Source organism: Strongylocentrotus purpuratus, unplaced genomic scaffold, assembly GCF_000002235.5.
Source record: "Strongylocentrotus purpuratus isolate Spur 01 unplaced genomic scaffold, Spur_5.0 spur5_scaffold_3, whole genome shotgun sequence".
Taxonomy (NCBI): domain Eukaryota; kingdom Metazoa; phylum Echinodermata; class Echinoidea; order Camarodonta; family Strongylocentrotidae; genus Strongylocentrotus; species Strongylocentrotus purpuratus.
Window position 1 is genome coordinate 29,113,355 of NW_022145609.1, and position 142,546 is coordinate 29,255,900.

The window sequence follows — 142,546 nt, forward strand, 5'->3', positions numbered from 1 at the left end:
TTATTGATTGTATTTCCCAAGAAATGAAATACTCAATCTCATGCCATCTAATCTTGGAGAGTACCAAAACACTTAGTTTTCTATGTTTAAATGCTTATTATTCTAAAATCATATAACAATTTATAAAATTATGTACAGGAACGCGATTTATTGAAATGTACTTATACATGTACCTGATTAACACCATTTAACAAATATTCTTTAATATTGTTCATGAAAATAAACTTACAATGTATCATGAGCCTAATGTGAGTTTTATTGCAATGATAGCGATTGATTAATGCATTACGGTACGGAGCACATTAAAGAAGTAGATTCCCTTAATAGAAAATAAACTGTTAATCTAGGACTTGGTCATTATGGATGTTTAATCAAAGTACATGAACCTGGCTGGTTTGCATCATGGCGTCACTGATAGATTACCAATTATCCCTGTTTTAGATCCTCATCTTTAGAATGAAAGTATAAGAAATGGGTCAGGACAGTGACTTAGGGAGTGAGTCCATCAGGATTTCTGAGGTTATACCTGTATGATTAACATGTATATGAGAGTCAATCCACCACTGATCTAGAGGATAGAGTCTTGTATCATCTCGGTCGTCTGCATTAGAGTTACGGTATGGATCCTCATCAATACACATCAGCCCGGCAACCGGAACACTCATTTCCAGCTAAATTAAATGAAAGCACGCAGACGAAGCTTTTCTTCATTCGAAGAAAATATGTAGAGTTATAACGACTACATCGGTCTTTTGGATAAATTATTACGATCGTGTTTATACCGAACCCCGTCGTGAAGTCGGAAATTCGTGGCATCATCAGTAGTAATTATCTTTATGTCAATAATACCTGTTTGTTATGAAGCGTTTTACCGTTAACAGTCCAAAGCATTTTAACATTACTCTGGTCATGGACTCAATTTAAGTTTTGCGCATTACATTGCACATTCTCCACTCCCTAGGGAAACATTCAAGCTAGTCGCCGTTTTACGGGCCGTGCCGGGGCTCGAACCAACGACCTTTGCATTCCATTCAATTGGTGAAACCACTCGAGCTATGTCTTTATAGAGTGTAATATTATTTTATGAGCGAGGAACTCTGTTTAATCATGACTTACGACTATTATGACTACGTCTCAAAATCAATCACTACCAAATACAATCTATAGACCTATTTATTTATTAATTGATGGGTTAAAGGAACATAATGCCAATTAATGTCACATTATTCATGATTGAATGAGGTAATGTGGCTAGTTACAAGATGATTGAGTGCATTCCATTAACATGAGTCCTTGACAGAAGTAGGTATAGAATGACCTTTCAGAATGATGTTATTGTCACGTTCGTTTATTGATGTTCGTCCACTCAGAGTCGTCTGATAATGTTATACACTGACATTGTCTATTGACGCTGATGGTCATGTTCTCCTGTTGGTGGGTGGAACTATTTTATTCTCTAGAAAAACCTACCATCAAAACTTTAAGTAAAATTAATATCGCTCCATATACAAAAATATCCTTTTTTTTTATTAATTAGGACTGTACTCTATAGCTGTAACTGTGTGTGTTCGGTAATTAAACACGCCATGACATTCAAAAAAATTTAATTGCATTTTCATGAAAGGATTAATGAAGAATACGAAAGTGCACTCTACCCAAAACGAAATTCTGTTAGATAGAAACCCCAGTGCATTACCCCTCTAGAAGCTCCTAATAATCATAATGACTTAGAAGTCTCCAATTTTTCTCCGAAAGATCATACGAATCATGATCGGTTTTAATGTCTATTACGCTGCTTTCTTTATCAAAATACTAGAAAACTTTTGATACGAGGATCATCGAGTCCTAAATGCTGCCGAATGTATCTTCCGTCGATACAAGATAAGTTCGTTTCCTCCTTGTTTATTTCGACAGGTGAACAAAAAGGGTTGTTACGCATGTATTGCCTTACTTACTCAGACAGTACGCCAGGGGAACTGAATGATAGACCCTTACTAAGTGCAGAGGCACATATATAGAGATGAACATACGAACATAATTACATTCACGATCACGGCTAAGGGCTTTGTTTTAGAGTGATTAATATATATAGAGAAGGTACAGGGAAAGGTAGATGGATGGAATAATATCCCATATTCCGAGAATCTAGCAACGTGATTGGTCAAAGTAAGGTCACGTGATGATATAGAGATCCCCTATCTATTTGCGGTGCACCGGAGGAGGTAAGAAATAGTCTTTTGGGAACCCAGTTTTTGTCAAGACTTGAAAGAAAAAGACAAGATAGACGTACAAGTTAAAGGCAAACGATCATACCGACACTCTATTTAAACCACTCATATTACTAATTAGCCAAGAACATGTGTGTAGGCGTGCGTAGCACATACAATGTGCATGTTTATGTATAAGGTAGTTCACAATCAATGTATTACATATTTTGTCAATATGCGATACAAGATATGAATAACTTGCTTTACTCGATCAATGGGACAAGGTTTCATTGCCTCGATGATTTCGGGAGCTGCAGATCTGCCCTCGCCAACGGCTCGGGAACTAGTGTCGAAATCACTCGAACAAAAGTACCAATTTGGAGTAGTCGGAGATTTATTAATATGATCAGGACAGACCTCTTTAAATAACTTTACAGACTTATGTGGACAGAATAAAGAAAGATTGTTACGTTAACTAAGTATCTTATCAAGCTAGTGTTGTTGTTTTTATTGCCGAAAAATACCGCTACACTGGTAAATTAATTATAAATGAAATATAGCTACATAAAGATGAATGTGGTGAATATGTTTTGTTTAAAGATTCATTTATTACTTCCGATTTCTAAAGAACATCTAATCAATAATCAAAGTTGTGTATGACATCAATAAGAATATCCCCATACATTAATCATACATGCAAACTTAAATAATATAACAATGATTGTCAAATAAAATGAACGATTAACATTATATGAAATCAACTTAACATTGAACATAATCATCAACACCTTTAGCATTCGAGCACTTTCTACTTAAATACATAAGGGGCCTATCTTGACAAGGCGGACGTATTGGTCGTTTATGCATGGTATCCTTGCTTTCGTGTACATGATTTTCATCTGTATTTCTGAATCGTATGTGAATATGCTTTTATTTGAATATAGTAAAAATTAGAATTAAAATTAGAAACAGAAATGTGGCATAATTATGCACATTGGTATTTAAAGGTATATGGACCAATTTTGCTCCCTCTCAAAAATGAAATGGAAGCTCTTATTACCAATCATGTGAAAGAATATGTAGTGACTAATACGTGATGATACAAATTTTGCCTGGAAACCGCCTACTAATTGATATATTTGGTAAATTAGCATAATTATCCATCCGGCCTGGATAGATATCGCGTAGTTGTGTACAGTGCTTGTGACTAACCAAGATTGGGCCTAATTTCTTATCATTGTGATGATTCCGGAACCTTGCAGTACACACCAATACTTATATGCGAGGTGATCAACCTTTTCTAATCGATTCCACAACTTTTCTTTCACAATGCAATCGCATGACCAGAACTGGTCTATACTTTTAATGGAAGTTCATCAAACATAAAAAAGAGGGTAAGAAGGAAATGGAATAGAAATAAAATATGTAACCTCTTATATCCCCCAACAAAAAATGCAGGATATCTACAATTTTCAGTACTGATAAATTATTATGTTATTTGCACATCTCGCTCCCCTACTGCAGCTTGAAATCTATGATCATTATGTGGTTAATATAACGGGATAAAAACCTTGAGATATCCAGGAGAAAAGAGTTGCATTGTTTTGGAAACAAAGCGACGATTAGAAACGGGAACAATCATTTTGACTGGAAAGCGGAGAGGGTGCATGGTTGAGAATGCACTTTTCTTTCACCTCTAGATGTTGATTATACACGCATTGACAGAAAGCTGGACATTTTGATTGTAAAAAAACCGTCAATTGACCCTGCCAATCAATACGGAACGGTCGTAACCCTTCTACTAAACTTCCAATGCAAAACCAAAAACAGGGGACAATCAGTGAGATTTGACCGCTCATCATGGCAGATCATCATAGCAAATCATCAGTACCTATATCATTGCCTTGCGGTACGCCATTATAATTTCTTCACTTTCTTCATAATGAATATGCATACCCTATATTGCTTTTCCAGATCATGTAGTTACTGCAAACTTACTATCATTTTACCTTCGTACATCATACTTGAAAATTAATGCACTCATATACTATAAGCGACAATAAGCGCATTTGTATGTTTCCATGTATAAAAGATGGTATCTTCAACGTTTTTTGGCGTAGTCTAAAGACGCATAATACGTTTATCATGTTAACATGCATAAATTATGCCTCTAACTCTCTCTCTCTATCTCTACGGCAAAATGTCTTTATCAAGAGAAATAAAATCAACCCTCTGTAGCACACAGGCCTGATGAGCTGGAGTTTATATCGGCACATCCGTGGTACATTCACAGCTGGTTATACATTTTATATCATAAAATGAGGTACGCACGGAAAACACTGTTAACCGGTTGACTGCTGAATCCTCAGATTCACATAGGCTTAATACAGGATATACAAGGTTCTAGGAGGCAATGGATTAAGAATGTGATGATCATTTCGGGCTTGTAAACTGTTTAAAATAATGTTTACCTTCTTATGTTTTATTCCAAAATTCGTCTTTCATGCTAGTTTCTTTATCAAAATATTGGAAAAACTTGGAAACGGGGATCATTAAATCCTTAAGGCGGTCTAATGCAATTTGTGTCGACACAAGATAAATTCGTTTCCTAAAATAAAGTTCACCTTCTTTTGTTTTATTCAAAAATTCGTCTATCATGCTGATTTCTTTATCAAAATACTAGAAAAACTTTGATACGCGGATCATTAAGTCCTTAAGGCGGTCAAATGCAATTTCTGTCGACACAAGATAAATTCGTTTCCTCCTTGTTTTGTTTCAGCAAGTGAGCAAAAAGGGTTGATACGCATGTATTGCCTTATTTACTCAGACAGTACGCTAGGGGAACTGAATGATAGGCCCTTACTAAGTGCAGAGGCACATATATAGAGATGAACATACGAACATAATTACATTCACGATCACGGCTAGGGGCTTTGTTTTAGAGTGATTAATATTTAGAGAAGGTACAGGGAAAGGTAGATGGATGGAATAATATCCCACATTCCGAGAATCTAGCAACGTGATTGGTCAAAGTGAGGTCACGTGATGAAATAGAGATCCCCTATCTATATGCGGTGCACCGGAGGAGGTAAGAAATAGTCCTCTGGGAACCCAATTTTTGTCAAGGTTTGAAAGAATATGATTTTCGTTTCACTTTTTTCGCATAGACACGATTGACGCACAAAATTACTGTCATGGGCAAAGGTTTTCTGAAGTACAAAATATCTGTGGTTAGACGTTTAAATCTGTAGATCAGACCTTATACTAAAGCGGTTTCTAAATCACGCAGTTTGCTTCTAATTTACTCAGAACATTTACTGTAAAATTGTAAAATGTAGGTTACAATCATTTTTAATATTATTTTTTTTGTCGCCGTGGCATACAAGATATAAATAACTTGCTTTACTCGATCTTAATGACTTTGGAAGCTACAGATCTGCCCGTGTCATCTCACCTGAGCAGACCTAGTTAAAAATCTAAGACCATTATGTGGTTATAATATAACGAGTTAAAACCTTCAGATGTCCAGGTAAAAAGAGATGTATTGTTTGGAAAATGAAGGAACACAATTTGAAAACAGTCACAAGATTTTTGAGTGGAAAGCGGAGAGGATGCATTGTTGAGAATGCTCTTTTCTCTCATCTCTAGATGTTGATTATGCACGCATTGACAGAAAGTCAGACATTTTGATTGGAAGACCCGTCATGTCGCACTGCCAATCAATATTCTACTAAATTTTTAAAGTAAAACCAAACTGAGGGGCAATCAGTAAGATACGACCGCTCATCATAGCAAATCATCAATATAACATCGCCTTGTGGTTATCATGATTTCTTCTCTTTCCTCATGATGAATTTGAATATCCTTTATTGTTTTTCCAGACCAAGCAATCACAACAATCATGGGGGGGGGGGGGTGTTTCACAAATATCCTAAGTCGAAATTAACTCCAAGTTGGACTTAAATATGATGGAGAGCCATTTGTACTTTTAAAATAAGATATATTCAAAGGCAAAAATTCGAGTATTTTAGAGCATGAAATCTCCTTGAAAATAGAAAATATGAATGATCTGAATCAACATTTTATGCCTTTTAAAATAACTTTTATAAAATATTTTTAGAGGTGCTAACGGCTTTCTATAATTTTTAATTCCAACTTAGAGATAAAATAAACTTAGGATCTTTGTGAAACACCCCCATGCTGTCATTTTACCTTTGTGCATCAATGCAAAATACAACGGTCTTCAGAAATGGCGCTCTCATAATTATACTATAGCCGACAGTATATACCCTTTTACGGTTCCATTTAATTATCTAAAAAATGTAAGGTAGGGTCTATACAAGCTGTACAATCATAACTGATTGTTAAGCCATCTCTCACCAGGTATGAAACACATGTCATTGAAACATTGCGTAGATACATTAGTTCTCTGAATGTTTCAAAATAATATTTATTTTACTTCATCTGGAACAGCCTGTACGTACGATCCCTCATACCTCAAATCAGATGCTTCGACAGCTAGAAGAATTTGATTTCTATTCGGTGGAGCGTGAACACTGTCTAACAAACCAAGCTAATGAGACGTACAAGGCGGATGGTATTCAGGCCGTGTGAACACTATAGAGACAATGTCATTATCAAAACATTTCACACGTCATCAAACAAATTTATACCACGTTCCTCCGTGCCATGATAATAAGACCTGAATATGGCATTGATTCAACAGCGGATGGATGAGTGATGGAAGGCGTTTTATTTCTACCCGATGAATAGATAAATAACATGCCTTTCTAGCGGCAGGTATGTATCATATTTTGGTGTAGGACTTGGTATTGCCATGACCATTGTGCTCTTCAATGGAACAAAGAATATTAATTATAATAATAATAATAATAATAATAATAATAATCTTTTAGTCCACTCCAAATTTTATTAAACCGAAAATGGAAATTCTTTTTGCCCAATTGATCGTGAGCCCGGCAGCCACTGAGCAGCGCCAGATAAGTCATAACAATAAAAAATATAAGCTTTAAAATATTTAATGCATATATTCCACTACATTGTGTTTCATAAAATGTTTCGTCAATACTTTAATTTGATGTTTGAAACCTATGTTTACCGAAGGCTTTTGCACATATTCTACTACATGTGTTTGTGAAAATATCTGATATTTTGTTTTAAATCTTTCTTTCAACAGGCATGTCAGCGTTGGCACATCTCTGTATCACAAAACCTATTTGTATCCTACATCTTTTTGTTAATGTATATCTCCTGTGTATAGGTGCGCGTGATTACGTGCGTGATTACGTGCGTGTTTGTGTGATGTGCGCGTGAGCGTATGTGTGCGTGTGTATGGGGCGGATTTTTCGTTTATTCAAACCTTGTTTCATTTACTAATTAATTTATCTATTTCTGACATTTAAACAGCGTAAAAATATGTTACCCTATAGTGATGGTCTTCCATGAAGCAGTGTTTGGTAACAACAAAGTACAATAACAGTCATGAATATAAACAGTTAACAGAACAAAATTAGAAGGAAATAAGCATATGCAAGAAAATCTTTAAAGATAGAATCATAAGTGTTTTCTATCATCTTTTCTCATTAAGAGCATCCATGATTACTTGCATTGAATATAAAATAAAACAATTTTCCTAAATAAATTATTACGTCATTGCAAACGTATCATAATACTTAATTAGTTGGTTGTCAAACCTAAATCTTAACTAGAATATTCTTATATACAGTGGATAGGAGTGTAGGGTTTTATTATTATTCTATTCTGCAGCGTGCTACTCATCTCGCACTCCATATAAAGAAATCGTCTGAATTTTGTAATTGGAAATAACATTTCAATCGATAGCTGTCTCAATCATAATCATTCTGATCGGAAACGTTGAATCAAAGACTATGATGCCCCTTTACACTAGAGCAGGGGGTGTTTCACAAAGCCTTTTTTCAATGACAAATGACAAAATCAGTGACAAATCTGCTGATGACCAATCAGAAGCAAGGACTTCAGTAGCTTACAACAAAAACTATCATTTGTCACTGATGACAAGTTTTGTGAAACACCCCCCTGATCTTCTATCTGGCAAAGTAGATTATGAAAAGGGGGTGGAATGCTTATGAGCGAGCAGCATCTTCATCTTGCATACAGGAATATACCAAAAAATATATATAAACAAGCAACATGAAATGTATAATTGATATTAAAGTGTAATCATAAGAATAAAATATTTACGTTTGTATTTAACAGTTCCAGATGTATATTAATATTTGCGTATACATGACATATATATTAATAGTATTTTACAATTTCCAAACGTTTAGTTACTTTCTTAGAAAGAAAGAAAAAAGCAACAAAATTATAGGAATAGATAGAGAATATGAAGTTAGAAAGTAGATGACTTACCCTCGTATGAAAGCAATAGTAATATGAAAATTTTTAAGATAAGCGTATCCATGGCGAACTGTTGGTGTAGGTATAAGTCAACCGGTTGGTGTTTAGACTTGATGTCTTAAAATGGAAGGTCCCCTGTTTCAGTTCTGAACTGGTTTCAATGGAATAATCCAAGATAAACCATTCGAGTGAAGTCAGGAACTTTAATGTACGCTAGTTGGTCCATGTAGAGGCATTATATCTTATGCCCTCGCGATCGTCGTATGGTGAAAAAGCCGAGATGTCACGCGCGCGCACTAAATAAATACAACACGACAGAGAGCCCACCAACCGATGGCGTTGGTACGTGGCATGTCTATCCGTGCATGAAAATTGAGGACGTAGAAAAAAAAGATGAGGTTAAGACTATAATCTAAGTATAAAACAAAATTGTTTAAACTTTTTGGTACTATTGTATGTGATTTGTTTTTAAATAAACATAAGTCATTATGATCCATTATGAGCAAGAAGGTTGTACATTGAAATAGAGAAGGGGTAGAGAGAACGATTATTGAAGAGAGATGAGAGAGGGAGAGAGATAGAGAGAGAGAGAGAGAGAGGGAGAGAGAGTGACAGAGAAAGAGAGAGAGAGAGAAGAGAGGAAGAGAGAGGGGAGAGAAGATACGATATGGAGTCGGGCCTGTTCAAGCTGTTTAATTGGACCTGATTTTTAAACTAATCCCTTTTTCACCAGGTATGTAACTTTTATTGCGAAGATACAGTGGTTCTCTAACTGTTTCTTGATGATATCAATTTTACTTCATATTGATTTCACCAGCCTTCGTCTCATCACTAACTGTCGTGTAACATCTCATCTCAAATCAAATGCTTCCATAGTTAGATTAATTTGAACAATATTAGTAGTAGTTATTGTAATTGTAGTAATGACAGTAGTAGTACATATATATATATATATATATATATAGCAGTAGTAGTAGTAGTAGTAGTAATAGTAGTAGTAGTACGGTAGTAGTAGTATGGTAGTAGTAGGGTAGTAGTAGTATGGTAGTAGTAGTAGTAGTAGTAGTAGTAGTAGTAGTAGTAGTAGTGTGGTAGTAGTAGTAGTAGTAGTATTAGTAGTAGTAGTAGTATGGTAGTAGTAGTAGTAGTAGTAGTAGTAGTAGTAGTAGTAGTAGTAGTAGTAGTATTAGTAGTAGTAGAAGTAATAGTAGAAGTAGTAGTATATGTAGTAGTAGTAGTTGTATAGAAGCAGCAGTAGTAGTAGTAGTAGAAGTAGTAGCAGTAATAGGAGTAGTATTAAGAATAGTTTTAGTAGTGATAGGAATTGTGTAGTAAACGGTATGTAATTTGTTGATTTTATTTGATGTTATCACAGTATTTTTTTCACTTGCATTCAAATAGTTTTGTGAGTGAAAGTCATCGAAAATAGTTATAAGTGATGGTATTAAACAATTATTCCCTAGATCATTTATATTCATATACATCATTTGGTGTCATAATATAGCTTTAGTTTAGTTAGTTGTGTAAAATATAGGTCTCTTAACACTCTTCTGTTTCTTAGCTATAAATTAATCATTTACAATCAATTGTGAGTGTCAAATGTTTTGGTTGACACATCAGCTCATTATCGGTAATGGATATCATGAATAGAATATCTATGATAAAATAAGCGCATGGTTAAAGAAAATAGAGCGATGGAACCAGAGGAGCGACAAGGCCATTTTCTAAGTATTATAATTATTACTAAATTATTATAACCCGTTTGTCCATTTTGAATGCTATCAAGTATTATAATTATTACTAAATTATTATAACCCGTTTGTCCGTTGTGAATGTTATTAAATTACGATGTAGATTGGTTTTGTAGCATTGAAAAAATGAAACCTAAGCTGTTTCTCTTTACTGTTTGATAAATAAGAAGTTATATAACTTCAACAAGCAAAACTGTATAAATGTATTAATTGTTTTCAAAGCATAAAGTATATCATATAGCAACAAAAGCATAGCATATTGGGGGAATGTACAATGTGGGCATATCAAAAAGGTTGGAGCTCATATAGGTTGGAGATGATTTAGAAATTAATTCAAGTTAAGTGAAGAGCTTTACTCTGATGAACTGATTTTTAAATTTGGCTTTGATTTGGGGTTTCAAATTCATCTGTTAAAGATTAAAATCTTTATTAAAAAAAAACATGTTTCACTATAATAATGGAAAATTTATTAGTGTTAGCAACTTTAACTCTCCTCTACAAAACAATCATCGACTCACTCTAAGACCCGTGAACAAACGGAATACAGAAATGTTTCGAAGTTCAGATATTCTTTTATTCGAACATGTTCTGAAAATACAAAAATGCATTCAAATAAGGAGAAAGAATAAAAAGCAATTTTCAGACCATTACTATTGAGAAAAATAACATCCATTTAAACGCGTTCAAATTGCCATTGTGCCATGACACACCATCATTCATATACTGTCTATCTCAGTCGTGACATATAGGTTAATGATTGTTATGGTTGACACGGTAGATGGTACTAAAAGGTTGATTGTGACAAAGCAAGTGATATTCGTTCACACTTGCATGAATACATAAATACTCATTAGCAGTTGACCATGAAGTTGAACGGGTCACGTTACCACCATTGTGTACAGACACAAACAAACAAGCTTCCTTCTCTATCACCCCTTTCCCTTTGGAACCTTACCAAATATCTCTATATTTCTTTTTTTTATCAGTCCTTCGAGCTTGATCTCTCTTTTTCTTTTTCTTTCTGCTCCTATTCTACTTTCATATTCACATTTATATGCATACCTGAATTTATTCATGATGTTATTTAGAATTGTATTTAAAATTCTTGCTATGTATAAGTTTTATACATTTAACTGTCTTGTAATGTTTTGTGCTGAAAGCCGGAGGACCGTACCTGCTCATAGACTTTTTCTTATAGAGTCTTGACGCCCTTTTGGCTTTCAGCACACGACACCATGTTTTTTGTCTTATGCTTTACATATTATATGTTACACCAATGGAAAACAATTTCTGTATTATATACGGACAATAAAATCTTGAATCTTGAATCTTGAATCTATAGAGGCCGTCGATCTCAAACTGAGAATGAGTTGTCTATTCATTATTTAATTTTATGAAAAAGGGGTGAATCATACGAGACAGAGCATTTCTCAAACACTTTCATTGATCATTTCTCCTATATCCACTGTGAATAAGATTATGGTAAAACACAGACAATGTTCTTAATCATATGTGCCAACAAACTTTGGAGAAATATAAGACGCGAGGGTTCCTAATAATGTTTCGTTAGTCTTTTGACATGATCCGTGATTGTTTGTATTTGATTTATTTAACATTTGATTGTAAAGTATGTAGGATATGCTATATCTTATAGCCCTCAATACTCACATGTTGATGTAAAGTACATTATGTACACAATTAAGTTGCAAATGCAATATTTGATTATTCCAACCCTCCCTCCTTTTTTTCCCCTTTACCTTTCTAAGAGCATCATATGTTCGAATCTCCGAGTTGGTGATGAGAGTAGCTACATCGCTCATCATATCGGGATATCAAACCCCTATATGTCTTTAGGAAACATGAGGTTGACATATCGAGTCATTTGATTCGTCGAAATTTAGAAGGGAGAGATAAGGAATAATATCTACGTTCGAGTGGATTTCGTGAGGAATAATGAGGTAGACCACCAATACTCATGAACAGTTATGTAAACATAAGTAGGCCAAAAATATACTTGTACATATACATTAGAATACAAAAGATGTGTTATATCCTTTTTGCTCTTTTTTAACTTTCCTTTATTTATCCAACTTTACCCGGGCACTGAAATAAAATGATATACATGTAGATATGATGTTATTATTTATCTTTTTGACAGAGTATGAAGGACATAAAAACAGTAAATATTCATCAACGAAAAAGAGTGAATAAGGTGAGGAAGAAATTCGCGGTGAAGCATAAACGTATTATCTTTCATATTGTGCAAGGCTAGACAAGATATAAATAGAAAATGGTAATAACACAGGAAAGGGAGAGAGAGGGAGAGAGAGAGAGATAGGGGGAGAGTGGGAGGGGAAGGAGAGATAGGTAGGGACGGCGGATTACACCAGAGGATATCAACATATATGAAGAAATATAAATATATTTGAATAGATACAAAGTATATGTAAATGAACGTATTAACATGATTTATATATGACTTTGAGTGACATGATTTGGGATAATAGTATAAACTCTAAGCGCATAAGGGGATGTGTATTATTTAAATAATATCAAACGAGACATATTTTCTGATTTTAATTAAGTTTATTCCATTAAAGCACATCGGCAGAGTATATCAGTGTTATATCTCTTCAAACTTATTTCGTAAAATAAAATAGAATATTTAACAGATTATTTTAGAAGGATACAGAATAACACATACCCTCTGTCTTTAAATATACATGGAATAAAAGGTTTTTCTCTAAAATATTATACAGGGTTTTCTTAAATCTTCTAATACATTCTCATGGTTATTAATAAGGGAGTTTACAAATAGCACATGGTACAAATGACCCCAAATATCCACAGATCTTTTACACATGGAGAAGTTCCACTTTGAGCATCTTAGAATAATAACTGCCAAAGTCCTAGATGTGCTTCATGAATACTTTTTGTTTGACCTCTTGAAAAAAATACTTCCACCTGTGTATCATAGAATGTACCGTTGGTGCATAAATAAATAATGTTACATAACTTTCATGAGCGCATATCCAGTATTCATCTCTGTGGGTTTTACCATTTTGGTACAAATGACCTTTAACTGCCCATGCGCAGATTGTATCTGTAAACTCCCTTATGGAGCAAGCATCCCCTAAAACCATAGCTCATCAACATTCAACAAACTTGATCTGAATCGTACACGTCTTCATGAAACTAGGGAAACTAGTGTTTACTCCAAAACAGAAAGTGCAACAATCATACTTAAACCACTTGAATCACATATGATTATGAACCTTATATCATATCAGGAAAATAGAAAGAATACAACTTGACGTTCTTACCAATCAATTAACACGAAGCATTTGGGACGAGTTTAGATAGTAAAAGTAATTACATCATTAAAATATTCAAAGAGACACTAAAAAGAATTAACAATTCACTCTCATTTCTTTGAAGAAAACCAGACATCTTATCTTAATTAATAAACATTTATTGTTTTAGCTCTAACAAGTTCGTTATCTGACGACTCCGAAAGTTATATCTATACCTTTATTTCTTTGTCATTTTAGCGAGGGGTGGAGTATATATAAGCAAAACATACCCATTGCACCATAAGTTATCGAGGATGAAACGATATTTTTAACAAATCTAAGAATTAAGACTAATATCCAGAGAAAGTAATACATGTACATATATTGTATTATCAGGTACCAAACGTCAATCTTATTTCCCACAATGTTTTGTCCTCAAATTATTAATAAATTCTGTGTGGGGAATAAATAATGCGTACAATTTTTTTTCGAGGTGTAATTCTGTCTGCCAACACGTCTACTGTTCAACCATAAAATCCTTAACAAGGTGCCATATTTGGAGCTCACTTGAGAATTCAGAATGTAAGTTCAGACCGTCGGATAAGGGACGACCAACTGACTACGACTGAATTTTGAACGAAATTTATTAGGACTGGATATGGGAATTCACAATAATCCCTAGTCGAGGCTAACGGGCGTTAACATGCACAATAACCAAGTTCATGTCCATGAACCAAAACGTGTTAAGACTTACTGTACCCGTACATACAACGTGATCTAAATAAACTGACATAACAACGACTCTTTCTGACAAAAATACCTTATTTTTGCTTTACCTTTCTTGCAATAATAATATGTTTTTTCGTTCTGTGACTTGTAGGAAATAACCTGCTATTCTATTGCTAATATGAATTGTTCCATTTATTTTTATGCTATTCATTTATTGATGTTAATTCGAACAAAATACTGAGGGATATATAAATTTAATGAAAGTACAAATACATTGAAATATTCTATTAGATTAGCATCACATCTTTAATAATATAAGATGTCATTTTTTCAGATAAATTGACCAATAGCAAAATCAAGCTCTGCCTAATAGTAGTCACAATATATTGATAAGGAAGACTTGACGAATTCTGAACACTACCAAATTCCTTTATATCAAACATAAAATAAACAAGATTGGAGAAGGGCGGAGAAGGAAGGTAGGACATGAAAAAAAAAGAGAGAGAGAGAGATAGGTAGAGAAGGGGTGAAAAAGAATTAGCAAAAGCGAAATTGTATTCATTTTTTATAAATTTAAAACCAAATCTCAACAGATTGCAAGAAATTTGATTGGGTGATTAGTTGCCGATATACGGCTGTTGAATGACAGGTTACAATTACATGAGTTTGTCGGCGTCCGATCATTTCTCAAATGCGACTGAGTTTTTATGAAAACCCAAACGAAATGATTGCGTGAAGAAGAGGATGAATCGAGGAAAAAACGTGTTGGCGGCCCGCCCCCCCCCTCCCACTCCGTGAACGGAGGGATACCATGCGTGTTCCCAAACTCTCCGGCTCGTAACAAAAGAAAAAGGTCTACCCGTATTGACTTTACACACCGGACTTTTGCTGAAAGGGGAAGGGGTGCTGAAAAAGGCTTGTATAACAAAGGAAAAAGGTCGAACCGTATTGACTTTACACACCGGACTTTTGCTGAAAGGGGGGGGGGGTCGCTGGGAACACGCATATCTGTACCCTAAATAACACTGAGTGGGGGGGGGGGCGGGGTTGGCGGTCAGATTCAATGTACCGTAAATACTGATTCATCAGGTGATACTAACAAACACTTATTCGAAATAACCTTCTGATCTGTGTATATCGAAGACTGTTATTTTCTTTCAAGAACGATCACGACTCGTCATGACAGAAAATCATGATGATGATGACGATCCTAACAAGTTCTAAGATGACATCAGTCATCACCTTATGCTACGGTCACAAAGGTTCGTACCAACGATAATTTCGTACGAATCTCCCTGTTTTTCCATTGTCTTCCCGAATTTCCATTGTCTGAAAATCGTTCGTACGGCGTTCGCAGCAGATCGTAATGGCATTTGTGACCGAGGCTTAAGATACCTTAAACACCAGAATCATGCCGGTTCCGATCGTACCGAGGACGTAGAAGATAGCGAAGACTCGATCGACGACCAACGCGATCTGTTTCCACTCATTCTTGATTTCCTCAAACTCGTCGCTCTCTTCAAAATGAGCGCGGATGTATTTCATATGTTCGTTCATTCGTCGTAAAAGAAGGAGCTGATCTTCATCTCTCCTCTGACCACCATCTTGGGTAGAGGAGTCGTTGGGTGCAGTCACTTTCCCATTCTCGGACTTGTATCTATCCCATTCCTCTGTAAATGATAATAATGAAATCCAGGAAGAAAAGGGTGTATTCAAAAAATTAAGGTCCCATTGCGGGACAATGCGGGAAATGGTCTTGAGGTGTTCGTGGAGAATGCGGTAGATTAAATTGAGTGCCATATTTATAGACATTTTCAAAATAGTATTACTATTTAATATTCGGGCCACTATCGAGATGGAGTCATCAACAATCCGCAACCTTGGCGCAACTCACTGTATGTATTATTGCAGTTTAATTACCAAGGAGTTTTAAGAGCTGGAGTCCCAATTGGCAACAAATTATTCCAAGCAGCTGCCGTTTACTAAGGCTCCACAATAGAATCTACAGGTGTGTTTTTACCTTTGATGTCCGAAGCCGCCAAGATACTTGGAAAGCTTGATATTTGAACTAACAAGGTGAAAATCGAACAGATGATAAAATATGAATACAAAAGCCTTAATGTGGCAAACAATGTGCATAATAGCAGTTTTAATTTGTGAAAAATAGTAAAATATTACAATCCTAAAGCCTGCAATTTGACACTTTTCTGATTACTTCCGGCTCACGAAAATATAAAGTGAATTTGTTCTTGTACAGTTCTTTGTGATTTTATATGTCAGATTAGTGCCCACACGTGCCCAGTCGAGTAATTTTGATTAATATTTCAGGAAATTTTGCTCCATTTCTTTTCGCCTGCCTCCTGGTAAGGTACACACTGTGTACTGCTCGTATTTTCAGATGAGTGGTAGCGAAAAGTAATTATCATTACAAAAGCATATTTCCCTTAGTAAGAGGTCCGTTAGTTTGCAACTAGGCAGGAATATTTTGTCTACGTATCTGCAATAAAGATCCAGTTCAGCACATGCCTGGCATATTTTCTCCTGGCGGCATCGAAGATGGTACAAAGGGAATGAGCTAGATATGACTCAATCTCTTAAAACTCTTTGGTTTACATTGCGCGTCGAAACCCGCACGTGTTGCTCTAACGCAGTTCTTCGTCGAGTGAAAAGGACAAAATACCAAAATGTAATTACATGATTAATCGAGCAAACAATGCGCTGAATTACTTTTCAATGCACTAGTTGCTGCCATATGTTTGACTGGCTTAGGGATCAAATTATTGCCTCGTGTGATAAATGACGCGACGTGTTATAAAACTTAAGCCCGTTACAATTGCGGCGTATTTTGCATGACGCAGAACGGCATCAGATAGTTGCTGTCCTTCACACTTCATGCGAAAGCGACATCCTTCCGAAAGGGAATGCAAATCAAAATTGCAAGCATTGTCTTCCCAATTGCCGTTCTAGGACACCTAAACCCTGGACACCCACCCCCCCCCCGAATAACAACACCAGTCAACTACCCCTAGGACAAATACCCCCTAGGACAACTACCCCCGGATAACTGCCCCCCCCCCAGACAACTACCCCCTACGACAACCATCCTCTAGAAAAACTACCATAAGTGGTAGTTGTTCGGGGGTAATTGTCCGGGGGTAGTTGCCCGGGGGTAGTTGTCCGGAGGTAGTGTCTGGGGGTAGTTGTCCTAGAGGGTAGTTGTCATACGGGGTAGTTGTCATACGGGGTAGTTGTCTTAGGGGATAGTTGTCCTAGTGGTTAGTTGACTGGGGGTGGTTATCCGGGGGTGTATGTTCAGGGGATAGGTGTCAGGATACACCCATATGCCTTCCCAAGCTCGATCAACGCAAGTAATAACCCGATCCAAATGACACCACGTGCGTAATGGACATAAGCGCCGCGATTGATGCGCTGATTTTGAGCTGAGTGCTGCGTCATAATTAATGCGGGGACAGTTATGGTAGCGCGAGATTACGTGTTCAAGCTAGGGCGCCTTTAGACTTACGTCTACGTACTTCTTTCAGGGAGATGTCAGGATGTAGCGATAGCATACTTGTCTGTCTATTATTAAATTGATATTTACCGACAATCTGCTTCCTGACGCTTTTTCTCGGTGAAAAGGTTTTTTCGTTGGCATTGTAATCTCTCTTATCTGGAGCAAACTTCATGTTCTTGAAGTGATCAGGTTGTAGTCGTAGATACCACGCTATTTGTCCAAGAATGATCCGTTTAAGCCATCTAGGAGCTGGTCTACAGTATGGACCGCGATGATGAAGGTTGATCACTGAAACGGTGAGGAGGATGGAGATCGAGACCAAAACCATGGTAGACACGTAGTAATGACCTGTGTTTCACATCAAATCACAATACAGATTACTATTATTGGGTTATAAAATTATAATAATAGTCAATCTGCAATAGAGTTTCCACTTGAATACAATACAAAACGGCTGATTGGTTGTAACATACAACTTAATTAATAATGTACAAGATCCAACAAATGTATGAATAAAGATGAATGATATACAGCTTAATTTGACTCAATTTATACGAGCATAAATCTGAAACCTATATCAAAATATCTAGAATAGGAATTCTTTTCAAGTTAAGACCTTTTCTCTCCCCCCCCCCCCCCCAAGAAAAAACAACCCAGCTTTTAATGCTCTATAATTATTGGTGATGGTGATGGTGGTTATTTATCGGTTCTTCAATATTGTAACACATCAAAATGGAGGATATTACATCTGGACACAAGATTATAAACATTGCAATAGTGTAGTTACATTATTTACAATTAAGCAAATTTTACAATTTGAACATTTTTGAAGGTAAGACTATTTCTTTGTGACATGTGAACATATTTTGAAATGTTATATCAAAAAGGATGTCCAGCAACCTTTACAATGTTTGAAAACCGGGTACCCAGAAACTTTGTTAAAGATATTTAAGACGTATATCCAGAAACGTATTATAAAATATTCGAAAATGTATCTTACTGTTCGCAAAACGAATTTCGTATAACTATAGTGAAAAGGTGATGTAAAGGCAACGAATTGGATTTCGATGTGTAAAGGTGGTGTTCATACCTATAATGGGTACGACGCTAGATGGCGGCATTGATTGAGCAATGAGAAGTAAGAAGACTGTGAGTGAGAGAAGAACTGTAACACCAAGAGATACCTTCTCTCCCGAATCAACCGGTAGAAGGAAATCAAGAAGAGTGGTTGATGCGATCAGGATACATGGTACGAGAAGGTTGAACACGTAGTACATAGGGCGTCTGTAGGAAGAAGGACAGAATAAATTTGAAAAATAAAAATGTAGAGAAGCTGAAGAAATCGATCTTTTAGGGGCAAGATGAATGACAGTTTATTATCATATTAGGATGAATTCAAATTCATGTTGACATAATCCAACTCTATGATTGTGTAATACTTCTCCTATGATTTCTGTCTCTTCCGCAGTTCAGTTTATCAATGCTTATCTTGCTTGATCTAAATGTTTCTCAGTCTGCCTCTCGTTGTGTTTGTCACCTCTCGATCTCTCTTTCTATCTACCTGGATCTCTATCTACCTGAATTATATCTACCTGGCTCTCTCTCTCTCTCTCTCTCTCTCTCACCCACTCTCTTTCTCTCTCTCTCTCTATCTCTCTCTCTGTCTCTATCACGTTCTTTCTCTCTTCATCTCCATCTTATTCTCTTGCGATCTTCCTCTTTCTATCCCTGCAATTTCTCTTCCTCTGTCTTTTTCTCTCTCTCTCTCTCTCTCTCTCTCCACCTCCTCTATCTCTCTCTCTCTCTCTCTCTCTCTTTCTCTCTTTATTCCTCCTTCGATTTTTCGCCTCTCTACCCCTCTTTATTTTCCCTCTCTTTCTTTCTTTATTTCTTTCTCATTTGATCATTGTTTATCTCTCTATATATGTCTCGATCGCTCTTCAAAGCTAGCCTATTTTCCTAATGGTAGACTGGTGGATATAAGTCAGAATGAATCAGGAGAGCTGAGTTTTCATGCAGTTCATCGTTACTGTGCCATGGACCAGTGATGACCTTCTGGTAGAGTCGCTGCCAAGCATTATATAGCAGGTTCAAATCCCGAAGGCTTTTTCTGAATTGTTTTTAATTACAAGATCGAGCTAGCAATCTCTATTTTTTTTGTGCAAGCCAACATTTGTTTTACAGATTGAAATTATTCCCAGGAAGCGTAACATTCAAAGCTAGCTTCCCTCCTTTGATTGCCTTTTCTCTCCCTTTCTTTGATCCCCTATCTCAATCTACTCTCTCTCTCCCTCTCCCTCTCCCTCTCTCTCTCTCTCTCTCTCTTACTCTCTCCTCTCTCTCTCTCTCTCTCCCTCTCCCTCTCTCTCTCTCTCTCTCTTTCTCTCTCCTCTCTCTCTTTCTCTCTCCCTCCCTCCCTCTCTCTTCTCTCTCTCTCTCTCTCTCTCTCTCTCTCTCAATCTTCTCTATTTCTCTCAATCTTCTCTCTCTCTCCCTCCCTCTCTCTCTCTCTCTCTCTCTCTCTCTCTCTCTCTCTCTCTATTTCTTACCTCCTTATGTGTATCGTGTAGTTGACGTCATAATGCAAGATGCCAGGCGAGTCTACGTAAGACATTAGAGTAGTCTCGTGCGTTAGTCCTATCATGTCCCATTCACCGTCACTCCGAAAAACTGTCTCATCACCTGAAAACAGAGTTTATCTTCTTTATTTTAATCATCACCTTCATGATAATGATTGATATCATCATCACAATCTTTATCATCATCACCACCACCATCACCACTACCATCAACATAATTATCATCATCAACATCATGATCATCACCACCATCAACACAATTATCATCGTTATCATCATCATCATCATCATCACCACCACCACCATCACCACCACCATCAACATAATTATCATCGTTGTTATCATCATCACAATCATTATCATCAAATTATCATCATTATCAGCGTTGCCATCATCATGATCATCATCATTTCCATTATCATTTATCAGCATCATCGATATCATAATTTTCACCGTCATCATATACCGTCCTCGCCATCACCACAATCATCAACACCATAATGATCATATTCTCGTAAACATAACGCTTTGACATAAAGCCAAATGAAGTATTAAAAAAAATATATACAAAATAACAAAAGCAAGATACCTGATCTGATCCATCATCGTTATCATCAACAACATCATGATCATCACCACCGCCACCACCACCACTACCATCAACATAATTATCATCGTTATCATCATCATAATTATCATCACATTATCATCATTATCAGCGTCGCCCTCTTCACCGTCATTCCTCGCCATCACCACAATCATCAGCACCATAATGATCATGACGAAACGTCCTATGCTCGTAAACATAACGCTTTGTCATAAAGCCATAATGAAGTGGAAATAAGAAAAGCAAGATACCTGATCCATTAAGCGTCAGCTCGGATCCGTCAAGCTGCCAAGGACCAAACTTGATATGACATTTCTGATAGTCGAAAGGGAAGTTGGCAACATCAAGTTGACAGCTCGACTGGATAATAATAGGTGATGCCCAGTTTACGCGACCGTTATGATCTACCATGACGATCTTGTTGAACATGTACGGTTCATATGAGTCAGCAGCACTGCAGATGAGAAAAAAATATGGTGGTCCATTTTTTTCGGCACATTAAAAATGACACTCGTGATACTGACTACTTAAATATGATTGATTGATTTGATTTGATTTGATTTGATTTGATTTGATTTATTTTTCCGCTCAAATATCAGAAATTAAGATAACATATACAAACCATATACATGTACAAACCTTTATTATTCAAGTAACGAATACTGATATTATCTACGAAACAAAATAAGTGTACAGAGAACATTTAAGTTTGAGAATAAGACAAGACACGCCGAAGATGGACGACTGTAATTATGTTACAAGTGTATATTATAATGAGCGATAAAAAAAAATTAAAATAGATGATGAGAAAAGAAGGAAAAAATGCACGTGATGAAAAGACATTAAAAAAAGGATTTTAATGCAGGAGTAGGGCCATGTTACAGGTAGTCTATTTCTAATTCCTTAGAGAAGAAAAAAGAAATTAGCTGAGCGGAATCGGAAGGCGTGAGCAAGAAGACCAGATAGAATAAAGAAAGCAAATCAGGGCTTCGCGATGTATTTCATTTGCATAATAAAGTTTGTTTGTGCATAATTAAGTTGTTTACGCATAATTAAGGTTTTTACGCATGCTCACGATTAAGGGTTGCATACCTGGAGCTGAGTGTGGTCAGAGTGATTGGGGCAGTTGGTGTTATGCCATTTTATTTGCCGATCATGGTATATAATGGAAAGTAGTTAATGGAAGAACGACAATGAATATCATCATCACATCCACCACCACCGCCATCATCAATACCATATAATCACCATCAGTGTCATCATTTTTAATTGTTATATATTCCTGTTATTATTATTGTTATAGTTAGTTTCATCATTATTATTAGTAGTAGTACGGTGTTATTGTTGTTATTATTATTATCATCACCTTCATCATTATCATCCTCATTATTAATATCATGTTAACTGTTATTATTATTACTTGTAATACTTCTTGTATTATTACTATTTATCAGCAGTAGCAACAGCATCATCATTATCATCATCATCATCATGAAGTCATTCTTACTTGTTATAGATGACGATATCAGGCATCCAGATGAGGTCAGAGGTTATCTTGAAGCTCTTCAGTCCGTTGAAATCGGCTGGATCCCAGCGTAGAAATTCATCGGTCCAAACCTACCGTAAAACAGAATCATCGGCACATTTAAAGGATCTATATGACATCAGACGATCTCAAATTTAACTATTATATATAACCTGTTCTAGTAATTTTTCATCGTAAATCTGATGATGAAAACAACTTTCAGTCATTTTCAATCAATCAGCTGCAAAATGAGAAAAACAAATGGGCTTGGGAACACCCATTGAAATTGTTGACAATATGGGTTGCGATTACGTAATCCCTGTGACGTCAGCAGGAGAAAATAAAGCTGGCTTATATCTGAAAGAAACATGAGCATGCTGCCACGTACTGGTCATGGACTGTCTGCAACTGAGTGCATCACACAGGAACATCACAGATATCCGCGGACACGATCCCCCGGCGATCCGATTTTCAAAGAAAATAATGGCAATTGTATTAGATATAGGAATCTCAACAAAAATCATTTTTCCTGATTTAGGTTCTAAATATTGATATAAAATATAACAACTGGAATTTGTGTGTATTTAAGATTTTTAGTCCGAATCGGCTTCACTCGTAAACAATCGCACTACTGGTCAAACGTCACCACGATTCTGAGCCGATTTCGTTTTTCCTCCTCCATGGAAGCTTGACATCGATTGAAAATGAGATTTTATTAATCCTTTGACCATTCAGAACCTTAATCATTAATATTTCACAAGTTTGGATGTACACATCAAATGCTATTGGAAATTAATCAAAAATCGGATCGTCATCAGATCGTGTGGTGTACTGTGGGCTTTACATGTTGCAGTAGGGGACAAGAAGGCATTTATGCAGGGTCAGGCACACAAAATATTTTTCATGTTATTCCACAAGAGGAAGAAATTACATTCACAGCACATTATGATTGTTAATATCGTCTTATTTGGAACTCTGAGAAATGTTTTTTTTTTGTTGGGGGGGGGGGTAGGGGCTTATGAAACTGTAATAAAAGGCTGTAAGTCTTTCTGACGCGTCGATTAAAAAAAAAACAGGAATCTGATAACCACAATGATCTTAATATTTTCACTGTTTCGTAGGAGTAATAAATTCAAACAAGTAAAAAAACCTTCTTGGTCATGTACTCTCTAAAGAAAATAGAATATATCTACAAATCATTTTTTGAAAAATTCCCATCAAAATCTGAGCTGTCGCCTGTCGTAATTATAAAATTGTCATTTTTTATACATGCAGTTGATTATTTCTTTTAGAGACTGAACTGTAAATACATACTGAATTGTGACATAAGAATCTTTTCATAAGTGAAGTACGATACAATCCATGTGACTGCTTTAAAATGCGGGCATACTACTGACTCCAACGTAATGAATATTAGTACTATTATCGGGCAGTCATATGTTTATAGGTGAGATGCAGGTGTTCTATTAAGTGCTTTTATTTAAGGTAGAGAAATTAGAAGAAAAAAAAACACGTCGACGCGATGACCTATTTTCAGATGTCAAATAAATGGAAACTTCTTGCAAACATTTGAATATACGAACTCAACTTTGATCTTTAGAGAGATTTGCTTGTTGTGCCGATGTAGCTGGGAAGGATGGTGCTGGTTTATAATTAAAGTTCTAAAAGTGTTTTTATTAGAAAAAATACATCGACGCAATGACCTATCTTCATATGTCAAATAAATGAAAAATTCTTGCAATCATTTGAATATACGAACTCAGCTTTGCTTTGATCTAGTTTAGAGGGATTTGCTTGTTGTGACGATGTAGCTGGGGAGGATGGTGCTGGTTAATTACAGTTCTAGATGTGTTTTTATTGTTTTCTAGATGTCTTCAAATTTACGCATAAATGTAGAATAGCTGTACTGTTTTTTAAATTTCGTTTTATATGTAAGTTCACTTTTCATTTCATTTTCTGGACCCCAAGGAAAAACAGTTTTATCATGCTAAAATTCTGAGTTATGCAGCTATTCACTAAATTGTCAAATTTGAAGTACTCTTCTATCTTGTATGTATTATTGTTTTATATTGTGATTCTTTCAGGTCGGGATTCTTTATTAGTGAAATTTAGAAGACAAAAAATCGATATAATATCGATAGAAAGTATGTTTCTGAAGATTAATTGACAGATCAACCATGACAACCACAAACAGGAAATTGTCCGACGTAACTTTTTGCTTAATGTCACTAAAATTGACATATATTTCCATTAACTATGGCGATGATATAGTTATTTTTCTTAAAGGATTGTGTAAAACATATTTGCAACAGGGTGCATGTATATATATATATATATATATATATATATATAAACATGTTCTATAAAAAGATTATTTTTTAGTACAAAGCAATGCGTTTGATCACTTACAACTTTACGAATGTATAACTTTCTTAACGAAAATAATATCGCTAGTGACATTCGTTTGTCTCGCAATGTATGGTCAACAAGGGATCTAAAAGATCACGACGTATATCGTGTGCCGCTGCTACACTTCGTCAGGTGATAAAATATATATTGTAAGCGTGTTTTATACTCTACGGTTGGACCGTCATTAATTAGAACAATAACTTTATTATTTCGATCGGATTTTCCTCTAGTCTCTTTTTGTATCTTCTATTAAAACCAGCATATAACGGACTTCCCCTTTAACGAGAAGTAGCCGAGTTGAAAGGCTTGAGTTTCAGTTCAGTTTCAGTTTCAGTTTCAGTTTATTTTCATATTTCTCACATGTTGTATAGTACATCATTACATATAGCATGTTACATTTTGAACTCATTTTAGGATGCGTTTATACAACAAAAAAAAAAGAATGATACATAAGACTAAGTTGAATAAGGGAAGAAATATGATGGAGCCTAAAGAGAAAGCAATGCTTGTAGGTCATAGGCTCCGGAAGTTACAACAATGACATAGTCTTGTGTATATTAAAGAAAAACGTAATTTAATTAAGTTGAAACTTATTATGAAGAAACATAAACAATATTCATACACTTAGCAATATTTGTATAACATTTATGGTGCAAATACATGTATTGACTGCTTATTTGTCAGGTACGGAAAACTGTAGCCTCTCAAGCGGCAATTTCGATATTTTATGTTCCTTGACTTTGTCTCGGGGGACAACACAGATTTAAAAAAAAAAATCATCTTATTGCAGTAGTTTAATTCATTGCCCCACAAAGTATAATCTTGATACTCACATATGTAAGCCACACATTAGTCTTCAGCTGCTGTAACCTTTCATCCTGAATAATATGAAAAGATATCAATTATGAAATGATGATTGGGTTTTTATTTGCAAAGGGTATAGTTGCACATCTCTTTTTGCAGGCCGTGTTATTGACATTACCCCGTCAATACACCAGTTTACGGTTGTGTGCGCCATTTTAAACAAAGCCAATGACCTAGAGGTCATGTATTTATGCGTAAATTGAGATTGCGCCCATGCAAATTATGATGATATCACTGCCTACGCGCTGCATTGTGCGCGCACATCATCATTTGCATGGGCGCAATCTTAATTTACGCATAAATACCACTGGTCATAGTTATTGGCCCCGCTTCCGGGGCCAATGACCCGAGGTCAAATGTCTGCGCATGCGCGCTGATACAGCTGTAAACTGGTGTATTGCCAGGTCCCCATTTATCACCTGGGTGTAGAGTGATGATGACGTAGATCCTAATCAAATGATTCGTTGAAAGCGTATACGTGACCAGGCATTTATTTTGCCTAACGCGTAATTTGGGTAATGACCGGTCATTACCCAATGGTAATGACCGGTCATTAGCGATCATGTTTTGCGATCGCAATCATTGAGATTTATCGAAAATGGCTGCCGCGGAATTTAAAACGCATAATATCTAAGTTAGATCTAGGCCTAGATCGGTCATAATGTGGACCTAGAATTAGTAATATACGGACTTTGACTGAAATGAGGGTGATTTATCAAATAACAAGGATCCACGTCATAATTTTATAAAACAAATAATACAAAGCATTTTGTTCGAGCATTAGTAAAATTACCCACACTCGGTACCTTTGAAACAGTCCAACGGTACCTTGTGTGGGTAATTCTTACTAATGCCCTCACTGCAGTACATTATTTGTATATTAATGCCTTGACAAAGGACAGTAATGCCGGGTTGGGATTCGAACCCTCAACCCTGAAGTTGAGAGTCAATATCAAACGTCCACATCGAACTCTGTATTAAGCCTCAAGTCTCATTACACGTACTCGAACATGATGTATCGAGTCAATGGATATACATTACTTTCCTTTGGTACACAAAGTATTGAATGTTGGAATATAATACATGTGGATGTTGTGTGGTATAGCGGTTAATTCACTTGACTCTCAATCAAAGGGTTGAGGGTTCGAATCCCAACCCGGCACAACCGTCCCTTTGCAAGACCTTAATCCCCATTTGCCACTCTCCACCCACGACTGTACAGGTGTAAAATGCTGTAAATGGGTATCTGGCAATCGCCGGGGTAATAATAAATGCAGCGCCCGGAGGAAAAGCAGTATTAATACTGACGTGGTAACTCTCAGAAAGTGAGACTAAATTATTTTAGTAGTGGTAGTATGTCATAAATTCTTCATCAGAGGCCCGTTTCACAAAACATGCCATTAGTGACAAATGACAGTCTTTGTTATAAGATACTGAAATCCTTGCTTCCGATTGGTTATCAGCAGATTTGTCACTGTTTTTTTTCTCATTTTGTCATTGAAAAATGGCTTTGTGAAACGCCCCCCATTTATAGGGGGATCACGGAAGCAGTATGCTATGAAGTCTATATACATTTCTAATCATTCTTTATAACAGTAAGTACGTATTACAAATGAGAACGTGTTCTCGTAGTTTGTACAAAATATCGTGTATGGCATATTCAACGAATTGCTGATTGCCCATTAGGGACATTGAATGATCCACCGAACCGCGGATTGTATGCCAATGAGCGAAAAGGAATTGATTAAATTTCCAGTCTCTGAATGAAGGGAAGCTTGAAGTGTTTAAACTTTTACGATATTGTATTTTAAATATTCATAGAGTTATGAAAGCTAGAGTCTGAATCAAGGAATAGTCAACTAAAAACAGTACAGGTTATATATCCGTGAAATTATGAACAATTTAGAATCAATAATAATGATAATAATAATAATGATGATAATAATAACAATTATAATTATTAGTTATGATGATAATAATAATATTACGAATATAATAGTAATAATAAGGGCAGTTATCCCCTGGAAAATTACTCCATATAGGACAATCCCTCAGGACAATTACCAATAACTTTTCTGGTATAAGTATTGAAAATTTATCTTTATACAACCCCGGTATGAAACAAATCTACTCCGTCATAGGAAAATAAAAGTTTATGAATGTTTCTGTACAGAGCAAATTGAAGAGGAGCTCACAAGATACGTCGCACTGTGGCCAAGTTGTCTATGATTGATCGAAGCTTCAAAAAATCATAGCTTTCCTATTTCTCAGCCGATTTTGATCACAGTTTAACTAATTCAAAAGCAACTTATGATCAGGGTGGACTTCCCCTTTTATGCACAGGTGGGCAATTTTCATGGGAGTAATTGTCCTCGGGATCGTTGACCGGGGGGAGGGGGTGGGAGGTAATTGACCCAGGGTAGAATTTTCCGGGTGTGGGGGTAATTGTCCTCGTAGGTGATTATCTTTGGTTTTGTTTGATCGGGGGGGGGGTAATTGTCCTACGGGAGAATTTTCCGGGTGTGGGGGTAATTGTCCTCGTAGGTGATTATCTTTGGTTGTGTTTGATCGGGGGGGGGGGGGTAATTGTCCTACGGGAGAATTTTCCGGGGGGGGGTAATGTCCTAGACTGGTTGGGTAAGCCAACCTGTAAGCAGAGAACAACCCCCTGCTACAAGACTGCAAGACTGATATTTGAAACCACATGCCACCTGACCTCTCATCAGCAGTAATTAACATTGTCATGGCTGTGCTCTGTTTTGTAAGGATGCATAAAGTTACCAATATGAGAACTGAAATTGATTTTTGAGGGACATGAAGTGTACTTCGGTTACCTAATTATTTAGCTATTGACCCTGTCATTAAGTGTGTGTTTTTTTTTTTTAAGTAGATCGCCCTTTATACTCATGTCGAATTCAATCTGAATCTCAAATCAAACTATACGATTTTCTTTTTGATTTTTTTTTTTAAATTTTCAAATTGTTCTTTAAGGTATTACAAAGGTTTGGTATGGGGTCATGAATTTGGTTCAAATTAACATATTGGAAGCATATGCGTTCCTACAATATTCATTGATCGTTGTCCCGTTTGAAATCAAGTCTAAAGTTATGAAATTATAGATAATACACTCTTTATGTTGTATAGCGCCCTCTCAAGGTCAAGATATTAATTAAGCAATAAAACTAGGCGTTGTGGCGTGCGCCTGTAATCCAGCTAAAAAGTGGAAGTTACAAACTGATTCAGCCGAGGACGCAGGTTCGAAACTGAGTCACGTCTTTCGGATGGTGACGTTTAAAGGTCGGTCCCAGACGTAAATAATCATATCTGATTGATACACGTCTGTAAAAACCCAATACACACACACACACACACAATAAAACAATGTTTCTTGACTAAAACCGATCGATTAGCTATCCCCCTTTGGAAATTATATATCACAACTACACATTCTGAGATTTTCATGGTCGCAGCTACCATTGTACGGCCGTAGGCGCTATTTGAAATTTATTTAAAATTTACCGGGAGCACCGGTAAGTTTTTATATTCAATTTTTCTCGAAAACAGAAGTGTTTTAGGGGTTAATTTTGTTAGTGGCTATAATACATCCACAGGGGCATCCAAATATATCAAAATTGTAAAGATTCACTATCCACCCAATTTTCAAAATTTCCCTAAACTTTGTATTACCTTGTAATCGCTTATTTTCAAGACAAGTAAAATATCACATGAATCTCTGATTCCTCATTTTTTTTATTTGATGTTAAGCCATGAAAATCTTGGCCAATGTCTACTAGTTCATTTACTCATGCGGAAATAAGATGTTCCTTATCATTACATATTCATATTCTACTATAATCAAGCAGGGTTGGAAATATAATCCATTATTTGGGGAACCTTGTGGTTTGACTGAAATCTAACGATTCTATGAACAAATGATGATATACATATCTTTGGGAATTTTTATAGTAATTTATTTGTATATATAAGTATACCCTTATGCTTTGAAGCCGAATACAAATGCTGCCAAAATTAAGAATTTTTCAACTCGAAATCGTTTAAATGATGGTTCTACTACTACTATACTACTACTACTACTATTACTACTACTACTACTACTACTACTACTACTACTACTACTACTACCACTAATAATAATAATAATACTTCTACTACTACTACTACTACTACTGCTACTACTACTACTAACAATGATAATAATAATAAAAATCTAATACTACTACTACTACAAATACTACTAATACATGTACTACTACTATTACTACTACTTCTTCTTCAATTCTTTTACTACAACTTATAATACTACTACTACTTCTACGACTACTCAATCTACTACTACTACTACTACTACTACTACTACTACTACTACTACGACTACTCAATCTACTACTACTACTACTACTACTACTACAACTACTACTACAACAACTATTACTCCTACAACTACTTATACTACAACTACTACTCCTACTACTACTACTACTACTATCACTTCTACGTGTGTATAATTACTACTACTAAATTAATTATAATAGTGCTAATGATAACAATAATATTGATAATAATAATAACAATAATGATAATGATAATAATGACAAATAATAATAATGATGATGATGATGCTAATTATCATATTGAACAATGATAATAATAATAACAATAATAATAATGATAATAGGCCTAATAATTACAACCATCATTATGATAATCATATACAATCAATGTTGTATACTAAACGCTATACTTTTATTTCCACAGCCTTAGCCGAGCCACCCTGAGGACTGCTGAGAGGACCGTACAATGCTCTTTTTTCAAAATGAATTGCTGGTTTTATCGAGAGTACTTTCGTGAAATAATAAGGAAGAACAGGGCTTGGTTCGCTTACCGATATGACTCTTCTAACAATGTTGATCCTGAAAGGATTATGCTTTTTTTTTTAATGTTCACATTTGTTATCCGCTATACCTATTTAAAATAAAATTGCCACATATTGTTACAAAATTGGATTCTATATGTTCTCCTTTAGGGGGCGTGGGGTTAGAAAAAAAGAGTACATGAACTTACCATATTAAGAATTTGAGAAACAAAAAACTTCATTTGTACATTGGTGGGTGTAGACTCGTTGATAACTGGTCTGATTTGTCTGTTATAAGGGTCCTCTCCGTGAAACAACTCCTTAATTAACTTCTTGGTCAGCAGACCGCATCTTCCTACATGAGAGATAAAATAATAACGCAGAAAGAAAAGGGAATCATTTACCTTTTAAGACACAAAGCAATAATTATTTGTATAGTTTGGTTTTACGCAGTAACAAGATAAGATAAATGTTCGCTTTTACGATGTCGATGTATTTAGACTTACATCGCAGTAGGAAAAGGAATCATTTACCTTTTAAAGGTACTATGTCCCATTTGCAGGCCAAAAAAAAATGAAAAAGTTAAATTCCAACTGCATTTGAAAGATAATACTAATTTAGAACTTCCCTAAAAAAGGTGGGGCTTGAAAATGTCTTCAAGTGGGAAAATAACGACTATTAGTTGTCAAATCGACTTTAGGGCTATAGAGCCCCAAAGTAATAGTCTTGATTTTCAGACAATTGTACCGAATGGTCATACGTTTTATGCTGCGCAAAGATTCAATCAGTTTAATCTTGGCCATCACAATAAGTGGATTATTGATATAGACAAATACTCATGTACCCTTTACAGCTCTTTTCATGTATGTTATTACCAAAGAAGAAAAAATGCCAGTCAGTCACTCAATAGTGTCTGACAGTGAAGTCTAGCAAGTAAACAGGTTTCCTTGCATAATTTGAATATGAGGACACTGCTAACCTTTAAATTTCACAGATAGGACATACATGACATATTCATAATTCTTGCAAAGTTCTACAGAATTTGAGGTTGGCTGCAAAAGGGACATAGTACCTTTAAGACGCAAAGCAAGTAAGTATTTTACAGTTTAGTTTCACGCAGCAACGGGAGAACATATATATTCGCTTTAATAGACGGTGTCAATGTATTTATGACTTACATCATGTTCAGTTGATGTTAACATTCTCAGACGATTCTTACTGGCCAAACATCAATAAACGAACGTGACGATCGAATGATTCTGAGGGTGTTCAGAATCATTCGATCGTCACGTATAGTCCTACATCTGTCAAGGACTCATCTTAAAGCCCCACCGCACTACTTACAGTTACATGCGCCCTCTATATAGCAAACAATGCTTAATTGCTGCCTGTTGGTCCCCCATGATCCTCTTTTTCTTATGTTAATTGAGAGCTAATTTGATGTGATAACCACCTGTCAGTGACCTTGCAGAGAGGTTTTATGCCCCTGGCTAAACTGGTATAGACGGGCTTTAAAGCTCATGTAATGCCTCCAATTAGCACGTTGCTAAACACATTTTCTCATTCAATCTTAAATGAAGTGACATTAATTGGCAGTATGTTCCTTTACACCATAAATATATAGATAAGAATGGTTTATAGATTATATTTGGTATTGATTTATTTCCAGACATAGCCATAATAATCGTAAGTCATAACACACAGGGGTTCTTCGTCCATCATAACGCTTCACTCGTAGGTTTATGATACATTGCGATGAACATGATGAATTTCATCTCAATAGTGTACCTCTTCTTCACGTACTAATGAATCCACACTCTTAAGGTTATTTTAACGAGCGTCAACCAGGACAAGATTGATATTCTTCAGCAAAATATTGCATACTTTCCTTTCCTTGGAGCGGTTCTCCCTTTTCTTACTTTAAGCATGTTATGAGAGCAAGCGACAAGAACCACACGAGATGCAAGCGGGTGACAAAAAGTCCGCAGGCGTGGGGCCCCTATACATGTATAGCAGCTATTGAGCTGTTAAAGTCGCACATACGGTGTCACATACAAATTAATTTCTTTAATAGCCAGGTTATACCAGGGAAGAGAACTATATGAATACATAGGTCAGTGCTACTGCCAATTACATCGTTTGAACTTTCATTGTCATGATTTAGAGTCCTCGACTATACATTTCGTATATTGTCTGTATATTCTGTATATATATATATACATATGAAATATTGTATCAAACCATATTATATTCATGAAAATGTATGATGAAAAAAAGAAAAATGCAGAAACCAATAATTCAAATCACATACATTGTATAACGTTTTGTTTTCTTTCTTTTTTCATAGGTGCATAAATAACTTAAAGATTTTTTTTTTTTAAATCTTGTATTGTAAATGTATTTATGATAACTTTTTCTTTAAAAAAAAGCTAGGGGTGGAAATTATTGTATATATGGTCTACTACTTATCAGTTATTACCATACTCTCCAAAGCCTAAATAACACTAGAATATTATATAATGTTGTTATTATCTTGATGTGGAAATAAATAATTTAAATTAAATACATTTTTAATTGATTTCTTTCTTAATCACCCCTATACTAATCCATTCTTTTAAAATTAGGTCGTGTTCAAATCCTCTTCCTACATTCGATAAGTTGGCTCAGGATATTTCTGCTTTTATCAGAGTTGTGACAGTTTTTGTTTGAGACGTAAACTTAATGTTTGGAATGAATTATCATGTTGATCTTGACGAAATTTAGTACAGTATATATTCCAACATCTCGCAACGGCTCTATTCACTAACAAAGAATAGTGGCTACCGTATGTATTAAAGGGCAACCCAACCCTTGTAATAAGTTGCTTTGTATGAAAGCAAACAATAACACAAACGGAATGGCAAAGGTTTAACACCAATCAGAATCAGACCAATAGTAAGGAAGTTATGAATGTTTGAAATATACGATCACTAAGTCTATGCAAATCTCAAATTGTTAGTTTGTATTGGTCAGCGGATTGTGACGTAGGACGTGGATAACTCTCCCATTTGCCGTGTACAAAAACATCATTAATTTCTGTCTTTCCCGAAAGTTCCTTCTCCCTTGGGGCACTACCTAAAATAGATTATAGATAGCATTTTACTATAGGTCCTCTAAAAAGAATAGGAACTGCTGAGCCAGGAATTTTTTAATTGTTATAATTTTAGTCATTTTATATGTTGGCACTGATGGGAAAGTAGTCCGGCACTACATCACATTGACATTAATTACTGCTTCAGTCAATTTGAAGTGCCCATAATGATAGTGATTACAACTTTCAAAAGTTCATATCTTTCTCATATTAAGTCAGATTTAATTGAAACTTTCATCAGTTTGCTTCTCTGATTGTGTTTGCTTTCTTTTATACATACATGTCACCGGACTGTCGACCACAAGGCAGGTCCGCGGTTCGAGTCCCGCACCGACACTAATGTCCTTTGGCGAGACATGATCTACATTGATCCACACCCAACCCAGGTGAATGGGTACCTGGCATGAATTAATTCCTTGAAATGCTGGAGCGCCGTATGGCAGCCGTGCTAAAGCCAGGGTAATAATCGGGAGCGCCAGGAGTGTCAAATCTGACAGACATGAGCGCTATACATGAACCCACTATTATTATGATTATTATTATAATTATTTGACAAAGAGCATTTCGAGAATGTTAATGTATTTATACCACAACACTTTGAAAGGTCATAACATGTTCATGTAAGACCTTCTCAATGACAGGTAGTATATTGAAAGCACCAATATGGTTCTTGTCCAACTAAAATAATGGACGGCTCAATCAGATTAATAATAATAATAATATTTAGCTTTTATATAGCGCTTATCACAAATGTCTCGGATCCAGGATTTCTTAGGGGAGGGGGCCCACTTTTTTTTTTTTTTGCTACCGAAAATTTGAAAATCGCGCCGGCCGAAAAGTCGCTCAGTGGGGGGGGGGGGGGGGGGGGGGGGGGTAGTGAGCACTTTTTTTCTTCTGATCCTCGAAAAAAAATTCATTTGCACCCCCCCCCCCCCTTGAGCAGGGGGGCCCAACCCCCAAAAAGGTAAAAATCACGTGATTTTACATGATTTTTTTCTCAAGGGGGGGGGGGGGGGCCGGATCCGCCACTGCTATTACCCCGGTCATTGGATTCAGTGCTTGCCCGCACATGACAGGAGTCAAAACATCGTTGTTTCGAAGCTTCAAATTAATTCGACGTGACCAGGATGGGAAAATACACGGCAGAAACCTATTTATTAAATTAACATATTTCTGTTTCTTTGAAAAAGTAAAAGATCATTAACTAGTTCGCTTTATGAGTTTCCGATCATTATTAGAGCTATGGTGATCATAATGACTGATATCAATTATAACAACCGCAGCAACTATTACTCGCAATAGTATTAGTAGTAATAGAACAAGTAGTATAATAATAGTAGTATTAGTAGTAGTAGTAGTAGTAGTAGTAGTAGTAGTAGTAGTAGTAAAAGTAGTAGTAGTAGAAGTAGTAGTAGTAGTAGTAGTAGTAGTAGTAGTAGTAGTAGCAGTAGTAGTAATAGTAGTAGTATAATAATTTTTAAAAATGTACATAAATAGTATAATAAAAATCGTCCTTGTTTTCACGAAGTGACGGTAGTGAGGAAAATCGTAACGCAAAGTGAATGCAATTTTTTTTCACTACCGTCACTTCGTGAAAACAGCGACGAAATTATTATAATCATCCTCATCAAAACCATAATGATAATACCACTAATGTTCAGGCTGAACACAAACCAATAGACTACGTAACAATACACGGAGATAACGGTACACTAACTTGTAAACATGGGCTCTAATAATTTAGAACGAAGATTTGGATTCCGAAGGACATTAATACTGATACACCAGGGGCCCGTTTCACAAAGCCTCTTTTCAATGGCAAATGAAAAAAAAACAGTGACACATCTGCCGACAACCAATCAGAAGCAAGGATTTCAGTAGCTTATAACTAAAACTGTCATTTGTCACAGATGACATGTTTTGTGAAACGCACCCCAGACCTCAAACTTCAAATGACCAAAATTACGCAATTTGTTTACATGGAGGTACATATATTTATTTAAACGTTTACAAAAAAAGTTTTCGGCTAGACTAAAAGATTCCTTACAGACAAGAAGAACAGTGCTACTGATACTGAGTAATTAGGCCAAATAAAAAAAAAAATGTTTAGCGTCCTGCCTTTTTGAAAAATAGGAAGGAGGAGGAGGCCCTTTTTTTCTTCTTTTTTTTCTTCAAAATGGCCGCTCAAAATGGCCGGGTGGTACATTTTCCCTGACAGTCGGGCTATTTTTCAAGATGGCCGTCGGCATTAAAAAAAAAACTTGTTTTAAATCAGAAATAGATCATTTTAGCAGTGTTTTTCATGTTTGTTTTTCTTTAAAAATTATTTCATTAATGAAACAATAAAAATTATATAATTATTATTTTTTTTTAATTTAAGAAAAGGAGGCGGCCCCAAGCGGGCGTGGACGCTAAACATGAAAAATTGTTTTACTTGGCCTCAGTTATCAGTCCTATATACAGTACAAGAGGCCTAGTATTCTTTCTCAACAGAAGCAATGGCATTCAATATACAGCCTGCCTTCAACGCCCGTCTTATCATGATTCATGCTTTAAAAACCAAATCAGCGCTGGGCGGGGAGGGGGCGGTAAGACAGCTGGCAGAACTCAATGCTACAAGTATAATTACGAGGGTACTTATGTTAGATAGGATGGTACAAGCAAAAAAATATGACCGGATTCTTATATAATTATGTCAATATATGTGTTATTTATGTATACATGGGTGTCGATCCCGGGGGGGGGGGGGGGGGGGATGGGGGGGGGGGATATATCCCCCCCCCCCCCAATATTTGAGGTGGGGGGATGGCCTGTACAATCATCCCCCCCCCCCCCCCAATAATTCACCATCAACAAAAAAAAAAAGAAGAGAAAAATAAATGATGAGAGCCCGATTAGAGTAGTTAATGGTTATTGCTCGCAAGACGACCATCAATATTCACATTTTGCTATCTCATTTTCATCATACATACATATATACCAAGTAAATGAGACAACCGTATATGAGACGAGAATAAATTGAATTCTCGCTCATACGGCTTCATCAGGAATTGATAAATTTATTCAATTTGTTCAATCAACAGCATCATAGAAATGCAGTGCGCCAAATGCAAAGACGCAGCGTTAAAAAGCAACGAGCTAAATGTTAAGCGCGTGAGCGAAAAAGTAGCAATCTGCAATGCATATCAGACAATCCTGGACAGTGTAAACATAGATGAACTCTGTGACGAACTCGTGATGAGATAGGAGACAAGGAGAAAGCTTCCGCGCTTCGCGCGGGGGCGGGGAAACTGAATTCAGACAAGGATTAAGAGTCGAGAATGGTACATCGAATCGTCTTCTTTCTTTAATAATCTAATAAAACGTCAGAGCTTCCGCGCTTCGCACGGAGAATGGCTGAATTCAGACAAGGATTAAAGGTAATACAAAGTTTTGGGAAATTTTGAAAATTGGGTGGATAGTGACTCTTTACAATTTTGATATAATATTTGGATGCCCCTGTGGATGTATTATAAGCACTAGAAAGTTTAGCCCCTAAAACACTCCTACTTTCGAGAAAAATTGAATATAAAAATTTACCGGTGCTCCCGGTAAATTTTTATAAATTTCACATAGCACCTACGGCTGTTCAATGATAGCTACAACCATGAAAATCTCACAATAGGTAGTTGTGATACATAATTTTCAAACGGGAATAGCTAATCGGTCGATTTTAGTCAATAAACATTGTTTTATATTAATATCTTGACCTTGAGAGGGAGCTATACAACATAAAGAGTTTATTATTTACAATTTTATAACTTAAGACTCGATTTCAACTGCGACAACGGTCACTGAATATTGTAGGATCGCATTGGCTTCCAATAAGTTCATTTGCACCAAATTCAAGACCCCATACCAAAACTTTGTAATACCTTTAAGAGTCGAGAATGGTACAACGAATCGTTTTCTTTCTTTAATAATCTAATGAAACGGCAAACGGGGAAACTGAATTCGGACAAGGATTTAGAGTCGAGAAAGGTACAACGATCGTCTTCTTTCTCTTATAATTAAATGAAACGTCAAAGCTTCCGCGCTTCGCGAGGGAGGGGGTGGTTAACTAAATTCAGACAAGGATTAAGAGTCGACAATGGTACATCGAATCGTCTTCTTTCTTTAATAATCTAATAAGACGTCAGAGCTTCCGCGCTACGCGCGGACAAGGGGACCTGAATTTAGACAAGGATTATGAGTCGAGAATGGTACAACGAATCGTCTTCTTTCTTTAATAATCTAATGAAACGTCAAAGCTTCCGCGCTTCGCGAGGGAGGGGGTGGTAAACTAAATTCAGACAAGGATTAAGAGTCGAGAATGGTACATCGAATCGTCTTCTTTCTTTAATAATCTAATAAAACGTCAGAGCTTCCGCGCTACGCGCGGACAAGGGGACCTGAATTTAGACAAGGATTATGAGTCGAGAATGGTACAACGAATCGTCTTCTTTCTTTAATAATCTAATGAAACGTCAGAGCTTCCGCGCTACGCGCGGAGGAAGGGGAACTTGATTCAAACAAAGATGAAGAGTCGAGAACGGTCCAACGAATCGTCTTCTTTCTCTAATAATTTAATGAAACGTCAAACTTCCGCGCTTCGCGGGGGAGGGGGGAAATTCCCCCTCGATCCCTGCATGCACCCAACCCCCTAGGAAGCGCGCTTCGCGTGCTCACTACCGCCCCCTCCCTAAAATGAAATCTTATTCTATCTCTTGGTTGATTTGATCCATTGCCGAAAATATTTTGGCACCTATCATCCCCCCCAACCACGGATACAAATCGACACCCTTGGTTGTATGTATACATTAATGTATTAATTTGTAGAGGTCGGGAACCGATCTTAGGTACGACCATGGAAGGATCCATGGTATGACAAACTATTATTGATGGGTACTTGATTGGGTAGTAAATAGTAATGATTAAACCAGTCAACCATCCTTGTATGTCACATCGTAAATAAAGTAATTGCGAACAGGGGACTTCAAACGTTATGTCATGTCATTGATACACTGACCTCACTGTTGAACAGTCGTTCAAGAGCGAAGAAAATGCACTTAAAAATTGAAGGCAAACATAATTAAATACATGTACTCTCTTGATTAGATTCCTAACGAGGTCATGTTATGAAATGGAAAGTGAAAGGCCCAAACATTATATGCCCGGAAATTAGAAATGACAGCTGCAGTATCTGAAGATAACATTTTATTTCACGCATTGGACCTATAAACCTAGTTCGCGAACCTCCGGGAGGAGTTGTAATTAATAGGTCACTGGGTTATATTTTGAATTGATTACTGATAAATAACAAAAATTAAAAAAATTGTTCATGGTTTGTTAAAAATTGAAAATGATATTTCAATTTGTATATACTTATGTATTACTTCCGAGAGCCTGAAACTTTGAAAAATAAATGATTCTTTATAATTCCTAACATGCAAGCTTGGGCTTGGTGCGGCAATGAAAGTTACTCTTATGTTCCCTTTGCTTTTTAATTAAGATGTTTTTTTACATTGCAGGGGCGGATCTAGCTTTTTGCGAAAATCGCGCCGTTTACTTTTTTTTCTTCTTCACTTGACCGCCCAATGGGTGGGGGGCGTAAACCGCCGACCCCCACCCTATATCCGCCCCTGCATTGAGTGAATGCATTCAATTGAGTAGATATTATTAGATATGAACGCATGCTCTGCAAGGGCGACCACACTTGTTATGTCCCCGTTTGCCTTTGCTCGACGATTGAACAAATTAGATACTGATACTGATACTGATATTGATACCGATGCATTGAGAGTGTGTGTTGGAAGTACACGTATCATCTTGTCCGACCGACCGTCAAAAACAATGCATAAGTCACTTGGTAGGTCGAGGATGAGATCAGAACATTAAAAAGTACTAATTATCATTCGGAGGATAGAAAGTACAGTTTTACACATCTTTTTCTATTTTATTGGTTTCTCTTCCTAATTAAGTACCATCAGAATAAATACACTCTAAATATATTTATGGTAAGCATGAATCCGATGACCGGGGTAATAATATATATAGTATATATAATAATTTAAATCTGTAAAGTGCATTGAGAGGGCCTGCGGCCCTGAAATGCGCTATATAAGGACAAACTATTATCATTATTATTTTGGGACTGTGATCTTTAATGAAATTTGATTTCTCGTAATGCTGATCCTAATTTTTGTGTTGAAAGTTTTACTATGGTTTAACTATGAAGAAGAAATGCAACAATTAAGATGAATTATCATGTGGCCAATCAAATTAAAGAAAGGTAAACGGTTATTGTAGTGATGTATACAGAGAAAATAAGCATTAATATTAAAATTATATATAATCAAAAGATAAAATGTGAAAATCTCGTCAGCAACTTATTCATATCTGGATTTCTTTATATAACTGGCCATTGATTTTTGTATATGGAAATGAGAGTATTCACAATTATTGATGAAAGGTTATTCCAAGAGACTTAATTCAGGCCAAGATGATATTAGAGGGAATTCATATAGAAACCCACGGGAAAATCTATTAAACATGTCATGGGACAAACTGACCCAAATTAACTGTTCTTTCAATTCCTGGTATGCGAACAAAATAAATGATAACTATTATTACAGCCGGCCTTTGAGAGAAAACCCCGATTACATCGCAAATGAGATTCGGCACCTTTTCATCCCAAAGGTTCTCGTATTAGTGTTAAACGAATGATCTTTATGATGAGTGTACCATACGTGACCAGTAACGTGAGTTGATTACAAGTCATTAATAACCAATTTTCTCTCATTCTTCATGTTTTTTTTTTAAATTCTCTCATACATCCCATCTCATACATTTATAATCAGTCCATGCATTGACGACACTCATGTATACGTGTGTTGTAGACGCGAGTCGATTAACAAGACAATTCTAAGGTTAAGGTTAATCAATCGATAAATATTTATAACCATGTAACGCATTATTTTTTTTCAGATGTATTTTATTACACATTATTTTTTCAACATGTACATTCATTTGTTATCCACCCTTCCTACTCTTACTCTCAACGGTAATGGATGGGCAGGAATTAATTCCTTGAAATGCTAAAGCGCCGCAGTGGCTGCCTTGCTAAAAGCCAGGGTAATAATCGGGGCAGCGCCAGGAGCGTCACAACGTGACGGACAAGTCATGTGCGCTATTATAAGAAGCCACCATTATCATTATTATTATTAAACATTGATGCTGATGTATTTAAAGGTACACTGTCCTACTTGTAGCTACTTGCTCCCTCTATATAGAAAACTTCCCCAATCGGTGCCTGTTGGTCCCCCATGATCCTCTTTTTCTTATGTTGAATGAGAGCTGAGTTAATGAGACACTGTCACAGTGACCTCGCTGGCTCGCTGCGTGGTCTAATCCCTTCTGGCTGAAGTAGTAAAGCCTGCCTTTAAACGTCGGGTGAAACAAACCTTTGCGTACGGTCGATATCTTTTTTTAAATAAATTGATTTTTAACATCTTCTTTTACCTCTCTTTGCCCGTAATATAAATTGTATTTAGGAACCAGAAACAAGCGGCTGTGCATGTGGGAAGTCTGAAAAAGTGGAGCCCCCCCCCCCCCCAACAAAAAAGAGCCTTTAATAGTATACTGACAGATGACTTCAACCTTACAATGCAAATCAAAATTTAACCAGTGTAACTATAAATCATAAAATCTGTATTATTTTATTTATTTAGTGAGCCTTACTTCCACTTATCTCGTTTTTTGTGGGGCCGCCTGTGGTACCAGGAATGTGTAGGGCCTCCTAGCCCCCCCCCCCCCCCCCAAAAAAAAAAAAAACCTGGCTACCCCGTTGAGTAACGACAACGAGCATGAAGAAGACAGAATGGCGCCTTTACACAAAGCTTGTACCGCGAGTAGCAATACATTGATTGCAGAATGATAACGTTTAACGTAAATAAAATTCATGTATACGAGGAAAGTTTATCAAGACCATCGAATAATCACTCAACACCTATTACATATCTTCCAAGACCATTCGACAAAATTATGTAGTATGATTTCAAGATAACGGTGAAATATTATGACAAAAAAAAAACAAACAAAAAAGGTCTTGGAAGTGAATATAAACAAAATGAGTTACAACCTGGTACGACAGTATTTTATATTTTATTTTGAAATGTCACTTTCCCGTTTTATACAATGCTTACCTTAATCAGAGACCCTAATAAACAAAATTAATGACAATACTGTTCTAGAATTTTAAAAATACAAAAGATAAATAAACAGGGGGTTATGTGGCCATAAACATTCCGAAATGTATAACCTTTGTATGTGGTGTAGAAAATAATCGTTTGATAGAAAACGATAGAGATTTTTCAGGAATATGAAGTTGAAAAAATAGACACTTACCTTGGTTCGAAAGCAATAGTAATAAGGCAAGTTTGAAGATAAGCATCTTCATGTTGGACGGGTTGTTATTTTTATGTTGCTCCTTTCAGATCGAAACTGGTTCTAATAGATTAATCCAACTTTCGAATAAAGGCGGGATGCTGTACGTCTGCCAGGGTTTGATGTACAGGTATTCTATCTCATAATGCAGTGATCGCAGTCATGAGAGATACGGATGCCTTACGCGCGCGCAAAGCACATACAGTATGACATTGGCGTGTGCTGAATGAATGAAATCAGATATTACACGGGCATTTAGCAAAGCTGTCTCATTATATCGATAATATGCAGGGACGGATCCAGGGGGGCACAAGGGGCACAAGGGGCACAAGGGGCACAAGGGGCACGCGCCCCCGGCCAAAAAAAAAACATTAGTGCGCAACCCCCCCCCCCCCCCCTCGCTTATTCAGCGGCTGGCTGAGTCGTTACGATTTTGGGGGGACCAGGAAGCTGTAATGAATGGAGATACCGTCTCGAAAGAATTTTCCGAGGGAAAAAATATTCAAGATTAACCTGGCTTAACAAAAAGAAATGTAACCCTCTCCAGCCACCATTTCCATCAACAGCTGTCCATATCAATGGACAGTCCCTCTCTGGCATTTCAAATAGTACGAAATGTTACGCAACGCAATCTGCTTCCCTAAGTTCTCTAATCACTCTTTTGCAAAAATATGCAAGCATCGAGCTTTGAAGCCATGCGTGGCACCGAAAAATTAAGTCATGTTCAATGAAGATGTATTTAGCTATAACATATAAAATACAGAATTCACAACATATGACCAATGCAACTTTCCATTAGTCATCAAATGCTTTTTTCCGTTCTCGGATAGCTCTACTGAAGACATGGTCATTTCAACCAGCGAAATCGACCAAGGAAATCATGAGTTAGAGCGAATGAAAGGTTTTCATCATCATGATTTTCTCATCTAATTTTTGATATTTTCCGAAAATTTCCGAAATTTGTACATAGCTAGGAAGGTAGTCCAAAGGTTTATCTTCCTAAAGAACTAAATGAAATTGTGTTAAATGTTTGCGCATTTATTGATTTAGGGCTAGAAGTTGTCAAGTTATCACCACTATTCACCCCAAGTACGGACCTGCAAAGCAAAAGCCGCCGTGCTCGCTGGGCTGGGCTATGTGTGGAAAGGGAGGACTTAGTGCTACTAGGGAGCTGTACGGTTTCGGAGGGGATTAAGGGGATTACGGTAGGGGAAACAAAAGACGCGCGGTGCCACGGATGACTTCAAAGGGGCCTCTTGGACGGGATCTCCATTAATTACAGCTTCCTGGGGGGACCAACAAAATGACTATATATAGGTCCCATTGCCCCCCCCCCCCCCCCCCCACTCCCCGTTTATTCAGCGGCTGGCTGAGTCTATGCGATTTTTTTTTTTTTGGGGGGGGGGGGACCAAAACAAAAATATATATGTCCTCTTATCCCCCGTGTGTCCCCCCCCCCCCCCCCCCGGGGAAGAAATTCCTGGATCCGCCCCTGATATGATAGGATAAATAGTAGAAGTGGTTTTTGTTGTTATTGATGTTGAATTACAAGTAGAAGCAGCATCAGCAGCAGTGAGTAGTAGAGGTATGGTAGTAGTAACAGTAGTAGAAGCAGCATTATAGTAATATAAGACGTAGTTGTAATTGTCGTTGTAGTAGTAGTAGTAGTAGTAGTAGTAGTAGTGGTAGTAGTATCAGTAGTAGTAAGTAGAAGTATTAGTAGTAGTAGTATTAGTAGTAGTAGTAGTAGTAGTAGTAGTAGTAGTAGTAGTAGTAGTAGAAGTAGTAATACTAGTAGTAGATATATATATATATATATATATATATACATGTATACCTTTAATAAAAAATATAGGGGAGGGGACTTCCAGCAAGTACAAAATGAATAACGGAGTTTTAATGGTCAATCAACTACTTCCAAATGATAATTACTTTGACCATTTGCGACTAATGACGATTAATCGTTTTAGTTATATGTTAATTTATTAATGAAATATTTTCGTTTGATATCCACGCAGCCTAATGGATAGTATGAAAGTGAATAACGGGTTGCTATAGAGATGGCAATGGAATCATACAAGCGAAAAGCTCATCACTAAATTATTGTCACACGTCCAAACGTTGAATATCGTATAGATCAGTTGTTAATGCTGCTGTATACAGTGCGTATACACAAAAGTGTACCAACTTTGGTAGCTCCTAATTAAAAGTCATAACCAATATTACCTTGGAATCTAGTTCTTGATAAAGAGTAACCTGTTTCTTATTCAATAAGCGAGTTCGTAATTAGGATTTGCACATGGGCAGATAAAGGTCATTCGTACCCAAATTGTAAAACCATTGAGACGAATATACTCGTTTCGTGCTAATGAAAGTTATGTAATCAGTATTCATTTATGCACCAACAGTACATTTATCTGATACACATGTGGAAGTATTCTTCTCAAGAGGCAAACAAAAGGTATTCATGAAGCACCTCCATCACTTTGGCAGTGATTATTCTATAATGCACAGGTGGGAAGTATCCATCGTGTCTAAGATATGTGGATATTTGGGGTTCATGCGTTCCAGAGCTATTTACGAACTCGCTTATTATTATACCATATTCATGATATTTCTTCTACGGGTGACTGAGATGCAGGGTCTTTAAAAGGTGTTGTCAAAATCGCCTAGTACCATGTTCGGGCTGATGGAACGAATGTGGGTCAAGCCATGTGCATGTGCCCCGTTGTGCTTCAGTGATTCAGCAATGCAATGTATCTGGGCTTCCACACAACTTTGTTTCAATCCATAGGATAACCTTTAATTTGTTTTTAGAACAGCCTAATAACTCCTTGTCTCATGCCATCTATCAATCTATCTATCTATCTCATGATATCTAAGTTTTCTCTGCTCATTTGCCCGCTGCGCCATTTCACACTCATAATGAGCATAGCATGGGGCGAATGAAAACCCAAGGGTTACTGAACCCGAATGCAAGATAGAAAACATATGATGATAAGCAGTGGCGGATCCAGGGGCCCGGGGGCCCGGGCCCCTCCCCCCCCCCCCCCCCCCCCCCCCCCCTGGGGAAAAAAATGTGTATTTTTTACATTTGTTAACGTTACTTTTAACTTTTTACTTTTTGTGGAGATGCCCCCCCCCCCGCTTAAGGGGGGGGGGGTGCAATTTTTCAAATTTTCGAGGGCCCATTTTTTTTTTTTTTTAGTGCTCACTACCCCCCCCCCCCCCCACCCCCCACTGAGCGAAATATTGGCCGGCACGATTTTCATATTTCAGCACACTAAATTTCAAATTGATTTCAAATTTGGGCCCCCACCCCTAAGAAATCCTGGATCCGCGCCTGATAATAAGTATCAAAGAAACTGACAATAGACATTCATAAAAAGGATAACGTCCCAAATAAACTTTATAAACCATGTTGTATCACTCAATGAGAAGGGTAACCTTAAAACAAGGGATGCCAATAAAGTCAGATTGTGAACATCATTACGAAGAAAATATCATAAATTTTGCTTGAATTAAGCATTTCCTAATAGAGTATGAGTTGATATTAACACCTTTTCTTTAAGTACCTAATAGTCAATGTAAATAAATGAGTAACTGTTTTTGGAATGAGATAACACACACAAAATTCGATCTTCTTCTTCTTCTTCTTCTTCTTCTTCTTCTTCTTCTTCTTCTTCTTCTTCTTCTTCTTCTTCTTCTTCTTCTTCTTCTATTTCTTCTACTTCTTTTCCTTCTCCTTCTCTTTACATCAAACTTGTAGCTGTTTCGTTTTATAGGCCTTTGGCTTCTGCTTTCATCCACTGTGAATTTGATTGCCGTATCATTTATGACTTTGTATTGATTCTATGTTTATTGTACATGTATATATTTTATTATTTTTTATTTTTATGAGTGTAGTAAACTTGAATCTTGAATTTTTTAATAAGGAAAGAGATTGAAGAAAATGTTTCGATAATGACCACGTATAAATTAATGTTCGTTGGAACTGTATCATGATGTAACATCATGTGTGTGTGTGTTGTCTATCTGATATCTAGGTTAATGACTGCTACGGTTTACAGGTAAATGCAGATAGCGACAATTAAAGTAAAGTGATATTAAATAGACACTCATTAATTTCAGACCGATGGATGTCCTGGACTTGAACGAGTTACATTATACTAGTCTACAAGTACAGACACAAACTCGAATCATTCTAATCAACATGTCTCATGACGAAAATACACTCTAAAGATTTAAAAAAAGTTACAAATCTATCTCAAAGTGAACGAAATAATAAAAAGATGATGCAACCTTCCTAATTTCCTACCAGGAACATTGAATTCCGTAAACCCTCTCAGGGCGGGGAGGGGGGCAGGAATGGGAGGTCGGGATAAGAAAAAAACTGTCCCAAGTCGCACCTCCCCGCCCCACCCCACCTTGTTTTAAATTTACCCATCAAGGAAATTCATTTCTTTTTATTTCAGTTTATAAATGTGTGGATTTTTTTATTTCTATGTTGAGGGAGGCTACCATCTCGCCTCCCCTGGAGAGAATGTTTCATATGAAAGATCAAGAAGCAATGTTATCTCTGAGTTTGTGCTTCACGGAGAGGTAATGATACTGGACCCCTGTGAATTTAGTATGCATTGTGTTGACATGTGATTCATCATTAGAAACATGTCATATACATGAGATTGGGACATTTTCAAGTTTCAAGTTTATTTCCACGGAGTGAGGTTCATTAAAGCCTATCTGTACTAGTTTGGCCAGGAGGGATAGACCTCCCTGCATGGTCACTGACAGGTGGTTATCTCATCAAATCAGCTCTCAAGTATAGCATAACCAAAAGGGGACCATCGGGACCGTCGGTCACCGATAAGACATTGTTTGCTATATAGAGGGCGCAAGTAGCTATAAGTAGTGCAATAGGGCTTTAAAAACAAATATGCATTCATGACCAGACATATAAAAAAAATTATAGTAACACATTATTAATAAACAATAATATTAAGAGAAAAAAACAGTGAACAAAATTACAAGAAAAAGTAAACTAAATAGAAAGCTAATGTGGCTAGATTAGTAAGTGTGCGCATGTAAAAATGACGCCTGGCTGGAATACTCCCCAGGGAGTGGAGAATGTGCATACATTGTGTGCGGGTAAGCCTGAATCCAATGACCGGGGTAATAATATACTTATCTGTAAAGCGCTTTGTGAGGGCCTCCGGTCCTGAAAAGCGCTATATAAGAACGAGCTATTATTATTATTATTATTATAAAAAAACACCGAGGCCTGTTGATGCTAATTCCCAGTACAATAATAGGCATTTGGGATATTCAATAAGCCAACTGATGTAAAAAGTACAAGATACCTTATCGAAGTGTGAAACAAATTGTACATCATAATACTTGGAATTTGATAGCTTCCTAAAGAGTGCTAATTCAAGACTGATGTCTCATATTGTTAAGACTACCCTACTTCATGGTAGATAGAGCCATAGCATGTGTGGTCGCCCTTCCAGAGTATGCGTACATATCCAATAATACACGCTCGATTAACTGCGTTCACTCAAAAACATATCTTAATTAAAAAAATTAAAAAACAAAAAACAAGCCATGCATTTGTTCCACATATCACCACTCCTATAGGTAGTTATGCTTCTTTTTCTTGTACCAAATATCCTGAATATGGTGAACAAAATTTGACTCGTTAGACTGATAGTAAATTTATAGATATTTTTTGTAGTTAATTGTATGTAACTGAGGGTGTGTTATTTGATGTGGTTACGCTCTGAAAGGGCAACCTCACAGAGAATGACTTGAACTCATGATGAACAAGAGAGCAGAGGCGACCTTTCATCTTTTCATACAGTGGCAGACTGGAGGGGGGTACTTCATAATATTCAAAACACAAGGGATGGATGAAAGAGGGCAACGTGAAAGAAAAAGAAAAGAACGGGAAAGAGAGAGGGAGACAGAGACAGAAAGAGTGAGAGGAAAAAGAGAAAGGTAAGAATGAGAGAGAGAAGAGATATATATAGAGAGAGAGGGTAGAGATGGAGAGACTGAGAGAACGGAAGAGGGGTAGAGAGAGAGAGAGAGAGAGAGAGTAGAGATGGAGAGACTGAGAGAACGGAAGAGGGGTAGAGAGAGAGATAGAGAGAGAGAGAGAGAGAGGGAATAATATATCATAAGCTCTGATTGACATTACGTATTATACTACCAGCTGTACACTATAAATTGTGTACATCTAGAACCAATATCTTTTGTTCCCGAGTGTAATTTTTGAAATTCTCATCCAAGGAAAAGGGCTACTGATTTTGTTTCATCCCCCACCCCCTCTACTACCCCTCCCCCTCCCCCACCTATTGGTTACACGCACATGTCATTTCAGAGATCAAAGAAGGGGTGCATTATTTTGTCGAAAAGTACTTACCTATAGTTCGTTCATCACTTTGTTCTGAAATTTACCATGCAGGCTTTCAGTAATCTTGCAATCAACTCCTAGTGATTACACGATTCCAGGAATTATCCACTCATTATCAAATTTCATGGCTTAATTCTTAATTTAACTCTACAATGTTTTCAACAAAAACAATCAAACAAAATAACAAACAAACAAACAGAAATTTAAACGTTAAAACAAAAAAGGCACTGTGAATTTATTGGACGACTTTGACAAAATTTCAGAATCAGCATTGAGTCTCTTACAAAACACATCGATAAAAAGAAAGAAAAAAACAATAACTTTTTTCACCAACCGTGACCATAAAGCTTATGAAAAGTGTAAGGAACAGTACATAAAACATTAAAACGAAGAGACGATACGAGGAATCTCGGCACTTTCATTCCCTCAAAATAACTTGGTGTCTTTGGTATTTTCGGACTTAGTAAAACGTCCTTTAAAGCATCTTTATTGGCTATTGAGAGGTATATACAAACAAAATGTATGCATTCATTATACCCATAGTATTAGTTGCATTAATAGGAAGATTGTCATGCAATATAATAAATGTTTTCACGGAAGATATAGCTTAAGAAAATGAATTCATATGTACATATCTTTTCTTTACACTAAAATGACGCAAAAGAGGAGGGCTCCATACTCCATATAAACATGAACACATTAGGTTATATGGAAACAAAACGCCAATATAACTTAAATATAAATGTTTAAGAAAATACAAACAAAGCTCATTCAACTATTTCGAGACAATCCCTGAAATAGTCTACACACAATGTGTCAATGGTTGTTGTACATGTATGAGCACATTGCGCTTGCCATGCCATGAGCTTGAAACTTAAAGAGGGAAGCATGATTTAACATCGTAAATTGGAAATGTTGAGAGGTTCAAAATCATTGCTTTCCAATTGAAATTGCTTTTTGTTCAACCTATCAACAAAGTTCCTACCCATGTACATAAATATTGTTTTTCAAGACATTGCATCTTATTAGAATAATTTAACAATGAAAGAGCAGTATTATTGTTGCTAATGTCAAGAACATCATCTGGTCAATTTAGCCTTTCCTGAAAGTAGAATTTGGCTGCAGAACCAATCCGGACCTTATATTTTGTGCAGTTTTCGTCGGGTTTATCGGTGACATGGGACAGCTAACATACTGATAATGCAATCACTTGACATCATGTCTCTAAAGCCTGGACAGCACAGGAAATTTGATGTCATGTCTCATCCGAGCTCGGACCTCATTAAATGCCATGGTACGTGATCAAAAGGAGCCGTGCGAGAGTGGGATGGGGGAAGAGAGATGGGGAGGGGGAAGAAAGGGGGAGAATGAGAGAGAGAGAGAGAGAGAGAGAGAGAGGATAAGAGGGAGGGGGATGGAGCGAGGAAGAGATAGAGATTGGAGGAGAAATAGAGAGGAAAACCAGATAAGAACACAGAGAGAGAGAGAGAGAGAGATAAAGAGAGAGATGGAGAAAAGGGCGAAATATAGAAGAGATGGAGAGAGATAAAGAGAGAGAAGGGGGAAAGGGAGAAATATAGAAGATATGGAGAACACAACTATATAGAGGAGAGATACAGATGGCAGAAATAGAACGAGGGGTGGTGGAAGTAGATCTAAAAGACAGAGCCCCCCCCCCCCCCCAACCCCTCAAAAAAAAAAAATAAGTATGCTTCCTCATAATAATGATACACAAAACTGTTTTACGATAAAATCATCTCTTTTTTACATCTATTTACAATGTTCTCTCTATAGACTACATGATTTACTATCTATCCGGTGTTCTGACGAGAAGCTGACTTATTAACAATATCGCCATCAACGATGAGATTATTGTCCCGGTATGATAACACCGTCTGGGGGCGCTGTTGTTGTACGCCAACACCAAGTGAGTATCATCGTCATCATCATTAAGAATGATATCAAGGTCTGGTAGCTTATCGGGTAGTGAGATTGTGGTTTGCTCCTCTTCTTTAATATCTGAAAGAGAATGTAAGAAAAGAGAATGTTGTAAAATATCGTGTGACAAAATTACGAGGGAAAATTAGATTTTACATTGTATGTATAATATATATATGTAGCCTAAGGTTTTACATATACATGTATGTCCAAATACCTCAAATTTCTTGGAAATTTCATTTTAAAGTGAACAACGCCTTATGTCTACCCCTATTTTCAAGTTGATTTCTTAAATATGCATAAAAGAGTTACCATATCTATCCTTCACATTGAACTTCGGGGGAAAGTATACTAAGCCTGTTATGGAATCAAATCCAATCAAAATCTTACTGTCTACTATTGGAGATTTTTCTTTGCCATCTTCAGACAGTCAGTATTGAGACCCACTAACCTATCTAAAGCTTGATTCCGCTTCGATCTTGAAGAAACTTGACAGAAAGTTTGTTATACTTGTAGTGTGGATAAAACGCTATCAACAAGACTTCCCATAAATCTCCTTAAGGCAGTTTTAATAGCCTTGAGCCTCATCGCATATTAAAAAATGCGAAAATTACAATGGCATATTATATAATCAAAACATGATTTCTATAGAGTGGTGAAGTATGACGTCATCAAAAATCTATTTTCAGAATTTCTCAATTTTTTCTTCATTTTCCGAAAGAGCATCGAAAATAATGTTTGAATGTCGAAAACCAATTGAATATATTAAAGGCCCACTGCACTACTTGTAGCTACTTGCGCCCTCTATACAACAAACAATGCCTAATCGGTGACCATTGGTCCCCAATGATCCTCTTTTTCTTGTTAACTGAGAGCTGAGTTGATGAGAAAACCACCTGTCCAGTGACCTTGTAGGGCGGTCTAATCCATCCTGTAAACTATGGCAGATAAGCTTTAAGTTTTGGCTGAGATATGACTATCTGAATAAACTCATGATCAGTGTTATATGCTCTGGCTCCTAATGACGTCACAGCTTCGATACTTTTGAGTTGATTTTCCGAAAGTCTTTGCGATCGTGTTTCGATTATCTTGATATCAACATACCACAGCCAGGCATAGGATGAGGTTGGCATTTGAGCACACCAGCCACACAATGACAGCTATTACAGTTCAGATAAACCCATCTTCCGTGTGGTACGCGTCCGCAGCTGCTGTTATACCGGTAGATCTCGCAGTATCTTCCCATGAACTTGGGAGGACAGTAGCAGAAACTACCAAGGAGTCTGATACCACCGTTCTGACATAGAGGCAGAGGGCGCCGTGTAGCTGGAATGGGAAGATAGGAGGAAGATAAAATAGAGAGTAAGTAACGTAGGCTCGATCACGAGCATTAGAATATATAGTCGGCATATCATACACTTTTGATACCTGTATAATATTGCTCTTTCAAATCTGCACTTGAAAGAATAATATTAATAATATTAATAAAGATGATGATAATGATAATAATAATAAAAATAATAATAATAACAATGGTCATCATCGCCTAGGAATTAAATAGGGCCAAAAGAAACCTTAGCCCGGTGAATTCACTTCATATACGAGCAATTTTCTGGGGGAGGGGGGGGGGGGGGTGTCAGGGAGAACCATATTTTTCATGGGAAATGAAAACCTACATTGAAGATGACTATCACATAGCGCAGGACAATATCTATTAGTATAATGATGACAGATGTCATCAGTGATAAAGGAAATAATTTATGCAAGTAATGCGCTATAGTTTCATATCAGATGAAGACAGCAATATAGGTAATGACAGAATAATCAACATGTTACAACTTTACAAAGCTAAAGCAATTACAGGACAGAATACACATGTCTGGAATATAGTGGTTGGATAAGAGAAGGGAATACACACAATCATGTACCAGTAACTTAAAACTGATCCCCGCATTGTCATTACTTTCATCGAATGAGTTCAAAATCAAGACTATCAGTGAAAATGCGTGCTTACAATGCAAGTTCAAGTTTCTTGGAAAACGATTGTTTCCAATCATATACGCCTACGCCTATAGTATGCAGACCAGCTGTGTGTTTTTTTTTATTCGTCTTACGTAGTTATTTCACGTAACTCCTACAGGCCTATAGGATCGCTGAAAATAGCAATGGCCCCCAAAGAAGACCTTTCATTCGATCGCCCTAAACTATCTCTCACTCCTTTTCACCAGCCCAAATCCTTTGATAGTTTTTAAGCCATCCTATTATATTACTGATGTAGATAGGACAATAAACAGATCCCCCTATTGTGCCAGTAAGACCCGCCTAACAATACACTCTATTGTGTATGAACTTGGATGAACGATCAGCGAAATTAACGGCTTCACAGTGCTGTTATACGCCCCGGTAGGCGCAAGGAGGACCTATATGACATTGTGTGTTGTAGAAACTTGGTAGGGACTAGGGAGGATATATTACAAGAATGAATGTATTACACGCGGATCCCCAAGTGTATTAATTTGAGATAACGTTGAGATGAAGATTAATTATCGCCGATTTATGAAATATTTGTCGTATAGAGTCAGTAATCGTTCATACTTGGCACATAATGGATAATCATGTGAATAAGTCATGAGTTTTCTGATTTTCTTACAAGATATCTTGTTTTAAACGGCAAAGAGAAGGAGAGGAGAAACAGATACAGAAACGAATTCCATCCCAAATTTAAACGAATCCATCCCAAAATAAAATCCCAACCAATTCGTTACTTCCATGTCTTTCTTATACAAACAATAACAAAGAAAAGAAGAAAAATCATGGACTTATAGTGACGTCATGATATATGTTCTATATCGTCAAACATGAATTTAGAATCTTGTTTGAACTTTTGAAGTATTTCAAAATCATTCTTCATCTCCCGTATTACTACTTATACGATCTGCGCAATCTTTGGTAATACCTTAGTAGTTTTAGCACATTCCTGTTGTTTCCTTATTGTATGTTATGTTTTTTGTTTTGTTAGAAGATAAAAGTGTGATACTATTTACCCCTATATTATCTTGGTTTTATCCGTGAAATATTTTGTATTAAAATCAAGCACGGGAAAATAAAAGCGATATAAGTTAGTCATTTACAGGATGACCAATAAGACCAAATAAAAAAAAAACATGTTTAGCGTCCTGTTTTTTCGAAAAATAGGAAGGAGGAGGCCCTTTTTTTCTTCTTTTTCTTACAAAAAGGCCGCTCGGTAAATTTTCCCTGACAGTCGAGCTATTTTTCAAGATGGCCGCCGACAATTTTTTTTTTTTTTTTTTTTTAAATCAGAAATAGATCCATTTTAGCAATGTTTTTCATGTTTTTTTTCTTAAAAAAAAAAAAAAGAAGATAAATAGGAGGCGGCTCCCAAAAAAGGAAGCGAGCGCGGACGCTAAACATGTATATATTTTTTAATGGCCTAAACGCGTATACAAGTAGTGATATCTAGCAAGGTTGATGTACGTGTTTTTGTTTTGTCTGCTACATGATGTCATTCTTTATCTGTCTCAACCTCTAAAAAACAAGTAGGGGAACCTTAAGTTGGAAATCTTAAATATCGTGCAGGAAATTCATCAGCATTTGATTTCTGTTTCTGTTCTCATGTCATGGGGATTGAATAAAAACGAATGTATTAAGTATACCAAATATCATTTTATTTTCACTGCTACACATCCACAAAGTGAAGAAGCATAAGTTCGATGAGACATAAACCTGTATTGATGCTGTTTTTGTTCTACTACGTTCCTTTAAACTAACGGAAGAAAATAAAACCTACCATGGTTGGTCTTCTCTGTGGTCGTTGTTGGCTGTTCAGTCCTTTCGCCAGCTACGAGAATCTCTAAGCTTGCTAAAGCCATGTCACGATCTCCAGGTCTTCGGTTATCAGTCGGTCGACGACGTCCAATGACCACGGACAGTTCAGCATCCACGATGTCTAAATCATCATCCATCTCGCCTCGGCGTCCGTCGAGAGACCCTGGTCGTGATCGTCTACCAACCCGGCTAGAGGATTGTGCTATAATAAGTTAACAATGACATTCATTATTTGTGTTGTGAGCATAAAATATACTTGAAATATTTTCGCAAGGAAAGCATATTAAAAATAATAATGCTTTAATCTCATATTTTATCTTTGGTTTAGAATCTTTAATTTTGTATTGCATTAATAATAAAAATAATAGTTCGTTCTTTTATAGCGCATTTCAGGACCAAAGGCCCTCTCAAAGCGCTTTACAATGTACAACGTACGTTTACATATTTACTCGAAGCATACATCAAAAAGGTGAGTTTTGAGTCATGGAGCGTATAGCGACACTGGGAGAGCGTTCAAAAGTTTTGATCCACCACATGCAAATGCCCTGTCATCATAGGTTTTTGTGGCTCCATGATTGAGGATAAGAAGGTGTTGGGAATTGCCCGCAAACGCCTTGGTGGGATGTACGGTGTGAGCAAGTCTGAGATGTACTCTGGACACATGCCATATTATAATTAAGAAACTGTATTTCCGTTGTGTTATATTTATGTTTTTTGTTTGTGAAATATCATAATGTCTTTGTATATTAGGGATCTACGATTACACAATATGTATTCATTGTATTCTTTAAAGTTTAATCGAGAATGAAATGAAAACGGAACAATATTCTAAGCAGCATGATCTCTCTCTCTCTCTCTCTCTCTCCCCTTCTGAATCCAAAAAGTCCAATAAAAAAAAAGTACACGCCAGATCATAAACAAGATTATATTCTTTTTAGGATTCATCAATGGTGCTTAAACCATTTAATACACGTAGTTCTAAATATCATGTCTTGTAAACGCCAATAGTCAGTTGGACGTTGGAAAGGCGCATTCTTAATTCTAATTTCACCTTCAGTTTCTTCACGACAAGTATAAATATTAACATGTTATGTTACAAATTTAATTAAGGCAATCCAATCCCTTACTGTCCCCTATATAATTATACAGAAATTAAAAAGTGATGGGGGGGGGAGTAATATCCACTTAATTCCCCACACAAAAACAACCGTGATAAATGCAACAAAAAACCAACTCAAAAACGGCAAGAAAAAGACAAAATGAAAAAATGTAAATTCCAATAAGCAGTCTGAAACTTATAACAAGTTACAAGATAAAATTAGGGTCTTACCTTCTGAGCAGAAAGTCAGGAGAATTTCCGTGAATATGATAATAACTGGTAAGAATAAGGAGAGGTCCATTATGATATCTGCTGTTATAATATTGTCCTTGATAGCGTAGAAAGATGTTTTCACCACGACCTTATTCGCTATACGTTAGGGAGCGGCAGTCCAAGCACGCCGGGCCGTGGTCACGAGTTCAAACTAAAGGTGACGTCTGATCATTGATCTTGATAGTTTTCAAGTCTTTCTTGATTTCAAGTATTCAGGTGAGAAAATCTGAAGATAATCCAGTGGTGGTCCTCAAGACGACTTCAAAAGTTTCCCCCTTACAATCGTTTCCAAGCGCGCCAAACCTTAACCGAAGATCTCCATGGGGTAATCAAAGAATAGTTTCAGCAACTTTAGAACACGCGGAGAGTTGCCGAAGACACTCCCAAGAGTAAGAATCAAAGAAAAATATTCTTCATCTGCATTGATGTAATGTCAGGAAACAGACTGATAGGTGTTCTTTTTCTTTGAGATGAACAGAAAATGATGAGAGATGCAGCAGGTTGCTACGTACGTAAAGCGAGAAGTCAACAACATAACACGTCCAGGTTCTATGACAGTCCTGTTTGAAGTGCCTTATCAATTTACACGTGTGTTGAACCATAGAACACAGGATTACATGGTACATTGTTTAATGTAAGAGGGGCATTGATGGGAACCAACTCCCTGCAGGGTGCTGTTTCAAGAACGATGGCCCCATTCATACTGAAAACTTGACGTGAAAAAGTTTGCCAAACTATCCGTGGTATCGAGGACAGCCCCATGGTTTAAGCAAATAATAGTTAGGATGGTAAATTTATTTGTGATATGGGGGTCCTCTCTATTTTTCATTCTTTTGATGTCACTCTCCTCAATATTCTGTTATGTTTCTGTGATAATTAGTAACTAAACGTATATGCTTTGTTATGGATTTGTTTTAGTTTGAAATGTAAAAAAAATTGCGATCTGTTATATACATATTTCATTTATTTTAAAGTAATGTAAGTAATTAACTCTGTTCACTTTGACGTGTATTCCATATGTATTGTAATTTGTACTATTTGCATTTTTAGTTTTGTATAAGATGTAATTGTATATCAGTCTATTTTGTGTGTATAGCGCTTAGAGACTTCGGTGGTAAGCACTTTATAATTAACGTTTTTATTATTAGTTATTATTAATAACTTGTAATATTATGACAAATTATATGTTATCATTCGGTTATTTATTTCTTGTGCATTGAATGAACAATAAAATAACTTTCATAACAAAAACATCCCTAAATTAAGATGCAATACGAACGTATGACTGTGATAAACCATAGACGTATTACGTCTATGGATAAACCTACCTGTTACCATATGCATACTCTTCCTTTTTATCAGCGTTGCCCCATATGATATCTTAAGATAATCAATATTTGTCTTTATACATTGTTAATATTTGAACGCTTTCTCCCTCTCCGTCTCTCACAATAAATTATATCATCGACACGTTGAAATTAGTTCCAATCGCATGGACAAGGATTGGATCGGTAAACAAGTTACAACGCAATATATCTATGAACACACTATACACGTTAAAAGAGCAGCGAATTATGTTTTAAATGTGAAGTGGGACCTAAGGTGGGAGATGTTGTGTAAATAATCGAAGGCGATAAGTTAATCCTACAACAATCAGTGAATGTCCATGGTCAAGAATGCCCGCTTTCCCTTCGTCCATTCCAATGACCGTGGTCAACACACACTGACCAGTGTGCTTTCACCACAGTAGTCTGTAAATACAGACCACTGTCGAAATGAAAATTCCTTAAATTTATTGAGCAAAGAGAAGAAAATGCATCGAAAAAATGGAAATATGAACAATATTGATTCTTCCGCCCCCCCTTTCTTTTGGCAAATAGGACACCACATCAAGAGGGGCCTTATTGTAGGATGAGAGAGAGGTCGACAGAAATTAAGAGAAAAATTGAGAAAAATCGAGAGATCGAGGCATATTTATGGAAGAAGAAAGAGGCGAAGGAAGGATATTGTGTGGGAATGAAATATATTTATTAGATCGAAAGAAGGGAGATAGTGATCGTAGATTCGATTTTGACCTACCACGATGACATGCACTCCATCAATTAGTCAATGGATATAGAGACGTTTCATCAAATAAAAACAATCATTCTAGTGGTGACTCAATACATATTTTTAATTTTAAAAAAAAATATATATAAATCGGATATCTTCCCCTTCCGTTTACCAAGTATCTTAAATACCTGTCATGATCATGGTTGATCTTATAATCATACGAAGAGCAAAAAATCCCTCCCCTTTAAAGACTAGGCTTTACCATTGAGCTTTACCTATAGCCCTCATCTCCTCGAAAAGACCTGTTCTAGCAATTAATCCTTGATTGCCTTATTGTCACATTTCTGATCTTAATCTTCATTAATCCATCCACATTTGAATAGAGGATTAATCTTTAGAAATCACACCAAAAGAACCAATTTTCAATCACTGGATTTGTTTACAGCCTATCTCCTCTCTCTCTCTCTCTCTCTCTCTCTCTCACGCGAATGAGCTCTAAGCATGGATGATTTTAACAGGTAGGCTTATTGACATCCCTTGTCAAATCAGATGTTTGAGTAGAAGAAAAAATCCTTCCTCGTCTCTCTCTCTCTCTCTCTCTCTCACGCGAATGAGCTATAAGCATGAATGCATGATTTAAACAGGTAGGCTCATTGACATCCCTTGTCAAATCAGATGTGTGAGAAGGAAAAAAAATCCATCCTCATCCTCAAAAATATTCACAGATCGAAAGCACGTTACAATCTTACAACTTAAAATAGTCGGAAGTGTACTGAAGTGTTCAGAAACAAATAATGATATGGATCGTACAATCGTTGCTTTAAAGGTAAAGACCAGTATTGGAAACGCCCCAATTTCAAAAAATGAAATGGAAGCTCTCATTACTAATCACGTGAAAGAATACGTTTTGACTAATACACGATGATACAAAATTTGCCGGGAAACCGCCTACTAATTCATATATTTGGTAAATTTGTTTCTCTCATGATCTGTGAGAGATATAGGGTAGTCCCATATACATCTTTCTGTGTATAGTGCTTGTAACTTTACGAAGAATGGGCCAAATTTCTTATCATTTTGATCGATTCCACAACGTTTCTTTCACAATGCAATCGCATGACCATAACTGGTCTTTACCTTTAAACAAAAAGTAATAGCAGGACAATATAATGGCATACTGGTAAAGGTGGATTTCAGGCATTTTTTAATACAATGATTACAAGAAAATTTGATTTATATTTGAAGATTATAAGAAAATGGCGAAAATGTGCTTGTATAAGTACGCCTTCAAAGTACAACATCTCTCTCTCTCTCTCTCTCTCTCTCTCTCTCTCTCTCTCTCTCTCTTTCTCTCTTTCTCTTTCTCTTTCTCTTTCTCTTTTTCACTTTCTCTTTCGCATTGTCATTTTTAGCATTGCTCTCTCTCTCTCTCTCTCTCTCTCTCTCTCTCTCTCTCTCTCTCTCTACCATGTACCCCCTTGCTCGTTTTCTGTGCCATGCCAACAATGTCTTATCAATACCAACAGGGAAAAAATGCAAGAGATGGACCCGAAATGAACAGTACAGTCTTCATCTATCATTCTTCATCTTCCTCCTGCTCCTTATATTTCCTTCTCCTTCTTCCTCTTCTCCTGCTCGATTTTTCTCCTACTGCTATTCCACTCTCGTAATAATAATAATAATAATAATAATTGGCATTTCTACAGCGCCGTCTATCTAGAAATTCTATTCCAAGGCGCATTTATTATTACGCCGTCTTTAGCCTAGCTGTCGTTACAGCGCTCTAGCATTTCAAGGAATTAATTCCTGCCAGGTTCCCATTACATCACCTGGGTTGAGTGTGGCAAATGTAGATCAATGTCGTGCCAAAGGATTCTTCTTCCCCTCCTCCTCCTCCTCCTCCTTCTTCTCCCTTTTTCCTCCTCCCTATCTTTTTCTTCCTCTTTTTTTCTTCTTCCCCTCTTTCTTTTTCTTCCTCTTTCTTTTTCTTTCCTTTTTCCTTTTTCTCCCTTTTTCCTTTTTCTTCTTCTCTTCCTTCTTCTTATTTTCTTTCTTCTTTCTCTTCTTCTTCTTCTTCTTCTTCTTCTTCTTCTTCTTCTTCTTCTTCTTCTTCTTCTTCTTCTTCTCATTCTTCCCCTTCTTCTCCATTTTTGCAAAAAAAAAATATTCCCTTACCTACGTGCACGTTTAATGCTTAACCTCAAGGGTCAATTCAAAATACCCTCCATTCTGAAGAATTTCCTTCTTAAAAGCTCATCTTTTGAAAAGGATTCACAATGCAGGTCTTAACAGATTATACTTTTATTTGAATTAGGCACGAAATAGAGAATTGGTCCAAGATCCCCCCATTGAGGTAGACAAACAAAAGATTTGTAGATCGATTGTAAGAGAACTTGGTCAAAGAGGTAGAATTAACCTAAGTTGAGGGTTCATTAGTGCACACCTGTTTGTCCTCTTGCACCGAGCGGATTACAAAAAACAAAAATCAATTCTTCCTTGGGATTTAAGGTGATGGTAGGTATAGAAATAGTCGTGGTATCATCTAAGATCCTTACATCTTTGGTATTGTAAGATGGGTTGATCGAAAAAATTAATTGAGAAGAGCATGCGTGAGAAAATTAAGGCATGGGAGAGGATCCGTTCATGTTTCCTTTTGTTAGATGAATGTGTTCGAGGGACTTGTGATTTTGAAGGTGCACGCAGTAGATGTACAATGCAAAGATGCTCCAAGACTTGTTGAAGAAGGATAAATGATTTCTGTTTCTGATTATCGGTTCTCATTTATTTTTCTGTCGCTCTCTCGCTCTCACAATCTACATCCTTTCTTTTTCGTCAAGTGTGCTTTCCATCTACCTCCTTCTCTCTCTCTCTCTCTTTCTATTTTTTTTCTCAATATTTTATTTCTCTCATATGTAGTTCTGTTTATGTGCTGCATATGTTGTTTTAGAAGTGTGCCCCAGTTTTAAGATTAGTAATCAAATGTAAACAAAAAAATTGTGAAATATCACAAAGGTATATATATATACATAATATATACATGTATATATATATATATTGATGAGTTTGTATAACATTGAGAAGTAATCAAGGAATTGTTATTGTTACCCTAGTCTTAAGGCTATACAATCTGACCTATGTCTGTGTTTATAAAAACCAACAATCCCTTGTAGATTGCAGATTTTATTAAAAAGATGGCAAAATCTATCACTTTAAAATAAATTGTATGATTATTGACATTGACCTGAATATCAATTCATCATATGTGGTGAGAATTATTATAATTGACCAAATTCTTATTTTGCTACACAAAACTCAATGATTCAATCAAATCTAAATATCCTTTAAATCTGCATCAAAAAATTAGTTTCTTTATTAAATGAAAATAAATCACCAATACAATGAAATAAAAAAAAGTATCAAATTACACTAACATTTTAACTACCGGTAAAGTATTCAATGTTTCTTCTTTGGCAGATCATGCACAATACCGTGGATACTCATAGTCACATACTATACTGATTGCTGCATCAATTCAATAAATATTTTTACATAAAGATCTAAATTCTTCTTGATCTCCTGATTTGCTTGGCAATGCATCCAAACTTTGTGATAATGAATGTATGATCACATATTAAAATCATTGATGATTCCTCATAAGGTGGGTTGAGAAGTCATCTTCTCTCCTGGGAATTCATGACAATAATTATTTTAACCCCTTTCTCTCAGGTATTTGTAAATTTGGCATTGTTTTGATCATCCCTAAACTAATTAAACTTATATGATGAAAATCAAAGCGATGAAATACAGTCAAACCGTTTTCAGCAAATAAATACACAGATGGCAACCTAAAAAGACCAAATTCATATAAAAACTGTAGTAATTGAACACTTTCACTGTGATAGGCCATATCTTCTTTCACTGAGAGGTCTTAGTTTGTTCACAAGTTTAACTTTGAAAAAATTAGAAATTAGAATAAAAGAAATCACAAGATACATGCTTTTGAAGCCACATTTATGGGGAGTCAAATTGATTTCCTAATGTCTTATAGAAGGGTGCTAGGAAAGCCAAAAGGAGGGTTGGATATACAAACTAACATGCCAATTCTCTGGATTTTGAGGGGCAAATTATTTTGTAATTTCCCACATTTCAATGATGTTCTCACTTCATGCATAATGAAAATCAAATAGATTCTTTGCATTTTAAAGACGATGGCAGAACTAGTGATCTCATTCTCAAGACATCATTGTATTGTAGACATAAAATAGTCTAACATGGCCTCTCCACAATAACTTAACCAAGCTTTCCCAATATTTACATATTTCATCTGGTACGAGTAGGAGAGTAGGGGAAACCCCGGTGTAGTGGTCCACCTGCACACCCCCTATCAGTTATTTCGGGAGGAGAGACTCGAGGGTTACAGCGATTCAGCTTTTCGCCTCCCAGGCACAGGTGACGCCAAATACTAAATAATAATAATCATAAGAGGGGGTAAACTCTAGTACTTGAACAGTGTTAATGCCCCAGAGACTCTTAACAAAGGCAAGTATCCATCAAACCTTGGGTCAAAAGAGGCATGACTTTATTGCACTATGAAAAGAAACAGTTCTGTTGTCAATTGCATCCTTTATTGAATTCGATACTCTTCTACTCCATTTATAATGGTTTAAAACATGCTGATATATCCTTCAGCACAGTACAGCTATAAGGAAATATATGTGCTTTTCATACGAATAAAGAACAAATGAAAATGAAATGAAATTAATATTGAATAATGCCATTGAATGGTAATACTGGATATTGAATGCTCGTTTCTTTCTCAATATCACAGCATTTCGATTTTATCGGAACATCATGCAGTTCTACCTCTGGTTATACAAACAAAGACTTGAGAAGGTTTGAGAGGCTTCAACACAAATCTGTGCCAGCAAAGAGTAATCAAACCTTTTTTAGTATGAGTGCTACAAACAAACACGTTACAGTTTACATGATTTTTCAAAAAAAATTTGGTTTTCCTCTATAGCTCAAAACATGCAAAATACCCATTTTTATTGATGAGGAATAACATTCTAAGGACGACTGAAGGTTTATTACATATAAACATACATTTTAATAGCTAGTAACCTCTCATATCATGGTGTATGCTCCTGCTGTAAATACTCTGTTGGAAGTGAAAATGAATTTTATACCAAAAGCTTTTATGCTAATACATTACAATATTATCAATTGTATGCTATTTTAGTGGCTGCTGTCAGAGGAGTAACTCTAAAAACTCAAAATCTAAAACTTTGAAAATCAAAAGTTGTCTACCTTAAAAAATAGCTATTGACTTGATGACATCATCTTATGTGGAGTTTGTTTGTTTGTTTGTTTGTTTGTTTTATTTCCGTATAAAAAGACATCATGCATTCAGTAATATAATAACAAATAGAATAATTAATAACAAGATAAAATAAACGGCTGGAGTGCACATATTCACAATGGCTCAACACCTCAGCTATATTTTGTGAGCCAATCAGGTTCACATATTAGGTCTACACCGTAACTACAGCAAATTTGACCCGTTAACCTGTAATTCTAAGGGATGTGAAAAATAAGGTTTTAATTTGCTCTTGTGCAAAACTGAAAGGGAAAAACAAAATGATTCCTTTGTGTTTGTATTCTATGTTCATTCAGCTTTCCATCGATATCAAGTTGAATTTTCATCCGTTAGGGTCTTCAAGTCAAACCGTACTGAACATAGGTATCAGCCATTCTTACACGAAGATTCAACTTACTCTACTTAAAGATAAAGTTGAGTTCTGGGAAGAGGTGAAAATAATTTGTGCCTGTGAGCGTTATCATTGTTATTATGCAAGTGTGGAAGAACATCAGATAAAACATGTTCCCTGAAAAGTATGGCTCTTCAAATGCCTTCATATTCTAAATATGGCATGTAACATCTTAAAAATCGGGACAGATTTTTATGACACGTGTTCTGTGTACAGTGTGTATTACTTTACCAAGACTTGGCCAAATTTCTTATCATTTTGATGATTCTAGAACCTTGCCATACACACACATACTTATATGCCAGATGATCAACCTTTTCTGATCCATTCCACAACGTTTCTTTCACAATGCAATCGCATGACCACAACTCAACTTTATCTTTATAATGGAGTGACCACACCAGATATAGCATGCATGAGAAGAAGATGATGATGATGTTCAAGTGAGTTGTTTGTTAGGTAGACCTATACCGGTACATTCTATCATGTTAGCTCCTTCTCCTGAACCATCTGTTAATGGTGATATGCTGAACTTGGCCTGGTAGAGAGATAGGGAGACAAAAAGAGATTTGAATAAGACTAAATAATATTTCATCACGTTATACCTTCTCCTTTAATCTTAATTTTGTTTGCTGTTTTCAATCAAGTATTGTATCTAGAATCTTCATGTACTATTGCCATACTTTCTTAACTGATGTAATTAAGTTACTGTAGCTTTTTCAAATGTTATATAAGATACAAGTTTGTTCTTTTGCTATGTTAAGCACATAGAGATGGCAACATATTATGTGCTATATGAGCCTGACATTATTATTATTATTACAAAGAGTACAACTGGGAGGTCGTGGGTTCGAACCCGGCCGCGTCATACCAAAAGAAGTTAAAATACGGGAGATGCTGCTACCTTGTTTCGCGTTCAACAATAAGGGATAGAGCAACGTCGATCTGGCGCTGCTCAGTGGCTGCCGGGCTCACGATCAATTGGGCAAAAAGAATTTCCATTTTCGGTTTAACTTAATAAAATTTGGAGTGGACTTTAAAAGATTATTATTATTATTATGTGGTAAATATTGAGTGAAATCCTTTCAGTAACTTAAAGTGGGTTTCAAACCCAATTCACATGAAGATAATATTACCTCAGTAAGTAGCTCTGCTATGTGGATAGCCGTCTCTGTGTGTTGTGTGATGGGGCCTGTTCGCACTCTGGATTGACCTTTTGCTAACGCCATGAAAATGATGAGCTGAAAGAAATATCAAGCAAACCCTCAAAAATTAGCACACTACATGAATTTCAACATACTCATTCCAATATGGAATTCGGCAACACAATCAATTCAAAATCACCATTCCTTACACTTGCAGAATTACATGTATATTCTCCCATAAACAAAACAAACAATAACAAAAACAAAGACAGAAAAAAACTCATGCAACATTTCATAAATAATATATTTTGTAGGAAGAATGTTACCGTCAATCAATAACGAGGGTGTTTCCACTTTCAGGTTTTAATTGGCCTGTAAAGATTTTGTAATGTAATGTACTGACCTGATCTTGTAGGTATTCATCAACACAGCCTCCGTGTTGAAGATTCTTCAGCAATTCATCTGCTGCTTCACGCCCTACATCTTCAGCTTGTTTACCTTGGAAAATAAACAGATAAACAAAAATATCAAAATAAATAAAATCATTCTACCAACTTGCTTCATACATCAGTCATTCTGTAATGCACTTTCAATGCATTATTTCATGTTGGAAAATCCATCCATGCAGAGTAATTCTATTGTTACAATTTTTTGTTTGAATTTGAATGTTTCAGTCACATGCTTTAAAAAGTCTAAGACATAACAGATCGAAAGGATAACATAACGTGAAAGGATATTAGGTCATTTTGAAAAGTTTTCAAAATCTAAAATATGAAAAAGAGTGATTTTCCTTTCATTTTGAAAAAAAAAATCCATTCTTTAATCTATTACATTACACAAATTTACTGTATGTAATCAAGATTATCCCTTATTGGAAGGACACTAATCTAAATACTCCTCTCAATATGGACATCTTAGCATATATCAAATACAAGTCATGTGGCTCACTGGCAGGCCTCATGTGATTTTCTGGATACAGTCATATTCATCAAGTGTCATTTTCAGCTAAGACTAACAACCCCATGCAACCAAACCTTCTCAAAGAGAAATTCATATGATAGACCTCCCTTTTACTCTTTCATAATAAGTCAAATGCACTAAATCCCATACATATAAATATATTTATTATGTTTTTATAAGTCTCACCTCTTTTTCCAAGACTAGAACCTGCCAGTCTGCAGCCAGTACTAGTCTCTGCTACAACTCTATCGAACAAAACAAAGAATACAAAAACAGTAATATATGAAGTGAGAAACTGTTGTGATTCCCCGATGTTATTGATTTAACTCACAGCATTTTACTTTATATGCCAATCTGGACCACTCATCGAACTTGTGAAAGTTTCCTTCAAGCAAAAAGCAGATGTGAGTTGGTCTAGCGGTACGTTCACTAGGTCAGCTCTCTGTCTTCGCCTACAAACTGGCTCAAGCGGACCCTGGTCTGAAACTGAGTCACGTCTTTCAGATGGTGACGTTAAAGGTCGGTCCCCAGATGTAAATAATCATATCAGGGCCCGTTGCATAAAACTTACTTATGATTGTAACTTTGACATCAATGGCAACTACCATGGTAACAGGGCTCAACAGCCAATCAAAATCAAGGTTTCCAAGGTGGTCACCATTGACGGCAAAGTTACCAGTGGTAAGTTTTGTGCTATAGGGCCAAAAAATGGTACATGTCTGTAGAAACCCAATTACACACAACATTATTTGGTTGTACAGGATCAATAATTCTGTTTCTTTATGATTTATGAAAGAGAAACTCACATGATTCCTGATCCATTTCCAAATGCTGCTCCGTGCGGCTCCTGGACCGATTCAACCTGAACATCTACACCAGGATAAGCTTTCTTGATGACACTGCTTGCTGTATTACTCATGATCTGGGATAGCTACAATACACAAAATACAAAATTAACAGAAAGAGAAAATATGATATGAATATATGGTGGCATCAAACAACCAACTACATAATTTACAGTCCATGACCTTTCAACCTATAGCCCTGACAGAGGTCGGATCGATCACCTGCTATCACCTGCTTGCTGTATTACTCATGATCTGGGATAGCTACATTACACAAAATAAATAATTAACAGAAAGAGAAGATACAGTGTAAGAGAGAGAGAGTAAGAGAGAGAGAGAGAGAGAGAGAGAGAGAGAGAGAGAGAATGGGTGGTATTCCGGTAGCGCGTACCAAGTTAGCGCGTGCTTAGTTAGTTCACACTTTTATGGAGTGCCTGTTGTGAACTAATTTACCCTGAACAGATTATTTTAATCCTTCAATGAAAAGCGTCCAAAAAATTAATTTTGCAATGAAATGGGAAGAAAAAGAGTATGAACTGAATTTCAACAAAGTCTTTGGTAGATTATCCTTGTCATGAATATTGAAGGAGGAAGATGAAACCTAGCATTCCATAGAAGTGTGAACTAAAATTCTTGTTTAGTCTGGACTTAGTCCTGGCTTAACTTATGAGAATACCACCCATAGACACTAATATATGAATTAATTAGTTGCCCTGGTACTATGAAGAGCCATGATGCGTGATTTAATACTTTAAATCCTAGTAAACATATATCATATACTATAGGCTAACAGCATTTCCCTTCATCTGGAAACTGAATTTCAACTGCTAAAGTGTCGACAGGAGGGATATGACTATGCTCTGACTTTTTGTAAGCCTGAAACAGTTCATTTGTAACCCATTTATATGTATGTGGATATGTCACTGGACTGTGGATCACAAGGTCCATGGTTCAAGTCCCGCCGGCACTAATGTCCTTTGGCAAGACATTGATCTACATTTGCCACTCTCCACCCAGGTGTTAAATGGGTACCCGGTAGGATGCGAAAGTTAATGTGGTTGGATTAGCAGGTGGCGCTTGTAAAATGGCGACTGGCTGGAATGCTCCCCAGGGAGTGGAAAATGTGCATACCTTGTGTTGCGGGAAAGCCTGAATCCGATGACAGGGGTATTAATATGTGCTGCGCCTAGAAACAAAGTATTAGGCGCATTATAAATGTGAGCTGTTATTATTATTATTATTATGTTACATCTTACAAAATCACTAGTGAATTACCTTCCTAGGCAAGGTGCCAGCTACAAAAGCTCTTCCTCTTACTCTGGTGATCGTTCCGACCTCTGTCAGGCTTATAGGTGAAAGGTCATGGACTGGTTTGGCTGTTACCTGGATCTCACCACCTCCCTTGGGAAAATAACCTCTGGATATTTAAAAACAGAATCAGAGAGAATTATTATTAAAATAAATATTGAAAATACAGACATTTCATCAATGCAAAACTTTATGATGGCGTACCTAACAACAGACTATCAATTGATATGTGAATTACTGCTTAAATTCAAATTAATGGCAAATTACATAATGCCTAAAGATTCATGTTGTAAGGAGTAAAGAAAAAGGAAGAAGTTATATTTGAAATTCATTCCTAATCTTTAACACTTTTATCTCTTTCTCCTTCTCCTTCCCTCCCCTCCCCCTCGTACAGGGGCGCTCCTGAACCAAATTTCCAATCCATTCAAGTAAATTGTTATCCACATCTTATCACATTATCACTATTTGTAAGCAAACATTAAAGTGGGCTTTTTGTTAGTATCTATGCATAAAAATAGAACAAATTGAAAATTTTTCTTTCATATTATATAGGGCCTATGTAGGCCTATATACATACATACATACATTATATTTCTTTATTCATTCCTCCTTTTTGTCTTCTCCTAAAGAAGCGAAAGGGGAAAGAAGTAATTTAGGCTTATTTTACTTTACTTGTAGGTAAACTTATTATTGAGGTCTCTTGTTTTATTTGAAGCGACCTGTTCTATGGATATATATAGTAGGATGGCATATTTCAATGGGATGTCGGTAATATAATTGTATCTACATTTATGGCGGTTTCGTGAAACAATACTGCCCCCAGAAGGATACCTATGAAGCAAGAGGAGAAGTAATGGCGGAAGGCGTCTTTTTTTACGTAACCTAGCCATCATCCTGTCACTGCATTTGATTGGCTAAATTGGACCTATACCTCATGCACCAGTCATCAATATTCATGATACGCACGCACACAGAATCTGATGCGATAATTTATCAAATATGAAATGTCATACAAAAATTACAAATGCAAAGCAAAGTTTACTTTAAATAAGTGACATTGCGACAAAATCGGGAGGCTTACCATAAACGAATGACTACCCAGGTCGTAACTTGTCATTGCGACATACAGGTTAATTTATTCCAGAATCTGGCCAATTTAGTTTTGAATTTGATCTCCACCTCACCATACCAACGCAAATATTCATATGTTCAAATATTAATATGCATTCTAGGATGGCTAGGTTACGGGAAAAATGGACGTTGGCTGGAGTGCTCACCTTCTAACGATTCTACAATCATAGTCGATTCCAAACTTGTGTGCAATCGGCTGAAAGACCATGTTCATGTAGTCTATCTGAGGAGCCATCTCGGCATTAGTACCTCCTTTTAAGGTCACATGGGTGTCACCCGACGCATAGAGTAAACAGGGAAAGGAAACCTGCATCAGGAGTACAACACTCCTATTATACGCAAGGATGAGAGGAACAGAGAGAGAGATAGAGAGGGGAAGAGAGAAGAGGAGAGAGAGAAGAGGAGAGAGAAAGAGAGAAAGAGGAGAGAGAAGGGGAGAAGAGGGGAAGAGAGAGGAAGGGGGAGGGGGGGGGGGGGGGGGGGAGAGAGAGAAGGGGGCAGGAGAGAGAGAATGGGAGGGAGATAAAGAGATATCAATATTTATTTCATCTAGCATGGCATTTAATAATGATCCCTGGCCCTGAGCCATAATCATCAATACTGCAATCAGTATCAAAGCAAAATTAGACAGAAATTCCAGATGTTCTTTTCCAAAGCACACCAATAAATGTGTGTACAAATCTGTATCATTCATCAATCAAAGTAATACTTATCTGCATCTTGTAAATAAAGCTCAAATGACTACCTAAATTTTGCTCCTGTAATGGCATCCTTTGTCTCCAAAAGTATGCTAATGTTATTAATCTAACATTTTAATGAAACACATACTTACTAAACTAGTCTTTTTAACAATAGAATTTCATAACATCCATAGGACTGGACAATGAACAATGGACAGTGTTGAAGAAATCGATGTAGTTTTTGACATAACATTCTTACAATGATTAGTGACTTTGGCCATGAGTTGAGATGCATTCTAAAGACCTTCTCTCTACCTAGCTCTCATAATGAATAAAAAATAGAAACTGATAAACTAACACAAACTTACCCGGCTGTCCCTGTATCAGCTGTATATCTACCAGCTGCAATCGTTCCAGGAGTGAACGTAATCTCAGATGATCCAACCGCATCTCCTTTTAATGCTCCTCCACAGACCCTACTCACAAGCTGGACTCCACTCAGGTGCTGTGGTCTAAATAACATTGTAGATTCAAGAGAAAGTGTTTTGTGAATGTCTCAACTATTTCGTTTTGTTCACCCGTAACAGGTGTATTTATTCAAACAAATAATCAAACAAATATACATTTTTGTTTAACATAACTATAATAATTTGTACATATCTATCAAGTCAGGTTTATTATACAGTTTTTGTTTGCCTTTTTTAACAGAGCTGCATTGATGTCTAAACATATTTTAACTTCTTTCAACAAAAATATACCATACATTTTTTTCCTTTCATCTTTCCCCTTTTCGTTTTTCAAAATTATCATTTTATATAAGCTCCAAAAGGTAATTGTAACAATTTCATCAATATTTTTTTGCCAAATAGTTTTTTCACAAAATACCAAAAGCAAAATCAATATCTACATTATAGACATGCTTTATCATTTTCATTAATATTTCAAAGAAGGGGTTGTTCATTTCAGCTATAGCGCCATGGACGGTGTGTGCGCTCTATAAGTTTACACTATTATTATTATTATTTGACTTACCTCAATCCTGGTTTACTTCTGTTGGCCCGTATGTTGTTTACTGTAATGGGTTTTTTGCACAAGCAGCTCAAAGCAGTAGCTATACGTAGAATTTGTCCACCCTGGTGAAGTAAAGAAAATGGAAAAACAAACAAACTAAAAATATTAAAAATTAGAAACATTAATAAGATTTGTTTGTGTGGCATATAATGGAATTATAATTGTTAATTGTCTTGAATAAGTCAGGTCTGCAAAATGTGTAACCATTGAATTGCCCCCCCCCCCCTCTTTCCATACACTGTCAATTGCAATATGAAATTGAATTTTAATTAAAGATAAAAGTCTAACATTGACATGAATATTCGCTCTATAATTTCCGAACGGGAATAGCTAATCGGTTGATTTTAGTCAAGAAACATTGTTGTATAGCTTATAATATATTACCTTTACCTTTACCCGAGATTCTGGAAGAATGCTGTGATCTCAGCAGTCGGGCTTCCAGTTCAATTCAATATTGACCTTGAGAGGGAGCTGCACAACATGACGAGTTTATTTTTTATAATTTCATAACTTTGGACTCGATATTTCAACCGCGATAACAATCACTGAATATTGTAGGATCACATAGACCTATGCTTCCAATATGTTCATTTGAACCATGTTCATGACCCCATACCAAAACTGTGTATTACCTTTAATTGGCTTTAAATTAACCACCATCTTACAACAAACATCCTGTAGGTCTACTGTAGAGTCTAGATCTAATGATCATGATATCGACTATTGTAATTAGATCTAGACTAGAGTCTAGGCCCTATGGCATTTTGGTCGACCACTCCAGCAAAGCATAGCTAGAGAGTCAATGCTAATGCGTATTGACCTCTAGCACTGCACTACCTGTTATAGCCAGCATTTGAATACATGAACAGTTAATACACTCATTACATCCAGATCCGCACAATCATGCCGACGCGGCTGATCGGCAAGTTTGACAGTGGACTCACAATTTGAATTTTTAAATTATTCTTTCTAACATCGGAAAGTTGAAAAAATGGTATTTTACTGCTATTTAGGTGTCATCAATCGTCACTAAAGTACTCATTTTGAGTGAAATCAGTTGAGTTTTGTACAATGGCGTTTGAAATGTTGAGAATCAATAACACAGCTTTTAATACACAGCCAGGATAGTAATGCACCTACCTGTATGTGTGGGTCCGACCATGTTTTTCTTATTTTTCTTAATTCACTTTTTATTCAGAGAATTGTCTATCGATGCCCAGTTCATTATGTCTGTTGATTAACATTAAACAGGGACTTACCCCCTCTTTAAGGCTTCCATCAACAATCAACGCAGAGGAGGCCATCATGAAAACTTCAGAACTGGCGAAAAGTCAATCAAAAGCGCACAAAATTGTAGTCCACCGTATGACTAAGTATGGAATGCCAAGCTAAGTGTCCATATGAATATATTTTTGAATAGTTTGATATTTTTTTTAAAGAATCATAATTGAAGTTGTTATCAGTCAAAAATAAATTGGCATGTTCGTTTGACGTATATTTGCTCTGTATTAAAGTTCCCAGTGTCTTGGTTGTTGCTGAAGGAATCGATTTTTGTAAAAAACCTCATTTGCAATCTCTGCATGCTTGTGATATTAAAAGTTCATGATTTCATAATAGTACAGGCAAAAGTGAGAGGACTGTTGGATTTTTTTAACATTTTAAATTTTTATCTTTTTTCTTTTCTATCAGATTTCGCCCAAACTCTCACTGATTAGTTCCTCTCATTTGCTACCTCTATAACTTCATGTCACGCTGGACTTCCCATTCATAATGAAGTTTGGGGGTAAATAAAAATATGAGATGACCAATGAAACATCACAGGAAATCATTTTGTTTAATAATTCAATTCTTTATTCATTTTCTTTATATCTATATGCACACAACATGTACGTATATGTTCTCAATAATTTCATCTGGTTTCCTAAACTATTACAAACTATTTTGCATATCATTAGTTTGTTAATTAATTGTGAAGAATTATTCTACATTTGGCGGCACAGCACGACTTCTTATATATACTACTCCACACAGCTACAATTAGGTAAATCAAAATGAATGGCAAAATAAATAACATGAATAGCCTCTGTTGATATTGAACTACAACTAAAAACATTTGTTTTGTTTTTAATTATCAATGTACACTAAGAAAGAGACTGTTATTTGTTTGCAATTGAACCCCTTTTATCAAAATGTAGTTGATTACTCAAAATCTGTAGTATATACCACTACTTGTAGTTCAAAACAATGCAATTTCTTGGAAATTGTTAAAATAGCATCAATTAATTGATCTGGAATCCATTTGAATCAAAATTCTATTAAAAGACACAATGGAATCAAATTTTGCTGTATTAATCTGCTGTACCTGACATTACTGTGACAGACATGTATTCCACAAACACACTGAGGTATTTTGCGTCATACTGTTGTGTTGAAAGGCATATTGGTCCACCACAAGCCTCAGTTACATCTCTTGTTTATCATTTCAAAAAGTGTTTAGAAATGACTTTTTCTCATACACAACTTGATGTCATGGGTGCACTATTTCAAACACTAGTAGAAAAGTCAAAATAATTTAAATTATTTGGTCTCATATATGCTACCAAGAGTGAATTATCATTTAAATTATCACTTCACTTTATATTTGTCTGATCAAAGTTAGGTGTACTCGGGCTATTAACTCCATACATTTATAATAACACATTTTATTTAATCAGTGAAAATGTGGTGTCATTGGACACAACGACCTGTACTATTATACTGTTAATCAATTTCATAAATTTCCTGATGTAACTAATACTTTGATACAACTATCATGTTAATTTTGTCAAAAATATAGAAGGAACATAACATAACATAAACATGTACTATTTATGAAGGCCCTCTCTAATTACACAAGCCACACAGAAAATGTTCTGTCTACATACTCATAAAGGGAATGCACTGAATAAACTTCCAACAACTAGACATAATTACATAAAATTTCCTGTAGTAACTATAATACTTTGATACAACTATCATGTTAATTTTGTCAAATAAGTTTATCTTTACATTTCAACATCAAAGTAACATCAAAGAAACATCATGCTACATCTCTGCAAACTATATATCTTGTTTGAGTCTATATAGTTTCAACTATATATCCAATCAGTTCTGTTAACATTGATGACTTCTACACACATCCTTCTACTTGATCAAACCTTTAAATGCTGTACAAAATTTCTTCTTGTAATATTTGTATTAAAGAGTAAAAGAAATAAGAAGTGATACCCAAGCACACTGTGATTACTGTAATATTGAATACAGCTTACTGTCTTGATATATCAAAGTTATAAACCAATTCTAGCCATAGAACTACATCACACTTTGGATTAAAAACTAGTTGAAAATGCTAATAAAAAACATGGCTCACATTAAATAGATAAACAATTAAAATTTGGCCTTATTTATGATAAATATACTCTCATATCTTTTTAACAGTTGTCTATTCAATTGCTAAATTCACACAGAAATATATATGTATTGAACTTTTAGCATTATCTACATATTTAATTTTGGGAGAATTCATCATAACAGCTGATTCCTAATTACATTTTTGGGGGTCAATAACAATTAGTTGTATTAAATTTGAATGTTATCTTTATAACTACTAAACAGTATCTTAATCTAAAAACTGTATACATGTCTAGTTCTATCAACAATAGCCAAAGGGCCAGCCTGCCTACAGATTAAGATTCATCAAAATGCAGAAATAAAAACAACCAATATTTACATCTCTATAATATAATGTATATTCAATTTGGAATTATTGTTTCTAATTATCAATTGTCCTGCAATATGATTGTACAAATGCATGAGGAATTTACTGTTCCATTTCAGTTTTAAAAGAATTACCTATAATTGCAAAACAAAGAAGCAGCAGCAAAGAAGAAATAATTAACATTAACAGCAATAATCAGCTATAATATAAATTCATTTTAAAGTAAGCTAGTGGCTGGGGTCGACATCAAACTTACTATAACATAAGACGAATCTGAAATTGTTGCAGCACTTTCTTCAATAATGTAACATACAAATGTTGTCTAAGATATTATGTATCCCATGGTAATCAACATTATTAGTCTGAATAGGCATCAAAAATTGACCATTAAGGCGAAAAATCCTTAAAAACTTCAATTACGGATGTAAACTAGTATAGATGCTTTTTACCATGACACCCTGCCATATCACTTTACAAAACAAAAAAACACAAACACATTATACTTTTCCTCACTCTATCTCTATTTTCTACTTGAAAGGTTATTGCAAAGACTTTTCATTGCAAAAATTGTCTTTACCTGGTAGTTAAATTTTGCTCTGGGTACATGAACTTACAAGGGATGCACCACCATCGTTTAGCGTTTATTCACTTGACAGACAATCATTGCCTGAATCTTGAGTTCTGATAATCACAGAAAATGGAGATCTGTCACTTCATTAATCAGTATAAACAATACTATATGCTATTTCATTAAAGATTGATTACATATTATATTTTTACATATTATATTTATATCAATAAATTATCTGTTGTTTCTGACATTACATCTTTATTCATCTCCACGAAAAGAATTTGAATGTCATTGTTACTTATACAAATTTGAAAGTGCAATCAACGCTTAAAATAGATACCTAGATGGTATAATAATTACTAATTGACCTGCCTATATGGATATATCTATATGCAACACCCTGTTGCTGATCTCCGACACAAGCGGAGGGAGAACAAGTAGAAGAAGAAAAGGTTACATGTATGTAGATTTCCCATTTAATTGTTTGTGCTTGGCCGTTAACTAGTAGGTATTGGTCCTAATCTTCTTATGTAGCCTGCGATAGATCCTAGCTAAAGAGTCTTCAAACAGCTGACGATGAGTCTTACCACACAGCTCAGAACTCCTTGTAGATAGATAGTGACCATCCCCTAGGTCTGTTGATACACTGTAATACAAACACAACAAACATTAACTAAATAATTATATAATATTGAATGGCTTTGAGTGTGATACAAGAATATATTGCTCGAGCTATTACAATATTGAACGAGCCAGAGACGAGTCCAATATTGTCATAATGAGAGCAATATATTCTTGTACAGGAAACAGTTAAATAATTGTGAACCCTTTGGTATATATATCTATCCTATGATGAATACCATGTGGCAAATGGAGATTATATTTGCATGTAAATAGTTAAAGAAACTAAAATAATTAAGCCTATGTTGGCAGAATCTACTCTCCTGGTGTAAATTAAATTTGCATCTATGTGACAATACACGTGTCATTCAGTAACACATACAAGAGGGCAAGAGACAACTTACAATTAAAAACAAATTATATGCTTAAACCTTCATAGTAGAGTATTAAATCACCCATAAAGTAATTTGTAATGATTATTATTACAAGCCATACCAGTACTTCACTGCCATCAAACATATAACACAGAACTTTGAATAGAAATATTTGTTAGACATAACACTGTTGCACATTTTTAGTAGCCATTAAAAAAAAAAATCATGTCTTTTATAAACAATGTCAATTACCAAGATGGGTGTGCCATAACAAGAAATATTTGACTTTGGTAGTCATTTCAATGGAACAACATAACTCTGACCATCTTTGCCCATAATAAAGAAGAGAAAGAGAGATCAAAGACTACAGAGGCCAGGGGGGGGGGGGGGTGCAGAAATAAACAATCAAACAGAAGATTAAATGTCTCAAATGAAAACTAAATCGAATAAAGTAAAAAACAAAATCAATTTAAGGGTCAAAGAAAGAAAATATCAATGCAAACATAGATTTAGTGCATGAGCATACTTGTAAAAATAATGTGTAAAACCATAAAAACAAACCTCACAAAACGTGATTGAACAGTGATCAATACAGGGTGGAATACCTAAAGCTGCGTAAAGAATCACCACGAAGAGATGACCTCAGGGCACCAAGTGCTTCCTCTGAGGTCACAGAATCATCAGAATCATCCAACTACATGAAATCAGAACAAAAAATGGAATAAATTAGAAAGTTAAACATTAAAGGCCATGAATTTGACAAGGTAAATTCATTACTTTGCTAATTGAGAACTAACTGGTTCGTACCAGGGGGTGTTTCACAAAGACTAAGATTGACTTAAGTTGGACTTGAAGTATGGCAGGCCATTCATGCCACTGGTTGCTCTCATCATTGGTCTCAATTATGATCTTTAGATGATATTTTTTCATTCACAAACTATATACCAACAAAGGTAAAGTCTGTATATTTGTGACCACGATTTGTGCCTCCCTTGAGAAACCAAGGCCAGTAATGGTTAGAGGAATAGTTCAAGTCCAAATAAGTTGAGTTGATTTTAGTCTTAGTGAAACACCCCCCAGAACAAGTCTGTAACCAACAGATCAAACGAATCAAATAAAAACAAATAAAACAGGGAGGAGATGGAAACTAAGGGATAGGATGTCAAGAAAAATCTAACAAACATATGAAATTTGTATCAAAAATGGATGAGGAAAATATCAGTGTCTCCCTATTGAACTAACAGACAGCATAAAAAACGCTGGATAACAATCAAATTTTTTTCTGTTATTTTCTGTTATTGATATGCAGTTCAAGCAATATGTTACTTATCACTGAGATAAGTTTACTCTAAAGTAAGTGTATCAGCTGTATTCATATCAGGCAGACATGATAAATGATATTTTAGTGACAGACTTTTAAAATAATAAGACATTATTCAAAGAATGACTCTGAGTTACTCACGTAATTGCTATCTAGAGCTCTCTGCACTCTATGATGTATGATGTCGGCATGGGTTGGTGATCCAAGTCTAGGACTTAACCGTTCCCTTAGAGAAGCCCTCACCAAGATGGGACTGAGGGAGCGTGAACGAGACCTAGCGTACCTCCTGGAGGGACTCAGAGATCTGGACCTGGATCTGGATCTAGACAACAACAGCGATGGGGATCTAGACCTGGACCGAGATAGGCGTGGTGAACGGGAGAGCCGTGGAGAATACGGTAGGCGAGCATAGTCTACGTCTGCGCTTGGTACTGGAGGTAGGGTAACTGATAGGTCACGCATTGAATCTATCAGATCTATCAAAGAAACAAAAATATATGAATGGTTTATAATTCATTGTGTAACAACACAATTATTTCCATTATAAGAAGCATATTCTTCTTTGCTATATTTCTGGTGTGATCACAATATAGATCTATATATCAATCAAGGTACATGTACTAAAATGTATACCTGGATCAGGATTTAATCTTCAAAATGCACTGTAAACTATTAGCAGCTCCAAGAGCTTAATTAAGCTAGAAAAGTAAATAATAAAGCACTACGGATGCATGGTGGGAAATTACATCATAATGTGGCAAGCGCTTGAATTAAAACAGAGTATTAATTTTGTGTATCGATCCACAATTTTTCTCAGTGTTTTTATAATAAAAATGATGATGCTAATGACTTCTTAAGAAATGCACATTTATGTCCATCAAGATGCAACGCTCTTGGTGCTCCAACATTATTACCCCGGTCATAGCTGGCAGCCAAACGGGTAGCGCTCTATACACCTGGGTGCAGAGTGGCAAATGTGGATTAATGACTTGATTGCCAAAGGACGTTATTGTCGAGCTGGGATTTGAACTCTCAACCCTGCGTTGGGCTAGGATTCAAACCCTCAACTCTTGATAGCAAAAGTGACCTTCTTACCTTCTGTACTCTCGCTATCTCCATCAGTTACTAGTACTCTGTCATTTAGGATTCTCTCAAGTTCCTCATCTCTCCTTGTGTTCCGAATGGCCTGCATGGAAACAACAAAATAACCATAACATTAACCTGTAATATGTGTCTACTTCATTTCTAAATAAATTACCAGTCAATATAAACACTTATACTATAGAGGGCTCCACAGAAACTTTTTTTTAGCATCTATGTACATATAGCTCTATGTTAACATTTTGAGATTTTGAAGTCTGGACTTAGATTTCAGGAACCCTTGTGTCTCGGTTGCCTGTTGGTGTTTGATCAGCAATGTCCTGTAGCATAAATTTATCACAAAATTAAATATTAGCTTAAAACTAAGATGCACTGGGGATTTTATTCTTGCACCTATCAGAGTTAACTGCAATTATTTTCTCAAACATGGGTAATTTGCATGGTGTCGGTGTGGAAGGATACATACTAGGCACTGTGTTCTTGACTGTAGTCTGCATTCTAAACTTTACATTGTGGACAAGCAATGGTTGTGTAGGGATCTTACCTCTGAGGATCTGTATTTGATTCCATTGTTAGGATGAAAGTATTTCTTATGGCCCCAGTAACGTCGTCCAAAGTAACGCTGGTAGATCCTACAGATCCGACAGTCAGCTTCAGAGATGTACTCTAGTTAAAAAAAGAAAAGAGGGCACTTGTACATAAGTGGATTTAGAGGTGTTACTAGGTAAATTGTAAAGCAATAGAAAGACTCCTTTGGAATCATATGTCTCACAGAATACCAAGTCAATTTTTAACACACAAATGCATTTAATTAATTAATAATGTCTGCTATCAAGAACCTAGCAGGAGCAGTCATGCACTTGAACAGTTAACAGTAGGCACAATATTTACAATATGCTTGTATAAAACAAAAGCAAAGTTTCTTTGGAAATAAATATGTTTTGAATCTACCAAACTATGATTATTTTTTCTTAAAGGGGGTGACATCTTAAATATGTCAAAATGTAGTTGAAATCTGTCTAAAACAGTTAAACTCTGCATAAAGATGAGGGCCCAAATACACAAAGGAGGTTTAAATTTAACCCATGGTTTAAACCCTCATTAACATAACCCATGTTTTGAAATTAGCGCAAATTAAGCTTACCTTTCCTTGGGGGCTTCTAATTGGACCTCTTACTGTGTCACACTTATTTGGGGCTAATTTAGACCATAGGTTACGTAAATGAAGATTTAAACCATGGATTAGATTTAAACATTCTTTGTGAAGTCGGGCCAAGGAGGTCAGCTACAAGTAATTAAAAAATGCCTATGCCCATTTCTCATATTGCCAATGCATTAATTGGAAATGCTTGTCTGGTCTGAACAAAAAAGGAAAAGTCAATATCCCAGTCACACCAATGGAAATGACACCAGATTCAACGAAAATAATACATTAACCTAATGGTCAAGAATCGATCAGTTTGGAATCGGTGTGACTGATGCTTGTAAGCTAGGCACACAGTAAGTGCATCTGCTTTATAGGAAGCTGTCTTACCAGAGGAGTTCCCAGTGATTTCTGGAGGACCTGTTCTGAAAGAGATGGGCGTCCTTGGAGGGCGATTGGGCGGGGCCGATGCTGGTCGCCGTGGTGATGGAGATCTAGCTCTATATGGTGAGGTAGCTCGGTTATAACTGTCTTGCTAGAATTGGGAAAAAGGGGAAAATAGACACAAAACTAAGGCTTTAGTATTTGTAACTCCTAATTACTTTAAAATCATAACCTTGCAAACGACAATTATCGATCTCTCAATGTAATTTCTCACAGAAAATTAGGAAGCAAAGTTTGTTGAGACTTGGGAGCAAGAAGTGTCAACAGTTTTGAGTTGATGCCATTCTGGCTCTCATAAAACAATATTTCTTCAAATTTTGTCTTTGTGAGAAACATGCAAATTATATCTTTAAAGGAAAATTTAATTCAATGCTTCACTTACAGCAATCTGTACAATGCACAGTAAGGTTAATAAAACAACAAACAACAATCAACACACCTATAAAAAACAGCATTTTTTTGCATCAAACTACATACCGTATTTGCCGGCGATAAGGCCGCAGTGCCACATAGGCTGCACCCCAACTTTGACATTTCAAAGAGGGAGAAAAAAAAGGAAAGAAAAAAAAACCGGACAAAAAAAAATGATCGTAATTTTCTCGTAAAACACTATTATTTTTTTTACAAACTGATACCAAATTCATCAATATTCTTATAGTTTAGCGGAAGTTTAGCTAAAAAAGTGATCGTAGGCAGATTTGGGGTCCGATATATACCACTACCGCAATGTACGGGTAATGCGAAATTGCATGAAATGGAAAACAAAATGGCGTCTTCGGCTGGATGCTTCGTGGCAGCTCCGTTAAACGGTCCCTTACTTTTGCAATGCATTGGCACGAACTTAGATCAAGATCTATCGGCAAATGTTGTTTTAGGAAGTTTATTTTTTGTCTTCATGTCGACAATGCAAGATAAAATTGTCGGTAAGATGTGTGGAAATGTCCTGTGCCATAGTGGTATAGTTATTGTACTGTTTGTAGTCCCATATGTGTAAATTCATGCTGGTTTTGACCTACTCTTTTGATGATGAATGGTGGTCTATCTTCAATCCCAGAACTATTCATTGCAGATGCTTTCATTGTAGATGAGATGGTAGCTGCTTCATAACTCTTGGTTCTATAGTAAAATGTCAACAAGATTGCATTAGTAACAAAACATTAGTAACACTAACTTGTTTGGGGGGGAAGGGGGTCCACACTGAACTTTTAAGCGTAAGTAAAAAATTGAAAGATTTGGGTGTTCCAACTTAGATTTTGTGTCCTGGGTTAGTGTCTACCCTGGTAAATGGTTAATAATCTGTTTTTATCAGTGAATTTACGAGCAGAACTAATTATATTAAAACTTTGTGAAAATCTTGTTCCATTACATCATCACTGAAAAGAATGAGATAGCATTTCATGAAAAGGCAGATTAAAAAAATGTAGTTATACATTCTTGACTTCTTTTTCAGTTGCAATGTTTCCTGAGGGCTACAAATGAAATTTTTTCTTTTTGTTTCTGCTGTAAAGTAAATTTCTTCATAACAGATCAAATTGTAACAACCAATAAACTTATTGTTATGATAATAATCACAATCTGGAGTCTTCTGGATTTCCCAAAGCACTTAATAAAAGTGTCTCAAACCACTTTACAGGCTTGTAAATGAGTGGATGGTTAAGGGCTCACAAACATTAAATCGAGTCGATAAATCAATTTACACAAGTCATGTTAATCCTTTCTTGTACCTTTTGAGACTCTTTTTCTTCCTTCCTCTACTCTTAGTTGGTGTAACAGTGACATAATCTTCATCCTCGTCTTCACGCTCAGCAACACGATCTCGATAAAAATCCAAGGCTGGAGTGCTTGTGTCTTCAATAGAAGTCTTGCATGAAAACTCCAGCTTAGGTGAAAGACCCTACGGTAATCAATGAGATAGAAGTATATGGATTGTAAATGGGCAAACATATAAATAGATGGATAAATGTTAACAAAATATATAAATAGATGGATAAATATTAATCAAATATATAAATAGATGGATAAATGTTAATCAAATATAAAAAGATTGATAAATGGTAATCAAATATATAAATAGATGGATAATTAAAATGTTAATTAAGGTATTAATATAACAGATGTAGATAGAAAGAGATACAAGTAGTACATGGGTAACAAGGAGGAGACGGGTCACGTCAGAGATAAAAGGCAAAGAAGATGAGAAAAAGCAAGGAGTAACAGATAAGTGTACCAACAGGCTATATCACTAGACATGACTGGCTGGCTGGAAAACAAAGTTCCTCATATGTGCCATGACACTGTACAATGACAGGTTCAGGAGGTAATTACTAATTGTAAATTGTTAGTTGCAGAATCGTATGGATGTACTGCACATTCATTTATACTTTGTTAATCTGCCCATTTAACCATATAATAATATCACCAGTAGTGATCTCTGGTATGTCTACAGTTGTAATTTGTGTTATTATGTTTCTATACCAAAGCCTACATGTAAACCTTTTTGTACTCATGTCTATCATGTGTTGTATTTATTCCTGATTTTGTACTTTGTATAGATTGATAGTATATGTATGTTAAGTTGACGTTATATAAATTGATGAAGAAACAGCCAGAAAACAAATTTTATGCCTTGTAATTGCCTTGAGCATGATCAATAATATTGAACTTGAACTTGAACTTTGTAAGAACCTTGCAAAGGTCAATTCATTTTTCTTAATTATAAGCTGAAATATTGGCGCTTAATCTCATCTCTTATTACATTCATTCTTACTTCAAATAACTTCCTTGTGAATGAGAGCCTTGATAAAACTCACCGTAAACCAAATCTTCTTGTTCATGAGCACTGCCCGATCAGACTCGGCATAACGAGGCAGCATTGAATCCTCCGGATAGAGGAAATCTCTCGTAGATAACTGATAGAAGGCTAGTACCGTCCCATCTTGATTGAGATCTTCATCTAATTGGATCAATTCAATCAACACATCCTCAAACTGAAGAACATGGGCTAGATGTGCGGGGTCGCCACAGTTTGCATAAGTCTGAAAATAAGGACAATAAACAATTACAAGAGGTTGCATTTCTTGGAAAACATTTCTAGGACGGTTATTTTATAAGAGGCCACAGAAATATGTAGATAGTATAAATCCCCATAATGAATACTGAAGCACTCTCCCTTTTTGGAATTGCTAGTTGATCTCTTCTGTTATTTGAATTTGCATTTCATAATGAGTCCACCTAGCATCTTATATTTAAGTCACATGAAATTATTTGACAATACTGATGAACTTACTCAAAGACCATTGACGACTTAAAAGGTATCACAGTTACAAACATGCCTACATCATACATGCATTGATTTTTGTGATGGTGCACATCTTTAAAAGTTTTATTTCTCTCTATTCTACAAGATTATTTTAAAGTTTCATCACGTCACTGTTTTACTGTATAAAGAAATTGTACACCCTTTTGTTGTCTGCACCTTCACCTGCTGTCACAACACATCCCATCCCAGTATAGCTTGGAAAAGCTGCTGCAGGAAAAGCTGCTGCAGGATTACCTCATCAATTATCAAGTATAATTGTATCTACATGTATGATATAGCAGAAAACAGATCATAATCATGTCAGGATCTTTTTGAGTTTACTACTATATTTACTCTATGGCACACACTTTGCAATTCTTTCCCGTTTTGATTGCTCATTGCTCTGATTAGAAATTCCAACAATGGTATCTAAGTAATGGTTGTATTCTTCTTACCCTTTCAAATCTGAACTTCTGATGGAACAAGAGAGGGAAGAAAGGAGGGAGACACAATGTCCTCTTTTGGAATCCCAGCATGCATACACTAAGGTAAACATCCTGCCGATCTTTCAGCACAACACCAGGACAAGTTACCTGCAAAACAAAACAAACGCCAGGAAGGAAGGAATAGAATCTGATAAATTTGGGGACCTCAAAATCTGAATTACTTAAAGTGAAAATACTGTGAAAGTAGACCTACTGTGAACTAAAAAGCTTTAAATATATGTATCATGTATATTGCTTGAACATTTTTTATACCAGCTTATTCCAATGCAAATACGTTTTGTTGGAAAACCACTTTATCCCTCAGGACTATTTGTTAAATAGTAGTTTCTCACCCCCTCCCAGCTTTATTGCAAGCGTGTGATTGTATTCGATAAAGAATTTGCAGAGTAAAATCCTGGCTTTTAATCATCTTTTATCCGCCCAGTTTCAAACCTTAATTCTAGGCTTTAGGTGTTTTATCATTTGCGTTTTATGCTGAATGTTGTTTAAACTTCATGCGTCTTCTTGTGGTGTGCACAATACAGAATCGTTGATATATTTTTTCTTTTATAAGGAGTATTTATAGTCTATATTTGTTATATTTAAGTTTCTTTGTTTTACGTATTGCAAAAATTTATCCTGTTTCAAATAAAAGTGTAGATTTGAAAGAAATTTGCGGCAAAGGTTTTAACATTTTTAAAACTGAATGTTGTTAGTCTTTTGAAATAGTATGATGAAATTAAGGCTACTTTGTGTGAAAATGTGATCCATATTTGTTGCTCTGAATGAAACTAGACTGGATGAAAATATATTTGATTGTGAAATCCAGATACCTCACTACAAAGTACAATGTTATCCGTCAGGTACCATTAACGGTGGAGGTGTAGACCCTCTAGCCTACTGACTTCTCATGAAAGCTAATAATATTTATCATCATCATTCATTCATCATTATCATCATTATAGATCTATTCATCATCATTTAGATTTATAGACTAGTCTATTTCTATACATGAGCTTGTAAATATTTATAAATAAATATGATGTAAGAGGGTCCAGAACGTCATTAGGCGGAACCTGCGGTGTTGTGGCAAGAACACCAAATCCACTGCATACCAGACGCTCGACAGGAGCGTGCGCGCGGAGCAGGCCTCATTTGACAAAACATTACTTACACATAAATTAACATGTGGGACAAGCTTATCTTACAAAAATAAAATTAATGGCATAAACCAATGAAGAAAAAAACGATATTCAATTCTTACAGCTTCAATATTCAGATCTACATTGATGCGCAAAGCGTTGCGAGGCATGATGACATTTGAAATAAACGTGATGTGCTCCTACTGGGCTGCTTTCAGCTCATCTGGATGCGGATTTCATCAGATCCTTGACCGGCGTTGTCTTGGCGATCTAGGGACGCTAAATTTCCCGAAATCAAGAGCACCTAGTCTTTATATCTAGCGGCGCGGCCGCGGGCGCACAAGGCGTGAACATGACTTCGATCAAAATTTTGATTTCATTTCTTTTCTTGTGCAAGAAAATGAAAAATAGGAAAGCTAGAATTCAAAGTGTTCTATAATGTGACTTAAAATGTTATAAAAAGTCCCTTTGTGAAGACTTTATGCTCTCAAGTGACTGGAAATTAGACTAAAAAAGATGGAATTTTCACTGTGACCCACACAAAAAAAAATCTACTTAAATTTAACAAAATTATGTGAAGAGATACGATTGCAACAAACTAGTCCGGCAGCCAAATGCAGATTATTGGCCTAACCTTGTTTTAGGGTCTATAGTTTTTTTTTCAATGGATTTTGATTGCCTAGACCTTCTTTTTCAAGAATCCGATTGCTGACACTCTGTCAGCCTTGAGCAATTTAAGATATATGACCTCATACAAAATGGCCGCCAAAGTACATGATTTTCCTTTAAAAATGAATAATAAATATATAATAAGGATTTTTCTACAATTTTTGGCAGCCAAATGTCTGTATTTCTCTAGGACCATCACTAACAAAATGTTTTGTGATGTTGCATGGCCATAGATGACCAGCTTATTTGCATATTTTGAAATAGCGCCCTCTGTAAACATATTAATTTGAATAAAATATATGTGCCAGCCAAATGCCAATTTCTTAAATCTATGTCACGTTGAAATCATATTAAATGCTTTTTGGGGGCAACAATTGCAGTTGTGCTGCATAATCTTTCATCGTGTTTGGTACACATTTAGATAGGGTAGGTGTGGGGAATGGAAGACCCTTAAGCACATTTGCATAATTTACATAAACATGAACAATGTTACACATACAGACATTTTTGTATTCCCTTTAGTATTTTTTCTCTTTATTTTGTAACGAAATTGTGGTCATGATGTAACTGATTAATAAGATAACAATGATTAATGACGTCATCACCAAAGGTCTCTCATTACCTACATGTAATAAGGGACAGTTACAAATCAAGACATTTTAAATAATGAAATTTAGAAAATGGGATTGTTATAGTTAGTTCAAACATTTTTTGAAAGAGATATATGGAGCCAATGAACTTACTGAAATTTTGAAACGATTTCAAAACAATGTGGCCCAAAATATTTCTGTAGTTTTTGTTTACAGTAATAAAGGTATTCTCAATTATGTTAAAATACTTTCAGAATAATGTTCTGGCAATATGACTTTTACATTGATCAAACTCACAGCATAGAAACAACTTCTTAAAATTGAATGCATTCAAATTAGAATGGTGACACGTACGACCAAATGTGTTTCATGATAGTGCCTTTCAACATGAAATGGACAACTGGGGAGAAGTAGGCCCCCATCTTGGACCTGGTGTCCCCAATTACCTACACACATTTCTGATCATACACCATTCATAATGTGAATTGCAACACCCATTCACAACATACAATGGCCATAAGCTTTCTGTGATGGTTGGCACATTTCATAAACTTCCTTTTAAAACTAATTTTTAAGAGCCACCCCTAAATATCTGCATACACCACAACATTCAGTGAAAATTGTGTTTTTATATCAGAGCAAATTTTTACGATCAAAATTGCTAATATCTTGGTCAATTTTGCCAATTTTCTCGGAGAGAGAACGCATTGTAGTCTTCGAAATGAATTGGATATATGCAGAAGTGTTGTTTAAGGCCACATTTGTCACTATATCAATATTGGAGCCAACACGGACAGACAGTGATGGGTTCAAGCTTGGTGGTCTCCAATTCCCTACACCTACCCTACATATGTCAAGAAAAAAAATGGCTATGAAAGAATTCATTTTTCATCAAATCGGTGAGAAGTGGTTTTACGGCACACATTATTATTCAATTGATAGGCTTTATTTAGACCAGCATTGCTCCAACGTCAGTGAATGTGGATAAAGCAGTTGACATCTATACTAGACAGATGCATGAATTTCAAAAGATATTACCTGGTGGATTCTATGACACAATGTCCAAGAAAGTTCAAACCATGGCTGCCATGAAGAAGTCAATGTTGGGATACGAAAATCTATGAAAAGTTGATCTACTCCAGAGTAATAGGACTGCAGACAAGTTCAAGAGAGGTCAATATCAAGGACATTTTGTCATAAGAGCTTTCACCAGTCCCAACAGCACTTTTTGATGATTCTGGAAACGAGCACTCCCATGTCAAAGACGGACTTATAGAATTTGACAAAAGTTGAGATGTCAGCCAGGCATGAGACACTGGAACAATTACAGTCATTGATGGTTGTGCTCTGCTGTGGATGAAAATCTGATTTTTGCTTGGTGTTTGACAGATCCGAGAGTATCTAGAGGTCATAACGGGTCGAGAGTCTTCCAACTGAGTCCCGCGTCACTGCTGCCCTCCAAGAAACTATCTCTTACTATTCGTCGTCGTCGTCGTTGTCATATAGATCATGGCTCACCATTGTGACCCGTTTGATGAGACCTTTTGATCGGCATCTGTCTCCTGCAATCCGGTAGAGTGTCTTTAGTATTTAGAGGGTGGCTAGTGATTTCCCGAAGGTCGTCAGTCCATCTGAGCTTGAGTCTTCCTTTGTTACGTGTTCCTTCAAAGGTACCTTGAATGATAATTTGTCAAGGTTGTCTCCTGATCTTCTGCTAACGTGACCAAACTATTGTAGCTTGTACCGTCAATCCTGGTAGCAAGTGGCGGTTGATCTCCGATGATGGACATTAATTGTGTCCATTGGTGTTGTAATCTCTTCATGATATCCCAAGTATAGCTTCCTCCAACACCACATTTCAAAGGCAGATATTGCCGAGCTTCCACCCTCCTTGACAATCATTGACCCAAGAACATTATATAAACTTGTCCACTTGATCAACTTCTTCTCCATCAACCACCATGCTCTGTTACATGTAGTTAATTTCCACCAATCATGATCTAGGTCTTTTTCCCATTGAGGTAGGGTCCAAATTATTCACTTGCATCCTTCACTCTTTTTTAAAGAGTTCTAGTAGTTATTCTGATGTTCTTGTTATAAGTGTTGTCAGTGGCATACTGAGCAAAAAACACTTAGAGGGGCAGAAAAACAATCTGCATCACCACCACTCATACATGTTACATGCAGGCCCCGCAGAACTTTTTTTAAATCGGGGTGGGGGTGGGGTGAAGTATTTACGATCAGGAAGAGAGGAGCGCAAATTGGCGTGGTGTTCAAGGGGCACAGCCCCTGGAAGCTCAAGGGTTTCAGGCATTTATTAACTGTAAGATGAACATATTTTGATACCTCATTTCACCTCGGGTCACTTTCTTTCTTTCTTTCTAGTTCTCTTCAACATACTTTATACAAAAAGTGAGGGGGCTCGAGTCCCCTGAGCCCCGCTGTTCTGCGGACCCTGACATGTAGGCTTTTAAATAAGCATATTTTTTGCTTGACTGTGAATTTAGGATTTGTCATTTTCCAACATACGCTTAACAAATAATAATTTACTAAAAAGTGAGAAAAAACCCAGGAAAATCATGTCATTTCAGCAAAATTTGTAAATCACTGGTATCGAATATATAGAAAAAACAGTTTGAATTTTGTTTGGGGGTTTAACTGTCCCCAACCCCCCCCCCCCCCCCAACCCTTCCCCATCAATACGCCAGAGAGTGTTGTATTGTCGGCGTATCTTAGGTTGGTGATCGTTCGTCCACCAACAGAAACTTGACCATAAAATGCCTTTCTCATAATGAATACAGCATAGATGGTGATAGGATGCAGCCTTGACGGACAACTTGACCAATAGTGAACCTTTCGGTGTAGCCATTCTCTGTTCTTACTGTTGCTTCTAGGTATTGGTAGAGCGACTGGATGAGTTGAATTATATATGCTGGAAAGCCCATCCAGCTCATAATCTTCCATAGGCGTTTATGTTGTACGCAGTCAAAAGCTTTGGAAAGATCAATAAAGCTAGGGAGAGAAGTTGTTGAAACGTGTCTCTAGTGTTGCTAACTTCACTATCTTTTCATGACAACAAACTACAGTTGATCGACATCGTAATTATATGCGCGAGTCTGCAGGATGATTGGGTGCTCAGAAATAGGTAAAAGCACAAGCAGGCCTTTACCGTCAAGATGAGGTTCCTGTTGAAGTGATTCCAGGCAGTGATGTCATGGCAAGGAAAGGTCTGTCCACATCATAGTTATGATGAAGCAGGCAGCATCGAAGTACAGCAAGCGATTTGAATTGATGCTAATGAGAAGATGTATGTTAGGGTCCTAGTGGATGACACAGACGTCTACGTACTACTTTTGCATCGATCATTATCTACATGACGGACTTATAAAACGCCAATGACCATGGAGACGCCCCTTCACAAATTGAACTGTTATTGATGTTCCTGCTAATGTAGACAAGTTAGGAGATATCATTCCATCGATGTTGGCAGGACATGCGTTGACGGGATGCGACACTCTTGGGGCATACTTTGGCATTGGATAGGGTACAATGCTAAAAAGTGATGAAGCAGAAGATTCGACTCCCTTAGGACTCAGTTGGCAATGTTGATGCAGCATGGTCATATGTCATCACTCAACCTACTCAATGCTTTGCTTCATGTTATGGACAGTCAACAACCAACTGAATGTCAGAGGCTCGTATCAACGTGTGGCTATCAAGGGTCCGAAGACTAGGAGCTCCAAATACCCCCAAACCTTGCCTCACTACCTCAAACTACCTCAAGCGTTTGTAGAAAATGTTATTAAAAGAGAGCTCATTTGCAAACATGCGTGTGGAAGCACGCATTACAGTCACGACCTCACTTTGCAGAATTAAGTGTTAAATGACACCCTCTTCCGCATGGAATATTTTAGGGCTCCCAACACTTTAGAGGGCTTTTAAACAAATTTCAAGATTTTGAAGCAAACTTATAAACGGATATAGTCCTGTATCGTATCGGTAGTTCGTAATTTGTAGGTTAATTTAAAAGAATCTAGTACCTTAGAATACAAATCTAGTTTCTTAACGCTGTCACTGAAAATGGGCATTTATCACCATATGCCACCTCATATCTATGGGACAGAGAGCATAAAATTCAACCATGTTTTCTTCGAGTATAAAATTACAAAATAAAAATAAATGTGCAGCCCAATTTTTACTCAATGTATCCAGTGCATCTGACTCATGACATATGATAATCTCATGTTAGAAATTGGTATTTGGCCATCATTTTGAACTATTCAAGTTAATGTGTCTATAGAGGGCGCCATTCCGAATTATGCAAATTTGCATATCATTTGTGATCATACAGCATCGCAATTTTTATTTAGTGATGATTCTAGAAAAAAATTAAGATATTTGACTGCCATTTAATGTAGTAAAATGCTGTTAAAACTTTTTATATCATTAATTTTGGTTAAAAAGGGGATTTTGGCGGCCATTTTGTATGACGTCACATATCTCAAATTGCTCAATGCTGACAGAGTGTCAGCAATCGAATTCTTCAAATTGATGGTCTAAGGAACAATAATCCGAAGAAAAAAAAACTATAGACCCTAAAACAAGGTATATCGAGATGGCTGCCGGACTAAACTGAGATTGTATAGATTGTTGTATATTAGTAATCAATCAATATATATTTTTTCTTTTTCTTTTTCATCATTTGTATAAAAATAAAAAAATGCTAAAAAGTCAAAAGTTTTATATCAAACTGAAACAGGGGCACTGATTGATTAATTTTTTGTAATATCATTATTTCTTTTTATGAGAGAGATTTTGTTGGATCAAATATCTGACGGGAGATTTTAAAAAATTCCATCAAGTGAACAAAATATACAATGAATAATACATGTAATGTTGATTTCCCCATTTTTCTGATAAGAGTAAAGACACAATGCTGGTTTTAACATTTTTAAAATTCCTGACAAATGCTTAAAGAAATACTGGAAAGAAAAAAAAAAGTCGTACATTTTTAGAGAAGTCTCTAAAATCCAAAATTGGTTGATAGAATTGAAGGTTTCAAGCACACCTTCAATTATCTGCTTTTTATATAAACACATTTTCTTTCCTTTTATTATTTTTCTATCTCCTTTATGTAAAGTTTTATAATGTTATGCCTATGTTAATTATGTAGGATGTAGAATGTTAATGTGCTGGATGATGATAATGCATGTAATTATGTATACCTTATCACTTATCAAATCATCATAATTATTACTCATCCACTAGGACCCTTTATTATCCCATAGGCCCAAAACGTGGAGATTGAATATTAGCCCTCCCCAAATTATCGCACCCATTAGTGGTTCTAGAGGTTTGCTGGGGAGTCAAGCCTCCCCCCCCCCCCCCCCCCCCCCCACCCAAAAAAAAAAAATAAATAAAAATGAGAAGAAGAAGAAGAAGAAGAATAAATAAATTTTTAAAAAAAAATTGAATTAAAAAATAAATAAATAAATAAATCTTGATTATAAATGAATGAATGCAAGCAAGGCTCAAGTGGAAAATGCAAGAACCCTTTACCCCCCCCCCCCCCCCCCCTCCTCCCAAATTTACTAGTCTAGAACTGTTCCTGGTCTCACCCCAACACACAAATACACACACACACGTTAAAATTTCACAATACATCAGCAATATAGTGAAACACCACCTAATTTAAAGACATCCAAGAGATCCAGCAAAGCAAGTAATGCTGCCATCTTGTGAAATGAGGAGGAAATGGCAAACATTTTCTAGGTAAAAACATGTGGAATCTTTTAATCAATTTTCTCTTTCAAAAATATAGAACAAAAAAATCCATTTCATCATTACAGACAAGTGATAACACAGTGGGAAAAATGAAACAGAATTATCAGCTCAATAATATGGACTTAACCCAATTGTATTGAAATTAACATTTGCATGGACTTACGAGAGTCAAATCATGAATCTAGAAATGTGACTGACAGCATATTACTCATATTAAACAGCCTCCCAAGCAAGATATACATTCTACAATATCAATCAATCATCATGGCAAAAAGGGAATTTTAACGTCTTCTTTTTATACAAAGCTGCTGAATAATGTACATAATAATGAGAAAAGTGCCGTTCATTTTTCATTGTTCATCTAGATTTTAAACTGAAATTGGATTGAAGACTAACAGTGCTAGGGATTTAAACATGTGAACACCTAACAGGAATGAACTGACAAAATACAAAATCTTGAGGTCTAAATAACATTGTGTAGGCATTTCAACAAACCTTGCTATTCTCTGAATACTGTATGAGAGTAGATAACAGGTGTAAATATAAGTATGTCTTTGACAATAATACCACTCTAGTAGACTCCATGAGTCAAATGCATTCATTTAAACAAAGAATTCATCATTTCTAAATGCTCTAGATTGTCACGCATCCTACATAAACAGTAGTCAGTATTGTTGCAATCACATTCAAGGCAATTAAATTAACAAAAGCAGTTATGAATTAATATCTACAAATGAAAATGGTACGTGTGACTTCTTATACTTCCCAAGACAAAACAATCCAGCCCTCAATCTTAAGACATAAACACATAACAACTCCAAAGAAAAACACTCGTCAATAAAGGAAAATCATATTTCCATGATTTTTTTTATGTTTGAAATAAAAATCAGTACAGAAAGCAGATAAATCTAGGGAATGAAATCTTTTTTTTTAACCATAAGCAAAAATATCAAAAAATAAATAATATAGATAAGAGGAAGCCTGGTGCATTATGCCGATGTAGGATTAAATTGACTGATCATTAAATCCATAATCTAACCTACTGTTAAGAATAAACCATGTGATCGACATTTTCACTGCAAACAAGGTACCATGGATTAACAGAGCAAACAGGTTTGAAATATGTCAAATGTACATTGTAAAATTATGTTTGTACAAACCCATTTATGAAGGCCTCGTTCTAATGAAAACTGCCAAACTGATTTCTAATTCACCCAAATCTTGAACATGTATGACAAATCACAGCCCTGAGGTTTAGCCGGAACACTGATAGAAATATGGAGGCAGGGTGAAGAATTTGAGACATCTTATCCAGTAATAGAAAAAACCTGTCACTACTGCCATTTTGGATTATCTGATAATTGTACAGAATAAAAGTCAACACTGGTGAAATGCTAACTGGAATTCACATTGCTAAAAAGTGAAAGTGTCTTTCTAAAGAACACTATGATCTTTTACATTGATTTCAACTTCTATTTATTTTTATTTTTTTCAAGTCAGTGATGTTTTCAACTATTGTGTATTTTTTATACAAAGCAATTCATCTTCCAAAATGAACCTATTGAGATGTTTTGATATCTTTTCAACCAATAGATGGAATGCCAGAATTCAATTCCTTTGAGAGTCTCAACACATGACAATTGTAGAAGCCTTGTAGCAAACCCAATTTGCACAACTATGGACCAAACCAAAGCATATATCTTTTTTGCAGGTATTCACACTGTGTCAAATATTCTATTTCACTCTTTATTATACGAACCATATAATAACGTGCAATTATTTAAACAAATTTGCATAAGGACTACACCAGACTGTCAGTGATTACATTCAAAGTTAAACAAGCTATACAAAGACCAAATTATCCCCCCCCCCCCCCCCCCCCTCCAACAATATCATAGAACTGGACACACAAAATGGGATGATTTACAAGCAGGATCATGAAAATACCAGCCATGAAAACAGCCCTTCATACCAAACATAGAGAACAGATATGTGAGACTGAGGGTTGTTCTCACGAGCTCCTGGTTAGCTGATTATCGACTGTATGGATGGAACTGGTTTCCCCCCATGTTAGCCTTGCCGTAGTTGTTGGTGCCATACATGTCTTGACCGCTTTCCACCTGTGCATAGTTCTGCTGCTGTGGTGGCTGTGGCGTGGGTGTCTGTGTCTGGGGAGCTGCTGTGTGAACATGAACACAATTCAACATTTACTTTAATTCAATTTGAGTCGGGGGGGGGGATCCAGAACTTGCGTCAGGAGTGGCTTACAAACATTTCAACTTTCTATGAAACAAAAACTTTTGGTGGCTGGTTTGCATCATGAATTTTGAGAATATGCATCCACTTTGCGCATTTCTTAACTATAAAGTGATTCCTAACCTGTTACAACAACTAATGAGAATTCGTTTCTTGTTCTTGGTCAGAAATTTGTCATGAGGGGGCAAATTGCCCCCCCCCCCCCCCTCCCTTGCTCCTTCTTCAAATATAATAGTGGATTAACTTATTGGGAATAGTCATATTTGGTTGTTGATGCAAACTAGTTTGTGAGAACACAGGAATTGATAAAACGGATAAGGAAATTCATTCCATAATTGAAATTGGGCAATTCTAATTAATCCATTAAAATAATTACAAATAAAGACAACTCTAAACTTCTAAACCTTGTCCATTTGCTTAAAAATCATATATCTGTTTCTCATTATAAGCTAGAAATGAGCTTCATATCACACTGAAGCTAAAGCAATTGGTTTAATAGCCAAGCAAAATCGCTTATTTAGAACTGGTATTCTGGTCATGCACTTTGCACATTTCTTGTTCAATAGCTTTTTCATATCACTTGCATCATCATTATCATTCCCTGAAGAAGGTTTGTTAGCCATTTGATGTGGAGGTGACAGAGGGATACTTGCCCCATGCCAGGCCTCTGCAAACATTACAATGATAAAAACAGTTATATTTGAATACAGACCTTGACTATAACCTTGGTTGTAGTTTCCTCTCTGAGGTCCATAGCCGGATGCTTCTTGAGCGTAGCTACCCATCGATCCTAAAAATAAAAACAATATTGAATATTCAGCTTTGTGAAAAATATTTGTTGAGAAAAAAAATAGTTCAAATGTAAATACATAAGATGTTGAGAATAATGCTTAGATATTGAAGTTGCTCAAGCGTGGGTATATAGAGGGCAGCACCTCGACGTACGCACAGGAACGTATTACCCATTGGCCCAGTGTTATGTAGTGATTGCCAAGTTGCCTACTTCACGAATGACTATATACCCACACATGAACATCTTTAATAGACATTTTCCTTGTTAAAAACCTGATTTGCATAATTGTCTCTCTGGCAAACATAATCAGAAAGTCAATGTAAAGCATCCTACATTCTTTACAAATTGGAAAGGAACCCGAGCTTAGAACCTATCAGCACTAAATCTTTGCCATCGCTTGCCATTGCTACTCAAGGCCGAGGTGGTTGTGTTATAAAACCTCGGATGCAATTGTAACCATGTGCACAGGAAAAGTCACAAAGAAATCCAAGTCATTTTGTTTCTTATTGAAAACAAACCCAGAGGGTGTTTCACTAAGATCCAAAGTAGGACTTAACAATTATGGAAAGCAGTTAGCATCTATGAAAATACTTTGTGAAAATTATTTTAAAAGGCGTAAAATGTTGTTTCAAATCATTAATTTTTCCTATTATCAAGGAGATTTCATGTTCTTGATGTGGAATTTATAAAAAGTCTAAATTACTTGAATTTTCGCTTTTGAATATATTTGATTTTAAGGCTACCAATCAATGGCTGTCCATAATTTGTAAGCTCGACTTAGGACCCCAGGTCTCTCATGTAGTCCAGTGTTATAAAGGCATTGAGATTGGTGAGGTTTGGAAATGGGGCGGGGAGGGGGTGGGGGCAATGAAAATGGGGTGGGGTGGGAATGAAAATGGGGTGGGGTGGGGATGAAAATGGGACTGAATAATGAACAGAAAAGATTAGAGTGAAAATGAGACAGGTGGTATTGTATTGTAAGCTAACCTTGGCTTGCATACTGCTGCTGAGGTGCTGCCTGTTGTTGTTGGCCATAGGGGTCCTGCTGTGCCTGTCCATAGCCTCCATAACTACCATAGCTTTGTGCACCTAGCAGCAAAATAAGCAATCACAAACATCAATCATTATCAAGTCACTCCTCAAAATAATATCACAAGGAAGAGTCTAACATGACAGAAAGTTGCCTTTTTTTTTAGCCAAGAAAAAAGAAACAGATTGCATCAGTGAAGATTACGGGAACTTCTGATAAAGAATGAGACAGTTATTGAAGTCAAGGAAATTGAGAACTGCTTGTAAAGAATCAAAGAACTACAGTCAAACCTGCTTTAGTGACCACCTGTCTACAAAGGCCACATTTGTTGTTTCCCTTGAAAATGGTTTCTCATTGAATCATGTACTAAAGCAACCTGTCTACAAAGGCCACTTTTTGTGTTTCTCTTGGGTGGTCGCTGTAGACAGATTTGACTGTGTTATGTGTTTGATAGATTACAAAGTCACCACTTTCCAACCCTTTATCAGAGTTTCCTATATATTTCACTGATCTAGTTTACTTTTTTTTGCTTTTATTAAAGCTAACCTGTTAGGATGGACTCTTCTTTCCAACCAAAATGGTTGAAGAAATACACACACACTAAAGGAAAATAACAGATGAAAGTACCCCTGACGATTCGAGTCTTGTGAACTCGAAAATCACCACATAATTGTCAGATAAAAACAAGTGTAATGTAAAAACACCAACATGAATACATATTGCCATGAAGCATAAAATGTCATAAGACTGAAACAACAGCAACAACACTGTATTCTACTAACATTAAACCAGACACTTTTGTTCAAAATCAAGTTCAACAAAGGAAGTTTGTTTGAAGTCTATATATTCAAAATTGTTATACATGATTTTAGACCATGTGTCGGGTTTAACTGGACAGTAGGATAAGGACCAAAGAGTTTAAGAGAACCTGTGCATCTGGAAAGAACAGAAAAGCAATTCATCAGACTCTAGAACCAGGTATGAACAAGAATGAAATTAACATCTCAGTATAAATATCAACAACCACCTCTATAAAATAAAGAAGCAAAAGAATTCCCCCGATCAAAGATAGGGTGCAGTAGGTACTCTAGTATGGTGAATTCTTCTTAAGTAACCTTGTAACAAACACAGCATGATGAAGTAAAAACTGATTCATAAACTAGCATCATACTAGTATATTACTGTAAAACCGGTAAATCTAGGGTTCATGAAAGGTTCACATATTTCAAAGTCGGTTTAGATGAAATAATTGAATCACAACATAGGATTTTTATAAATTCCCCTAAAGTTCTTGTAAAAAAAAAAAGAGAAGTCATTAACATTTCATTAAATGTTCATGTCTCAAAAAGACTATCATTTGAATAAAGCCTGTATGATTATTCCTCTTATGAAAATATGTTACAAAAATTCAAATTTATTAGCAGATAATATCATATCATCTTGTAGGAATAGCCTATTTTCTTATGCAACTTTTGTTTTTTCATGCAAGAATGTTGACATAACTCCATGTAATATTTTGTGTTATCAATGAATATTTGAAATTTCTGCAAAATAATTAACACTCATGAGGAAATCAAAGCTCATGAACCTTTTTTCCTGTTTGAGTATACATCTATCACTGTAAGTACTTTGGAATAATCATATCTTCCATGTGTAGGCTTATAGCTACAATGTGTAACAACGACGACAAAAATTGATGCACGCACCACAATAAATAGGTTGGTTTACACGGCTAGTAATAACAACTATGTTTGATAACAATTATGAAAGGTCACAGGGTTTTTTTTTTCCATCACAATCTTATTTTGGAATACTAGTACACTTTTTTCCAAGCCACATAACTTAATCTACCTCTTGTGTATTGGAAGTAGTTACAAAGGAAATACATGTACCAATACTGCATTATAAAGACAAGAATATTTGCCACATCTTGTGATAGTCTACCATAAACAAATAAAACATTTAATGCCTCAATCCAATAGTGGCATCGACAGAACAATGCTGAAGCCCCTGATTTGAGTACCGTAAATTAAACATGTATTTTGTGGATATTGAATTTTTTCAGAAGAAAATAGAACAAATTAAAAAAGTATTAAAAAATAAATAAAAGTTCATGCAAGAAAAACTCCACTTTATGTGAAGCAAAGAATAACAACAAGAAAGAAAACTAAGTAAGCTTAAGTAAACTTGAAAAATTCAAACACTATTCATAAATTAAAAAAGCAATGTTAGAATAAAAACACCAGAAAATCAATTAGTTTGCAAAATAGCACCAGAAAAAAACACGAGCCCCATCAGACAGTCAATACTCACTTTCAGTCTGTTTTTAGTTATATTTTGCTACTAAAATCAGGTGATCTGGTTGACCACCACTAGCCAGATAATTCTATGTCTTTACTCTTCAATAACTAAAATCTTTTTAAAATCATGCAGATACATGTACCAAGGTATTATAATTTCATTTTTTTTTTAAATATAATCATATTTGTATTTTAACAAACATAAGAAAAGTTTGAAGTTTGGATAAGTCATATATCTTTAATAACTTTTGACTATTGGGGTGATATAAATATCTCTATGAGTAAAAATTGTTAACTCAGATTCTTTATAGATTCAATGCTATGAAGCTTGAGAGAAAAAGGGCCCTTTAAGAATTTTAACAGTTAATATTATTATAACTTTATTATTGTTATGATTACTATTGTTATCTTCACCATCATTATTACATATGATTTCATCAGCAAGACTGCCATTATATTTATACTTTGGGTACAGTAGGAAACACATGATCATCCTTTCCATATCCATCGTTAATTCAAAGTAGTATTTCTTTAATCTAACAGATATAAAACTAAGACTGTCTGACTGAGGGCTATTTGAGAGTTTACCGTTGCGAGATTTTTCGCCTCCAATACTATCACCTCCCCCACTGTGTCTTCCTGCAAGATAGGACGATCAGGATTGGACAGTACGAGTACATCAAACACATTCACTGGTATATACACAGCATTGGATATTACATGCTACTTAAAAAGTGACATCATCATTTTATTAAGGTGGTATATAAACTCAAATGTGCTTTGTTAGAGTGTGTCCACAAGACATGCTCATGGGAATTCACTCAACATCAAATTATCTATTTATTACATGCCTTAATATGTCCCTGACTAAAAATAAATTATGATAATTTTGCACAAGCAAAGGGATGGTAGGGTTAGAGTTACATACATGCCAACATTTGAAAATCAGAAATCTGTACAAATTATGCTATTTTCAAAAAAAGAGGAACAATCCTAACTCTCCTATTCAATACTACAGACAAATTTGTACAGGAAGATGAACACCTGCATTAAAATGATAATTATCTTCTCCCAAAAAGAGGAATGTTCCTCTTTAATCTGAACAGTTGGCATGTATGGAGTTAGAAGCATTACTGATTTAAAGTGCTACTGACTCGGCCATTTTCATGAGGAAATAATAAAAAATAAAGGTACAGTATATCAGTAAGTAACAGTAGATACTTGTAACTTGCTTGATCTAGTAATGGACATTACAGTAGTGAGACACGCTACCATTGCAATATTGTGCTTCCTTCCAAGGCCATTAACAATTTCAAAGTTAATCTAAGCTTAGGTAATGAAACAATTACCTTCTGAGATAATGGCTGAAAGTCACGCTGAATACTTGATCATCTACAAAATACCATAGTACTGCTAAATTTATGAAAATCCCCAAACCAAACATACATTGATAAGCTTTGGCATCATTTATTAGTCATCACTAACCCTGAACCAAGGAACTACCAATGAATCTTTCTAGCCAACTTCAATCAGCAGAAGTTTTTCATTTATATATTTCATACCATTTGTTCGAAAGTTGAAAGATTCTGGTACACTTGGATTTTCAGGATAACCCGAATTTCACATTATCTTTCAATTTTCTAGCCCATTAGCGTGATAGTATTCTGAGGACATACTATAAATGGGCTTGATGCATTCTACAGGAATAACCAGCCACATTACATCCCTACCTACCTCCATAACTTTGTTGTCCTTGTTGACCATAGCCTGATTGTGGTTGCTGCTGTTGCCTGTTGTAGCCTGGCTGTTGACCACCACCTCGCTGTTGCTGGTAACCACCACCTTGCTGTCCACCACCGTATTGACCTGACAATCAGCATACAATGTTTCTTACAATTACTCAGAAAGCTTATTCTAATAATCATACTATGCAATTAAAGTTTGTACTTCATGAACAAAAGGTTAACAAGATGACTGTGACTGCAACTTTAACCACATCGATATGCCAAAATTTTTAAAATATTTCTAGTAATTTTGTAACACTTTCATGACCCTGTGACCTTTTACCTATTACACCAAAAATCTTAATCAGTTTAATCCTTGCATGCTCATACAATACTTGATCAAAGTTTGGTTAAATTCATTTAATGGTTCTTAAGTTATCAAAAAGTAGGACAGATGAACAGATGGAGAGACAACTGGGCCCTGTCTTACAAAGAGTTAAGGTTGATTTGGATCAATCGTAAGTCCTCCAATCAATCGCAAGTTTGCGGTCTCCTATCTCTTATGTACATAGTTGCGATTGATATCAACTCTTTGTAAGACGGGTCCCTGGAGAACATAATGCCTCCGGCACCACCTTTGGTTGCAGAAGCATACAAACTCTGATGCATCTTGATTTGTTTGTTCTATGGGTCACTACCTACCCATTTGCTGACCCCATTGGTTGCCGCCTCCGTAGCCGTTGCTGCCGCCTCCTCCGTATCCTCCTTGACCACCACCTTGGTTCCAGTTACCCCCCTGCGGGAAGCCTCCTGGACCCCCTGGGCCACCCTGTCCTCCTGGACCTCCGAACCCTCGGTTCATCTTAGGCTGGGCCTTCTTGATCTCCATCTAAACCAACATAAAACCAAAACCATGTCAATTATACAATAGCAGTTGAATCATGCAGGATAGTTGTTAGAAGTTAGGTTAATTGGAATGGAAGTTAAAACAAGGTTAATCTTATCAACGAGACTCGTACCAACGGCTTTTAAGGGACTATCAAATGTTCATATGAATTAAAGCAGAAAAATCAGAGGCATGGATTGATAAATGGACAGTAAGAGAGTTATGATTTATTTAAAAGTGAAGACTAATAATTATAAAAGAGGTTCGCATCGTTGCATATATTGTTGGTATGTGTATGATGCTATCTATGACAAGTTTGCATCAATCTTTTTTCATAAAATCCAATCAAATATCCTGACTGAAGAAACTACTTGGTGAAAGGTTGTTATATAACATGTTAATATCAAAGAAAGTCCCTCAGGGTAAATTCATTAGGGAGAAAGATACAAAGAATTACTACCCTTGGGGGGGGGGGGGGGGGGGGGGCTACATTAAATCAGTCACTTGACCAAGATGACACAATTGAAATTAACTCATCTTAATTTCCAAACAATCAAACTCTCTTGCTGCCTCATTTCTATTTGTTTGACTTTCGCCCATCTTTTCATCACTTTTATTTTTTTGCTTACATTTAAGTGTGTGTGAAATATCACAAGCAAATATTTTCCAAAGTGAATCCTTAAATTGGTGAGGGAATTTTCTTTGATATTTATTAGAGAAATCTTACCAACTTTTGAATATATCTTTCTGGAGTGTTTTATAAGATTTTTATAAGCGTACGTACTGATTTTCGAGCACTAAATATTATTGATGTTGTTTGTTTGCCTGTCTATAAGGTAACATCATAACCATAAACTTCATTGGATGATGGAAATCAATTTGCCTCGGTTGCTTTGAATTTCATAAAAATGTACCATTTGCCAAAATGTAGATGTATCAACAAAGAACAAGAACAAACCAAAAAATAAATAAATAAATAAATAATAACTTTTAAATGAGGAAAAGTTTTCTACCATCTAGAAATATGTGACCTGGTAACCCAGAACTATCAATAAATCACTGAAATCAATTATTTCCTAAATCTATAGATTACTTAATTATGATTTCCCAGGTATACTTCCATCAAATTCAAATCATCTTGTGCTATCTTTCTTAAAGATGATCAGTAACTTCTAGTCAGATTAAAGTTCTAAACATATATAAGAATGTGTTTTTCTTTTGTGCAGCCTAACAAAATGGGTCAATCAACTGTCACCGATTAAAATGAAAACATTATCAGAATGAGACAAAAAGATTATCAGAACAAATCTAATCAACTTCCTGGGATGAAAACCCTACGCAGTGTCTGTGGATCAATGAAAAATCATTGATGCACAATAAAAACTAAATTTTTGCAAATTCTGAATAAGCTATTCCTCAAGCTAAAAGAAGTGCCATTCTGACATCCTAAAAAATATATATTACTGATATTCACAATGAAATTTCCAGTTCCAAACCAAAATCTTCTCTTTCCATTGTTAGTCCCATTGCTAGAATTGCAGCTATTTGATAGTCTGAGGTAAGATGTCACATTCCAATGTTGGATAGAAATTAAGTTGTTTTTCAATGAAAAAACAACCAATCAACTAAAAAAGTTCAATAAATGTTAAGATACTGAAAAATCACATGTAAACATGGAGTAGGACCAGCTATTGAAGGTCATAGAATTGCATACATGTTATGTATGATGTAGGCATAGGAGCAAGGAAAGATTTAGGAGACCTGTCCTTTCAAATTTCATTAAGTTTCAGAATCATGGATAGGTTCTTGTACCCAAGTCACACTTAGGAGACCGACACCAAACCAACAAGCAATTGCATTAACCCATGGTACGCTAAGAATTGCTCGGTTCAGGGCGTATGCGGAGTCAGATGAGTGGTGAGCAGAGCTTAAATTAATCCAAGGTCACCAAGGTCATGGTCGTGGATGCCCTTTCGATTGGCCTCAATGCCCCTCTCATTGGCCTTGGAGATTTTTGGGGCCCTTTCCAATTCTTCCTATTTGTACTGTAATATAGGAATGTGCCCTTACAGAAAAGTGGCCTTGCCCTAAAAATATTAAAATTTAAGGCCTGGGTGTGATTGAGGCATCAATACTCTGTCACATACTAGTAATGATTGATAATTACAGTGGCTGATCACTGAAGCATGCAATTACGGTGTGTTTCCCCCACATCCCACATAAAATATTAATACACCTCAAACAGGTCCTAAGCAATTTGAAATTTGAACATTGAACAGGATACACAATGATAAATGGTTAGTAGATATTGTTAAACGTGTGCATGGCTTTACCAATAGTTCAAAAACTTCCAATATTTTTGCAAAATTCATTGCACATTTCAAAAGATTGTGCTCTGTTTAATAACTTCTCTTTAAAGTGAGAAGATACATGTATATGTGTACGCAGGGCTCAACACTAACAGGTTCCCAGGACACACAGGTTCCCAAAATCCAAGTCTGGGCCCTCAAAATTCTAAAATTTTAACATAGAGCTCATGCATACAGACTGTAAAAAGTTTAAAACCAGACCCCCTTCCAAAAAAAGTTAGTGTGGAGCCCTTGTGTACATATAAGGATTAAGAATATTCAATCATTTTGATCCTTATATAACACTCCCAACAACAATAAAAAAAAATATTCATGAAATGAAAAGCAAATTCTTTGAATAAATTAAACTACTTGGAGCATGCAGAGCGGCGTATATCTCAGACGGTCTTCTTTCTCAAAAACAATTTCTGTTCACTAGTATACAAATTACGCTTAAGTACGCTTAAGAGAAATGGTAAATCATGATACAATACTTCTACTGAATGAATCTGTAGGTACAGTATGGTAATATTTTTCCTTCACGTAATGTAATGACATACGACTTAACTATAAGTAATACTATTCATTACTAAGTAACAGTAAATTAGTGAAATTTTTTCATGCAAATGATAAACCAATGCTTAAACTTAAAACATTTGAATACTGTAAGGTACTTAACTTAAAGTGTTCATTTAGCTTTTCTTAAAGGTATTTAAAAAGTAGTTTAAATACATTTACACTACACTACAATTGCGCTCCAAGTACTTTAACTTATTATAAATTAACTGCCCATTGTAGGATGTTACAATCAAACTCAACTATCACTCACACAAGCAAACCGATTTCTCATCAATAAAGTGTATTTGTATCTCGTTGTAGGAGACAGAAGTAAAATCACTGTGAAAAATCACAGCGATTTCTTCTTTGCATATTCTTGAAATCTTATGCAAAATATTACAGTTCTGGAACCATATTTTTGTTTCTAGCATTTTGGGGGTGATTGTAATTCTAAAATCGACCTTTCTCAAGGACAGGAAAGAAAGAAAGAAAAAAATTGTGCCAATTTAAATTAGTAAAACAAAAAATTCTGAGTAAGAACAATTTCAAAGCAGATCCCATTCTCGATTTCACTGTAATATTTCCAAGTTCTTGCTATGTCGCTTCCCCTTCCTCTCTCTCTCTCTCTCTCTTTCTCTCATTCACGCAGAAAAAAAGAAATAATTAAGATAAGACTTAAAACTCTACCGATTTCCCTTGAGCTCCAGATGGTGCATTCGGACCAATTTCTCTACGGCTTCTTCACTATCCAACGTCACAAAGCCGAAGCCTACATGTAGATACAGTACGATCAGGATAGATAGGTAGGTAGGTAGGTAGGTACGTAGGTAGTAGATACATGCCATTCCATAATAACGTAAACATTAAAGCTTACTGGTACAAATACAAGACTGACCTACCTTCTACAGTGCATGCAAGTTTGAAGCCAGTATAGCAAAATATAATTTTTTGTATTCATTACATTAAAGTTGGAGTTATACTTCAACAGCAACCTTCTGACCATATAGAAGAAGTTTGTTCTAATCTATTTTGTGGTCACTTTCATGATATCTATTTTGTGGTCACTTTCATGATTTCGATTTTGGTCTAGATCTCCCGATCAAACAAATGAAGTATCTTCCGTGGAGGATAAAAAGCCAGAAAACAACCTTGCATTGCACTGTAGAAGAAACAAAGTCTTACAGCTTACTCTGGATATACCTACATGAAAACGGAAAAAACTTAGGAGAGAATACAATACAGTTAAGGTACAAGATTACCATACTTTTTCATTCATTAGCAAAGTAAAGAAGAAAAAAATAGTTAAAATCCTAGGCCTATACTTTATAACCATGAAATCATAGTTAAAACCTTGGAGGTAACAAGTACCCATATACATATGCGACTCACAAATTAAAAATGTCTTGTAGGCAAATCTTTAAATCTCTCAGTTACTTCTTGTGCATCACTTTGAGTCCGATAAAAACACATATCTTTCACCTATGTTGAGAGGTGCAAAAGTTTTTACCGGTCGATGACTACATATCTATTTCTCGTCTATTGTATTCAGTAAATTAATGAAAATCATAAATTACATGGTATGACATTTTTATTAAAAAAATCCATGACGGTAAAAACAGGAGTGTTCTAAAATATGCTAGGGTTATCTATCCCCTCTCTTCAAATATCACTTATTTTGCTTGAATACATGCATGTAAGTACATTATAATCAAATTTTACTTCACCACAAAACATACACTCTAGAATTAGTTATAATGGACTACATCTGTACAGTTTTTGTTTCAAACATACCTCTGTGTTTTCCAGTGTCGGTGTCGTTCATAATATGTACATCTTCCACCTACAAATGAAATGTCGAACAAAAACAAATTAAAAGACCATTCAGTCTCCAATATATCTCTGCATATATCTAATTGTAGACACAGATAAAGTAACTGAACTACAATCACATATGATATGCTCATACACCATAATTCTTCATTCGAAGCAAATAATTGAGGTAAATCTAATAGCTTTAATTCTGTTTAACTTATTTTGCACCTTCTCCGTTATCCTGGTTTTTTTTTCCACTGTTATATTTATCATTTTATGTTACACATAGTCGGTGATTATCAAAGGGCATCCAATTCTTGTAAAAAGTTGATTTGTGAATTAGATCCATATTAAACATACGATTGTTGGCAATATGAGCCAACTACCATCTATACATATCTCAAATTGGCAATTTGGTCACTAAATTTCCAGTCAATACAATTTGGAGCTCCCCACACTTTAGAGGGGCTTTAAGGTTTGGAACCCCCTTTAATGAGAATACTTACATTTCCATGTGATCTGAATAGTTCATAGAGATCTTCTTTGGTAGCTTGTTGTGAGATACCTCCCACAAAGACCTTCTTAGTTCTCTGATCACCTGGTCCCATTCTCTTCTCTGATCCTCGAGCTTTGCAACGTTTGCAATCAAGCTACAATCAAAACATGACACACTTCTCTATTAGAATCTAGACAAAATCAGGAAATACATGTACTACCCTTTGAATGATGAATAGTAATGCAACAGAAGATCTGCCATTTTTGTTTAGTCTTGTTTATAGATGAATACAAAAAAAAACTGTTAAAAAGAAGTTGTATTTTCTTGACTCTTTCCTCATTTTTTATTGAATGTGAAAATTATTTACAGAGCTCAAACTCAGACTGCATAGCAAAAAAATCACTCATTTACATGTTAAATTTTCACATTCCTATAATTTCAATTTATTACATAAAGGCAATAATATCAGATGATGAACTTAATTAATGTTGTTCTTTTGTACATCATGCCTTTAAGTGATTTCATCTACTGAGTGCATCTTGAGCAAAGTGGATTTGCACCTTACAAATCTTAAGGTTGTTATAGTTATAAGAAATAAGAGTTTACCCCTTTTCCTTCCAGGTTGTGGTTCTTTTCGTTGGTCACATCGTCTACGCAGGCCGGGTCAGCAAACGTCACAAAACCAAAGCCTTTGTTCTGACCAGGTTTATCTTTATCCATCATCAAGATAATATCACTCAGCTTTCCAAACTTCTCGAAGTATGCTCGGAATGTATCTGAGGTCAAGGAGGGTCGTTAGTAATTAACATTTGAAAATCAAAACAAGTCAGCCAGACAGATGAAGAGAGGGAGGGGAAAGAAATTCTCTGAAAAATAACACTCCTTAGGCTTAAACTTAAAGAGTACTATCATGATTATTGATGTTATCAAAATCATCAATAGAGAATTTCTGATTGAAAATAAACATCACTTCTTTTGTTTTTACTATACATCAATCTTCCAAAGGAGATTCAACACACAAGTAGTATTTAGAACTCAATATATTTTACTACAAATCCAAATTCATGAACAACAAAATAAAAGGCATTAAAAAAAAAAGTAGTCACTTTTGACACATTGTTCTGAGGTGTAAATTAAGGAACAATTACGTTAGCTATTTCTGCAAATGTATTCAAACATCATAATCATCAACATTCTTTCATTTTGCAAAATTATAGTTTCATATTTTATATTAACAATCAATAATGTAAATAAACTGATTATCCAAATTGTTTTTACTAATCCTGCTACTGACAGTACAGTTCTTACCTGCATGTGTGTTGCGGTCAACACCACCAACAAATATTTTTCTGAAAAATAAAAACAGGAGATGTTATAATCAAGTCAAACTATAGATGACGAAAGTTGTAGTAAAAGCCTTGATAGAGTAGAGGGGGTAATCGACCAGCTCCAGTTTTCGGCCGATCCGGTGGATGCATGGTAAAATCCCTTTAAAATACATCGCATAATAGCATATCACATATCCCACACATACCAAACCATGCCAGAGTCACTGAAGAACCACATTTGCAATCGAAATATATCCTAAAATATCACGTTTTAGCGATGTAATCGGCGGTCCCGCTACCGAAATCTGAAAAATTGAGTATCTTACGCGTGTCTGTAAGAAATATGGGTAAGATAAAATGAGCTTTATTTCAAGTATTTTTCAGATTTAGAGCCCGATTTTGTGTTAGTCGCAAGCTCAAAAGTATCTCATCGCATGTATTAAATCAATGCAGCCGGACACCACAACGCACGCACGATATGCTAGTCTAATTCAGATTCCAATTTCCGATCACGGCAGTGCTAGTTTTCGACCAGGCGAGCACCGGGGAGCTCCGGCGTGGGATACCTGCTCCGCCCGCTTGTGCTATAGATCAGCGTGGAAACGCACGGCGCGCGCGAGCGCTTCCTATTGACTTTGTACATGTGAAAATTGAAATGAATATTGTCATGGCAATTCATGATCTTTTTCTGGGATTCTTGTTTTGTTTATATAATAATAATATTTGCTTCATGATTTAAACAAAAAATGATAATAAATAGGAAGTAAAGGGTCCAAAAAATAGGATTTTGTCTTAAGTGGCCGAAAACCGGCTCCTTAACTCTATCTTGACTTTCTTGTTAAACAGTACTAGTAGGGGCGCTGGTCCGAGAATAAGGATCGTCTTCATAAACGAGGATCGTCTTCTTTAACACTGACCGATGCGTCCTCAAAAATAAGGACCGTCTGCATTTTTGCAGACGTTTCATATTTTTGATCGGCGCATTGGCGATGCAAAAAACGGATTCTGCAATAATTTTCTTGATGCAATTTACATTGACTTTGTACATAGACCTTCACATTATGAGCAATAAATCCTTGGGAAGACGGACAACCCATAAAAGTAGACGGACAACTAGGGTTATTTTCCCCCGGGGAATCCATTTTTGGCATCGCCAGCGGGCCGTTCTGTAACATGAAACCCCCAGAGCGCCGATGAAAAAAAACGTCCTCGAAAATGCAGACGACCCTTATTTTTGAGGACACATTTTGTCTTCGTTTATGAGGATATCCTTGTTTATGAGGACGATCCTCATTCTCGGACCAGCGCCCCTACTGTTAAATGAGAAGTTCTTCACTTCCTCAAGTTCCTGCTCAAATTGCGACTAGTTTGGGCACATTTATTCTTTAAATAACTAAGATAATATAAGATGTAAAATCAAATGAAGCATTTTGATAATATAAAACAACATCTTTATGGATTTGAAGTCCAGTAGCTTAGGTTCTGGAGCTCCCTATGACTATCAGATTTACCTGACTACACTACACATGTACAAATTTGACATTGAAGTCCCACTCGTAATTTTTGGAGATGTGCGGGTATTGCATGCACAGAACGCATGTGGAAGTTCAATTTAAAATGTCGATCTAAATTCACACAAGTCAGTGACAACGACAGTAATTTCAATTTCATTTACAACATCAACACCTTTCATTCCAGCTCTGACTCTTACCCGATTTCTTCGCCCATTTTGCCTGGTTTGTGTTTAGCTAGAGAAGATTATGCACAATTTGGTCGACTCCCTTGATCGTTCACGGCGCGGCGTTTGCTAAAAAAGATCGAGCCACACGTATTGCGCATGCGCACAGCATTCAATCAATTTTTTCTGAAGAATCTCGATCATAATGAAAGGAATCTATTTCGGTGGTACTGGTAGGCCTGAATTAATATGGAAAGGAGGTCTGATGTAAGTGGAATCTAATATAAACACCAGGGAAATTTTAAAGAATGGGACGTATATTTTTTGACAATCGATTGGATCTCTTCAAATGAAGGGGAATTTTAATCGAAAATAAAACTTTTGATTTTTTTTTAAATCCTGCCGAAGAATTGAATCAGGCTCACCGTTGTCGCCATCATCGGTCATAAGTATATAGGGCTACACTTTTTTTTAATATGTTTTGCAGAAGCAGTATATATTATGTTCTTTAAAGAGGCGGATCCAGGGGGTTATATTCGTCACGACATTTGCACATGTATGTGCAAAGTTTTAAAGAAAATACACGCAGTTACTTTATGCGTATACTTGATGAGCCATTAACAGGATTGGCCCATTGTGTACTTGTTTTCATGCAAACTTCTACTTCTACTTCTACTCATCAACGCCTGTTCAGCATCTAGATGAGGATAAAGCATAGAGTTGTATAATTCAGTGGCGGATCCAGGGGGGGGGCCGAAACGGCCGCGGCCCCCCCCCCCCCCTATTGGCGGCGCAAAAAAAAGGAAGAAAAAAAAGAGGAAGAAAAGAAGAGAAAAAAAGAAAGGAGAAGAGGAGAAAAAAAAGGAGAAGAGAAAAGAAAGGAGAAGAGAAAGGAAAAAAGAAGAGAAAAGAAAATAGAAGAGAAAAGATAAATAAAAAGCCCCCCCCCCCCCCCTCCCTCTAACTCCGGGGTAGGAGGGACCGAATTTGTGTTCCCTAAATTTCCGATAAAGAGTTACTTTTCACGAAACAAAGTCCGGCCCGCAATACACAAAAATCCGGCCCGTACTGACTTTACACACCGGAGACAGAGGGGTGCTTTCAAAGAGAGGGAACATACATGTGCGTACCCTATAGATAACACTGAGAGGGTGAGGGGGGGGGGGGGGTGGGGAAAAGAAAAGTCGGTGAGAAAGGGGGAAAGGCAAGGAAATGGCGCTAAGTGACAGTAACGACAAATATGGGAAAACTGTAATCGGGAGATTAGGGGACATTCCAGAAGGCTCATTGGCAAACGTTATTGAATAGAGGGGGGCCGGGCCGGCCGCATAAAATCTCGAGCCGCGGATTCAAAGTTAAACGTTAACTAGAACAGCCCCTGCGGTCATCACTCTTTAGTGAGAAATTTGAAAAGGGCACAACATTTTGGATGTCTTTTAAATAGAAATTATATACTCAACAGTCAAATTTTAAATTAACGGTAGGGCCGCTTGACAACTCTTATTTTGCCCTTCATTTGGATTCAGCTCGTATCGACTCGCTTGTGATTGTATTAGAACTCATGTTGGTAGTAATCATGGACAGCTAGGGGCGGCGATCCTGGGCCCGATATGGGGACAAGTCTCCCAGGAAATTTAGAAATATAGCTAGAAATAAATATAGCGGAAAGAACGTACATATCGGGCTTAGGGATTTTTTAGAATGCATAATTTCAGCATTCAACATTGCAAAATCTCGTTTGGTCGCTACGCCCCGGCCCCGGCCCTCGCCCGATAACACAAAATTATGACGCTCCCGGCCGTGATTTATCCATGGTAGCTGTAATATAGAACGGTACAACGAATCGTCTTCTTTCTCCAATAATTTAATGAAATGTCAAAGCTTCCGCGCATCGCTCGGGAGGGGGGCAACTGAATTCAGACAAGGATTGGGAGTCGAGAATGGTAAAACGAATCATCTTCTTTCTCCAATAATTTAATGAAACGTCAACGTTTCCGCGCTTCGCTCGGGAGGGGGGGGGGGCGGGAACTCAATTCAGACAAGGATTAAGAGTCGAGAACGGTACAACGAATCGTCTTCTTTCTCTAATAATCTAATGAAACGTCAAAGCTTCCGCGCTTCGCGCGAGAATGGGGGGGGGGAGGGAACTCAATTCAGACAAGGATAAAGAGTCGATGACGGTACAACGAATCATCTTCTTTCTCTAATACTTTAATGAAACGTCAACGTTTCCGCGCTTCGCGCGGGAAGAGGGGGGGGGGGCGGGAACTCAATTCAGACAATGATTAAGAGTAGAGAATGGTACAAAGAATCGTCTCCTTTCCCTTATAATTTAATGTAACGTCAAAGCTTCCGCGCTTCGCGCAGGAGGGGGAGGGGGCGGGAACTCAATTCAGACAAGGATTAAGAGTCGAGAACGGTACAACGAATCGTCTTCTCTCTCTAATAATTTAATGAAACGTCAAAGCCTCCGCGCTTCGCGCGGGAGGGGGGGGGGAACTCAATTCAGACAAGGATAAAGAGTCGATGACGGTACAACGAATCATCTTCTTTCTCTAATAATTTAATGAAACGTCAACGTTTTCACGCTTCGCTTTGAAGGGGGAAAACTGAATTCAAAGAAGGATTAAGAGACGAGAATGGTAAAACGATTCGTCTTCTTCCTCTAATAATTTAATGAACCGTCAAGGCTTACGCGCATCACACGGGCAAGGTAAAACTTAATTCAGACAAGGAAGAGTCGAGAATGGTACAAAGAATCGTCCCCTTTTCCTTATAATTTAATTAAACGTGAAAGCTTCCGCACTACGCGCGGGAAGGGGGGGGGGGGCGGGAACTCAATTCAGACAAGGATTAAGAGTCGAGAACGGTACAACGAATCGTCTTCTCTCTCTAATAATTTAATGAAACGTCAAAGCCTCCGCGCTTCGCAAAGGGGTCACATTTTGGGGGGAAATGTTTTTCCAGTTATGTACAAAATGTGAGGGTCATTTTTGATCCGCTAAAAATCATAATTGTCTTACAGGTTTGAATATTAAGTGACACCCGCCAAAGTAAAGTAATTAAAAAAGATGTATACCATCATGATTTTATAATGTTATCATTCCTTTTTAGATCGGAGCGCTATAGAGTACCGAAGCTGTGACGTCATAAAAATCTATTTTTAGAATTTCTCAATTTTTCTTCATGTTCTGAAAGAGCATCAAAATCAATGTCCAAATGTCGAAAACCAATTTAATATGTTAAGTATTGGCTGAAATATGACCATCCGAATAAATATATGTCCTATGGGAACTCAGTGTTATATGCTCTGGCTTCAAATGGTTAGGAGCCAGAGCATAATACACTGAGACACATTTCTGCAAGGATTTTCAAAACAAATTTGTTTGAAGTCGAAAAGGGCCTATTGATAAAAATAAAAAAATCAGTGTTCTGTGTACAACAGAAAACCCAAATGATGTCTTCTTTTATCAATATTTGTCTCCAAGCACATTTTTTTCAAGGGGGGGGGGGGGGTATTTGCAGAGGTGTCTTAAATGAAATCGTCTTTCACATTATGTTACAATTTAAGTGAAATTTTGCCATCATTTTTTTTGGAGAATTTGAGCTCCCAACACCTGAGAGGAGCTTTAACTTTTCCCTAGATGCCCGCGATCAAAGAACAGATATTTTTTTAAAGGGGAAAAACTGAACGTAAACAAAACGTACGCATCATTTCACCCTTTTCTTGATTAATGATTTATTTGATTGTGTGTGCTCAACCAAAGAAAATTCCTTAAATGAAATGAAAAATATATGACAGAATAAAGAGCTAATTCCGTTAAAAGAAGAAAGTGGTTTTTATGCCGTTACGGTAGAAAATAAGTCACATTTTCAAGACATGTATAGGCCACTCAATTGAACAAAGATAACAAAGAATGGGGTAGAAGAAAAAAATCCCCTCCAAACTCTAAATAAGATGAACCCCAAACAAAACAAAATGTTAAAATGTGGGCTTAACAATATTTTTTCTAAAGCAAAATAATACTATTTCCAAAAATAATACGGTTGACAATATTTTACTCTAATTGTTTTGGTTAATTATACTTGTTTACTTTTCACATTTTGTGTCTCCAATTGATGCAAACTTATTCGTCATGGTTTTGTTAATAAATGGAAAAGAAACATTCAGCATGCACTTGAACATGGGCGGAGAAATCTTGATTGACCTAAATCGGATTCGCACTAAATAAGCACTTATGATCTGAGTGATTGTGTTGTTACTAAGTTTACTAAAAGTGTAGACTGTTTAAAAACAATAATGAAATAAAATCACCCCCAAATGTTAACCTTTGGTGTGCAAAAAGAGAAAGTCCTGTTCACCAGTGGCGGATCCGGCCCCCCTACCCCCCTGAGGAAAAAAAACGTGTAAAAACACGTTAATTTTACCCTTTTTTAGATGCCCCCCCCCCCTCCCTGGCGCTCAAGGGGGGGGGGGGGTGCGATTTTCAAATTTTCGAGGACAAAAAAAAAATTAGTGCTGACTAAGAAGTCAACCTTCTCTCGAAATGTCTTGAACCCCGGGTCATTATAAGCTGGGAAATAAGAAGGGGTTTTCCCTGTTACATAACCGTCATTGGAGCGGATCTTACATCATCGTGATTAGTTCGTAATCATAATTACGTAGGGGCTATTTCTAGATTGATAATTCTTTCTGCCAGACTAACCGTGTGCGAGCCGGCTGCTTTAATTTATCATAATTCAAGGATTATTTAATAGAGACAAGTTACTTTATGCAAAACGAGGACGGGTTTTCTGAAGCGACTGGAGTTGATTGATCAGACACATTATCTTATAATATAATAATTGTATCTTTTTGTTATGTATTTATACAGTTCTTTATTTCATAAACTAATATCATAACGCTGATAACAACAATGCTTAAAGATTAAACAAACAGTTTTATATAAATCTCTTGAAAATATGTAATCATCATTCATAAATAATGTGTATTTGTAATAACGATAGGTCACACTCCCTCGACACTAAATCAGGTTTTGTATTTTCGCTGCATCTCACTTTCATGACTTTTAGAATTATTGGTGATCTATATTCTTATCCAATCCGTGTAGTCGCACTTAATGTTATATGGAGTAAGACCCATCAGTACAACTTTTTCCAAGACACGGAAAAAATTGAATACAAATAGAAACAATAAAATATGAATAAGTCTATTAATTGGTATATGCTGTCTGCTGCTCTACAATGTAAACTTCATTTGCATCTAGAAGAATTGAAATTAATTAAATTTTGAAATAGCTGCAGCTCTCCTTATATGGTATTGTCCAGACCCCCCCCCCCCCCTCCCTCCCAATCGACGAACCTAAAACAGGGTTTTCCCCGTTCCTTTCCATTAGGAATAGGTTCTGCTTCATAGTAATATTTTGGGTTTGATACAATGTATATTACGGTTATGCTAGACGATTGTATATACATAATCAGTAAGATATTCGACTAGTATTATAATTATGCTATTTTGTAATTTCCTTTGACCTCTGTGGCCACAAAAGAGGTTCGACAAACCTTGGTTTTCGTATTTACAAACCTGGTTTGTAAAGAACAAAAGGAGGTTTGGTGAAACAAAGAGAGGTTTGTCGACAAACCTCCTTTGTGAATTGGGGCCTGTATGTTTATATACATCTCAAGTCAAGCGTAAAATTGAGAATGAAAGGGATGCAAAGTTTTGGGTGGGTCCTAGCTAACGCCTATCGGGGGACAATATGAAGTTGATGGGGTGTGGATGTGTGGGAGTACTTCCTACCGAGGAGTTTGTGGGAAGCAACCATTGTCAAGTCAGGCGGAACATTTGGGATGGGTCCAAGGTGACATGTATCGGGGAGCTTTTGAGGTGGCAGGTATGTATTCATCAGCTCGAGATTGCCAAATAGCCTGCTATATTTCTGATTTGGGAAATAAGCCCGTTACAAATCGCGATTTCATCAGCTCGAGACTCGGACCTCGAAACTCGAAACTCTAGCTCGAGAAATTAGTTCGAGATATCGAGTCTTCGGGCTGGTGAAGAAGCACCGGACAAAATAATAGCGGGATATTTTGCAAACTAGCCCAAGATCGGACCCAAGATATCTTGGGATGATTATTTCTACCAAATTTCCCGCTCATGCCAACTGCGGGCAGAAGAAGACGCAAATTAGCTGGATAATTTGCGATCGGGATAGTTAAAACAGCGTGTTATTTGACAATCTCGAGCGGATGAGGACATGGTGGTGTGTTTAACAAAAATGGAGGGGTAGCTGACCTCAGTCGTAAGCTAGCTTTTTATACTACACCACGATTACTAGCTGCACCTGTTGTCAGCTACAAAGCGATGTCCCATTTTTAGATACGTTCAAGAGTCCCCTCATGCCAGTTTTTAAAACGATTTTACCTTTTAAAGCCCCACTACACTACTTTCAGCTACTTGCGCCTTCAATATAGCAAACAATGCGGAATCGGTGAACATTAATTGGTCCCCCATGATCCTATTTTTCTTATATCAAGTGAGAGCTGATTTGATGATATATACCACCTGTCAGTGACCTTGCAGGGTGGTCTAATCACTCCTGTAAACTAGTATGGGCTTTAAATGTTAGTTTCCTTGTCTCATTCACTCTCTACAGTTCCATCCTACCATTCTTCGGTCTGTATTAAAACTATTCAACGTGCCAATGATGATGGGCAGGGTTTCATTACTTGTCATATGAAAACCTGCTTGCACGAGGGAATACGAATAGTCTCTAACATTCCATTCTATTGAAAGAATCACCCTTTGGTGAAAATATAAAAGACATCGTTTTTAAAGGTAAAGACCAGTATTGGAAACGCCGCAATTTCAAAAAATGAAATGGAAGATCTCATTACCAATCATGTGAAAGAATATGTTATGACTAATACAATCATGATGATAACAAATTTGCCGGGAAACCGCCTACCAATTCATATATTTGGTAAATTTGTTTCTCTCATGGTCTGTGAGAGATATAGGGTAGTCCCATATACATCTTTCTGTGTATAGTGCTTGTAACTTTACGAAGAATGGGCCAAATTTCTTATCATTTTGATGATTCCAGAACCTTGCAGATGCTAGATGCTAGATGATCAACCTTTTCTGATCGATTCCACAACGTTTCTTTCACAATGCAATCGCATGACCATAACTGGGCTTACACCTCGCCTGCATTCCCGAGCAGAATCAGCTCGTGCTCACTACTATATATCGAGCTCCATTAAGTTATGTTTCTGTTTATTTAGCTATGTGTTTGTTTGTTTAGTTGTCTGTATTCATTGACAGTGTACCAATTAAATATAAAATTACGAGGTATATTGGATGCTCTGTTTCAAATAGAGTCAAGACTGCCGAGCCATTAATTATTTACGGCTTTCTGCAGTAAACCCAAAGTGTTGCTAGCGCGATGTCCAAGTCTGCATCCAAAATTCCCCTCTTGTCTGTACCGATATTTGCCACCTTTAAAACAAGTAAGTGTTCAGTTTGCATTCCCTTTCCTATTATTTTAAGTCCTATCCAGGATCTCCCTGTCCTATCCGAGCATCGTAGTCCATAAACTGTAACTTCCAACCCCCCCCCCCCCCACTCAGTGTTATTTAGGGTACGCATTATGCTCGTTCCCTCTTTTTGAAAGCACCCCCTATCTGAGGACTGCCAACATTTCCGAACCCCCCTTTCGCGGGATTTTTGCGGGCTTTTCCTGCCTTGGAGACCCCCCTAAATACGGAAAAATGCTCAATGTCCCCCCCCCCCTAAATTCGGAATAATTTCTCAGGAGTCCAAAGAATTGAGAGAAAAAAAGAAAAACACCCCCTTTTTAAAAAAAACTCCGGGTTAAAAGTCAAATACACCCCTTTTTTTTTACAATTCTCGGGCCGGACTTTGTCGCTCGAAAAGTACCCCTTTACCGGACATTTTGGTAACACGCATGCGGTCATTCCGACCCCGGAGTGGGGGGGGGGCAGGCTTCCAACAAAGGGGGGGGGGGGCCGGGCTTCCAACAAAATATGCAAGCAATGTCATAATGAGAGGGAGCGACAACTTACATGAGAGAATGCGAAATGTCTTTCACTATCAAGACATAATTATAGGCTTACTTGCACCTCGCTGGTCTGCATTCCCGAGAAGAATCACATAGTTACTGGTATACAAAAATACGAAAGATCGGGCATAGACCTCCATCCAGTTATTTAATTCATTTAAAGATAAACTTGAGTTCTGGTAATGCGATTGCATTGTGAAAGAAAAGGTGTGGAATGGATCAGAAAAGTTGATCATAATATAGCATGTAAGTAATGGTGTGTAATCCAAGGTTCTGGAGTCATCAAAATCATCATATTTGGCAGAGTCTTGGTAAAGTAACAATCACTTACACAGAAAGATGTATATGGGACAACACACATGGTGTCGGGGCTAGTACTACCCTGATTTCCTTATCTTTCTATGCTCATTACTCAGCCAGTATACGTTTTCTTCCAAAATTGTTTGGCACATGACATTTATTTGTAATCTTGAACATTCAGTGTAAGTTTCGTTAGATTCTGTGAGAATTCATTTTTCTTTTTTTACCAGAACTCAAGTTTATCTTTAATCCCCGGAAGGGATAGTCGAGTTCTGTTTTCAGACCGCAAATGCCTTTAAAGTGCATGGTTATTGCTCTCGTTCATTTCTATGATATTTATAGTGCCCTTTTAGAACCTTAAATTGCTATGAAGGTAATTTTAGACCCCAAAATGTGTGAATTTAGCCAGTACGATCATACCAATTCAGCTACTGTAAAAAACACGGTGACCGTTAATTAATTATTTAATTAAAATAACAATACATGAGCCGGCTAATTGTGGGTAATATAGGCAACACTAAAATGCCAACAAAAAAGCAACATCGACATTGGCTGAAATACGACTTAAAAGGCGTTATTTAGTTTTGTCAACGGTTTTTTCAAATTTTTCAAAATATCTAATATTTGTGGTGGTACACAAGTATTAGAAATCGTTATATTTCAGCCGTCTCTGAACCGATTTTGATCAAACAAAGATGATTTTGTCATTTAAATATTATGTTCTTTAAAATTTGACACTCAATTTTTCATTATTTTGTGTAGCGCCCTCTGCAACAGAACTCAACTAACCCTTTAATCTCGGGTATGCTGGATGTTCTGTTTCAAATACAATCAAGACTGTCAAACCATCATTATCTATTGCTTCTTGTCCTCAAATCGTTAGTCTCTAAAGAGCATTCATCTTTGTTTTCCTTTTTTTTCTTGAAAGGAGAGGGGGCGGGAAGGGTTCCGCGTTTGAGGGGGGCTTCACCACTACTTTATGCCCCAAATTCACAAAGGAGGTTTGTCGACAAACCTAGGTTTATGTACGTCATATTATTACGCGTTTTGACGCGTTTTTTTTACAAGCCTGGTTTGTAAATACGCGTCGAAACGCGTCAGAATTATGCCGCACGAAAACCTAGGTTTGTTGACAAACCTCTTTTGTGAATTCGGGCCTATTTGTCTATGGGCTTTGGCACCCCCTATAGTGTTAAATCTCTAATATCACAATCGTTCGAGAACATGATAAATGAGAAGCAAATCACATAAGCACTCACGCCCACGCACATAATTCATATTCATACACACCACACCCACTCACAAATAGTGACAATGGCTGAGCGAACTTAAAAGCGTGTCAATTTTTTTCTTCTTCAGTTGGTGTCATATAGGGTCAGTGAAAACCAATAGGCCATAATAGGCGTAGGCCCTAAGAATATTATGTACAATGATACACCGGAAACAATTTTGAATAATAATAATAATAATAATAATTGTAAATTTATAATGCGCAGTTTCTATATGTATATACTCAACTGCGCATGACATATTGGATATTATTATTACCCCGGCTTTAGCTGTGCTGCCATTATAGCGCTCTAGCATTTCAAGGAATAAATTCCTACCGGGTACCCATTTACTTCACCTGGGTGGAGTGTGGCAAATGTAGATCAATATCTTGCCAAAGGACATTAGTGCGGCGGCGGGACTCGAACCGCGGACCTTGTGATCGACAGTCCGGCGACGTATCCACTCGACCACAACACCACAACACCTCTAGCTTGATTATCCATATGATAAATAAGAACTGTTTATGATGAATAACATTCTCAAGAAGAGACGCTTTCGTATGCATCAATAGGGACTTTTAGATTCGCACGAAGACACTAGGTCTATGCTACGATCGACGTCCTTGTAATGCACTGCCTTGAATGGACGTCACACGTATCAGTCCACGCAAATCTAAAAGTCCCTGATATCACAAGTTATTGGGATTTAGATAAAGATTACCATCATGACCATTATAGCCTTTCATGATAATCCTCGAGCGAGCAAGGGATTTTTTATAATATAATTTCATTATCAAAGTGCTGAATCATCGACTGTTTTCTTAACACTACGTAATATCCATCCGGGGCGTGGTACGATTTTATTGTTGAAAGGCACTGAAAATCGGCAATTATCGCTATTATCATAAGTCATTATAACAAACCCCAAAAGGATTTTCTTGAACCTGAGAATATTTCAAAGAAGTAGGCTTATGCGAAGCAGTGTGGCATCCATAGCAAGGGGGGGGGGGGTCTAGAGTGTTATCTATAGGCCTACTTGCAGTTATTTGTATCTTCTTTTCTTTGCAGTTTGTGAGAATGCCGGGCACTGCCAGTGTCCTAAAAGGACGTCACATTGCCTTAAAAGGATGTCACACGTGGCAGTCCACGTTCTCGTCGTTCAAATCTAAAAGTCCCTAGTGTCCCTGAGGTGGGACGTCCGGCCACCTAATCATTTTCGTGAGGCATGTCCCTCTGGCCCCTCCCTCGATCGTTGCCCCTGGTTAGACAGTGATAACAAATTATAATACAATGTGCAGAGCCTTTGAATTGAAAAGGTAAAGATATATAAATATTAGGATTGTCATTCTTGAAGTAAGATTGAATCAGTTGATTAGTATAAGAGCAAATTGATAATCATTATTAGGTTTGCCCTCCTGGCACCACAGCGCATGCGTACCGCACAACATAATTTTTTACGAAACAAACAAAAAATATGGTCATTTGCATGAATGGCTTTTGCGAACTATTTAAAATCTTTAGGACAGAATGGGCTACGGTTTTCTCTCGCGTGCCATCCTTCGGTTAACACGCACCAGTCAGCATTTTTTGACCATTGTCCGGAGTCCATTTCCAAACTGCGGAAAATCATCTTTTATCAGGTTTCGATGACCACCTTCATAGGTGAATTTGACCTAATTTCGTTTGAGCTTCATGACCTTATAAATGTCAGCCTGACTCTTCATTTTGCATGCTGTCATCGTACGATGCATGCAGAACCCGGGTGATATCTGTGCGGGTGCGTTCTTGGCGCCAATCAACGCACAGCTGTGCTGGAAAAACTTCCGCGATACCGCCGAGAAAGGTGGATCAAGTCACTGCCGTGTGGGGGTATACCTGCAGCTGTATCATTCTTTTTTTAAAGGTAAAATAACCAACTTTTTGCTTTTCAAAATAGAGTATGTTAGTTACTATTCTTAATTAACTTTTATTAATTTTCATTATCTATAAGCATGATAATCTTTACTCAGAATTCCCTAAACTGTTATACGGAAAAAGTGTATTTCAACATAATCACTAACAACAACAAAAGAAAAAAGAAAATTAAGACCTTTCCAAATATTTAATTATTTTGGAAATAATAACGTCTAGATAATAATTCAATATTTGAATTACACCATGAGTAATTATCAAAATAATTCACCCTGGTAGACCTATCTTTGTTCATCAAAGTTCTTCTCCAAACTTTTGCTTATAGTGTTGAAAGATAAATCAAAATAAAATCACCTACGAAGCCAATTTCGAAGATATCGGATATCCAGGAGAAAGAATGAGAATGTAATTCACTCGGGGAATTTCAATGCGAATGGCCCACTCCACATAAATTATATGAGAATCATATTTACCAGCCCTCAGATCATACATAGACCGACCGGCCCTCCCTGAGCGGCCCGTGGGGAAAACCTCCTCATACTCCCCCGTGCAGGTAGTGTCAGAAAGTTCGTCCGAATCTGCCTCACTTATTTCAGTCATGAAAGTTAGAATATGCCTAGTTGCCTACATTGAACAAATATATTGATAACAGATTCACATAAGCATGACTCAATACAAAAAAACTTCTGCTTGAATAGGTAATTAGAAATTATGTTTAGACAATCGAAATAATTTGTTAAGTTTTAAAGTACATTTGAAAACTAAGAAATATACATCCACAGTAATGTTTCGATTCAAAACACTCTTTTCAATAAACATCTTTCCAACATAAATTGAGCATTTGAATTAGGAAATCGAATTTAATATGATATTTGATGAGCACCCAAGTATATATGAAGGTTATTTTAGACCTATATTGATATCAATCTACCAACATTTTAATGACGGAATGACATAATTTGCCACCTGAAATAGATATAAAGTTCTACACGTCTACAGGTAAAGCCGTATATATATTTTCCATGTAAAGTTTAATACAAATGAGAGCAAAACAAGAGTCGATATGCGAATCTTTGAACTACGTTTGATTTTTTAACTAACACAAAAAAATGAGTTAGGAATATAATTGTATTGGGAAAATACATTTTAATTAAAAGTTATGATTATGAAGAAATCGTACGAAATCATGATTAATTGTTTAAAAACTTCAAACTTACTGATCGGAAAACCAGTTAAAAGAGAAAAGAAATTCAACTGACAAAACTTCAATGGAGTTTTTAATTTTGAAATATGATTGTCATTTGATTATTAGGTATGTAATACCAGAACAATAATGTCTATAATGAAAATACTTGTCTATTTTTTTGTGTTATACATTTATCGATCTTTCTTATATAGTGAGGAGATCTTTTTTAATCTAGAATTCTCTGGAAAAGTGTTTGTAATAAATATTTTTGGGAGAGATTCTGTCACGTCGATGTAATGCACGCTCGTCGCCGCGGCCGGACAGTCTGGCGTGATACAAAGCCGACGACTTGGGGAAAACTTATAATTGTTATGCATGATATAACTCCTTATTACATGTCGTGAAGCAGATATCAAAATAAAAGCTATGATGATTTTTTTTTAATTACTTGAAATCTACCATTTTAATATTCAACAAGCGTGAAATGGATATTAGGAAAATACATGACTACACGACCAAAAAAAAGAGTAATTGCTTCTCATCACTGACTTGCTTGTTAATCCAATTATTTTATTTAATAAATAAGATAATGGTTTCGCTCAGAGAACTTGAGGATATTTTGTCAATCCCCAAGTGCCGAAAATTAGGAAATGTATCAATTAAGCGATAAAATTGGGCTTAGTAGTAAAGAAGTACTGATTTAAAGTTACTGTGTATTTGTACACATTCACATTATACAAAAACTGTATAGCCCATACTGATCCAATATTTTATGAACTAAAAACATTAAAAATTGCTGATATTCACATTTTTGAAACTGCAATCTTTATGTATAAATTTTGGATAAATACTATACCATTAGCATTTCGAAATATTTTTGTTTTCAATGGTAATATATATTCTTATCCTACACGACACTCATCCGACTTCCATTTAACTATATGTATTTGTACACATTCACATTATATACGAAAACTGTGTTGCCCATACTGATCCCATATTTTACACTAAAACATTACAAATTGCTGATATTCACATTTTTGAAACTGCAATCTTTATGTTCAAATTTTGGAAAAATACTATATCATTAGCATTTCGAAATATTTGTGTTTACATTGGTAATATACATTTTAATCCTACATGACACTCATCCGCCTTCCATTTAACTAACCCAAAAATTATCATAGCCTATAAATCGATTATAGACACCATGGTCCAGATATTTGGAATGCTTTACCTGACAATGTCAAACACTCTGCATCTCTTTATTCATTAAAAGCCTCGATGATAAATATACATAATATCCAAATATTCATAAACATTATAATAGTCTTAACGATTTTAATTGTTTGTTTATATAAATTAGTTTAAGATGACCAGTAATTCATGAACGAAATGAATCGAATACTTACTTGACCTACACACATTCACATGCACACACTTGCATTTTTTTCTTTTCTTTTTTCCCGCTGTTTATAACTTGATACTTTCTAAAAAGAAAGAAAAAACTCTATACGTGACTCTATTCTCCGACATACTCCTGTAACAACGTCATGTACCCCTCCCCTTCCCGGCCGCGCATATTTTTTTTACACAACTGTTTAGCCATTTTCGCGAAAAAATTCCAAGAAGTGCTCTGGTGAAAGAGTCTAGGTCGTAAGCGCACTGTGTGCAAGCACGTACACCCAGGGAAGGGAAGGTGATAGAAAGGGGGAAACAAGGATAGTGGAGAGGATATGGAGAAGGAAAAACAAGGAAATACATAAGGAAAGAGAAGAGGATAAGTCAAAGGAACAACATAGAAATACATAATTGAAGAGCTAAGAGGATCATAGATCTAGACTAAGGAAAAACAGGGAAATACATAAAGAAGGAGAAAGGGAATCTATCATATTAAAACAAATAAATAGATGCATGACGAAGGAGAAAAGGATAGATTGAAGGAGAAACAAAGAAATACACAAAACAAAAGAGAAGAGGTTAGAATAAAAGAGAACAAAAGAAATACATAACGAATGAGAACTGGGGGTAGATTGAAGGAAAAACAAAGAAAATTAACGAAGGAGAAAAAGGATAGATTGAAGATTAAAAAAAAGAAATACATGACAAAAGAGAAGAGGATAGATTGAAGGAGAACACAAAAATACATAATGAAAGAGAAGAGAGGATAGATATAACCCGAAACAAATAACGAGTATGTACACATGTACAACTCCAGCAATCCAACAAAACTGCTAAGGGTAATGCTAGACTCCGTCTCTAGTCGTTTGTACAGTATATTTGACTGAAGTGGCTAAACAGTTGTGTAAAAAAAATATGCGCTTCCCGGCCCCTACAGTCATCTTGATTCTTTGATTTACATGTACCTCCATACTTTCAAGTTTTCAATTTAAATATATGTCCATTTTTGTGTGTATTTCAGTTGTAACATTTTATGCAAACCAATTATGTTACATATACTATTACTGTTATTTGAGTATTTTGTATTTCATTTTTCAATTAATACAGAAGCATCTGCTAAAAAGGGGGAGGGGTGGGGAGAGAAGTGGTCCTAAACCCTAGCATACACTCGTGAACAAGATAGAAATGAGATTAGAGTTTGAACTAAAATAAAGTTGTAGCTACCATGAATGACCACATTCAAATGAGAAGGAGAACGTTTTCATTATTCAAAGGTACAGGATTGCAGGTTAATGTATATCGTTTAATGCTGTACATTATCTCTAATTATACGGATAAAGGCCGGATTATGTTAATAAAAAGATTACAAAATACAAGAGATGGGGTTATACATTAACGATATAGCCTTGTAGCTGTAATTCTTTTATGTTGATTGCGAGTTATAACTCTTTGGCGGCAAACTCTCCAAATAGTTTTCAGTATGACAACTGTGGCATGCGTGGGTGTTTCAGCACGCGGGACAGAAAATGAAATTGCGGTAGAATTTTCTTTCATTTTTCACCTTAAAAACGCTTTTCCTTATGCATTTTGCCTATTTTGCCAAACAGAACCCTCACATCTTCCCAAAAGTCTCTCCTCGCCATTCCACAAAATACAAAATCCTACAGATCTCGCTCTTTTCAGGTTGCATCGGCCGAAAATTGTGGTACTGTTGATAAGATGCGTCTTAAAACATTTCTTTTCAAAAATACTTTCCAATGTTAACGAGAGGAAGTATGTTGAGCATACCTCACTCTTCTTGATTTATTGATTAGATTTGATTTATTTATTTCTGTTTCATTTTCTTTTTCTTTTGCACTTTTACAAATATATAACTTATGTTACTTTATCCATCTTTCTTCCTTACTCTTTCTTGCAGCGCAATGAGACATATTTATTGTGATATGCGCTATATTATTATTATTATAGGAAAATTCGCAAAGGAGCACTTAAACCATAGGGCATATTTTCAAGGGGGTGGGGGCTAAGGCCTAGTGGCCGAATAACAACCATCCTGATTACACATTTCACAAAAAAGCAAATCAAGCAAGCCCCCACATAGCCTTAAAAACATTTTCATTATGGTAAAATAAATTATGGAGCGCCAAGTCTGACAGACGTGAATACCATACAAGAACCTATATACCATTATTATTGTTAGTATTATAATTATTATTGATCATAATTTAAGTCCTTGCTGAAAACGCACCTTTTTAATCCATGAATGCAATTCTGCAGTTGCAGTTGTGAGTCGGTCAAAGGAGGTGCACACCGTCTTATTTTTTGTTTGTTCGATCTTATGTTTGATCCTATGTTTGACCTTATGTATGTTTGATCTCACTCTTATTTTTATTATTATATATGCATGATTTATTGAATAAAGAACAGATGTATAAGTTGTGTTTATTATAAGTTTTGGTAAATAATTTTTTAGTCAGACTATGGTGCGCTAAGATTATTAATATTATGGTAAGTATTATTATTATCAGAAATGTTAACTTCGACATCAAATTTAACTCGATTTGGCTACCTCGCAGCCCAAATATTGGAACTTTAAAAAACATCGGTTGTTATTGAACAGTAGAGTTTCGAATTTTGAATAACGATGTGCGGGTTAAGTGGTTTTCTGTTCACTTATTCCTCAAACCATCACCTATTCATTCATTACAGATAATGAATCCCCTCTTTCGTCCTCTTTCTCTATCTTTTTTTGTACACCCCTTCAATTGCCGCTCGTGGGCACGGGCCTCCTCTGCCACCCCCATAGAAACGCTACTGACTAAAACACTCATTATAGGATTTTAATATTACAAATATCCGTTCTGGATGAGATGTTGAACTAATTTTCTTTCCATATTTTTCCCTCTACAGGGATGTTATTTATTTTCATTTGCAAAACATCAACAAACATATATATATTCAAGGTAATTTATATAAAAATGGATTACTCAAGATATTAGTAGTTGTTGAAATGTTGAGTTAAAAGAAGACAAAAATATTTTGAATAATGTATTTCTGGCTATACAATTACATTGTTGTGACCACTGCTCATGATTTGGAAAAATATATCTCAACTGTGTCGAACTAATGATGAAATTTAATGACAAAAAACTCATAAAAGAAATGATTACAAATAAAAAATAAATACAAAATCGCGTGTGAAAGATTACTTTGTAATTTACTGACAAATAGGGCAATTTGTATAGGATTTAACATAATTATTAAATGGATTTTGTAGGATCCCCTATATGAAGGACAATTATGTGAATTCCCGTTGTGTTTCGTTCCACGGGCTTATACAGTGCGAGTCCCATTTCCTGTTCTTGTGATGTTTTTGTGTTTTGGGTAATTTGTTCTCGTTATTCGTGTATATAAAAGTAATACTTCCACAGGTAGTTCCTTATCCTTTTTCCTTAACAAACTCATGTATGATGCAAGACGAAATTACGTTTATTTTCATGAATTCTCGTGGCTTGGGGGATAGTCGGAGAAGACAGAATATTTTGTTATATTTAAAGTCATATTTAAAGTCAAAATAATGTGACGTGTGTTGCATTCACTACGCGTTTTGTACAAGATATAGAGAACGAAATACGTAAGTAGTGGGCAGGCAATATTTTTTCTTCTTCTTGTAATACGTCAAATTCAAGAGTAGTAGGCTAGTAGCTAATCTTTTTGAAGGCACGGTCCAAGTAAATACGTAAAATAGGGTAAAAATAGACAATGTAGGAAGCTTTGTAGTCTTATATTTGACACTTAACGAATATATTACAGTCGCATCGATGGGCCAAATACAGACATCCAATATTTGTTTTCTGATCCACCCAAAATTATAACAGAATATGAAAATCCGCATACCTTTAATTGCGGGGATTGGAATTTAGTACAGGATTCAATTCTTGATACATATAATTACCTCCATGTTAACAACACCCGAGCAAAACAACAGGTTAATAACATGAAGAATGAATTAGATTTATGCGATCCATGGAAAATTAAATTTCCAGCTAAAAGATCTTATAGGTGGCGTCAACCAAACTCTTTCAAACTTCTTTCATATACTTCACAAAATGGATTTTTGCCGGGTTATCGAGCGGACCATTGCTAAATTAGTCTTAGTCTGAGCTAAAATCATATAAAGCGAGGTCTCGGTTATTGGAAATTCAATAATTCTTTGTTAAAAAACGAGGGATTCATTTCACGAATCAAGAAAACAATAAAAGAGATTAATTTGCCTTACGCAAAAGATGCAATAGATTTTGATGAAAACGTTTGTATAGTTGGTGATTGTGAATTTATGATAAACGATCGATTATTTTTCGAAATTTTGATGATAATAATGCGGAGAGGAGCTATATCATATGCTTCCTTTCTAAAGAAACAAGGTGTTAACTGAGAAAAAGAATTAGAAAAGAAAATTAAAGGGTTAGAAGGAACATTGATAATATACGATGATAAGAGGATATTAAAGGAAATTGACGAAATGAAATTAAAATTAGAAACTTTCAGCTTAAAACAGAATGAAGAAATTGCGATGAGATCTTGTATAAAGTGGCTGGAGTTGGATGAAAAACCCTCAAAATTCTTTCTGAATTGGAAAAAACAGAACAATGTCAATAAAGAAATACGTAAATTATCTACAGAAAATGGTGATGTCGTTGGTGAACAAAGTGCATTACTTAAAATGGTGTTCTTTTTCAGTTCTTTCGAATCTTTATGCAGCAACAAAATTGAAGTGTTATTGAATCTGACATCCCAAATTGTCTTCAGAAACGTCTTTATTTCTTGAAGGTCCACTAAGTATTGATGAAGTTCATACTTTGTTTAAACATATGAAAGACAATAATTCCCCTGGGCAAGATGGTTAGAATTCTACCGTTTCTTTTGGAGAGATATAAAATATTTCGTAGTAAAGTCATTGCACCAGGCTTTTTGTATACGACATTTTTCACAATCTCAAATCGATTCCAAAAGGGAACAAGTTTAGAGATTTACTTAAAAACTGGCGCCCAATTTCCTCACCCCAAGAAACACTTCACTTATTCTGAGAGATTCATTATATTCTTGCCCATTAATCTACAAGATTCCCCGCCAAAGTGTACGAGAGAGGCAGAAAGCAAGAACAATGTGCAGTTACTTAGCACGACATGGCCATCGCCATTTTCTTGATAACGTGACATACTATGTGAAGTCGTTTATCAGGTAAATGTATTCGAATTTATGGATGCTTCCTTGCCAGGTGCGTGGTGACGAAGCATTTTTATCAAATGCTATTTTCCTTTGCACTACAATTGCCAGAACGCAAATTGCATAAATAAGTTGGTGCTCTCCTGGGGTGAAGGTTTCTCATAAATGAAATAAATTTGTCAGCTGCGATATTTCAGTGTTTGTAAATGAATTAGTTACAATTATTCCCCTCTTATATATTTTTCACCAAATATAATTTCTATGTTCTCAGCTATGAGTTTTTCTCATTGAAAAGTAAAGGTTTTGTTATTGATTGAAGTGATTCCAAATTTTACCTGGTACACTTTTTCAAGAATTACATTTTCACATTTTCAAGAAAATGGCTGCGCCCATGTCTTCATAAAAGGAACTCTATCGTGCTAAGATTAGCTTCATTTATTTATCTCTTAAACATTTTCGTAAGGAATATTGTAAAAGTGCAGGAATACATCTCATTTTTCAGAAAACCTACACTTATTCTTTGGGATGAGGTTTCCTTTAACGTTATTTATAAACTAACCTCCGCTTGTTTAGCTAATGGACTATAAACGAGGTTTTTTGTCTTACTTGACACACGGACATCAAAAGAGATTTTTTAAAGGTCGTTTTATTGGGGAAAATATACGTTTATTATACGGCACATTACTTTACACTGAAATAAAGAATACAGCTGGCATGTTACTCGTTATTGATTTCGAAAATGCGGTCGACTCTGTAACTCATACATCATCCTCCATAAACTTTTGGATTTCTTTCAATTTGGTCCATCTTTTCATAAGTGGATTAAATTGTTTAATGAAAACACTTCTTCGCGTGTCCTACTCAACGGACACTGTACGGATAGACTTTTAATAGGGCGATGGTGTTGTCAGTGAGATCCTTTTTCTTCGTACCTGTTTTTGCTACTGAATGGAATACTCGGTTTCCTGATGATCCACTCCATTTCTTTAGTTGGATCGCATAAAAATGGAAAAACACTCAAACTGTTGCAATATGCCGATGACACCCTCTTTACACTCAATGGTACCAGACACGATTTACAAGGGTACAAAATAAAATTTACAGATTTACCCTTGAAATACTTGCTGACTTTGAAAATATGTCAACTCTCAAAATCAACCAAAAAAAACACAAGTTCTATGGATCGAGAAGCACATGTCTCTCTAAACGGATATTTTACACGAATACAGATTTGAACTGGATATCTGAAGGTTATTTTAGGTACCTAAGTATAGACTTTTCGGTAAATTTATCACAGATGGTTCAACATAATTATTGTGAATAGATCAAATAAATAATTTTCTTTCAATATTATGGGTAATGCAATGCTATTCGGGCCGTTTTTTAAAAGAGTGTTATACCGGAGTTGATGGAACCTACATAATATACTTAAAGTATTACTTCTAATATTGAAATTGAAAAAAGGATGGTCTCATATTTACCATATCTAGAAGATAAAGCATAGTGTTCATATTGTCTGATCCCTTATCGGTCAACTGTTGAGAAAAATATGAGGTGGATCCAGTTTAAGATTTTAAAAAGAATACTTAACGTGAAAGACTCATTGCTGAAATTCCAAATAGTTGCTGATAAACAATGTACATTTTGCCTATATTCAAATATGATATGGTCAAAACTTGAGCAATGGTTTTCAGCAAGACTAATATACAGGCCAAACTCACACACGTAAATAAATTATTTGGCTTGAATGGAGGTCATAACAAACTTTTAATCATGAATCTTAATTATTGTGTTTTTTTAATTATTCAGCTAAATGCTAAACTCAGATACCACTGTTTGAAAAAGTTATGTCAGTTGTTAAAAAGTTATCATGATATGGAAAAATATACAGCAAACGCAAATCTTAAAGAAAATAATTTTGTGAAAAAATGATTTAATTTTACCAATTGTTTCTGAGTCTCTATGTTCAGTTTGCTTGTATGTTTTTATGTTATAGAATTTGTGTATACATTATTATAATGTAAAGTAGACAAAGTATAATATTTTGTCTACTTTAATATCTTATATGTAACTGTGCGGCCGAGGCTATTTTGTTATATATTTTTGCTTTAATATTCATATGACAAGTCAAGGAATAGTGCATGTATCGATCTTTTGTGGAAATCATTATGTTGATAATAAAGGAACCCTGTGGAAGGGTAAATAGAAAGAAAAATAATAATGTGTCTAAACTACAGAATGCGCATAATTCAACGAGGCTCACGTTATTCTTAAAAGGTTTGAAGACTTTCCACAGTCCACCTGGTTGGCAATGTTGTTTTAGTGAAAACCCTAAGAAAGTTTTGAAAAAGGCAATTTAGACCAACCTATCGGTCTCGGGGGCTTTATCCTCTTGGGCCGTCGATTGCTAGAACCCTTAGATAACTTTTCAGAAGGCTCAAGAGGAGAGAGAGAGAGAGCGAGAGATACAGGATGGAGAGAGTTTTTCTTCCCTGGTATTTTGATAAAGCAATCGTGAAATCATGTACATGGCAAAATAAATACACAACCTATTAATTTAAACAAGAAAATGATAACACATTGAAACACAAGTGTATATAAAACTGATAACACAGTGTGTCACATAGTTATGTATACCACTGAAGAAAAAAATATAAATAGAAAAATCCGGTCTTATAAACGCGTATAAAGGCGGAGTCTTTAAACTGTTACAGCCCATGGGTTTATTTTATTTGCATTAAATCTGAATATTCTTTTATCTCTTAATTGCTAATTATTCTTTTTTTTCTCGTTTTTCAAACCATGTCAATATTCGCAATTCTCAATTTTCCTAGTTAAACGAAATAAATGACGATATTCTCATAATAAAGTGTGAACACTAAAATATCTTTTAGTTGTTCCTATTGATGAATCTTTAATATGGCATGAACATGTTGGTGTCCTATGCAATCGTGTTGCCAAAGCTATTGGTATTATTCACCGTTTGAGACATTTTCCAAGACATATTTTAGTTGTGTTATATTATGCATTTATTTTTTTCCATGTCAATTATTGTAATATTGCTTGGTCAATCAGTCATAATTACTTTATTACTAAATGTTTTGCAGGAAAAAGCCAGAAGAATAATTTCTAATTCACTATAGGATGCTCATACCTTGCCAATCTTCTCCCAGTTAAATCTCCTTAACGTTTATGACATTAATAGATTGAATATCGCAATACTTATGTTTATGTGTTCTAGAGGCATATGACCATCTCAAATTACATCAAAATTGTTTTAAATAGTAACATACATATTTATTTTACACGTTATGCTGTAGAATACCAATTACCAAAAGTCAGAACTAATATTTCAAAGAATGCTATTTTTTTTTACAAATGGAGCACTATTCCAAACCATCTAAAGAACCAACCTTCCGTAAATAGTTTTAAATATTCCTTTCGATTGTGTTTATTAAATTTGTACCCAGCAGGTTGAATATCATATTTGATTTATGACATATATATATATTTTTTGTTCTTCTGTATTATGTTTTCCTTTTCCTTTCTCCTGTTTCCACCTGATTTCTTTTTCTTCTTAATGTGCTGTTAATGATGTACTTTCTTTAGGGGTCAAGTCAACGTTCAACAAGGCTAAATGATCTTTTTTTGTTGACCCCTCATTCATTACAAAAATTGGCTTTCTGAACTTATTTCCTTGTTAATTTTATTGTATTCTTATTATCTGTAATGTTACCCCTCTACATGTATATATGTAATTCGAATTTCATATTTTTAAAATGCTCTGTATGTATTGTATTTTTTTAAAGGGAAAGTCCACCCTGAAATTAAGTTAGTTTTAATAGGAGTAGAAAAATGAGAGAAACAAGTCAGTGAAAGTTTGAGCAAATTCCGATTAAAGATAAGGAAGTTAGGATTTTTGAAGTTGTGATCAATCAAACACAAATTGGCAACTCTATGACGTATCATGCGAGCTCAACTTCCATTTGCTCAGTACTAAAAAAATCTAAAATTTTAATTTTTTCTCAAGAAAAATTTCAACCATACATGCACCCTAAATATAATAATTGCAAATATGTTTCTATACTCCCCCTGCAAGGAACAAATATATATTCCGTCATCAATAACGAAGAAAACATGATTTTATGGAATATTATGCACAAAGCAAATGAAGGAGAGCTCGTGTAATAAGTCACAGAGTTGCCAATTTGTATTTGATTGATCACAACTTCAATAATTCATAACTTTCTTATTTTCATTCAGAATTTGCTCAAACTTTCATTCATCTGATTTTCTTATTATTCTGCCTCTATCGAAACAAACTTATTTGGGGGGTGGACTTTCCCTTTAAATGAATAATGGAATAAATACCAATGCCAATTTTTTTTTTTTATCTAAATGTTGATATTACATTAAAAGAGAAATATGCATTTATTTTGTTCCGGTAACAATATTGGGAAGACCATAGGAGTTAGCATGGTCCTGTTTGTAATCAGCAGAGTCGGTTCATGTAACACTAAACGGCTCGTTTTGAAAGCAAAGGACGCTCATCTTCCCTACTGATTGACAAGATTCTTCCCGAAAAATCTGAACAACGGTACATGCTAACACGTTAGAACCGGTGTAGTCCCCGCGGAGAATGGCTTGAATCGTTCCACTTCTGGGAAGTTTTTAAAACATCCAGAAGCAGGGTATAGTACACCACCCGGTTACTCCCGTGCGGAAAATCGCTTTGCTTTGTCGAGTGACAGTGCTATCCAATGCTCATCCATGCAATGATATAATAGACTCCCCGGGGTCGACCCGGCTAGTCCTCGGGCGGAGAATCGCTCACCTGTACCTGATGTTAGTCTTGAGCTTGGGAGACGTGCCCGACACACTCCAGTAATAGAGCCGGCCTTGTCCGCGGGCGGAGAATCGCTCACCTAGACCAGAACTTGAACTTCAGAGATGAGCCACTAATACTCCCCAGGGATTAAAGCTATGGAGCTGATCGATCACCTATTTACCGTAATGACTGTTCAACAGTTTGTTTAAGAAGACAAATAAGATTTTATTTATTCATATTCGTTGATTTGAACTACCTGATGGTTAAAATTATTGAAAGTGCGTTTGAGAGAAATCATGTTTTTTTTAGTTTATAAATTTCTCACATGCAAAACATTTTTATCATCTACACATGAATACTCGAACGTTAAGATAATCATTATGAAAACCTCTTCTTTAAAAAAAAAAATCTACCTAATTGCCTTCATGTAATCAAGTTAACTTATTTGTTTACATCAATACTTTAAACATAGTAGGACAACATTTATTTCCACTTTCCTTTTTTCTACTTTGATTCCACAATATTTAGTTGTTTAGCATGTCATTTCTTTAGTTCAAGATTACCAACATGCAATGTGATGTGGAACTGGTCAGTTAACCCTGTTCTTTTTTGTGTCTGTATTGATATTTTCGCCCAATATTCATGATTTACCCCACTCGTAAAAACATAGTTGAAGATTTGTTTTTAATTATTGACATAGTAGTATTCAATATTCAACCAATTACCATGTAGACCTATTACTATTCTTGCATATTTCTTATTTACAAGAAATTGGATTCAGCTTAATTTACTTTGTTTTTCTTAAATCATGTTTTAAGTTAACTATTCTAAATCTATGGATAACAGTATATTTATTAACATTAATACTTAGCACATAGTAGTACAACAATCAGTTTCAATTTCAGTTTTTCCAGGATCACTATAGTTTGCAAACTATTTAGAGTTCTATCATTCTTTTAAACAAGTATTTGACCAATGTACGATGTTAATGGTACTGGGCAGTGCTACCTATTCTGTTTGTGTCTGTATTGATATCTTTTCCTCATATTCATGATTTACCCCACTTGTAAAAACACTAATTGAATATTCCTACAATCGACAGAGTGGTACAATTGCTTGCTAGGTGCCTTGTCTGTTCCAGGCATTGGCTATCAATTATTTTCATCCACTTCAATTTCTGTTTCTTTGTAATGTGACTTTACTTCTGTTACAAGTCAGCCAAATGAACTTTACCATATATTTCATGCCCTGTCTACCTTCGCTTCTCTTTCACTCAATTTTTCCAGTCAGTATCCTCTTTTCTGTGCCTTCGGTGCCCAACAAACTGAAGGATTTCTTTTCTTCATATGATGTTAAGAAATAATACAATATCCAGCCTATTTTCCTGTATTCAGTGGTTGAGTAAGTGTGGGCGAGCGAGAGTGGGCGTCCTCCGTAGTACAATCATGAGAATTTTCCCCAAAATTTTGTCTTGAGTTACAAGGTCGCTGAGGTTTACTTGTAGTCTATGAAATACAAAAGGGGTATACATACAATCAGTTTAGGTCTGAATTCGAGTTTTAGCCATTGACTACTGAATTATGCCATTATCATATAATTAATATAGGGACCACCCGGGTGCAGTAGGTACTGGGTTAAGTTTGAGTTTATACAACACCAACGAGAAGGGGTTATTATGGGTTATACAATGACTGTATTCGGAAGAACTAAATAATAAGTATTAAAAAGAGCATGGAAGAGGGAATGCTGCAAAGTACAGTATAGTTATACTCTCTAGCAAATACAATAAAACAGCATGGAAATCAGTTTATATATACTGATGTCAAAATGATATTAATTTTTAATTTTCAACTGGTTAAAGGACGAGAACGAAGATATAGAAATGTGTGATATTCATTTCCATTTACAGAACCTACTAAGATAATGAACATGATAAATGAGCCTGGAATCCTGTTGAATGAAATAAAATGAAATAATTAATTAAAATAATTTCAAAGTGGAAGTGTACAATCATTATACAGAAAGTTTGAAAGTCATACGTCTCATTTCGGGGGAACAATAATATTAAAGCTTATCTGCCGTAGTTCACAGGAGGGATTAGACCGCTCTGCAAGGTCACTGGACAGGTGGTTATCTCATCAACTCAGCTCTCAGTTAACATAAGAAAAAGAGGATCATGGGGGACCAATGGTCACCGATTAGTCATTGTTTGTTATATAGAGGGCGCAAGTAGCTACCAGTAGTGCAGTGGGCCTTTAAAGCCAAGTAGTTGCTTTCTACTAGTTCGTATAATGTTGCTTTTTGCTGATAAATTCTGGCAAGATATTCCATGTAAGATAAAAACAGCCCTTTATAGTCTTGAAGATTATTAAAAGATATAATTAAGTTTAGGCTAGTTTATCTGAGAGGGGGATTATTTCCAGAGTATTCATAAATAATAATTGCAATGCTTATAATGGGAAATCTTCAGTTCTTTTATAAACCCTTGTGAACAGGTAACTTCTAACTGCTAACTTCAACTTGTAAGTAAAAAAATATAATATAAGTTCGAGATGTCTGTTAATCCCTATTCAACTTTATTTTGAAAAGATAATGGTGATATAATGATGCTTTATGATTAGTTTATGACTTTTTTAAAATCATTTTTAGAAGAAAAAAGGATTTCAATCATTTTATGGATGCATAGAAATATCACGGTGTTTTAATACGGCGTCTGACCCAGATAAAGTTGACACACGAACTTGTTATTGATAGTAGTTTGACGTATTACAATAGCCAAAACATAAAGGTTGGTTTTACCTTGATTCTTAATCCGATTTATTATAAATGTCACTAATCTACATACGTGTATTTATGTGTCTCCTTTTGTCGATACTCCTACCTATTTCTCCGTACCTGACTGCCTGGCCGACATCGTTTAAAGAAATATTTTTTTCTCCAAATAAGCATTTTGATAAATCACATTCCCTTGCAGGATTATCAGATCAAGTTACTATATGAAAAAGATTTTTATTTGTAATGATAGTAAGGATGACAGAAGAGAAGATGACAAAATAAAAACAATGTGATTATGGTAATCCGCTGATAAATGGGCTTTTAAGAAAACATTTTACCAAAGGTCTACGTCAGAAAACTGCAACATAACAACCAGATTAAGATACGAATGGAGAAAAGGAGTATATGATCTAGTTATGCAGATTAAAAACAGATAGAATTAGAGGAAAATAAGGTAGCTCTCCATCGTCAATATAATCTGAAATATTACAGTGAAGTGATTCACTAAGAACCTGGCCTCACTATGTGCAATATCCATGTCTTTTACCGGGTCGGTTGGTCCTTTCATGTGTCTTCGTATTATTATTATGATTAAAATGATGAGTTCCCACTGCAGGATGTGTACGAAGAAAATGGAGCACAATCATTGAATGTATCTGTTGGAATAGCTTACACATCTATCATCACTTTTAAAGTTTAGCCAGTGTACGTATTATGAACTATGTGCAATTATCTCTGAATTCGGGTTTGCTCGAACTGTGGGTTGGGATTCCTTCTCTGCCCCTGTCTCGATCTTATCCTTCCACCTCTCTCTCTCTCTCTCTCTCTCTCTATCTCTGTCTCTCCGGCTTGGGATGAGTTTCGGGGGGGGGGGGTGCTGGGATCGGGGTACTGTGTACTAACGTTATGATGAAAATCTTGGGGCCTTTTTATTAAGTATATTTGTGCACTGTGTCGATGTCATGATATGTTTTTCCAATTTTTCACCGGTTTTGAATGTAATCATTTCCTATTTCAATGTCTGGCTTTTGATGTCTTTTATACATGATTTTAATGTAAACGCAAAATGTTAAATACCACAAACTTCCATGTCATTATTGGACGAAATAAAATTGAATTGAAGTATAATAATCATGACAATGTACTAATAAATTTGTCGAAATTTAACATTAATAATGCTGGGCACAGTTGCAATGTAATTTGATGCTGAGGGTGTTTTAGCAGTCAGGCACGTATGCTTATATAAGGGCGCGTTCATGCTTGATTTTGACGGCCAGAATCAGGCATCTGTTACGCGTTTAGTTTAAAACACGATTGCGTTCATGCTCACTTTTGTAGAATCACCGAAAAACGGCGATCACGATCGACGATCGTAAACTCACAAAAAGATGCGTTTACAATTTGTAAACGCGTTTAAATGGGGTCAACGCACTGACCTCTAGTGGGTCTACGTAGCATGCGCACACAGGTTTGCGAATCCAGCTGAAGGCCACCCAAGGAGAATTGCCTGGAGAAGTGAGCATGAACAGTGCACCGTGGAACTGCGATTACGATGAGCGTTTACGATGAGCGTTTACGATGAGCGTTACAAATCGCTCATTCTGCCTTCAAAATCAAGCATGAACGCGCCCTAAGTAAGCACCCACATGACCGACAGGTGTGATGCGCGCGTGCGTATGTGTGCGTGTGTGTGTGTGTGTGTGTGTGTGTGTGTGTGTGTGTGATATACAGGGTGCAGATATACTAATGACCTAAATAATGATTGCGTGCGAATGACCAATAAACTCATCAAAAGGACAATAACATTAGCCTTGAAAATCGGGTAATAGTGCGAGGGTGGGCCGTGTGTTGTCGTGCGATCTGTTTTGTCTGTAATTTTCTTTATTTGTTCATTGAAAGTAGGCTCAGAAGTTTAGTTTCTTTACAATTCAATTCAGTTTTTTTCTTCACAAGGTCATACCAAGGATGGTGAAATAAATTTGCTTTTGAAAGCCATAATGTTTGTGCTACCTAGCAACAACTAATGTCTGCAATTCGAAGTGTAATTATTGAAATACAATTATTCGTAACAAAGGCTCAATAGTTATGTAATAACTTGGTTACATTACGAAATTGGTATATTGCGACCCAATACAATTAAATGCGGACGAATATCGTTGTCTGTGCGTGAGGCATTTTATTGTGAATAAATACATCACTAGTTTCGTCCTACGTGAGTAGTTGGAGTAGACGAAGTAATCAAAAGAATGCAACTCTTATGGGTGCGAAGCAGCACCCACAATTGCCCATTAGATCGACATATTGGTATCTCGGGCCTTGTGATAAATAACTCCCCCCCCCCAAAAAAAAACAACAAACAAACAAACAAACAAACAACAACAACAACAACAACAAAACAAAAACAAACAAGAGGATCCTCAAGACCGAAATTGGCGGTCTCGTTGGCCATCAGTCTTGTATATGTATAGAATCTTAGAAGTGAAGAATCTGGAAAAAACTGAAAGAAAAGGGGGAAATGAAGTAGAAGCGCGGTCAGCCCATGCTTATGTGAACACCGAAAAAAGTCATGCCACACCCACATCCACACACACTCCCCCAGAAGCCGGAGAGCAGTCACATTTCGTCCCTGGACGCGTGCGCACACACACACGCACACACACACACACACACACACACGCACACACACTGAGGGTCTTTTTATGGATGGCGCCCCCGCTGATACGCTAACTATTATTATGTGATTATGAGTGAGTTGCCAAAGACTACCTCATCTTGAATAGCCCGAGGCACCCCTCCATGTGCATTTCAAACCTCATTATAATGGTGAGAATTTAGGTCAATCTTTATATATCACGTGACTACAATAGGGTAGATATTGGTTGCGATGTATTCCGTGGTCCGTACAGTTAGCAAACCTATTTGTAATTTTGAAGAAGAAGAAGAAAGGAAGAAGAAGAAGGAAAAAAAGGAAGAAGAAAAAGAAGAAGAAGAGAAGAAGAAGAAAAATGACATCCTCGGGAGGTTTTAAGGAGGCTCCCAAAGCTTTAACATTTGTGACGTGTATGTTAATTTGTTTTTACTCTGTGAAGTGCTGTGAAACCATTGCTGTGAAACCGTTAGATATATGCAAGAGCCCTATATAAATGAAGTTATTCATCATTTAAAAAAAATATATATTATTAATATTATAACTAAAAGAAGGAGGAAAAAAGAAGTAGGAGGATAAGGAGGAGAAGAAGGTATATAGAGAACTTGTATAATCAAAGAAAGGGTCTGCTTCTTTATGATAACATAGTTGCTGACTGTCTTGTTGTGAACCTTTTGTAGGTCAAGTACTGTAATCTTCCTAGCCCTTACAAAAATATAAATCTAGTGCTTAAATTGTTATTAAAGGTGGGACATATGGAACAAGTTCACTTGAGCTAGGTTTGTCAAATGGAGAGAGGAGCGAATATATTTCTTTGTCTACCGTCGGGCAAAATTGAATTTTATGAATGTATTTTATACCAAACAATTAAAAGGAATAGGTTACAATAGACTTAGTAGATGTGTCTCAATTGAAATCAGATAGCGTAGTGTACGTTGCATTTCAATAAAGGAATGCATGGGCCATATGAAATGAGAAGAAAGGGACAAATAACCACATAAAAATTGGACTTCAAAAGACTCCAAGCAGATAGCGATCTTTTATCCTTTCAGGTCATTCACTCAACCCAACAAAGACCTCCTCTAAAAATAGCCCAAATCACAAAAGACATCTAAATATAACCTCCATAAATTCCCAAAATACATTTCTGCTTTGTGTGAGGATTCTATATTTAGAAGGGAGAATTCTACAGATATACCTTGCGGCGATTTGTTGCGTGAGAAATATAATCTATTATCCTAAACTAATCATTGTTTGTTGTTAGCCTCACAGTACAAAGCCATGGCTGTCGATTTATATTTGAACGCGGATATTAAAAAGGGTTTTGTTATCAAGATCATAACTGCCTTACCCAGCCGGGTCTATTGAAATGATGAAAAACAGCTTGCATAATGAGAGGGCTAATAAAGCGTTCATTTCTGATCACGAACCAACCCTGTTTGCCATATATGTAGGTTGTCATGGGCGGGTTGTTAAGAACAAAATGGATTGGGTCATTTTGAAGTCGCCTGTAGGTCAATGCTTGATAAAGTGTGTCACATAAAAGTGGGTCCACTTGGTGGAAGCTTACTATCAAGGGAGTAGACTGATTTGGCTTCTGTTGAAATAGGTGGTTAAAACAGACACATGCTGCACGATGGGCAATTTGCAAGTACGTCTAAGTTTGGTGGACATCTTTATTTTCCGGTTTTCCATACACCATCACCACAAGTTAAGGTAAGCTCTATTCCAACAAAAATAGTAATTATTAAAGGTAACGTTCGTAAAATATCTGAGATGACACACTGTATCTAGTCCGCGAGTTGGGGTGGGGGAGGAGGGAGGGGGAGGGGGGGGGGTGTCTGAAGATGCGTCAAACCGTGAACCTACCATAGAGTTATATATTATAGTGAAAACAGTGCCTGGTATCTTTCGATGTATTTGGTGTATTGCCATTTGAAATGTGGCTCATATTGCATTTTATGTCATCAGGTAATATGATAGAAATACGTATTTGATTAGAAATTAGTGACCTATTTAGAGTTTAGACTCGGATCACTGTATTCAGTTCCATTATCAGCTAAGTAGCGGTGTCGATCCATCTTCACAATGGGGATTGGGGCGGGGGTAGGACGCTTATGCTATGGTCACATTACCCAAAAGTAGCCTGCTCGGCGGCCGAGCGGCGAGTTTTTAACCAATTCTGCCCGGCGGCTGCCCGGCCACCGAGCGGCGACCGGCCAGTCACCGCTCGTTGTTAGGGCATCGCTCGGTCGCCGCTGAAGTTTTAGCGCGGAGTTAAAATTTGGGCGGCGCCTGCCCACTTTTCACTCGCCGCCCAAAATACGCTCGGTGCCTGGGCGGTCGCCGCCCGGGCACCGAACTAATCGCTGGGCGATGCCTAATTCCAGCATCGACCGAGCAGGCTACTGATCGGTCGGTCGCTGCTCTAATTTGTGACCATAGCTTTAAGCAGGGCTCTCACTTAGCCGAGTTGGAGCCTCAAGTTGTGGTGAGCTGGCGCGAGCTCATGGCAAGCCGTTTTTATCATTAAAACATATTTCTTGATATCAGGAATTGAATTCTTGATATCACGAAATCGAATTCTTGATATCAAGAATTACCATTGCTTTACAACGTACAATTATTTCTTGATATCAAGAAATATGTTGTAATGATAAAACGGCTTGCCATAAGATCACGCCAGCTCGCCGCAACTCGAGGCTCCAACTCGGCTAAGTGGGAGCCCTGCTTAACGATCTACAAGCTCGGATGCACGGCCCTACGTGTCATCAGTGTCTGTGACTATGGTGTAATATTGAAGGCCTATCAAAGTTGCGCTTCAAAATGATCACGAAGTGCCTCAAAATATGAAAAATCTGTGAGTGACCGGTTTTACCATACTCATTTCCCCCAGTAGACTGTAGTGTAATAAAAACCGTAAGGAAAATGAATTTGAAATTCGATTTCCAATCATAAATATCGTGATAATCATACAGGCGATCGGCTTGTAAAAGTAATGGGGTTCATGACAGGACTAAAGGTTTATAATTATGATTGCAGCATGAGCTAAATCCAGGTTTTGTTTCAGAATCTGAGACAAAGTTACCCAATCCATTTAATTACAGGTGGGGTAGTGGGAACAACTTTGCTGACAAGTTCATCTAAATATCGGCCAAGGAAGGTAGTCTGAGGTCGCATTTCCTTTAGTAACGCCTCTCCGTACGATATTTTAAAGAAATATCCGAAAATCATAATAGCAAATTACTCTAATAAAAAGCAGAAAAATTAGAAAAGCAGCCTGATGAAAAATTTGAATGGAATCGATAACAAATTAAAAAACTTATGAATTGTTACTTGTTTTTATGACTATATATGGGCACTTCACATTGGCTGAATCCGTAATATCATTGTGGCGTAATAACGGGCAAACATCCTTTTAATTTAGTTTTGACCTGATGAATTATTTTTTTTAAACAAAATGGCTGAAATTTCTTTTTTTTTCTTCAAATTGTATGACTCAGGAAGGCCTTTCTTTTTAGAGGACCTTT

At 36.1% G+C, this 142,546-nt stretch overlaps 5 protein-coding genes across 6 annotated transcripts; all 5 read right to left on the bottom strand.

Annotated features, from left to right (window-relative positions):
• Positions 1-15,421: 15,421 nt before the first annotated feature.
• Positions 15,422-42,359, bottom strand: LOC757171 (neuronal acetylcholine receptor subunit alpha-7-like). The gene is made up of 9 exons (XM_030995874.1): positions 42,308-42,359; positions 30,963-31,108; positions 25,850-25,894; positions 22,590-22,699; positions 21,334-21,536; positions 20,446-20,578; positions 18,987-19,180; positions 17,984-18,244; positions 15,422-16,052 (listed from the first exon to the last, which is right to left on the bottom strand). Exons 1-9 carry the CDS (start codon positions 42,357-42,359, stop codon positions 15,769-15,771), a joined length of 1,428 nt encoding a protein of 475 aa, XP_030851734.1. The 3' UTR covers positions 15,422-15,768.
• Positions 42,360-50,521: 8,162 nt separating this feature from the next.
• Positions 50,522-56,515, bottom strand: LOC582915 (putative teratocarcinoma-derived growth factor 3). Its single transcript, XM_782848.5, has 4 exons — positions 55,876-56,515; positions 54,508-54,747; positions 51,804-52,025; positions 50,522-50,780 (listed from the first exon to the last, which is right to left on the bottom strand). Exons 1-4 carry the CDS (start codon positions 55,943-55,945, stop codon positions 50,569-50,571), a joined length of 744 nt encoding a protein of 247 aa, XP_787941.2. The 5' UTR covers positions 55,946-56,515; the 3' UTR covers positions 50,522-50,568.
• Positions 56,516-64,140: 7,625 nt separating this feature from the next.
• On the bottom strand, positions 64,141-72,323 carry LOC593585 (RNA 3'-terminal phosphate cyclase-like). Its single transcript, XM_030996755.1, has 10 exons — positions 72,137-72,323; positions 70,839-70,939; positions 70,175-70,318; positions 69,273-69,455; positions 67,963-68,104; positions 66,649-66,773; positions 66,029-66,087; positions 65,286-65,380; positions 64,874-64,978; positions 64,141-64,275 (listed from the first exon to the last, which is right to left on the bottom strand). The coding sequence occupies exons 1-10, from the start codon at positions 72,182-72,184 to the stop codon at positions 64,177-64,179; spliced, it is 1,101 nt and encodes a 366-aa protein (XP_030852615.1). The 5' UTR covers positions 72,185-72,323; the 3' UTR covers positions 64,141-64,176.
• A 381-nt stretch (positions 72,324-72,704) lies between these two features.
• LOC757232 (spermatogenesis-associated protein 6) lies at positions 72,705-85,440 on the bottom strand. Of its 2 annotated transcripts, none has more exons than XM_011663051.2 (11): positions 85,258-85,440; positions 83,964-84,101; positions 83,021-83,245; positions 81,935-82,104; positions 81,227-81,326; positions 80,157-80,301; positions 79,167-79,288; positions 78,617-78,707; positions 77,663-77,997; positions 76,806-76,894; positions 72,705-75,851 (listed from the first exon to the last, which is right to left on the bottom strand). In XM_011663051.2, exons 1-11 carry the CDS (start codon positions 85,303-85,305, stop codon positions 75,707-75,709), a joined length of 1,608 nt encoding a protein of 535 aa, XP_011661353.1. In that variant the 5' UTR covers positions 85,306-85,440; the 3' UTR covers positions 72,705-75,706. The 2 variants fall into 2 exon arrangements, with proteins under 2 accessions (XP_011661353.1, XP_030852616.1); XM_030996756.1 differs by having other exon boundaries at positions 75,740-75,851; positions 76,762-76,894; positions 85,258-85,438.
• An 8,223-nt stretch (positions 85,441-93,663) lies between these two features.
• On the bottom strand, positions 93,664-109,503 carry SSAP (stage specific activator protein). Its single transcript, NM_214619.1, is given in 14 exon segments — positions 93,664-94,357; positions 95,147-95,198; positions 95,201-95,224; positions 96,215-96,263; positions 96,265-96,316; positions 100,292-100,423; positions 100,984-101,170; positions 104,761-104,766; positions 104,769-104,842; positions 105,865-105,913; positions 106,392-106,535; positions 106,988-107,157; positions 107,690-107,730; positions 109,421-109,503. Coding segments are annotated over 14 exon segments (1,143 nt in total). The 5' UTR covers positions 109,438-109,503; the 3' UTR covers positions 93,664-94,211.
• Between the last annotated feature and the right edge of the window lie 33,043 nt (positions 109,504-142,546).

Coding starts and splice junctions, on each gene's coding strand:
- LOC757171 (XM_030995874.1), bottom strand. CDS start 42,359: ATGAAGATGCTTATCTTCAAACTTGCCTTATTACTATTGCTTTCGAAC. Junction 20,579..21,333: donor GCTGACGCTTAATGGATCAG/GTATCTTGCTTT, acceptor CTCTGTTTTCAG/GTGATGAGACAGTTTTTCGG. Junction 19,181..20,445: donor TACACGATACACATAAGGAG/GTAAGAAATAGA, acceptor TTCTTCCTACAG/ACGCCCTATGTACTACGTGT.
- LOC582915 (XM_782848.5), bottom strand. CDS start 55,945: ATGGACCTCTCCTTATTCTTACCAGTTATTATCATATTCACGGAAATT. Junction 54,748..55,875: donor CCTGACTTTCTGCTCAGAAG/GTAAGACCCTAA, acceptor AACTTATTATAG/CACAATCCTCTAGCCGGGTT. Junction 50,781..51,803: donor TCATCCTATGCCTGGCTGTG/GTATGTTGATAT, acceptor ATTCTCTTTCAG/ATATTAAAGAAGAGGAGCAA.
- LOC593585 (XM_030996755.1), bottom strand. CDS start 72,184: ATGATGGCCTCCTCTGCGTTGATTGTTGATGGAAGCCTTAAAGAGGGG. Junction 68,105..69,272: donor GATTGTAGAATCGTTAGAAG/GTGAGCACTCCA, acceptor TTAAATATCCAG/AGGTTATTTTCCCAAGGGAG. Junction 66,774..67,962: donor CTGGCACCTTGCCTAGGAAG/GTAATTCACTAG, acceptor TGTGTATTGTAG/CTATCCCAGATCATGAGTAA.
- LOC757232 (XM_011663051.2), bottom strand. CDS start 85,305: ATGCCTCGCAACGCTTTGCGCATCAATGTAGATCTGAATATTGAAGCT. Junction 79,289..80,156: donor AATCACTGGGAACTCCTCTG/GTAAGACAGCTT, acceptor TTTTTTAACTAG/AGTACATCTCTGAAGCTGAC. Junction 77,998..78,616: donor AGATAGCGAGAGTACAGAAG/GTAAGAAGGTCA, acceptor TTTCTTTGATAG/ATCTGATAGATTCAATGCGT.